Consider the following 140,510-nt stretch of genomic DNA (forward strand, 5'->3'; position numbering starts at 1 on the left):
TAAAAGATGTTGTTTCCTTCCAGTGACTCAGGAATTGATCTACAGTTTTCATCCAAAACTGTCCCCCCACACACATTATTTTTAATTCTCCCGGATGTACCTGGAAACTCTCCAGACGTTTGTGCAGAAGAACAGCCTTTGTTTTGACTTTTTAAAAGCACATAATTTATTCTAGAGATCACATTATACCCATTTTTTCAGTCTATAAACCTTTCAATAGCTTTTGACTGAAAGCTGAAATCTGAAATCTGTCTAAATTTTGCCCTGCTGAGTTGGACTCAGTGACTTATTTACTGTGTCTAGGTAGATTGTACTTTGAAATATCTAGCACTAGCTTAGATTTCATATTCTAACACTGGGTGAATGATCTAACCAAGGACGAGGCTATTAGGAAACAGGAATGAGGAGTGAGGTTACCACCTCAGTGCAGTTTTTTTTAATACAAAAATGACAGTTTTACTGAGATGTAATTCACATACTATAAAATTCACCCTTTTAAAGTGTACAATTCAGTAGTTTTTAGTGTATTCACAGAGTTATGGTGAGGCAACACACTCCAGAACTCTTGCTTGGAAAATCCCATGGGCAGAGGAGCCCGGTAAGCTGAAGTCCATGGGGTCGCACAGAGTCGGACACAACTGAAGCAACTTAGCAGCAGCAGCAGCAGTCATCACCAATATCTAATTTTAGGATGTTTTCATCATCACTGAGTTTGAAGTGTAACAAATTTGAGTCCCTTGGTAATGGCTTCTGTTTGAAAGATTTGGTGAGGGGTGGAGGAATCTCACAGACTGCAAGTTTTGGAGTACAGAGATGTCAGAGACTGCAGAGGTGAGATCAGGCTTCACTAGGAAGGTGTGGGATTAAAGAACAGTAGGATTTCATATATGGATGCAGGAGAGCATCCTTTCCAGGTATACTACATAAGCAAAGGTTTGGAGAGGGGACTGTGATGAGTGTTTTTATTAGCCAGGAAGGAGCTACCCTCCAGGCATCGAGCTCCACTTTGTAAATCTCTGTCCTCACCATGAAGACCTCTTTATGCGGGTTCAAATTTCACTCAGACTAGTGTTTCTCAGACTGTGTGTTGAAAGACAGGTTTGTTTGCTTTAAAATTTGCCAATCTGTCCTGGACACAACACACGTGTAAAATACAATAACAATGAACTGGTGAAAATATGAAACAAGTTACACAAGGCTTAAGCTTGAGGTTTGCTTGTTTATTGATTCAGTGAGTTTCTGAGAACTTCGGCACCGTTTCTGACAGCGGGCCGCACTTTGAGAGCCCTCTTCCAAAGCAGAGGCGGGCTTAGGAAGGTGCAGAGTCATCCGGTTGGCCCAGGTAACAGGGGCGGAGCGGGACTGAACCCCGGTGGCCCCGCCCGCCCGCTGGGGGGCCAAGCCCGGGCGGGGTCAGCGCAGGGTAGTCAGGGAACGCGCGGATCGGGAGCAGGGGAACCCGGAGAGCCGGAGCCGGAGGGACCGCCAAGCCCAGGAGCCAGGGAGCCGACGACCGTAAGCGCTCCGGGGCGTCGTGCGCCGTTTCCCGGGGCCCGGGCGCTCCCAGGGTGCAGGGGCGCAATGCGATCCCGAGGGCTGGGGGACGCTGGCGGCGGGCGCCGTATGGCCAGGGCTCCGGGGAGACTTCCACACAGGCCTCCGCCGCCGCCCCTGCCCCGCCGTCCGCAGCTGGGTCCCAACCGAGGCCTCGCCGCGTGCGGTCCGCAGGCGCTCGGGATTCCGGGAAGAGGCCCGCACGCACTCTGCCAAAGGACTCGGGCGGGCGGGGGAGCGCAGCGGGGCCCCCCTTGCCTGGCTCTCCCGGGGAGTACAGCTTTCAGGGGGCGTCGGGCTCATGCAGTGAAACTGCACTTTGTTCCCGGAGTCCTAAAACCGACCCCAAGTCTTTTAGCTGAGAAGTCCTCTCACCATCTCTAACCGCGGTCCCAGTTTTTCCCTCCCGCTCCCGGCTCTTCTCCCTGGAGAGAAGGCCAACCCCGCCCAGCTCAGCGCCCAGGAGAGGAAACGTGGGTCCGGGAAAGAGAGTTCACCGCGCAGTAGGAGCCCAGGGATGTGACCAGTCTAAGGGCAGAAGAGACCCGAGACTCCTGCAAGCCTCCCTCCCCGGAGGGATGCTGGGGAACTTAAGCCTCTGGCCCCTCACCTCCCCGGCCCTTCTGAAGCCTTCGGGGTGCGGGCGCGGGCTCTGACGATGTTGTGACTCTAATTTTTATTTCTTTTAAAGCCGCGCCTCCCACCCCGTTCACTCTCCTCTGCTATATAAACTTCAGGCTCCACAAAGCTGCGTGGGCCCCTGACGCGGGGAAGGGCAGACAGCCCTCTCTTAGCCCCGTCCCCGCCCCGCGGGCTCTGTACAGAGAACAGGAGTGAAAGGTGAGGGGGGGACCTCTGCATTCGGCACCTCAGCACCCGGTACATCGGATGTGAGCTGTTGCGGGAAACTGTTGAGAACTTTGGGGTTTATGCCTGTTTTAGTGACACTCTGCAGACTCCTCTGAATTCAGCATTAAAAGTTAACACTTAAAAGAAGCCGCCCCAGCCTGGAAAGTAACACTGTCTTCTGGTGTGCTGGTTGCATCCTTCTGGGAGTAGGGGCTTGAGGACCTTGTGGGGGTCTTTCACTAGCCCTAGTAGGTCTGATCTAGCAAGAAACTGTGGGCTTCCCTGGTGGATCAGGGGTAAAGAATCTCCCTGCAGTGCAGGGGACGCAGGAGATGTATGTTCAATCCGTAGGACGGGAAGATCCCCTGGAGAAGGGCATGGCAGCTCACTCCACTATTCTTGCCTGGAGAGTTCCATGATAGAGGAGCCTGGTGGGCTACAGTCCACAGGATCGCGAAGAGTCAGAAACGACTCAAGTGACTTAGCACAGCACTGAGCAGGCTCAGCAGTTTCTCTTTCCCAAATGTCCACACCTAGAAGGGCTTTGTGATGACTTCCTCATGTTTCCCGAGCAAATCCAGAGGACTGGCCATGTGTGCAGGCTCTGCCCGGGGCACGGGGGCTCAGCAGGGACCGTGTCTTCATAGAGTCTTTAGTTTTGTTGGGGGAAAGGTGGACAATACGCAAGATAAATTTGTAAAATATAAAGTATGTTAGAAAGCCATGTGTGCCAGGGAGAAAAACAAAGCCCTGAAGGGAAAAGTGGGGGGTGGGGTGGGGGAGGTGGAGTGAGGGAGTGGCAGGCTGCTCTCTGGAGTGATGGTAGACTGGGTCAAGGACTTGAAAAGACCCTATACCCGGCATGTGCCTGGCACGGGTGAACTTTATGTCTGTCTGCTGAGTGTGGGCCAAGCTGCCACCTGCGTCCTTTGGTGTGAGTGATCTACTGGATAAACTGAACTGGCCCAGCCTGAGAACAAGAGGCTCCCCCACCTCCAGTTCCAAGAAAAAGAAAGTCTTCCATGGAAAATAACTGATCAACAAGGCAGCCAGGATGAACTTCAACACCATCTGCTCCAACCCACATGCTCCCTGTGTGATCCCACCTGCCTCCCAAGCTATGCCTTAAGCACCATGGCTGGTACAGACTTACAGGAGTGGGAGGTCTGTGGGGCGTGACGTACTAGGGGCTCTTTGGGCAGAGGGACCCTTAGCGAAAGGGCATCGAATCATTGGAGGAAGTGGGATGCCTCCCCTAGCCCCCTCCTGTGGTGTCCTTGTTTGTGTCTGAGGTCTAAATCCAGCATTAGCTAGAGGTCACAGGGAGCCCCTGTGTTATCACTGCACGGTGACCCACCCATGGACATAACCCAACATGCCCAGACTTGGTCTTTGCGGCCTCGCACCTTGACTTTGTTCCCAGCATCCTATCCTGGCCCAGACATGAGAAGGGAGGGGCTGCCCAGGTTCCAGTTCTCCATCCTTGAGCTGAGATATTCAAAGATATGAAACACAAGTGGGTTTAAAAAAATAAGGCAGGGCTCAGTGTGTGCTGCTCGCTGCTGCCAAAGAAAGAGCCCAGTGCAGACCCACTTGGGCTGGAGTGGGCACAGAGCAAGCCTGTGGTGACTTGAGGGGCCTCTAGGATCCCATGCTCAAACCCCACCTCTGATCAAACCCTACATCCCGTCATGAGTGATTCATTCCTTTGAGAGGTAATACGGTGCCGTGGAAGAGAAGATCCGGCTGGTGTCTCTACTCTGCCAATCAGGTCCCCTCTGTGGACCTCATCCATGAAAAGAGGTTGGACTTTATAATCTGCAAAGCTTCTTACAGCTCTATTATGTGATGATTCTGTGCATAAGAATCCAAAGAAAAGGAAATATGTTAGTGGGGAATGGTCAGCTCTGAGGGACTGGGGTAGACCTGCAGCCTATGCCAGATCCACTCAGGGCAGTGTCAAATGGAGTGAAGGGCCAGGCCCGGGGTGTGGGCCCGGGACAAAACCCCAGGCAGAGGTTGAGGGCCAAGGGTTAAGGCAGAAGGATCACTTCCCAGCCCAGCTGGCCCTGTGGGTTACCTGTGGGCTGCCTATGGGTAGCTCTTGACCTCAGCTCTAGGAGCAGAGGATCCGGGGGCTTGTGGTCAGGTAGGGGGGTAGCAGCAGGGTGAAGGCACCCCAGAAGTTCGCCCTAGAGGGAACCGAAGCTTTGCCAGGAAGCCAGTTGCCTCCACCTCCCTCCCTGAGTGGGGAATGCTGGACGCTCCCTTGCCAAGGAGACAGCTGTGCAGTCCTGCCCTTGCACACTGTATTACTGAACAGGCAATTATACAAACCAAGTTCAAACTGAAACAGTCTCTTTTGCCATCGAGGGTATATAGCCAGCCCTCCGTAACCCTGGGTTTTGAGGCCATGGATATGGAATCTGCCAAGACAGTGGGCTGACTGTATATAAGGGACCTGAGCATCCATGGATTTTGGTATTTGGAGGTCCTGGAACCAGTCCCCCATGGATACTGAAGAAGTAACTGTTTACATTCCTGAGGGTGGTTTATCGTTTGTCACCAGAGAGCAGCTCTTTTCACTCTCTAAAGTCTAGCCGGAGAGCATACCTCCAGGCAGGCTCCAGGACCTGCAGGGGAGTCTTCCTGTCCACTGGACCCGATTGTCTGTGTCTTGGCTTTGCTGTCAGGCAGTGGACACTTGTCACAAGGACCCAGTTGAGGGCACGGTCCAGCTACTACAAAGCCACATCTGCTAGGCTCCCCATCGCCCGACTGAAAGTGATTGCATTATGGGGAAAAAAATACTCTTCTGTTTGGGGAGTTTAAGGACTTTCCGGAAGATTCCGTAGCTAACCCACAAATGGAGACCATGGGGCTTGTCCTAAGTCAGGAGCAGGCATTTTGGCTGCCTTTAACATTTGGGAAGATTCATAAACAGGCTGCATTAAAATGCAGTTTTGGCACTTACAAGCTGGGTTACTTGGACAAACTATTTAACTTGTTGAAGCTTCATTTTTAAATCTCTTTAAAACAGAAAAACAAAAACTATTAACATGCCTTACTTCTCGGGGTTATTGTAGAACATGAGATGTTGTGCTTAGAGTCTTCCTACCCCCATGGCCCGGCCTAGGGCTTCCTTGGGCTTCATCCGGGGAGGTGGTGGCAGACGTATAGCAATGTTCTGGAAGGGTTATGAGCACCCCCTTACCCCCTGTGGGCCCATCAGGCTGGCTCTAGCTGGGCTGTGGTCTGCAGTGTGAGCCGTGAGGGCAATGGGAAGCCGATCAGGAGCGAGCGGGAGGCCAGGTGACTCCGGCTCAGAGACCCCCTACTGCGCTCCTCGCTGGCTGGGCCTGCGCCTCACCCTTCCCTGAGGACCACCACCTCGGAGTGTCCACCAGCAGCTCAACCTGGGGCTTGGCTTTTCCTGCTGAATGAGTGACCTTTGCGATACTGGGTGCGGCTTTCCGGTTGTATCACTCTTGTCAGAACTGGAGAGACTTGGACCTTTTGGAAAGTAAGAGAAACACAGGTTCCAGCGCCAAACTCCATGATTAACCCCATGAGTGCCAAGGGCTCAGGGAAGTCTCTCTTACCAGCTCTTTGGGGGGAAATGGATGGCCTTTCCCGCTTTCCAGTTTTCTCCCTGTGAACCAGGCTGTCCCTGTGAGAAGGCAGGAGAGCAGCCTGGTCGCCAGCTGCGGGGAGGTGGCCCCCTGCCCTCACCCGGTTATGTGCCCCCTTCCCACAGGCAGGTCTCAGGGTCACGGTGATACTGTCAAGGTGGAACATCTTAATTTCTGAGTTGCCCGCTCGACCTTTGGTTGAACACCAGAAGTATTTTTAGCTTTTGTGTTTCTTTTTGCAACCTAGACATTTCCACAAGCAGACTGACCCCACCAAGACAGCAGCAACGCAGAATATTCCTCTAAACTCTGACCTGAGTCCTTAGGGCTGCAGTACGTGAGCACAGGGACGCCTTTCCGTGCATTTTAGATAAGAGAGCCAGCTCAGGTGACCGTGCTGTGGCCCAGCCTACAGTGCTATCCTGTTACACACTACTGAGGAAGCGCCCAGACCCAGAGCACACTGCTGAGAAAGCCACCCTGGGGATGGGAGGAGGGGAGAGAGTGTGGTGAATGGTGGGAAGGAAATTCAACAAGTGTATTATATGGCCCACACCTACTATCTCCTGAATAGAAGTCTTTCTCTCCTCAAATAGAAAATGCCACGTATTGAAATTCCAGGAAGGTAATGCTTTTTCCTCATAGGCAGTGAACTGTGTTCCACTTGAGTTTTTCCTTTGGTGATTTGGAACCAACGGACAACTTGACAGGTCTTATTTTAAATGGCAGATGTGAGATGGAAAGGGTTCAAATAAAACTCCCTGAGCGTGAGTGTGTGCACCCTGTGGGGTAGAGAGAGAGCCTGCTTCCCACTTGTGTTGTTTAACTAAAAGTATTGGCCGAAGGTTGAGTGAATGAGTTTGTGGCCACCCCCGCTCCAGGGGTATTTAAAATCTGTGGAGGTTGCCGTCCCCTCCCTGAAGTGCTCTGGGCCAGCCAGTCCACCACATGGCCCCCTTCACCGTTCCAGACTCTCCTGTCGGATGCTGAGGCCGCCCCCTACTTATCCCAGGCTGAATCCTCCTGCCAATGCAGGAGACACGGTTTCAATCTCTGGTCCAGGAATATCCCCTGGAGAACGAAATGGCAGCCCACTCTGGTACTCTTGCTGGGACAGTTCCATGGACCGAAGAGCCTGGCGGTCTACAGTCCACAAGGTTGCAAAGAGTCGGACATGACTGAGTGATTAAACAACATATCCACCCCGGAGCCCCCTGCTCTTCCCTCTCACAGAGAAACCTCCTTAACGTCCCACCTTTGTGCGGGTAGCACTTCCTCAGGGAAGGTTCCCTCAGCTTCAGCCTATGTCTGTTTCCTCCACCTTAGTGTTCCCAGGACTGAAAAACAAAAAGTGAATGCCCTTTTTTTTTTCACAGTCAAAAATTCCCTGTGTGACCACTTTACCTTTGTTCACTCAATAGGAGATGTACTTTATTCTGCCCAACTTGCACACAGGGAGACTGAGGCATGGAGGAATGAAGTCACTGGCCTGAGGTTACCTGGCCTATGGCTGGCAAGTGGTAGAGCCAGGATTCAAAGCAGGCCGTTAGTACCTGACCACCAGCCGAGCTGGCACCCTACTCCGTGATTTTCATTGGATCCGTGGTCACTAATTGTATTCTTCCCGTCTATCTATTCAGGTGTGTGTATGCATATATAGCTGGGAGCAGAGGGCGGGGTGACTCTCCAGGGCAGACAGGGATGTGTCTTCCTTCCCTCAGGACCCAGAACAGGGGCTGCCCCATCAGAAGACTGCCCCCCACACTGTTTATACTTTTTTACGTCCCTTTGTTTTTGCCTATAAACTACTTTTTCCTTTCTCCCGGATGCCGGCTCCAGGCTGCTCTTCCAGTTTTGGCTCCAGGTCTATCAGGGAGATAAACACAGTCCTCACCCTACTGCAGAGGATTCTAACCAGCCCAGCCCAGATTACCTAACCCATGGACCCCGTCCACCTGGGGCCCTGCCGGCCACTGGGCTTCAGGGAGAGCGCTGTGAGTGGAGAGTCTGGTCACGTGCTGGGCTGTGCAGAGTCGGGGAGGCACCTGCACCCAGGGCTTTCCCCCACCTACCCTGGGCCTGAGTGCTCTCTGCCACATCGGGTGTCGTGGTTGGGGAGCCCTGGGAGCCCCAGATGTGGCCATCTGTCGGCCTGCATTTGAGGAACATTCGTGGTTTGTTTGCAGGCCAGCCTGAAGTGGAGGGGAGGCTGTCTGTTTCCCCATTCTGCAAGATCTGCCTCCCCCCACAGAGGAGCAAGGCTGGGGAGGGTGGGGAGGGGCCGAGCCTGCTGAGGCACACAGACCCCCAGCCCCGCCTTTCTCTGGCCCGGAGTCTGGGGGTCCACAGCGTACCCCTCTGCCACGCCACTGTTGGCCAGTGGCTGGCTTCTCCCAGAAGGAGCGCGTGGTTCTCATGTCTGCATCCCTGTCAGGAAGATTTAGGACGACAGGGTGGAGGGAGGAATTCCCACATGGAGACCAGAGCTGGGCCTTCTCCACAGGCTCAGGGCTGTGGCCACCTTCTTGGCCTCTTCTTGTGAAGGACATTGGGGCATCTGGCCGAAGGCCAGGTACATGCTGAGCGCTGAATTGGAGTTAGCTGGTAGCTTTCTATAGTTTAGGGAGCATTTTCCAATTGCGAGGTTCTCACCACCTGCCTGGTTTGAGGAAGGAGAGTCTCCCAGTTCAGGCTGTGCCCCCCTCCACTGTGTTCGCCAGGATCCTGAGGCTGATCTTCACCCTCTAGATCTCAATCTTGATTCCAGCTTGTGCTGCATCCAGCCCGGCATTTCTCACCATGTATGCTGCATAGAAGTTAAATAAGCAGGGTGAAAACATAGCCTTGACATACTCCTTTCCCAGTTTGGAGCCAGTCCGTTGTTCCTTGTCCGGTTCTAACTGTTGCTTCTTGACCTGCATACAGGTTTCTCAGGAGGCAGATAAGGTGGTCTAGTAGTTCCATCAGAATTTTCCACAGTTTGATGTGATCCATACAGTCCAAAACTTTAGCATAGTCGATGAAGCAGAAGTAGATATTTTTCTGGAATTCTCTTGCTTTTTCCATGATCCACTGGATGTTGGCAATTTGATCTCTAGTTCCTCTGCCTTTTCTAAACCCAGCTTGTACATCTGGAAGCTCTTGGTTAATGTACAGTTGAAGCCCAAAAGTGAAAAGTCGCTCAGTCTTGTCAACTATTTTGCGACCCTGTGGACTATACAGTCCATGGGATTCTCCAGACCAGAATACTGGAATGGGTAGCCTTTCCCTTCTTCTTCTTCCCTTTTCTCTTCCCAACCCAGGGATCAAACCCTGGTCTCCTGCATTGCAGGCAGATTCTTTACCAGCTGGGCCACCAGGAAAGCCCAGTTGAAGCCTAGCTTGGAGAATTTTGAGCATGACCTTGCCAGAGTGTGAAATGAGTGCAATTGTGCAATAGTTTGAACATTCTTTGGCATTGCCCTTCTTTGGGATTGGAATGATAAGTGACCTTTTCCAGTTTTCTTTCCAGTTTTGTCCCCAAAGTAGCAGGAAGCTATCTAGGAGTTTTAATAGGGGCATGATGGGGTCAGATTTGGGTTTCCGGAAGATCGCTCTGGCCGCAGGGCACACTGGAGGAGGCAGAGCAGGGGTGAGCGGACCCAGCTGTAGTCCAGGGAGAGAGGGGCAACACCTGGGCACACGGGCGGGCTGGCGGTGGTGGAGGTGGATTTGTGGTATAATTGGGAGGTGGAGCTTCCGGAACTGGCCTATAGATTGGATGTGGATGAAATGGAGGAGGGGGGGTTTCAAGGCCATCGCCTGGGGTTTTGGCAGTTACAAGTGGGTACTTCCAGCTACAGGGAGAGGGAACCACAGAAGAAGACAAAGTTTCAGGAGACAAGTGCAACCTCAGATGCATTGGAAGAGGCTTTGAGACATTGAGGGACTGTCAAGTTGGCAGGTGGGTGCCTGAGTCTGTTGCTCAGAGCAGGTCTGGGTTAGAGATTCACGTGTGTGTCCTCTGTCCAGGGGCGGCAGTGGGACCTGCGTGCACAGAAAGGAGGGTCCCGTTTGGACAGCAGGTCTCCCACAGCCCAGGCAGATTTCTTTACCCCATTTCATATGCTTGCCAGGCCCCCAGCTCTCAGATGCCCGTGGGTTTCCAGGTTTCCAGATTCACCTTTGTCTCAAGGGCTTCTTGGCCACTGGGAAGTCACACCAGGAAGTTTGTGCAGCTCTGGTGCTGTGAGGTGTCTGACTCACTCTTGGAGCAGGATCACAGGGAAGAATCACTCTTTTGATCTTCTATACTTTAGAAAATGTATTATTATTTTATTTGGGGGCAGATAGTTCAGGCATGTGGTAAAAAAGTTTTTTCGACACACAGAAGTTTATTCAGTGAAAGTTTGTTTCCTCCTTGCCAGAGGCCACTATCACCAGGGTCTGACAATCTCCACATGACTCTGTGTGTCCTTTGGTCCACACCAATGTCACCCAGTAATCGTACACACTTTTTTGTACCCTACTTTTTTCACTTACCTATCATGGAGATCTTTTCATTTTAGCATATAGATTTATGTTCTGTATATATTCACTGTATGAATGTCACAGACTATTTCACAGTCCCGGAAGTGGAATATTTATATTGTTTCATCTTCTGCTTTAAAAAAAAAAAAAAGCTGTAGTGAATATTTTTGTACATATGGCATTTTACTTAAACGTAAATTCAGTATTTTGGAGGCAGAAATTCCTAGAACTAGAATTGCTGAGTCAAAGGTCATTTGTATCTTACATCTTAACAGGTATTACAAAATTGCTTCTCACCCAGGTTTTTATTTAAAGAAGAGTCTGCATAGTTGGAGTCAAGTGGGACAATATCCTTTTCTGTTCTCAAGAATGATGGCCCCATTCTTGACAACACCTCTTTGAGGAGCCACCTACTGTGTTGTGTCTGTCTTTTGAGAACATACCTTTCTGTGACTGGGGCAGCAGGAAAAAGTTTATTTATCATGTTCTATAGCATTGAGTTTGTATATAGCATTGAAAATTTTGAAAACTGAGCATCTGTTCTTAAGAGTATGTGCCCTGGAGGACTTGATATATTTTCTTTTCCCCCTGACTTTCTCAATCAGTTAGGATTACTTTAGGCTTTATGTAATAGAAAACTCAAAATAACAACAGCTCAAACAATATAGAAGTTTATTTTTCTGTTATACAAAGGAAGTTTGGAAGTAAGTAGTCCAGAGCTGGACTGGTGGTTCCATGGTGAATGCAGGATCCTTCCATCTTTCCCCATCATCTCTGATTTCCATCCTCAAGATCACTTCATGGTCCAAAATGGCTACCAGAGTCCAGCCATCATGTCTGAGTCCCAGGAAGCATGAAAAAGAAGGGGAAGGGCAGAATGTGCAGCTTTCCAGCTGAGTCAGAGCTCTCTACATAGTCTTCCAGACACATCCAAGACCAGTGTACCCTTGTGCAGGTTGTTCACCGGACAAGGAAACCATCCATATCATCTGCCAGGGTCCAGCCTCGGCAGGATCCAGGGGGTACCCTCAGGATGAACGGCGTCGGCGAGAGATAGAGAAGACACGTGAGACTAGCCTTGATAGGGCCAAGTCTGCGAGGGAGAGAGAGAGAGGAAGAGAGAGAGAGAGATATGACCAGACGGGGGTGCAGAGAGTCTGGCAGAGTCTGGCAATGCTTTATTTTTTACCATAGCTTTTATGCCCTAAGTTAGTACATTTCTAAGGGGAAGATAGTTTAACATTACGTCAGCTTGTCCTTCACGAAACCAGGGTGTTTTCTGCATACTTCTTTGTTTATGAGTGTCTTGTACATTATCTTCTGGCCTGGGGGCCTATTAACATCTTATGCAAGTCAGGTGAATGTAAACCTATTTTCTGTTTCTATGGTGACCTTAACTGAAAGGTAGCAGTCTCATAGGGCAACAGTACAGAGTAGAAGTATAACCTTGTTAATACAAAAATTAATCCTTCTGCAGAAGTTGTCAGTTGCGTTTATCTAAGAAGTTTACCCCACACTGACTCTGCGACTTTGGTGAGGCAGCTTCTGCCTAGCACTCCTGGCTGACAATTAACAACCATCTCATTGTTACCACACTAGGGCTAAGTTCTTATTTCTCTAGATCTTTGACTATGTTAACAATGGTTTCTATAATACAACCTTAGCACATTAAAAGCAAAAACACAGCAAGCAAAACACAGCAAGCAAATCTCAACCCAATAACCACCTATAGAACAATTTTTCTTATGTTTTCTAATAGGACTCCTTCACCCATTAAAAAGGCTCTATGTCTATTAGGGCTTTTATATAATCAGGTTCTTTATGCTATTTTATGATTAGAATATTATAAGCAATCATGCATATTAGTACCAAGTGCATAAATGCATTTGGCTAACAAACTACCAGCAAAGGAGTTTAAATTAAAACACTCCTTTCACCCTGAATAATCTCATAAAATACCACCACCTGGGAAATTTATTGATTAAAGTTTTAAATTGATTCTTATTTGGGAAGAGATCAGGGAAGGCCTTCCTGCCTGTGTCAGAGAAATTAGGGAGTAGTCCATTGAGGCAGGCATCAGAAAGACAGATATCATCTTTAAGGTGAGAGCCGGGGGGCAGCTTTTCGAAATCCCTGAAAACCTGGTCTGCCTTGCCTGCCAGGCTTTCTCCTCATGACCTTGTCATGGGTGGGATCTTGTGAGCTGGGCTTTTCGAAAACCCCTGAAAACCTGATCCTCCTTGCCCATCAGGTTTTCTCCCCTATGGCCTTTTTAGGGGTAGGGTCTCATGTGTTGGCTCCCGGCAATCATCATCATCATGGATTTGTATTTTTATTTCCAAGTGCATTCTAGCAGATGGCAGTGAGGTGTCCTGTAACAAAAGCAGTATATTAGGTTCATTTTCTGACAGTATTTTGAGGGAGGAATGGATGTCTTTTCCTAATTCACACGAAGGTTCTGTCTGGATCACAGATGGCTCTGCCTCAAACACACTTCCAGCTCTTTGTCAGCACCTAATCACCCTGTCATACCAAGAGCCAAGAAATGTAGTGTTTAGCTGGGCTTCTCTGACTAAAATAAAACTTCCAGCGCTGAGAAGGAAGAGGAAAACATAGCTGGCAGTCTGCCACAATATCTCAATCTGGGAGCATGTCTGCTGGAGCAGCCAAATCACTAAGGGCAACTGAGGTGGAATGCTGGGTTTGAGTAATCTCCTGCCTTGGCCACCTTTTTCTCACGCAACCATGAAAGACTTACCTCCCAAGTGTATTTCCTTTCCTTGATCCCCTTGGGATCTAATTCACAGAAGAGTCCTCTGAACTGCAAACACGATTTCTAAGTTAAAACTCCTGAGTCAGCTTCATCATGATGAAGTGACAATTTCTAAAAGAGATAAGATAGGGACTCCTTTCAGTTAATACAGGTAGAAATTAAATGACTGCACTCCAAAGCTTGTAATCAACTCTTACACTGAACATGGATGTAGATTATTGTGAATCTTTGCTTATATTCCATGCACTTTCTTACTTTCATGTCTTTGCACATGCTCTCTCTCTTTTTTCACTTGTGGATTTTTAAATGCCCAGTGAATTTGTTTATTTTTCCTCACTGGGTCTTAGTTGCGGCACGCAGGATTGAGTTGCAGTATGTGGGATTTAGTTCCCTGACCAGGGAATGAACCTGGGCCCCCTGCATTAGGAATGCAGAGTCTTAGTCACTGGACTACCAGGGAAGTCCTTGCACATGCTCTCTTTTCTCCCTTGATGTATCTCCATTGCACCATTATTTTCTGTCTGGTAAAGTCCTATACATTCCTAAAAACCCTATTCAATGACCCCCATACTCCATGAAACATTTATGGCAGGCTTACCACTCTTACCTTTGTACACTGCTCTTCCATCTGTGTAGATATTATTGTATCTATCATTTGAGGGATGTTATTTGCTCATTTGTTTGTCCTAGAGTATGAACTTCAGCAGGCACAAGACTGTGTCTTGTTCCTTGTGCCTGCAAAGAAGCCAGCTCATCATCACAGGCAGTGTTTGCTAAACCGCCCTTTGATCCATACTTGCTTTTCCAAGGCACCAGTCCAGCTCTCTCATTTTCTTTAAAAGAGCAAAATGACTTCTTGATACTTTATACATTCCAATTGCAAACAGAGTTTTCTTTTGAACTTTTAGCATCAATCTCATAGTGAACTGTTTGTTTTAAAACTGGTGTTTCTGCCCCAAGCATAACAGAAATACTTTGCATTCAGTGAAATTCTTAGCCTGAGTTTACTTTTAACAATGCTAAAGAGAACTACGCACCGCTTTTACTTGACCTCCTATATTTAAAATTGTCCTTTGCAAGTCAAACCCAGAAGAACAAAAGAAAAATCAAATAATAAATTGCTCTGTTTGTATCTTTTAGGGGTAAAGATCACTATATTGCGCAATTAACTGTTTCAACTTGAACTAATTCCTGATTTTTTTCCCCAAGTTTCATAAGCGCATGCTCAAAGCTTCGATACAGAATTTGGGAACTTAAGTTGCATACAATCCCGTTTCTTATCAGGGTAGTCAATTGTTTAGATTTCCCTCCAAGTTCAACATCTTAGAACTAAATGACCACCATCTTCCAGTTATTGTGTCTTTAAAAATATCTGGCTGCTTTGCAACAAAAACTCCATTTTCCTTTTGAGACCAACTAATCATTTTTTAAGGAAGGGTACTGTGACTCCAGGAAAAAAAAAAAGTTTTCATTCTGAAAGGCTCCTCACTTCCCCAATACTTTAAGCAAAGTATTTTGCCAGTATTCTGGAAAAGTGCATTACAAGCAAAACAAAACAACAACCTAATTAGATTAAATATATTTTTGGAAGCTTTGGGGTAGATGAATTAACCTCCAATTTCAGATACTAGCCTAATAAAGCGGAGACTCTCATTTCGTGTTGTATTACTTCTGAATTTTTCATAGTATTTCCTAAATATTGATGTTTATGTGGATAGACTATTTTCTACACCAGCAGGAGCTGACCACACAGATGAGATAAATATAGCTTTCCTTGGAAACAGGAAGCCTTAGTAAACAGAATTCTGCACCCTAATGTAACTTCTCAGAACAGAAAAGAATGGGGACTATCCTCCAGAGACATCTATTGCAAAACACTAGTAGCCAAGAGGTATATAACCTTGCACTTTCCTTAACCTTCAAGTTTGTCTTCGGTGAGAGGAGGCCAGTAGATGACCACGCCATGCACTCTCCTACTCCCAGTCTGCTTATGCAAGTCTTTGGCAGGGTCCTAGGCTTGTCGTCTAATAGGGGTAGGGACAGGGGTCCTCTGGGGTCTCTTGAGGCATGAAAATTCCACGTAGTGATAAAAGCACAAATTTGTGGAGTACCTGCTTTGAGCCTGTGAAGTTGACACTATCCCCATTTTACAGATGAGACCACAGATGGTGACTCAGTTGGTAAAGAATCCACCTGTAATGCAGGAGGCCACCTGCAATATGCAGGAGACCTGGGTTCGATCCCTGGATTGGGAAGATTCCTTGGAGAAGGAAATAGCAACCCCACCAGTATTCTTGCCTGGGAAATCCTTTGGACAGAGGAGCCTGGCGGGCTACAGTCCATGAGGTCGCAAGAGTTGGACACGACTTAGCAACTAAACCACCACCATCACAGATGCTCAGGCTGGTTTGGGAAGTTGGCCAAAGCCCTTCAACTGGTGAATGGCAGAGCTGGACTTTGAATTACTCGGACAAGAAAGCACGCTAGAAGATCCCTTATTGTAAACTCCCAAATGTTCCAGTTCTTAAAGGTAGTCTGAGTTGCTGTTGGAGGCAAGGGGGTTCCCGTGGAATGAAGGTTCTGCAAGAAAGCCAGGCTGGCTCCTCAAATGGGAGCACCAAAGTGGGCCACTGGACCTCCCCAAACTCGCAAGGTGTTTGCATTTTCCTTATGTTATGGTGGGACTGGGCGACACTTCGTTCCCAGGGACCCAGTGACTAGGTCTGCCCTCTAATGTCCCACCTTCTTCCAGGAATCAAGCTACCAGTGGCTGATTTCTGAGTCAGTAAGTCTTACTGAGTAAAGAAAGCTCGGGTTGGGGTGCCACAGTTGAGGGGTGGCATATAGGCTATGGGGAGGCCTCTGACTATGGCCACCCCAGACTCATTAGAGGGCATCCTGGGGGTGAGTCCTCAGTCACCCTGGATTGGGAAGATTCCCTGGAGAAGGAAACAGCAACCCTACCAGTATTCTTGCCTGGGAAATCCTTTGGACAGAGGAGCCTGGCAGGCTACAGTCCATTAGGTCGCAAGAGTTGGACATGACGGCAGGATCACCCTGCTGAACTGCATCAGTGCCGTTGCCCAAGTCTTGCTCTTCAGCCTTTCTTTTCTAGACCTGTCTATATACTGCACTCAGTGGAGAGTTTACAATATAGTGCTTGAGTCCAAAGAAAAGCACAGTGCTGAAGTCTCTTATTATAGATCAGTTTTGCTTGTTTTTGTCCTCTATACAAACAGAGTCATATGGTGAGTTCTCTTTTGTGTCTGGCATCTTTGGCCCAGTGCTGTTTGTGGGACAGATCCATGTCACTGTGTGTAATTATAGATTATTTGTTCTCCTTGTAGGGTGTTCCATTGTATCAATAGACCCTTAACTGCAGTGGGAGGACATTTGGATTATTTCCAGTTTTGGCTTCTGCAGGTCAGACCTGGATCATGTGGCTATGAACATTCTAGGTTGTGATTTTTGGTAAATACGTGAACACATGTGGACACATTTTGGTTGGATCTATACTTAGGAGTGAATTGCTGAGTCATAGAGTTGGTATCCGCCCAGTTTTAGTAGATCCTGCTAAACAGGCTTCCAGAGTGACTGTATGAGTCTCTTGTTACATGTTTTTATAGTAATTAACAATTTTTACTATTTTTTTTATATTTATTTATCTGGCTGCATCGGGTCTTAGTTGTAGCACTCAGGATCTTTTGTTGCTGTGCACCAGTTCTCTAGTTATGGGGTGTGAGCTCCAGGAACTGTGGCTTAGTTGCTCCGAGGCATGTAGGATCTTAGTTCCACAACCAAGGACTGAACCTTTGTCCCCTGCATTGCAAGATGGATTCTTAACCACTGGACCACCAGGGAAGTCCCTCCTGTTCCATTTTAATTCATCCTAGTTTCTCTCTAGGACTGTTACCTCAATTCCAATTTTGATGACACCCTCCACCTACCCTTCCACCTTAAAGGTCAATGTCTTATCTGTGTCCAGTCGTCGGACTGAGGCCCACCAGCCAGAAGTGGGCCTGAAACCCCAAACCCCCCAGCTTCAAGTGTGTGTTTGCACTGACTTGGAGGGGACAGAAGAAACAGAAGCTGGAGGCTGGGGGAAGACAGGAAAGACTCCTGCAAGGAAGGTGACTTGGACAGTATGGCAGCATTGCCCCAGCTTCTTTCCAAGCTTTCCGAGGTCCTACTGCCCCCGTAGTTGCAGACTGTAAGAAGGAGAGGTTATGGAATTTCTCCCCACCAGGAAAAGAAAGTTGGTAAAACATGAGAGTTGGGCTGCTAAGACTTTCACGGGCCTGGATGGGGGGTGGCAGGGTCCTTTGGAGCTGTCACATTTAGTTCTTCTGGTATCTTGGACTCTGTAGATATGGAGTCATGGTTCCACCCTTCCTCCATAACAGGAGGGTACTTGGATCCAGCTTTCTGCATGGGACCAGTTTACCAGTCTGTGCACAGAGAGAGGCTCTGCGATGCTCACCTGTTACCTTCAAGACGATATTTTCTCTTTGCTTCTTGATTTTGTAGAAGGATCACAGTCCCTCCTACCTTGGTCAGACCCAACTGTTTATTCAGTAACTGTTGGTGAGATTCCTGTATCTGCCAGAACTGGGCTCAGTGTTCACTGGGATACCTTGGGGAGCAAGACAGATGGCCAGCCTTCTTCGAATTTATAACCCAGTCTAGAATCCAGGGGTTCTCAGAGTGTGACCCATGGACCATAGACAGCAGCACTGCTTGGGAATTAGTTAGAAATGTAGATTCTCTGGCCCCAGAGAATCTTGATCCCTTGAATTGTTCAACAAGCTCCTCAGATGATCCAACACATAATGAAGTTGAATCACTGACCTGCAGCGTGAGTTCTCCACTCTGTTGAGGGCAATTTCTCCCCCAGGGAACACTTGGCAATATCTGGAAACATGTAATGTCATCCCACATTGGAGAGGAGGTGGTATTACTGGCTAGAGGCCAGGGATGCTGTTACATTGCACAGGCAGTGGCTCAGATGGTAAAGCGTCTGCCTGCAATGCGGGAGACTCAGGTTCGATCCCTGGGTCAGGAAGATCTCCTGGAGAAGGAAATGGCAACCCACTCCAGTACTCTTGCCTGAAAAACTCCACAGACAGAGGAGCCTGGTAGCTGACAGTTCATGGAGTCGCAAAGAGTTGGACAGGACTGAGCGACTTCACTTTCACTCTTCACTAAGAATTATCTGATCCAAAATGTCAATTGTGCCAAGGTGGAGAAACCTTGCCCTGCACCAGTTACAATAGAGGGCAGGAGTGCAGTGGTCCCTTTTCTCCTTTTTTTTTTTTTTTCCGGATGTGTTGCTCCCTGGCCACATGGCTTTGGGTGAGTATGGCCACCCCTGGACTCAGGTTTCCCAGCTATGAAGTAAAGGGGCTGAACTCAGGTTGCTGAGTTTCTCTTCAGCTCGGCTGTTCAATGGCTCCAAACTAGCGACTGGCCGGCCCAGAGAAGTTGGGCTGATGCAGCCCTTCTCTTCCCCTGGAGGTGGGGATAGGGGGTTGGAGTAGGGAGCTGTGTCACCTGCCTGGAGCCATCTCCTCCCCCAACCTAGGCTGCGACAGCCAGAGTGCAGTTGGCCTTGAATTTCCCGGTGAACAGTGCTTTTCCCCCTTGTGGGCGATGTTGGTTCAACCGGCCCAACCCCAAAGAGTCCGGTCCTGAGAGAAGAGCCATCAGCTGGCTCCACGCCATCGCCTGCTTTGTGCAAGGAACTGAGCAGGCAGAGTGGCGCCGTCTCTCCTGAGCCTCAGACTTCCACTTTCCTCATACTCTAAATAAAGCAGCAGCCCTAAGCAGGGAGGTCCGGAGGTCTGAAAGCAGCCGCGGCAATCCGAGACCCTCCACGCCCCCGGCGGTGAGCGACTGTCTAGGCTTTCACTGACTGGCCTGGGAGCGTGGGGGCGGAGTTAAGCCTAAGGATGGAGGGATTGAGCTCTGATTGGTCGGACTCAGAGGCCCCGCCTCTTCTCGGAGTTCGCGGACCAACCACCTCCTTCCTTATGGACCCGCAGCTCCAGTGCACGAGGAACGGGAAGATCTTGTTTATTATTATCTAATTGTGGGAGAAAAAATATTCTGACCTGAGAGAGGCCTCCCGTGCAGTCGTGGCTCGCCTGTGCTCTGACTGGGACCCAAAGGGCAGGTATGAAGGCTTGAGGCTGGAAACAGATGCTGAGAGGAAATAAGATGGGGTGGGTAGGTCGGGGTGACAGGAGCAACATACCCAGCGACAGACCGGGAATGAATGCTTTGACGACAGATTCTAATCCTCGAAAGTGCGATGTGATTTGGGGCAAGTCCCTAGCCTGCCCTGGTTCTTACCTTAAGTGATAAAGAAAGGTCAGTGAAATTTGGCTCCTTAGTGGGTGGATTTGCATGGGCCATGGTTTATCACATCCCTTGAAAACCCACCAGCAGACAGTCAATGCCTGTTACACTGGGCTCACCTTGAGCGCCTTGCTTCATGTGCATTTAATACCTGCTAATAAATAAAGGGTAATTGCTGCTGCTGCTGCTAAGTCGCTTCAGTCGTGTCCCACTCTGTGCGACCCCATAGACGTCAGCCCACCAGGCTCCCCCGTCCCTGGGATTCTCCAGGCAAGACCACTGGAGTGGGTTGCCATTTCCTTCTCCAGTGCGTGAAAGTGAAAAGGGTAGTTAATAGGTGGCAAATTAACACACTGCAGTAAAGCTTGCTTTGTAATCTGAGATCAATAGCACTAAAGCACCGTCCATGAACCAAGAACTAATATTCTTATTATCTTAATTAAGGTGCAAGAGAAAGGGCTTTAAACTTTCTCCTTGAATCTGTCACTTTGCCCTGGGCTGTGCCAGCATGGCCCATCATGGTGCCCCTTGTCCAGGTCCCCAGAGTTTAGATATAGTTCTTGAATATTGATCATTTCAACACTCGAGCTCATGGTTCTGTTTGTTGTCGAAGTCCAGGGGAGATAACTGTCTGCACACATATCAGATCTGCTAGGTTGGTAGCACCCAGCAATTGTTAAAAGGCGGTAGAGGGTGAAGGTGGCACCTGCAGGCCCCTAGCATGGATCTGGGTGCAGTATTTCATAACTCTGTTTCCTTGGCTGCTTCCCAAGGAGCTGCTCAGAGGATGAGAACTCAGAGTTCACATGGACAAGTGAAAGCCCTGGGATAATTCAACACAGAAAAGGGAAAGTGGGGCATTTATAACCCAGGGGAAAATGACAACCATGCTCTTGACCTCTCTGTGCTGAAGTCAGGTAAGGAGGGTGACGTGTATCATTCACTTGGGAGAGTAAAGTTAACCCCCCTTGTTCATCATGACTGCAGCTCCCTTGACAACATCCTGCAACCTCTTATTTGCATCCACTGTATATGTTGATCTCACACATACTGGCAAAGTGCCTTTCTGTGCCAGACATTATGCTGGGCACTGTGGTCAGGGCAGGGACTAGGATAGACACAGTTCTTGTCTTCCCAGCTCCGGACTCTTAGGTTGTGACCCACCCGACAGGTGAACCATGTCTGTCTCTTCCTGCTGCCAAGGGCAGCTCTGCTCTCTGCTTTCTGTCTTTTCCCACACGCTCCCCAGCACCTCACAGCCCCTGCCTTCGAATACCACAAAGACCAGCAGCTGGCTCTTCTCAAAGGGGAGGGGTTTCCCTGGCAGAGACAGAGCATCTCTTTGTGGGAAGTGGGAGAAGCCTGTGCATGTTTTCTTGACAGAGCAAACCGCAGGGCCTTGGCAAGCCCCCAGCAGTGGATCGAGGGCACACTGGGGTGGGTTTGCTAGCGGCATCCTCCCCCTGCCCCAGGTTTCCAGGGGAGAGTTGGGCTGGGCCTGGGAGGTAGTTCTGCCGAGGTCTCTGACCTGGGGATGGCGCCCATATTCATGCACATTTCTCTGACTGTGAACCTTCAGGGGAGGGGGGTTACTTCCTTGGAAGTGTGCAAAATGAATAGCTAGATAATCATGCCGAGCCATTGTCCGCCTGGTATTGGTTTGCAGGCACTAAGCTCTTCTTTCTTCCCCTTTTGCGAAAAAAGTAGGGGAGTCAGACAAATGATTAAAACATCTGAATTTGTGTGAAATGTAATAAGCAAGTCTGTAGACAGAAGGTAGATTAGTGGCTGCTTAGGGCCGGGGTGGTGTGGGGGACAAGTGCCAGTAATAGTTAAAGGGTACAGGGTTCCTTTTTGTCGTGATGAAAATGTTCTAGAATTGTGAATATGGTTGCATGTATCTGTGAATATACTGAAAACTACTAGATTACATGGTATGTGAATTAAATCTCAATAAAACTGTTGACAACCAGCTGAGATATATGGCCACATTTGGGCCACTGAACACTCCCCCCAACCTCGGATGCACTTAACCTCCCAGCTCTTCAGACCCCTGCCCCCTTGCCCTGTATGTACAGCCTGAGGAGAGGCCCCTCTCAGGGAGAGACAGCAAGGGGCAAGCGTGACTCCATCTCCTCTCCTGAGCCCAGTTGCTCAGAGACGTCCCTGTGGGGGAGGGGACGTCACAACAGTGGAGAGAAGCTTCTCAGAAGTGTCTGGAGGAAGAGACCCCTCAGAGAACCACGAGGCCTCAGACGTGCAGAGCCCACCACCCAAGGCTCTGCAGACACCAACCCAGCTTCATCTTTTCTAAATCTGATTAATGAATTCCATAGCTTGATAGGATTATGGTGATTTTTGTGGCTTTCCCTATTGTTTTCCAATTTTTCCATACTATGCTTATGTTGGGCTTCCCTGGTGGCCCACCAGTAAAGAATCCGCCTGCCAGTGCAGGAGATGTAGGTTTGATCCCTGAGTCGGAAGGTCTCCTGGAGAAGGAAAAGGCAACCCTCTCCAGTATTCTTGTCTGGAAAATCCCATGGACAGAGGGGCCTGGCGGGCTGCAGTCCATGGGGTGGCAGGAATTGGACAGGACTTACAACTAAACAACAACAAATGCTGATATTGTTTTTTTCATGTCAAAAGTACACAAAATTGAGGGTTGGGTGGGAAAGAAGTCAGGATTCTGGCATTTCCAGCCAGAGGTCAAGGGCTATCTGGTGGACTCTGTTGTTGATGGGCTGTTGCTTTTGCAGGAGTCATGTGGCTGGAAATACTCCTCGCCTCAGTGCTGGGCTTTGTCATCTACTGGTTTGTCTCCAAGGGCAAGGAGGAGGCTTTGCCCCTTGAAGATGGATGGTGGGGGCCTGGGGTGAGGCCCACAGCTGAGGAGGATAAGAGCATCCGCCCATTCAAGGTGGAAACATCAGATGAGGAGATCAACGTAAGGCACCTCTTTCCTGGTGGCTGAGCAGAGGGGAGGGCGGTGAGGGCGGGAGGCCCCATCTGGGGTTGGGCCTCAGGCTAGCCCTGGCACCAAGGAGAGTCTTCCGAACTGGTCCCTCGAGGGCTGTTTTCTGCCTGCTTTTCTCCCACTGGACTCACCTACTCTGCCCACCCATCCCTTCTGCTCCTTCCCCCTCCTCTGTCCCCACGTTCCTGGTTCTTAAGGCCCAGCAGTGCCCGCACAAGGAAAGGAATGCCAGCTGAATCCAGTTACCTGCATTAAGGGTCACAGAGAGCAGCTGTTTCTGCCTCCTCTGTGCCCCACCTGAAACCCTGGGAATGAGCTTGAAGGCAGAAGTGAGGCCCTTCTTGGAGGTTGGGTGGAGATCATGAGTGAAAACAAGCCTGTGGTGACATAAACTGCTGCAGCACAGAGAACCTGGCTCAGGGCCAGCTGTGGCCAGGCACCTGCTGTGTGTTTAGCCCCTCGTGATCACGTGCAGTGACTGCGGTCATGTAGAAACTGAAGCTTAGAGAGGCAAAGCAGCTGATGCACAAGTGACCGAGATAATAAGCTGGAGGATTTAGACTCAGATCTGTCTAATGCCAAAGCCTGGGCCCCATCCTGTGCACATGGCTGGAATCACGAGGGATCGGTGTGACCCTGGAGTGGGCTAAGTGAGGCCTGAACAGAACCGGGAGGGTGGGTGGGACCCGGGACATCCCTCCCCATTGTTTCTTTCATTCTGTGGGTATGGGAGCACCTACTGTGTGCAGACCTAGTGCCGAGTACTTGGAAGAAGAGAGAGAGCCTTCCCTCAAAGAGCTTCTCGTCCAGCAGTTGAGAAGAGGAGCAGACAGTAAAGAATCCCCCTGCAATGCAGGAGACCCGGATTTGATCCCTGGGAAGATCCCCTGGAGAAGGAAATGGCAACCCACTGCAGTATTCTTGCCTGGAGAGTTCCATGGACAGAGGAGCCTGGCGGGCTACAGTCCATCGGGTCGCAAAGAGTCGGACATGACTAAGTGACTAACACACACATACTCACATATAGTGTATCACTTAACACTGTGTATCAGAGTCTGCAAATCTATTCTGCTACCTTCTTTTTAAAATTTAATTTTTATTTTACATTGGAGTATAGTTGATTTACAATGCTGTATTAGTTTCAGATGTACAGCAAAGTGAATCAGTTATAAATATTACATATATCCATTCTTTTTCAGATTGGAACCTGCCTGCAATGTGGGAGACCTGGGTTCGATCCCTGAGATGGGAAGATCCCCTGGAGAATGGAAAGGCTACCCACTCCAGTATTCTGGCCTAGAGAATTCCATTGACTGTATAGTCCATGGGGTTGCAAAGAGTCAGACATGACTGAGCAACTTTCACTTTCCCATACAGGTTATTATAGAGTATTGAATAGAGTTCCCTGTGCTGTAGTGTACGTCCTTGTTGGTTATATATTTTATGATTAATAGTCTGCCACCTACTTTTGTACAGCTCCCATGCTAAGAATAATTTTTACACCTTTAATTGGTTGGGAAAAAAAATCAAAAGAAGAATAATACTTTGTAATATGGAAATTACCTGGCATTCAAATTTCAGTGCCCATAAGTAACATTTTATTGGAACACAGTCACTTCCATTTGTCCATGTACCATCTACGACTTTTTCCATCCTTTAAGAGCAGAGTAGGTTAGCTGCGGCTCAGAAAACCTAAGCTACTTATAATCTGGCCCTTTTGAAAAAAGCTGACCAAACGAAAACAAAACAAAAACGTTGGCCACCCCCTGCCGTCTGTGTGCTGTGTGCTTCGTCGCTGAGCTGTGTCCCACTCTTTGACCCCGGGGATGATAGCTGACCAGGCTCCTCTGTCCATGGGATTTTCCAGGCAATAATACTAGAGTGGGTTTGCTATTTCTTCCTCCAGGGGATCTTCCTAACCCAGGGATCAAACCCTCATCTCCTGCGTCTCCTGCATTGGCAGTCAGATTCTTTACCACTGAGCCACCTGGGAAGCATCCCTTGCTGTATATAAGTCTCACAAAATTAAAGACGCATTTTGTTCATATGTTTAAAAACAAAAATGAGATGTAACCTGAAGTTGAAAGTGAAAAACGTATGTTTGGGGAACAGCCACCATTGGGAAGCCAGAAGCTTTCTTCTGGGATAAACCTGACGACCCAGAGCACGAGTCTGCAGGCCAGGGGCCTCCTCACCCCGTCTGGTGAAACTTTGCTTTGCCTTTACTGTAGCAGGGGGTCTGGTGGCTGCAGGGTTTTCTCTTTCTTCTGGAAACAAACTTTCTCTTATGCTCTGCCGCACTCACCTTCTCTCCTTGGGGTCTCACATTTTGCTCCAGGACTTACATCAGAGGATCGACAGAGTCCGTTTAACTTCACCCTTGGAGGACAGTCGTTTCCACTATGGTTTCAACTCCAACTATTTGAAGAAAATCATCTCCTACTGGAGGAATGAATTTGACTGGAGGAAGCAGGTGGAGATTCTCAACAAATACCCTCACTTCAAGACTAAGATTGAAGGTATGTTTCCAAAGCACCAGCTAGAGAGGGATGTGTATGACCGAAACGACCTTCATAGACACTTAAATAAGGCTGGGACTTAAAGAAATCTGGGAGACCCAGAATTTGATTATTGGTCAATGAGATGTATTTGGAAGATATAACCCCACTCGGATGCAAAACTAATGCAAACTCCCAACAAGTCCAATGGTCTTTTGAGCTAAATGGGAAAACATAAACAAATTAAAAACCAAAGAAATGCACAATTCAGTTAAATGATGGAACAATCTTTGAGAGGATGGAGATGAGACCTCGATCTGGGCATGGCCTCAGTCAACTCAGCCCCTCCTTGAGGCTCTGGAGTCTATGATATTGTGACTGTTCAAGGGTGCTCAAGCTGTCAGTCAAGGTTCAAATAAAAACTGTCTGGTCTCTGCAGCTTTGGACCTTCTGTCCAAACAGTATCATAGGTTGTCACCCAACTTCACCTGGAAGGGAAGCTAGCTTCAGAATGTTCTTGGAAAGGTAACCTAAATTAATTTGGGATGGTAGTTTCCATAGTGGAAAAGTATTTTTTTATCTCAACACAGATTTAGACTCAGATATAGAAATGTTTAAGAAAATCAAGCTCATGCTGTTAATTTGTACAAATTTATCTATTTGTTTTTAATTATAGTAAAATATTCCCCTGGAGTGGGAAATGGCAACCCACTCTGGTATTCTTGCCTGGAAAATCCCATGGACAGACGAGCCTGGAAGGCTATTGTCCATAGGGTCACAAAGAGTCAGACTCAACTGAGCATATACACATAGTAAAATACACATAACATAAAGTTGACCATTGAAAGCATTAAGTGTACGTTGTTACCTGTAATGTCACAGTGGATTAAGTGCTTTTATATTGTTATCCAGCCAGCACCTCCGTCTATCTTCAGAACTTTTTTTATTTTGCAAAAACTGAAACTCTGTCATTCAACTCTAACTCATGTTTCTCTCCCTCTCCCTAACTTCTGGAAACTACCGTTCTGCTTTCTGTCTCTGTAAACTTAAATATGAATTCTGAATCTAAGGACCTTGTATGAGTGGAATCATATGATATTTCTCCTTTTTACTGGCTTATTGCACTTAGCACAATGTCCTCAAGGTTCATCCATGTTGTAACATGTGTCAGAATTTCCTAAGGCTGAATAATGGTACATTTTGAATAATGGCACACATTGTCATCCATCAGTGGACACTTTGGTTGCTTCTGCTTTTTAGCTATTGTGAAAAATATTGCTGTGATTATGAATGTACAAATATCTATTTATGTTCCTGTTTTCTGTTCTTTGGGTATATACCCAGAAGTGAAGTTGCTGAGTCAACTAGTAATTCTATGCTTAATTTTAGAGGGACCTATAATACTGTTTTCCATAGCAGTTGTACCATATAAGTTTATCTTTAAAAAAAAATATTCAGAGAAGTTAAATTTACCTTCCCAAGGGTGAAAAGGGTTGAAATTGCCCAGGTTCCTAATTTTCCACCCCAGGAATGCGTATAAATTGAAAATTCTAACTGCTCGCATATTGTATGTATATGTGTGTCAGTATGTCTCTTTTCCTGGCTCCCTGGCCTGAAATTCGCCCAAGAGGACCTCCCTTCTCACTCTCTCTGCTACCATCCTCCTCCCTCACGTTTAGGCCTTTTCAGGGTCCTTTCGGCTCCCGCACTGACCCCTGTGCTCCCGGCTGCTCACGGCTCAATCTGTGACCTTTCCTCGACGTTCTCTCCTCTTCCCCGCTAGTCTCCTTATTCGGCCTTCTTGTCCCCGCCAACTTCCCTGTTCTATGATGAGCTTCTGGCTCCAGGCCATGTCCTGGACATCCTGCTACAGATCAATCTTTGTTCTCAGAGAGTCTGAGACATGCAGGGGTTTGGGGGGGCTTCCCAGGTGGTACTAGTGATAAAGAATCCATCTGCCAATGCAGGAGGCATAAGAGACTCGGGTTTGATCCCTGGGTCAGGAAGATCCCCTGGAGGAGGACATGGCAACCCACTCCAGTATTCTTGCCTGGAGAATCTCATGGACAGAGAAGTCTGGCAGGCTACAGCCTATAGGGTTGCAAAAAGTCAGACACGACCAAAGTGACTTGCGTGTGCGTACGCGCGCATGCACACACACACACACACACACACACACACACACACGCGTGTGCACAGAGGACTCCAGGGAGCCCAACACCTCCCAGTGGGAGCAGGGAGTCACCTGAGTCACAGGGAAGTGGAGGTTCAGGGCTGGAACCCAGCTGTCTGGTCTCCCGGTCTGTCCCCTCCTCCTTCACCTGTGGCCACTGTTTCGGCACTGGCCCTCGGCTGTGACCAACCACTCCCCACTGCCCTCTCCCCTCACCAAGCTCGTGGCTGCCCTGAGCCCAGTTTGTCTCCTCAGTTCTGATCCAGCACCTGGGCACAGAGATCCTACAGGCACCACAGATCATCGGGCGACCAGGAGAGCATCTTCACCCCAAAGGGAAGGAGGGCCCGTAGGGCAAATTTTAACTTTTTCTTTTTTTTTAGTTTTTTAAAATTTCAGTATTTAAAATTAGAAAAGTACAGAAGGAGATACAGCTCCCTCTTGTCCCTTCCCAGGGATAGCTTCTGCTTCTGTTAAATAACGTACTTCCAGGGATTGCCTGCGTATACGCTGCTCTACAGAATGGATGTATATGTGTGTTTTTTCTAATTTTAAACTCAAATGATAGTGTGATAAAATTTGAATCAAAAATAATCTCACACCATGCTGTGTGTTCCAAAGGAGTTAACATTAACTACTAAAATCAACTTTAGGAGTAAATTTAGCAGCATAGAAGGACACCCAGGATATATTGTTAAGTGGGAAAAAAAAAATCAAGTTCCAAAATAGAATGTATGTAGGGTTCTATTTTTGTTAAAGGAAAGTTATGTTCTCTGTTTTTAAAAACGTATGAAACTGTCACAGCCAAAGAGGAGCCTGAGGAGACATGACAGTTAAGTGAAACGTGGTGTCCTGGATAGGATCCTGGAATAGAAAAAGGACACTGGGTAAAAACTAAGGAAATCTGAGTAATATTCCATTGTACGTGTGTATGTACCAGTATTATTCAGTCTTTAAAAAGGAAAGAAATCTTATAAGATGTGATGACTTGGACGAACCTCGAGGACGTTACGATAAGTGAAATAAGCCAGTCACAGAAGAGGCAAAGGTTGCAGGATTCCACTTACATGAAGTATCCAAAATTGTTGCGCTCATAGAAGCAGAGAGTAGGATGGTGGCTGCCAAGGGCTGGGAGGTGGGGAACTATAGAATCACTAATTACCGGGTGTAAAGTTTCAGTTATCCAAGACGAGTAAGTTCTAAGGATGGAGAAGGAAATGGCAACCCATGGACAGAGGAACCTGGCGGGCTACAGTCCATGGGGTCTCAAAAGAGTTGGACACAACTCAGTGACTGGAAACACACACACACACAACACACACACAAGTTCTCAGGATCCACTGAATGACCTATAAGCATCCACTGAATTGTACCTATAGATAGCAGTACTGTACACTGCACAACACACTTAAAACTCTGTGGGGAAAAAAAGGCAAAAAAAAACTTTGTGAAGACAATAGGTCTCATGTTAACTGTTCTTACCACCATAACATTTAAAAACTTAAAACTTTTTTTTTAAACTAAGGAAATCTGAATACATAAAGTATGAACTTTTAGTTATTAATGTATCAGTGCTGGTTCCTGCATTATAATAAATGTGCATCCTAACAGGAGATGTTAACAGTGGAGGATACTAAGTATGAGTATATGGAAACTTCCAGTACTAGCTCCACTATTTTTCTGCACTTCTAAAATTGTCCCCAAATTAAAAAATTATTTTAAAAAGTTGGATGGGTAATAGAATGTTCTCTTCAGATCATGAGATTACATGTGATTCCCTCCCCCCGCCCCCGCTTTTGATTTATCTTTTGTTTTCTGTTTTCTACAGAAAGCACGTATTATTTGTATAGTGAATAAACCACAGACCTTGCTGTCAATGCCAGCCCTCATGGTGGAGGTGTGACAGCCTCCCTGGCCGTGTTTGCTATGAACGCCTACTTGCTTGGGATGACAGACTGTTCTCAAAGGGACTCCGGGGGGGCCTGGAATCCATTCACCCATCCTTGGCCAGTGTGCTGTTTCAATGCCCAGCACTCTACCTTAAAAAAATTGTCTCCACTTTAAAAAATAGTTATGCATATGTCCATCATAGTAAAATTTTACAGTTCATACAACCACAAAAAAGACAATAATTTGCTTGAAATCCTATTGCTCAGAAAGGACTACTTTTTACATTTTTGTAGTTTATCCAAGTACTAACCAGGCCCGACCCTGCTTAGCTTCCGAGATCAGATGAGATTGGGCGAATTCAGGATGGTATGGCCGTAGACGTAGTTTATCTTTTCAGACTTTAAAATTTCTATACACACCATATAAATATATGCCTACGTGTAACTATTTACAGAAATTGGGTCATACAATGGATCTGGCCTCATAGTTTGCTTTTACCACTTAGCAGCATATACAGGACTGATTTCCATAGTCAGTGCACATGGACGCTGTCATTTTAGATGACTCTATTGTATTACAGTGACTCTACTGTATTTCAGTGTACTGTGTGATCATAGCTCAGTCATGTCTGGCTCTCTGCAACCCCGTGGACTGTGGCCCACAGGCTCCTCTGTCCATGGGATTTTTCCAGGCAAGAATACTGGAGTGGGGTGCCATTTTCTCCTCCAGGGGATCTTCCTGACCCATGTCTCTTGCATCTCCTGCGTTGGCAGGCAGATTCTTTACCACTGGCGTCACCTGGGAAGTCCCTTACAGTTAAACCATAATTTGTTTCATTCTCTACTGCTGGATATATATGGCTTCCCCACCCCCCACCCCCAGTTTGTAAATTATTAAACAATGAATATGTTGAGCGTTGCCATGAGCCAGGACTGGTTCTAGGCTCTGGGAATACAGCAGTTTGAGAGCAGCCTGGCCTGGCCTCAGAGAGGGCTCACGTTCTCACCTTCAGGGGCACAGCAGTCCATTGCTTGCAGGTGGCTGTGAAGGCGGCGTAAGCCCCCGGGCGGGTCTGGAGCTCAGTGTAAGCGCTCAGCTAGCGCTGCTGGTGGTGACTGTGGTCAGTACCATGGGGCACCCGGGGCGGCAGCACCATGGTCCGCTCAGATGGGTGCAAAGCCTGCCTGGCTACCCCGAGGGCTGTGACTGCAGCCTCTCCCACCACAGGGCCCTCTCCCCCAGCCCCGACTGTGTTCCGTCCCCCCAGGGCTGGACATCCACTTCATCCACGTGAAGCCCACCAACCTCCCCGCCGGCCAAACCCCAAAGCCCTTGCTGATGGTGCATGGCTGGCCTGGCTCCTTCTACGAGTTTTATAAGATCATCCCGCTCCTGACTGACCCCAAGAACCACGGCCTGAGTGATGAGCATGTTTTTGAAGTCATCTGTCCATCCATTCCTGGCTACGGCTTCTCCGAGGCATCCTCCAAGAAGGGTACGGGGCTGCTGTGGGCCGGGCACCCGCCCCGGGGTGGGGAGCCGGCCTCCTTCAGAGCCTGAGGGAGCTAGGGGGCGGGGAGGGTCTGAGACCTGAAGAAAGAGAAGCAATGGGGACGATTTGATTGTCAAAGGGCCAGCGTGTCTTCTCAGGATTTGAGGGGCGTGGTGGGCCGAGGACCGGGCAGAGTCATGACTGTCCAGAGTGGGCTCAGGGCCTGGATTCTCGTGTCCTTGGGAACTGCCCACTCGGGGCGGGTCCACGTCTGGACTCTGTTATTCTGGGCCAGCAAGGCTGACTAAGTGCTGCGCACAGTGTGGACCCACGGACCCTCAGCAGGGCTGGCCTCACTGTCTCGCGCTAGCTGCACTGCCTCTGGGCACTGGGAACCCCACCCTCGGGCCCCAGGATTCCTTCTCACCCACTCCAAGCTGGTCTCCCCTCAGCCTAGGGCGGGGCAGGGGCTGGATGAGAAATCGCAAGGATCGCTGGCAGGACCAAAGGCGTGACCTCCTGTGATTCTTCTCTCCCCTTAACCACCAGGCTTCAACTCAGTGGCCACTGCCAGGATCTTTTATAAGCTGATGCTGCGGTTGGGCTTCCAGAAATTCTATATTCAAGGCGGGGACTGGGGGGCCCTGATCTGCACCAACATGGCTCAGCTGGTGCCCAGGTGAGGGCGGCTGTCAGGCGCTGTGTGTATGTGTGCGGGTGTGTGTACACAGCCTTTGCGAGGTGAGTGTCTGCGTAGGGAGGAAGGTTGGGCATAGTGTCTGAGGCTTGGCACAGGGGCCGTGCGGGCAGGATGTTTGTGGGCCCAGGGGAGATAAGGGAGGGTCCCTATCACTCAGCTCTGCCTGGGGCAGTTCGACATGCATCCTCCCTCCCTTTGGTGTCACACACGACTAGGTGACTCTGGGGCAATTGCCCAGGCAGGGAGGGCCAGCTAGAGGAGGGGCAAGGTCAGGGAGTAGACCTTTCTGATGGACCAGGTCCTGGGAGAGAGCTGACCAGAATTTTGTAGAACCTGTATTTTCTCCCCAGCCTGCTCCTTCACCTCATGTGGTCACCCAAGGGGGCAGATGCTGATGGGGGCTGGCCCTGTGCTCCCCAGCTCTGGGGTCTCTTCCTCCTCCATCTCCCCACCCCCCCCCCGACTTCCCCACCCTTGATGGCACCCAGGCTCACCCGGCCCTTCTCTGCCCCCAGCCACATCAAGGGCCTGCACTTGAACATGGCTTTGATTTTAAGAAATTTCTACACCATGACCCTTCTTCTGGGACGGCGTTTCGGGGGGCTTTTCGGTTATACCGAGAGAGACATGGAGCTGATATACCCCTCAAAGAAGATCTTCTTCAGCTTACTGAGGGAGAGCGGCTACATGCACATCCAGAGCACCAAGCCGGACACCGTGGGTGAGTGCGCAGGCGGAAGGCACCTGGCTCAGCGGTGGGGGGTGAGGTTACATCCGGTCCATTCAGCAAGGCTCCCAGCCAGCAGGGGAAGCCTCACCTACCCTGCGAACACTGCTCATGGGGTGAAAAGCTCTTGTGAGGGACTCAGAGCTCTTTCCACCCTTATGCTGCCAGGCCATCAAATTCCTGAACAGCTCCACTGAGCAGAGTCAGTGTTCCTAGTGACTTTGACCCCTGGTCCCTCCACCCATGAATCCTACAAGGAGAAGCATAGAGATGGACAGAGGAGGGGGTAAGACAAAGCCTAGTGTTTATCAGTTCTGGGACTGTGGGAAGAGAGGGGTGCCCCAGGGCCTGGGGGAGCTCCCCGATTCAGTGAGGGAAGATAGCACGGATGGAGCTTCTGCCATCAGGGCCCTGTTAAGGGATAATATTTTTTTTAAGGCATCAATCATATAGCTATACTTTTTTGGAGGGGCATACTATGTATCTTTGTCAATAAAGTAATTTCCAAATTCTTTAAAAAAACATTTTTAAAGATAAAATCATAAAAATAAAAAATGAACACATGTCAAAATTTTATTTAACTCATTAACTAAAGCAACTAGTAAAATGTAAAATAGAACAGTTCAAAGGTATTTAAGAACACTAAAATAAATTTGCTAATAGATACAAAACTTATCAAAATCTACAGGGTAATAAGTAAATCTCCACTGGACCCAGGTTTATTGAAACATAATTGACATATTTAAGGTTTACAGCATAATGACTTGACTTACATCTGCTGTAAAATGATTGCCACAATAAGTTAACATCCAACATCTCATATAGATTAAAAAAACTTTAAAAATGTTTTAACCTTGGGAAGAGCATCTGTAGGATCTACCCTCTGGACAAAATTCACTTGCTTCCCTATGAACCAGAATCACTTGCATTGCTATTAGTTTTCAACAATTTGTAGACCTGTAAAATATCTGTAAGACAAGGGAGGAAAGGCCCCCTTACAATCATATGACATCAGAAGGGTCCACTAGAAACTCCTTGAACCCCACTCAGAGGACACCCAGGAATTGTTTTGCCCGTGGTCTTTTAGAGTTTCCATGGCAGTCCATACTCAGACACCTTGGACAGTTCACAATAATAAGAACAGTGCTTTATAGAACCAGTTTTCTCCCTCTGATTATAAAAGTAACCCATGTTCATTGTCAAAAAATGGAAAATGCAAAAAAGCACAAAACAGAAAAGACAATCGCCTATAACCTCTTGCTCCCTACCTCTCCTCTCCCAGGCCTTCAGAAGAACTGGCTGACATTGTGACTGATTAATTTTCACAAATGGAATCTGTCCATACAACCAGCATTCATTTAAGAAACAGAGCGTGACCCACCAGCCCAGAAGCCCCTTGCACCCTCTTTTGGGTACTGCCCTGCACGCCCAGGGCAGCCACCCTCCTGACCTGACAGATAGATTGCTTTTGCTGGTTTTTATACTTGATATGCATTGGAATCCTCTAATAGGTGCTCTTTTGAGTCTGGCTTCTTTAGCTGAATATTTTGCCTGTGAGATCCATCCATGCCATTTTAAAAAAGGATTTCTTTTTTAAAAAAACAATTTTATTTATTTTTGGCTGTGCTGGGTCCTCGTTGCTGTGAGGGCTTTTCTCTAGCTGCGGCAAGCGGGGGCTACTCTCTAGTTGCGGTGTGCAGGCTTGTTCCGGTGGCTTCCCTTATTACGGAGCACAGGCTCTAGGACATGCGGGCTTCGGTAGCTTTGGCTCATGGGCTCAATAGTTGCAGCTTCCAGGCTCTAGAGCACAGGCTCAGTAGTTGTGGTGCACGGCTTAGCAGCTCCTTGGCATGTGGGATCTTCCTGGACCAAGGATGGAACCTGTGTCTCCTGCATTGGCAGGCAGATTCTTCGCCATTCAGGGATGCCCCCATCCATCCCACGTTTAATACTTGCTTTATCGTTGGGCCTATGAGTGGACCAATATTTATTTATAACTGATTCCCTATTTTGGACTTTTAGGTTGTTTCTAATTTTTCACTAATCACAGAATAGAAACAAACAAAAAAAAAAACCCACTTTTTAAAAACAGCATTCATATATATTTCTCATTTGGATCCTACAAAACCTGAAGTCGTAGCCTCTTTAGTTTGAAGGAAGCTGCCCATATAGCATATGGATGTCAATGAAGTAGTGGACGAGGTGTTATCCCTTTTGGTCAGGTAAGGATTCCAAGACTCAGGGTCAAGGAAGTGAGGTGCAGGAGCACCCCAAGAGTCAGGGCAGAGCTGTGCTCCGACACGGGCTTCCTGTCCACACTGCTGTTCTGTGGGGCCAGCTCTTAAATGCCTTGGGGCCACGCCTCTTGCTGGCCAGCTCCCTGGTCCCAGGCCTGAGTCGCACCCTTGCTTCTTCCCACACCAGGCTGTGCTCTGAATGACTCTCCCGTGGGACTGGCTGCCTATATTCTAGAGAAGTTTTCTACCTGGACCAATTCGGAATTCCGAGACTTGGAGGATGGAGGCCTAGAGAGGTAAGACCCCATCCTCCCCTGCCTGCTGTCGGCTCACCTTCCTCACCCACCTCCCTCCTCGCCGTCTTCATCTCTGGTTGCTCTGAGTGCGATGGTCGGCAAGTTCCATCTGTTATCGGATGTCCTGCAGATCCTCAGCCTGTGACCGACCCAGCCCCAATTTTTGGATGAGGAAACTGAAGCCCAGAGAGGTCTAGCCACGTAGTGGAGATATAAAAAATAGTATGCAGGGCTCAAGACGTTTCCGTTTGCTGAACAGCCTCCTTCTGGGATCAAGGAGCCCAGAGGGCGGCAAGAGCCTCTTTGTCACTAAGACATGAGAGCAGCCCACAGACCCTCCCTCCTGACTCCCGGAAGAGCCTGACATCATGGCCATATGACTTCATCGTTTTTGGAAGCTGGCCCTACAGGCTGGCTACAGAAAGTGTGGGGATGCTGTCCTGTCTCCTGGAACGTTAATGTCTGCAGCCTCTACAGCGCATGATTCCCAGGTCCCTGGCCTGATCCGAGCTTCATCAAGGTTGGCCCTGACCCACCTGCTCCAGGGCCCAGCCCTTTCTTTATTCCTTCAGAGATACTCAGAGCACCAGTGTCTAATATGTGAGAAGGAGTGTATGGATCTGGCCCCGGAAGTAGGGACTTGGTCTAAGCCATGCCCAGCACCTAAACAGCACTGAGCGTGTACTAAGTGAGGTGAAGAGAGTGAAAGTCACCCAGTCATGTCCAACTCTTTGAGACTCCATGGACTGTAGCCTGCCAGGTTCCTCTGTCCATGGAATTTTCCAGGCAGGAATACTGGAGTGGGTTGCCATTTCCTTCTCCAGGGGATCTTGCCGACCCAGGGATCAAACCTGGGAATCAAGCCTGGGAATCGCAGGCAGGTTCTTTACCATTTCAGCCACCAGGTGGTAAAGGTGGGCATAGAGTAGGTGCTCCACAAATAGTTGTCTGATGAAATGAGCTCTAAAGATCCATGCAAAGGACTGTGGGGGCACAGAGAAAGGGGGATTCGCTTTGTTTAAGAGACAAGGAGAGGAAATGACGGGGAGAAGCTGTTTGATTTGGGCCTTAAAGGATGAATAGGAGCTTGCCATGGAAAGGGTGGAAGAAGGGAATATAGGCAAAGAGAAAAGCAGAAGCAGAGGGTGGCTTGATTAAAATGCATGGTGTACTTGGAAGGGGTAATTTGTCCCCAGGCTGGAGCAAATACATTGGGGCCAGACCTACAGATGGATCCTCGAAGAGCCTCTCATGGGATCTCTGTCCCCAGTCCCACGCTGGGCAGCACCCAAGGGTTCTTGGAATGCCACTAAGAGCACCTTGCCAAGGGCTCTGGCCCTGTTCCTTGCACACAAATATCTGGAACCAGGTGTGAGGCCAACCAGACGGCCCACAGGCTGCCCCCTGCAGCTTCTGCCCACCTGCATGCCTGGAGCACCAAAGCTTTGAGCAGCGGACAGATGTGATCAGATCTGTGTTCTAGAAAGATCGCTAGCTGCAGGAGGGTAGAAATGGTTGCTATGGTAGTTTTCAAGCTGTGGTTGGAGCTGCAGGGGAGGTGGAAGCACTTGGCCAACTCGCTAAAAGCCAGTTCCCAAGTGTAAGTGCTTCTTGTAACTGTTCTGCTTTCATTGGCTGGTTTTAATTTTGTTATCAAAACTGCATTTTAAAAATGTTCATTTTATCTCTATCCCTGCTCCATGCTGCTGTGGCTAGTGATCTAGGATTTCAGAGACAAGGGACTGAGGGCTAAGAGAAATATAATCCCTGAATACAAAGGTGTCTTATGAAGATGTTCTTTATCTCGGAGAAGCCTCTTTTCTTACTGTATTTTCATATTTAACATTAATACCTTCTTCTGTCCCCCTCCTATGCCCCTCAGATTCTCCTTTCTCTGCTCCTGTCTCAGGCTGCACTAGTTGGGAGCAGGGCAGAGGTGAATTGAACATTCCTTAGACTGCAGTTCTGAGGATAAAAACATGATTGACCAACTGCATCTAAATAGCTGAAGCAAACAAGTACATTTAGCCAACTGACCTTTGACCATTTTTGGCAAATTGGCTTCTGAATCAACTCAGCTCATTGCCTGGAACTGAGGAGACTTGCAGGCGGAGCAGCAAATGTTCTTTAGTCCAGGCATTGAGGATGGGGTGGATATGCAGGACCAAAGGCAGTGGGCTTGGAAGGGATGCCAAGAGGCTGAGCTGGTTTCTGTCACAGACAGGCCAAGTGGGAGATGCTGGCAGGATGCCTGGGCAGGGGTGTCCACTTGATAGCTGGGCTCACAGATACAGAGCTTTAGGTGAGGGGTCGAATTGGAGCATTTCTTTCCACTGTGTTCTCAGTGAGTTAGTAGTTGGAATCACGGGGAGGATCTCCTCAAGACAGCACAGCAGAACAGCATCTAGGGGTGCTGGGAGGAGCCTTACTGGCTCCAGAAGAGAGCGTCTGGGAGGACAGACCTAGGGAGAAGACCCTCCACACGAGGCCTGGGTGGCAAGGATAGTTCGGTGTGCAGGGTGAGGAGGCGTGGGAGAGAGAGCAGGGGAGGGAGGGAGGAGGCAGGGGCAGGGAGGGAGGGAAGGCCTGGGGACAGTGTGGGAGGTGACTGGCGTTTGGGCCTGAAGAGGCAGGTGGAGGGATTTAGGACTCGGGACAAGGGAGCAACAGCTCCCCCTGAGCCCCGAATCTGGAATCAACCAGGGAATGGCCCGGACGGCTGCTCCATGAACTTAAGACTTCCTCACAGAGGGCGGGAGGCTGTGGGTGGGCACACGGCTGTCGGGACCGCCTGAGGACGTGGCAACTGAGGTTGGCGAGCATGATTGTCAGGAGTGCTGGCGTCCCCTTGGGTCTGTGGGCTGTTGGGGGGCTCAAGGTGGCAGAGGGCCCCCAGGATGAGGGCACCGAAGGGGTGAGCGCGTGTCAGGGAAGCTAGAGGGGCTGGGGGATGGTGGGTGGTTATTCCAGGAGACAAGGACAGAGTCTGGTGAGTGGAAGCTGAGTTGGGGAGAACAGTGAGGAAATGGAGGCCCAGGAGACACGGCCCATGGGTGGCAGCTGCTGCTGTAGGCAAAGGGGGAGGCTGTGAAGGGTTCTGGGCTCCGGATGCAGGCTGAGCACCGACAGGAGAGGGTGAGGGCCCAAGGGGCGGGTGGGCTGGGAGGGTGTATTGCTCTTTCCAGAGTCCACAGGCCACGTGCTCCAACATCAGGTACCAAATGTTTATTTCCTCCCAGAGTGTGGGGTCCTGCAGTCTGGGTGGGCTTCCCAGCTCACGGTTCCCAGGCTGGAGAAGAAAAGGGGTGTCCTGTGCTGAGCATGTGGGGGAGGGTCTCTGCAGGGCCCACGGCTCCTTCCTGGGATGACACTGGTTTGGCAGGAGGCAAGCTGGGGGCTGGTGAATACAAATGCCCCAGCAGCTGCTGACCCTACCCACTTCTCCTGGTGCCAGGGTCCCAAAGGCTGCCTGGAGACCAGGTTCTGCTCAGGACCGGGCAGGGGTGGGCTGAGCAGAGGCTGCAGCACCCTCCACACAGACCACCCAGCAGTGACCAGCCAAGCCCCTGGCTCGTTGACCACACCTGCTTCCTCCCATCTGGCCTGAACCTTTGCAGGCAGGTCAGGGACAGAGCAGGCTGACACCACCCAGGATGACCGCCTGCCTTGTACATGGTCATCATGCTACATTACCTGTCGTCATGGTAACTGGTGACCCTGGGCCAGGCCTGCCTGCAGCACGGGGAGAAATAAGATCGCTGAGCAGGCAGTGAGGCCCGAGGAGGGGTGCCAGGTGGGGACAGTACCCGGCACACAGCTTGAAAGCGGCAGCTTTCAGGTGCACCCGGCACTGAGAGTGGCCTTCTGGTCTGCTTTCCCAGGAAGTTCTCCCTGGACGACCTGCTGACGGGCATCATGCTCTACTGGACAACGGGCACCATCACCTCCTCCCAGCGCTTCTACAAGGAGAACCTGGGACAGGTCAATAAGCATGAGACGTAAGTCCAGCTGGGCCTGGAGCGGGGCTTCTGGGGAGGGTACCTCCGAGACAGAGAGCAGGGGGATGGCCTACTTGGACTCAAAGGAGGACATTTGATATGGAAAAGTGCAGCCAAGCCTTGGGTGCACACCAGGGGTGTAGAATAGGGACACAATTTAAAGGTCAGGGGTGTTGGGCCTCTCTTTAGAATTAGCTCACAGAAGCTAATGAAGGGAGACAGCAGCTCCCTTTGCTGCCAGGCCTGGTCCCCAAACATCCCCAGGGGCTCCCCGAGGGCCAAGGCTAGCCTTAGGTGGCACAATGGTTCTGGAACTTCCCTGGACCCCTTTCCAGATCTCATAGGGAGACCCTCAGGCAGCAGAAAAGATAAAAGGGAGCAAACCAGGGCTGGTGCACTGGGAAGACCCAGAGGGATCGGATGGGGAGGGAGGCGGGAGGGGGGATCGGGATGGGGAACACATGTAACTCCATGGCTGATTCATGTCAGTGTATGGCAAAAACCACTACAATATTGTAAAGTAATTAGCCTCCAACTAATAAAAATAAATGAAGAAAAAAAAAAGGGAGCAAAGGTGGGAGTTGGAGGCTGTTCCCACCTCGACCACACTTTCCAGATGGGGCAGCCCTTCCAGAAAAGAGGGCCCTTCTGGGGTTGGAGCTGAGGTGGGTGCTTAAACCTAGGTCTGTCCTTTTATGGATCCGTGTGGCTGAGCGAATCGGACCCCCCCAGCCCCCTGAACCCCTGCTGTGCGGGAGTGCTGGCCCTGCCTGCCCTCAGCGAGACCTCCGTCTCTTCCAGGTTGAAGGTGTACGTGCCCACGGGCTTTGCTGCCTTCCCCTGTGAGCTGATGCACTTTCCAGAAAAGTGGGTGAAGTCCAAGTACCCGAAACTCATCTCTTATTCCTACATGCCCCGTGGGGGCCACTTTGCCGCCTTTGAGGAGCCAGAGCTGCTCGCCCAGGACATCCGCAAGTTCGTGGGGCTGCAGGAGCGGCAGTGACCCCGGCGGGGACTGGCTGTCACCTCCCCGGCAGCCCCTGCCCTAGCATGGCAGGCTCCCTCCTGACACCCGCCCTTTTACAGAGAAGCCCCTAGTCTTGCAGCCCAGCTCCCAGTAGCAGTGGGGCTGGCAGGGAGACCACCCCCCATCTCTGGTCCTCTGTGGGGAGGAATGCCCCTTTTCCCAGGAATGTGTTTGCTGCCGTCCCCTGCCTGTGCTCGGACCCCAGGCTCACCCTTCCACCCGAACTCCCCACACACTTGCTAAGCAACATGGCTTTGATAATAAATGATTTTTCTTCTAAGAGTGTTTGGGACAAGTGACATGCTGAGCCCTGATCCCACGTAGGGTGCCCCTTCCTGCCGAGCTGGCAGGCCTGCCGCCTGTGTTGGGGCAGTGTCCCGTTCCACTCTTGCTGGGAGGCTGGACTGTTGGGGGCACCAAGAGGCCACTCTGCCCATCTGGGTCCCTGCCAGGGGCAGCTCAGAGCAGAGGCAGCGAGGCCAAGTGATTACTGGGGACCCTCACTGCCTCGCTTCAGCCGACTGGAGGCAGCCTCCCAGCTCTGCCCAGATGCACCCATCATGCAGGCTTGTGCCTCTGGCGCCCCCTGGAGGCAGTCAGGAGGCGGCTTCTCCAACAAGTGACCAAAGAAGCATTGCAGCCATGGGGTCTGGTTGGGAGAAAAACGGCAAGAGGGCTGCGCTCCTCCTTCTGTGGCTATAGTTCTCTCGGCTTCAAAGAGGCCCCGAGCTCTGTTCCCTCTGGAGGGAACAGACAGATGGAATCAAGGGCTGGAGATGGAGCCCCATGCACTGGACATGAAGAGGCGGGGAAGGCTGGATCTCTGCAGCCTGGCTGAGTGGGCACTTTATTAGTGGTCCTCATTGTCCCTGCCGCTGCAGGTGACCCCGACCCAGCCACCATGTCACTGGCAACATGAAAGAAAAAAAAAAAACGACCCTGGTGGGAATGTGAAGGAACTTGCTGCAGCCTGGCGCTGGCCCACACCCCTCCTGCTTCCTGCAACTCACTCCCGGGGTGGGGGAGGGGGTGGGAAGGGCCCAGTACCCACGAGGGGAAGCTGGGATGGACCTGGACCACCATCAGGAGCCCATCTCAGGCCTGTGGCTGCTGCAGCCTCTTTGGTTATTGGTGGTATGTGTGTGGCCCGGAGAGGGGTGGGCAGTGTCTGGATGCTCAGAGGGAGAAGGTCTTCCACACGGTGCAACCCCTTCTTGCTGGATTCTGTCACCACACTGATGGGTTGGAGGGATATGGTTCCAACACACAATCCTGCTAAAAATCACTGGGGACATCATTCCAGCCACAGAGCTGGGCGCTTGTGCAGGAGAAAGGGGACTTGGAAATAAATAGAGCCTCAGGCAAGCAAGTGAGAGTCCAGGGCTGCACTTGCTCCCAAAAGAACCCCACCTGATAGTGGTCCTGCCCTCCCTGCTCAGCCAAGGGCCAAAGCCCCTTTCTGCTTTCATCTCTTTAGAGTGGCTGTGCTTAAAACAAGTGGAAAGAAGTCATGAACTTGGTTGAGCTCGAGGGTCAGCCACCTCTCCACCTGTGTCTCTTCACCTCCTGACTCCCCAGGGCCCCGAGCCTGGATCAGCCTGGCAGTTCCCCAGCCCTCAGTCCTTCTGGTAGGTGGCTGCCACACTGTCCTCCGAGCTCTGTGCCAGACACTGCCCCCCAACAGTCCTGCTGATGTTGTTGATGGTGCCGTAGGTCTGCTGCTGTGGAGACAGGGCTGTTTTCTCCGAGGACAAGCCGTTCAGAATCCGGGGCACGTAGGGCTACCAACAAATGAGGGTGTTAGTGCTTGGGAGGGCTGGGCACGAGATTCCAGACCCCATTCTCCCCCTACTGTCCCAACTCCCTCCAGCAGGAAGACACATAGAATTCTCACGAAGAACACATAAAGAAACAACATCAGCTTAGGACATGAGGACCTAAAGGACAGCAACTGGCACATTCTCCCAGCAGCCAGAGCAAATCAGAAAGCACCGCCACATAGGTCTCACAGTCCTAGAGAAGAAAGCACACCTCTTTCTCAGAGGAGACAAAACGACCTCAATTCTAGAGGAACTTTTTGGAGGAATCAGGTCTAATGACACAGGACAGGTTTAGAATGCTGTCAGTGGGATTTCTGAGTAGCTGAGCGAATCCGTGTAGGCTGTGCTTCCTCTCAATCCCAGACTCTGGCTGCCGACCCCAAACCAGGCTGGGAACGAGGGGTTTACATCCGCCACCTGCCGTGTCTGGCAGGCACACTCAGAGTGCTGCCTCTGGGCGATGAATCTTCCTGAAATCTCCGGGGCTGGTCCAAGGACAGACACTGATAAGAGTGCCTGACACGTGGAGGGAGCCGCCGGAAAGAACAGTGCTACTGACCCAGATTGGCACTGTCCTAGCCCTGTCGGTCAGTCCCAGCCCGATCCGTCAGGCCGGCGGTCACAGCTCTGGGAGCTTGGGGCTCCAATCTCCTTTCCCAAGCCCACCGTAGGAGCAGGACCCTGGAGGCCAGAAACGGGGAGAACCAGGAAGGAAAGGAGTCCTGGTATCTTTCTAACACGCTGCCCTCCTCCAAAGCAGGGGCCATGCTCACCTACTGAATTCAGAGAGTAGTGTGACACCCTCTTAATGCCTCATGAAGCAGCTCCCACAGGCAAGTGCTGGTGAAATGCTCTGATAAACCTTCATCAAACCATAGGTCCTTGCGAAACGGCTTTGGTAAAGGCCCAAACTCCCCAAGCAGTAAACATGCAGCGGAGGAAAGAGATGAGGGGTGGGAGGGCAGCTCCAGAGGGTGGGGGTGTATGTATACTCATAGCTGATGCATACTGCTGTCCAGCAGAAACTAACACAACATTGTAAAGTAATGATCCTCCAGTTGAAAAAACAGCAGCAGCAACAACAAAAACTCACCAAGCATTAAATATGCAGAGAAGGAAAGTGAGCAGGGAACTGAAACCAAGGGGGATGGGTGTGTATCATGGTAAAACTAATTATCTTCTCGGTGATGGATGTGGCTTCACACATGGGAGAGAAAACATCCGGAGGGACCAGGGATTCCTTCTCAAATGACATTAATTCAGAAACCCTCCTGCCACATGATCAGGGGACTTCTGTTTTAAGAGAGAAGATCGAAGCGTGTTTGCTGGGCCCATCTGGCTGGGCCTGTGCAGGTGCTCAGCGCTCGGGTAAGAAAGACACTTACTATGAACGGTGAAGGTACGTGGGCCCCCACCTCATTGCCTTTGTCACTCGCCGATTCTTCTGTCTGCAGATAACAGCAAAAACTTGCAATGATAAACAAACCTGATCTTTCTGAACTAACACCCTCTAAACAAACAGACTATTAACACCCAGAATAATAGTACCAGCTGGCACAAAGCTACCAGCAGCAGCCCAAGAGAGGATGGGGTGGCGGGAGGGAAGGCAGCGTAGGGAGAAGGGAAGGGGGAGGGCTGGGAAGCTACACACCATAGCCAGCTACCCACGCCTTCCCCGTGGATAAATAAAATCTGGAGAGGGCTGCTGATCTGTTGATATGGGAAGAGGTGGAGGAGGGCTGGAGGATGAACCCAACCACTTTCTGCCAGACTCTGGCGGGGCAGGGATCAGGGAGGAGCCCTTTACCTTGTAGTTGAGAGGGCTGAGGTGCTTGAAGCATCCAAAGCAGGTGTATGCCAGGCAGACCAGGATGGTGAGCAGCAGCACCAGGAAGGTGAACAGGGTGAGGGGAGCCTTCAGACCTGGGGACAAAGGGATGCCAGCCTTGATGGAGGGAGGTCATACCTGCTGCACAAACTGTTGTGTGGCTTCTCCCTCAGGCCAAAAATAAAAGAGAAGACATCATTCCTGCCCCCTTCCCACCATCTCCAGCAGCTGGGATGCTGTCTTCACCCCCAGGGGGCACACAGAATGACTCGAAGAATTGCTGCCATTACCCCGGGTCAATGTCGGACACTGGGGCACTGAGTCAATGGCATGAGGCCAGCCTCCTTGCTGGGTTGATTCCCTCCAGTCTCCAGTGCCCTGGGTAGAGTCAGGCATCTCTTCTGCATTATCCTTTTCCCCAAGAGTAGCAGTTTTCCCTCCTGCCTGCCCCTACCTCCTCCACACTGTGACGTGTGAGGACCTGGACCCATCCACACCCTAGAAGAATCACACGGGCAAACTTCCCTCTCTCCTCTAGTCCAGTCCCTTCATCTTCCCTGTAAGGCTGTCTGGGGCAATGGACCTGGCTTTCACCAGCTTACAGAGGACCTCAGGAGCTTGGAACTGGGTTGTCAGTGCTGCACCCAATCAGCCATCACCCTGGGGTACCACCTTCTGATTGGACACCAAGCTGATGCTCTTAAAGCAGTGAGAGATTTGACTGACTGGTGTTGACGTGGGGATGGGTGGCTGGGGGTGGCCTCCGGCCCTCCACCCCCGCCCTAGTTGGCAGGGCCCCTTACCCAGGCGCAGGAAGGAGAAGAAGTAAAGCCAGAAGAGGCACAGGATGGGAGCGGCCAGGGCCTGGTTCACGGCCGCGAAGTGGATCCTCTTCTCCAGCTTGGCCGGCAGGTAGGCGAAGTAGAGGTTGTGCCGGTCCACCATGTGCTTGAGCAGGATGTAGATGAGGCCTGCAGAGCCAAGGCTGTGAGCTGGATCTCGGCTGGGCCCAGGGGCCGCTCTGCCCCCTTCCTCCTGGAGGCACTTTTGGTGACGGACCTGGAGCCAAGGCTGCTGCCGGCTCCATGCATACCTGCATCTCCTGGCTCTCCCTGACCCCGCCTCTCCCCTTCTCTCCTCTCCCCTCTTCTTCCCCTTCCCTAGCCTCTTTCTGACCCCAGGGAGTAGAGGTTTCTGTGTATCCTCAAGGATCACTGCAGTTCTAGGATCATTTTGGGGAAAGGGGAGATTTTACACCCAGATGCCTGGCCTCAATTTCCTCCCACACTAAGCAATGCCCCCCACCGGGCTGAGCCCCTCCCCTTACCCCTCAATGCTCCCACTCTCCTCTCCTTTTCCCACCCAAGCCGACCCCCTGCACCGTCACTGTCAACAGATGCCCAAGGGTCTAAACCCAGGGATGGCACAGAAGGTACGCAGGTGCTGCTTTTTCTATTATGTCAGGTTCTTAAAAAAAAAAAAATTTTGTTGTTGTTGCTTTGAAAGAGTAATAATACTACTGCAGGTCTTTAAAATAGTACAAGAGATTATACAGAGAAAACGAAAACTTCCTCCTCTCCCTAAACCTCAGCCAACAGTCTCCTGGGTGTTCTGTTTCCTTCCAGAGTCTTCCATTTGTTGCCAGCTCCTGAGGGTGTATTTTATTTGCAAGGCCTTGGCCTTTTGAGTCAAGGAGACCTTGGCCTTCAAAGTCCTAAGTTCAAATCCTGCCTCCAACGCCTCACTAACAGTGTTAAATGCTTCATCTGTGGAAAGGGTGCAGAAACAAGACCTGCTTTGAAGGATTGTGAGAAAGTGAAGTGTGGTAATCCACGTGGAGGGCGACAGTGGCGGCCACAGTGACAAATACGAGGGCCTCCCCCAGCGCTGCCAGAGAACCAGCCGAGAAGGAAGCACTCAGCCAGGCCATCAGAGTGGAGGAGGACTCAGAGAGGTCTCAGTTTGGAAGGCCAGTGGCGGCAGTCCATGAGAAGTGAAATTATATTTGGTGTGGCTGTGGCTCCTTGTGGTTCTCAGGGTTACAAGAGGCCTTCTGTCTGGGGTGCTCCATGACATCCTGGTGCTGCTTGTCCTGGGGAACTCTGCGGAATCAGCCACCCGCCTACCCTGGGACCCACCCCAGGGCCGCTCACCGAATGGCACAATGAGGGGGCAGGTGATGCTGTAGGCCATGATGACGGTGAAGACGCACAGCATCCACGCATACATGGCTCCAAACTCGAACTCGAAGGCCTGGTTCTGGGAGGTGGAGATGGTGAGGAACTCAGGGGTTTGGTCCACCCCAACCCACCTCCATGCTCTCTTGGGTGGTCAGGGAGAACACACTGGGGAGGACTTTGGAAATGGGAGACTCACAGCGACCCTCACCTCTCAAGGAAGGCCCTTTCTGCCCCTCCACAAGCCTCCTCCAGCTTCACTAGGCTTACACCCAGCGCTCTCAAGGCATGATGACTCATGTTTTCATAGTGTTTTTCTTGTTTTAATCGTGTCTACCCAACAGGCCTATGAGCCTCCAAAGACAGAGGGGGTACGTCTGACTGTAGAATGATCCTCCAAGACTCTGGCATCAAACCCAAGGTCAGCTCCGCCCCTTCGAGCCGTGTGCCTCAGCCAAGCATTCGACCACCCCATGGCTCAGTCCTTGCGTCTGCAAGGTGAGCTCCAGTAGGGCCCATCTCATAGGGGCTCTGAAGATTCAGTGACAGGATGCAGGGCCTCTCCTCTCATGGTTCCCACAACAGCAAAGGAGAATAAAAGAGAACCCCACGCACCCAGTTTAGAGTCTTAAAACAAATGCCATCAGTCCCAAATGCCTTTGACTTCTGGGGTAACCTAAAAATTTATGCAAATGGAGGACTATGGGAAAGGAATGTATAGATCTTAGTTGTGTGAATGTGTGTGTGTGTGTGTGTGTGAGATCAGGCCAGTTAAAATGCAAAACTCCCCACTCTCTCCTCTGCCCGAGACAGAGTGGATGGGGGATGATGTAGCCAGGCCACCTTCACACAGGTTCCTCACACCTCCATCCCCGCAGTGGGGCCCTGGGCCGAACTAAGAGGCCCTGAGCATGGTACCCGGCACTCCGCTAGGTAAACGTGGTTGGTGGGGAGGCTCTAGAAGAAGGCAGCACCCACATCTATCCCCCATACCTGCTTCACGTTTCTGCGGTCGGCCGCGGTCTTGGCCATGACCATGCGGAAGGTGTAGAGAATGAGGCCGGGCAGCCGCAGTAGCTCCATGCCGTTGCCGATGAAGGCCGAGGCAATGACATAGTTCACAAAGAAGGCGCCCTGGTCGGGCAGGAAGACGCACCTGGGGAACCAGCGGGTGTGCGAGCTGAGCACCCAGGAAGGAAAAGGAGCCCGCAGCTGGGCAGATGAGGGACTGAGAACTGACCATGGATTTGGCCATCTGGCTATCACTGTCAACCTAGACCTGAGCTGGTTGGGTGTGAGTTTGTCTGTGGCTGCCAAGTCCTCAGTTCACCCAGTGAGAACTTAAGAAAATTCACTCTCTCCTTTCAGATAGGCATGGCCAGGCCTCCCTGTGAACACTCCCTTAGAAAAGTTTATCTTGAACCTTAGGGTCTATGTCAGGACCTACAGTGTAGTACAGGAGGGGCTGGGCTGTATCCCAGCTCTGCCTCTTAACTGCCTGGGTAGCTTTGGGCAAGTTCTTCAACACCTCTGGGCCTCAGTCTCCTCATCCGTAAAATGGAAATAGTCATCATTTCTGCCTCATAGCTTGTTGTGAAGATTCAATGAGAAACAGAATAAAGCATTTAGCAGAGCATCTTCTTAAATAACAGGAATTATTATTAAAAGGGTGTGGTATAAGCTGAAAATACTAACAAGGACACACATTTAGAAATAAGTGTAACTCCACTCTCATAGCAAAAATAACTCGGGACCAGACAGTTATTCTGGTTGCAGTGTTAATTACTATTCCCCTTTCCCTTCCCTGGCACCCCTGAGACCTAGCAGTTCCCTCTCCCCAAGCGGTTCTGTTCTCAGTAAGTACGTTTCAAAGGATGAAGGAGACTCTCACTAATTGAGTTTTAACCTAAAAGATTAACCACATTTCTGCACATGTAGCACAAAGTGGGTCAGTTCCCAGTGTGCAGCCCAGCCAGGAAGCTGGAGGGGTGATGGGGAGGCTACAAGCAAGCTGAAGCACAGACTACCCTCCCCCTCTGTCGCCTGAGCCCCAGCCCCTGAGGGACATTCACCTGGGACCTAGAGCCAGAACTCAACGTAGCCGATACTTACTCCAACCTGATAGAGGCCTCTGAGGATGTTTTATCAAAGAGCCACCGGAAGAAAAAATCCAAACTGAAAGAAAAATAAATGCTGTAAGAATTTATTTCCAATACTCCATGTGATCATACCTATATTCTTTTTTTTTTTTTTTTTTGCTTTCTGCTTTTTTTGATTGTTGTTTGTTTTGTAAAAGGCCTAATCTCAAGATCTACATTGGCTTTCTACATTGCATGCACACTGGTTACTTATTACACCATAACTTATCAGGGCCTGCTTTCACAAAAGCTTCCTTCCGCAGAATAACCAAAGCCATGATTAGACTCACTCCCTAAGTGGAAGGTCCATGATACGTTTCATTTTTTAGCTTTTTTGTTTTTAAGGCAGAAAGCCTATTTCTGGAAGTATCAGTGGGCCAGCACAACTGCATTCCAAGAGGGTGTGACAGGTTTAAATGCTGTTAAGGAATTTGCATCCACTTCCAAACCATTTGATTTGCACTTTCTGGGAGACGGCATTCTCCAGATGTGACCTTGGTCCTGAACTTAGAGCAGGAGGTGGTAATGTGTACCTGGTGAGGCCAAGGGAGGGCAGGATCAGCACCATGAAGATCAAGAATATGTAGACCTTGGTCATCATGATCCGGTTCTCTCCTGACCTGCAGGAAGTCAGACCTGAGCCCCTGCAGTCCCTCAGACGCCCCAGGTATTCCCAGGAAGGCCCCTGCTGGGTGCCCATCGTGCTGGTAGGCTGGGGGGCCAGAGACCCCCTCCCTCAGGGGTGAGTCTCGGAGAACTCACTTGGTCCAGTGAGATTCCAGCAGCGTAGAGTAGTAGACGATGGTGGGGAGCAGGGCGGAGAAGGACCACAGGAGGAGGGTTGGGAAGAACTGGCTGATGATGGGATCCTAGAAAACAGTCCATAGCAGAGAGAGCTGTGAGCCTGGGCGACCTGGGTCATGACCTGCTGGCATGGTGACTCAGTGAACTCGGGGGTTTTGGTCATACTTGTCCCCTAGAACCAATGCTGTGCCTGGTACAGGGGAGATATTCCATAACGTTGGCTGAAGAGATGATAACAGAACCTGACATTTGTACACCTCTTTTTTTTTTTTTTTTTGAATTTTGGCCATGCCACACAGCATGTGGGATCTTAGCTCCCTGACCAGGGATTGAACCCACGCCCCATAGTGAAAGCGCTAAGTCTTAACCACTGGACCTCCAGGCAAGCCCCTGTATAGCGTTTAGAGGGGCAAAAGCAACTTCACATACAACCGAACTCCACTTATCTTCCTGGCCAGATAGAGAACCTCTTCTGTTCCCTATAAAAAGCCAACAGCAGACACCAAAGGAAGATGTAGTACTGATGGCCGGGGCCCCCTCCCCAGCCTCCTGCCCACTCAGCTCCCACTGGTCCACTCATAGCTCCCCAAAACTGTGCCATGTTAGTTCCCAATCTGGTTTATGCCTGTTGTTATTGCAGTTTCATGGTTCAATTAACTTATTACCTTCTCTGACAAAATGAGCCTTGTAACAATAGATTTCTTTGAAAACTAGGTTGGACACTTTGGAAAGACTTGATAAAGGTGAATTTCTGAAAAGATGAATTTCTCCTGTTGAACTTAAGAGTAAATTAACTGAAAAAGAGCAAGGAAAATGAAATCTAGGATTCTGTACTTTGAATGACTTTCTGCAAGTATCTTTAAGTTCTTGCTTTACTGTAAGAAACCAAAACTAGAATCACAAACAATGAAATAAGGGTGTGTTTTATGTAAAATAGACAAAGGAGAATTCTAATCAGCAGATCCTTCCTCAAAAGAACAGGCCTTGACCATACACTATTGTTGTTTAGTTATTAAGCCAAGTCCAACTCTTTTGGGACCACATGGACTGTAGCCTACCAGGTTCCTCTGTCCATGGTATTTCCCAGGCAAGAATACTGGAGTGGGTTGCCATTTCCTTCTCCAGGGGATCTTCCCAACTAAGGGGTCGAACTTGCATCTCCTGCATTGGTAGGTGGATTCTTTACCACTGAGCCACCTGGGAAGCTCAACCATACATTCAGTCCGTTCAGTCGCTAAGTCATTTCCGACTCTTTGTGACCCCATGGACAGCAGCACACCATGCTTCCCTGTCCATCACCAACTCCCAGAGTTTGCTCAAACTCATATCCACAGAGTTGGTGATGCCATCCAACCATCTCATCCTCTGTCGTCCCCTTCTCCTCCTGCCTTCAATCTTTCCCAGCATCAGGGTCTTTTCTAATGAGTCAGTTCTTCGCATCAGGTGGTCAAAGTATTGGACCTTCAGCTTCAGCATCAGTCCTTCCAATGAATATTCAGGACTGATTTCCTTTAGGATTGACTGGTCTGATCTCCTTGCTGTCCAAGGAACTCTCAACAGTCTTCTCCAACACCACAGTTCAAAAAGCATCAATTCTTCAATGACATGCTGAAAATCTCAACAAAACTTATGCCTTTTTTAAATTATCTATTGAGCCATTTATCACGACAGCCCCAAGAGTATATCATGGCAGCATGTTATAGAAGAAAAACCAGACTTTAGAGGAAAAAGCAAGGCTCAGAATTCATCAGTTAGGGAATGGCAGAGTTAGGACTAGGCCCTCAGGCCCTCTGTCCACTGTGTGTTTCCCAGGGTATGATTAACCAAATGCCAAGTGGAACTGAAAAAAACAAGGCTGAGGATGATATTTCAGCAGAGCCAATTATGGGAAACCAAGTAGATGCCGTTCTAGGGAATGTTTAGTTGTTATCAATTCATGTAAGATTTTTTAAAAAATCATTCATTAGCTATCTAGAGTAAATAACTTTACAACAAGATTACCAGAAACTGAAATGTAAAACAACAACAACAACAACAACAATAATTGATTCATGATCCTGCTATCCCAGAGAGCAAAAGACTTCTCATTCTTTGCTAGCCACACCCCACAGCAGCACACTTCACTGGCCATCACTATGACCACTGCTGAGAGGCAATGTTATATCCTGCCTTTTTTTTTTTTTTTATATCCTGCTTTTATCATAAGCTCCCCATGTCTGCCACAAAGTCTATATAATTTTTTAATGAATGCTTAACGGTCTATCAGACTGAATACACCTCATTCAACCCAAATTTCCCCTATTGTTGAACGTTTAGATTGAGTCCATTAGAGTTTTATCTATGTTTTTATAGTAACACACATACACATACATATACATGCATGCACACACACACATATATACACATAACATTACTATAAACACATTGTAATAAATGCTGCCATATATGCCCAGGGCTTAAAAACACAAACATGAGTCGAGTGGTTCAGTTTGAAACTAAACTCCTGGTTTAGTTTGACCCCCACCCTGCCACCCCAGCCCTTGGCCTCATCCCTCCACCACCCACTCCCCCCTCTTATCACCAGCCCCCCAGGAGGGGCCTTGCAGAAGGGTCACTCACATTCAGGGCGTGGATGGGTTTGGTGACGTTGAACTTATCCATGGTGGACAGGATGATGGAGGGTGTGGTCAGGAAAAATAGCCCCACAAAGAGGACGAAGTTGATGCCCAGCCATTGGAACCACCAGCGGAAGCCCTGAATGGAGAGGTTCTTCCTGCAGAGAGGAGGACACGGGCCCTGGAGGCTTATCTCTCAGGCTCTGGTCACCTAAGACACCAACAGTGCACTTGGCTAAGGTGGATCAGAAGGTCAGATTCAGGCAAGGCAACCGACAAGACCAAGGGCTCCAGCTGAGGGCTCCTTCTGACCTCAGGAGCACGGGCAAGCATCCTGTGCTGACCTTCAGCTCCAAGAAGGTCAAACTTGGGGTCCCTGTGAGCTCAGGGGGGAAACAAGTTACTTGCTGCTAACATGGCTCCTCAGCTAGAGTCTGGGGCTAGAACCTACCTGAAGAGACGCCATGAGCCCCCAAGCAGACCAAACAAGGCTCCAACGTGGCATTTCTCAGACATACTAGAGACACATGACTCCCAAGGGGCCCATGAGCTGGGGTGTGAGGAGGAGGGAGGCAGGGGACAAAGGCGAAAGGCCCATCTGGAAATTCCCTGGCTTCTTGCCCCCACCAAGAGCAGAGTGATAACCAGTCCCGAGTTTAGAAAGGTCAGGAACCCAAACAGCAGAGTTGCCGGGGCTGACGCACAGCCGGCAGGGGTGAGGGCCCAAAGCTCGCCCTGGACAAGGAACTGAGGCCAGGCTGGACGGCGAGCCGAGCTGGGGCCTCTGCCGGGCCGTCCTCGCCCTGGGCATCGTGCCTCAGGCTCCCGTGGACACAGCTCAGGTCACCAGCTTGTGCCCCAGGCCAGAGGCAGCTGGCACTAAATGCACGTCTGCCCCGTCTGTTAACAGTAGCCTCGAGTCACAGGTGGCTGCTGAGTGCTGACATGCGGCTGGTCGGGACAGAGATGTGCCAGAAATGTCAAATACATGCTGGATTTCAAAGACCACAGCATATGAAAAGGAGACTGTAAAACCTTTCAATATTTAAAAATTGATTACACGTTGACATGATAACATTATATATATATATAGGGAGAATTCTTATGAGAGTTAATTTTAACATTTTTTTAGACCTGTTCTTTAATTTTATTTGGGGGGTTTTTTTGGCCACACCACATGGCTTGCAGGATCTCAGTTCCCTGACAAGTGACTAAAACCAGGCCACGGTAGCAAAAGCCTGGAATCCTAACCATTAGGCCAGCAGAGAACTCCCTAGTTTCTTTTACTTTTTATAGTGTGGCTAAAAGGAAACGTAAAATCACACACACAGCTCCTATTAAAATCCTACTGGACACCGCTGATGCCAGGGAGAAACACTGGAGTGAAGCCCTGGATGTGGCTAGGCGCCCCCATCATGCCCCCCACCCCCGGCCCAGAGGGGTGCAGGAGGGCGTGCGTCTCCCTGAGTGCTAGGTCACACCTGTGCTTCCAGGTGACTTGGGCGGCCCCACAGGACACCCCGGCCTCTTTCTCACCCCTTCCTGGCTGTGGGCTCACCAGCAGATGTCCTCGGGGTAAGCGGCGAAGGTGACGGTCCACCTGGAGATGCCGAGCTCTCTGCCGTGGGACGACGGCTGTGGCTCACCTTTGCACTGCAGGCCCTGACACTTCCAGGCGTTGAAGTCCTTCAGGATGCTGCCAGGAAATGCAGAAGTGGCCAGGGTCTAGACCCCTCAGGGAACCATGTCCATATGTGGCAAATAGAACCATGCGAAAGTGGAAGCCCTGTGGCACCAGACTTCTGCTTTATCATTCGCTTACTATAATTAACGCTATGAAAGAGACGCCATTCTCAGCACGCTGTGTGCAGAACTTTGTTCAACCCTTAGAACAAGCCTGCCAGTCAGGGGTTACCGTGACTACTTTACAGCCGAGGAAATGCAGGCGCTGAGAGGGAGGTTTGCATCCCAGCTGTCTGACCACAGCTCCTGCACTGTTCCCATCACCCCAACACAGGGGGCGCCTCCTTGCGTGCTGCCCCCCTGCTACACGCCGCCTGTTAAGCTGGGTTCTGGTTGCAACCCCCTGCCGGGGCCACGGCCTCACCCTTTCACTCCCTCACCTCCCCCCAGACCCCCTAGCAGCATTAGACTGCATTACTTACAACCCCAAGATAACCCTCCCTAGGACTCCCACCTCCACCTTCACCGCTCTTTCCCCCTTTCGTCTCCCTAAAGAACCCACCAACCCCACTACTCCCATCTCAGAACACCCTTCCCCTTCTCACTGGCCTTCCCCCTGCTCCGCCTCACTTCAGGGTTTGCAGGGCACATCCAGGGGGTTTGTTCCCAGGGTTCACGTTGCCCGAGGCAGGGAAGGCAGGGGGAGGGGCATTTGCTGGGTCATCTCCCTTCTGCGTCCCTCTCCTGCCATCATCCCCTGCTGCCCGCAGCCCAGGGTGACATGGGGATCCCAGGCATGAGAGCATTTTAGGAGCTAGAGCCTGTGCCGAGCTGAAAACACACTGCCCTGGGCCAGGCTCCTGTCCGCAGTGAGCATTCCGCCCCCAGCGGTGCATCTGTAGGGAGCTGGGAAGGACACACATGGAAGGAGAGTCTGATTCCAGAGTGGATACATAAAGGAGGTGGGGGTACACGCCTCCAGGGAAAAATGCTGGGCCACAGGGGCAAGAGGATCCCTGGGCAGCTGGTGAGAGCCGGCGGGGGGGTGAGGCTACGGCAACCAGAGAGGGGCTCGGCTGCAAACACCCGAGCCCAGCTGTCACACCAACACAGGCTGGGGTCACCAAGGGAGTGAGTGGAGTGGGTGGCTGTCCCCCCAACGCCAGCCACACCCGGAGGAGGAGATGCAGATGCCACAAACAAACCCCAGCGATGGCGGTCCAGCAGGACCATCTCAACCCGAGAGGAACAGCAAGTTGTCTGGAAGCAAAGAACACACATGCACTCACTAGGTGGCCATGGACTTCTCCTGGAAGGTGACGAAGGCCATTCCCAGGGGCTGGTCCTGGACCCTGCACTCCTCCTCTGTGATCCTCTCCATCAGCCTGTCCTTCATGCGCGTGTAGTAGGAGATGGCATCCTCCTATCAGAGGACACAACCCCTTGTGATGACGTGGCCTTCTGCGGGTGTCAGGGGGCCCAGCACCCATGCCCCTGGTGGGGTGTGGGCCCTTACCCACTCACAACCCCGCACTTCACAGCAGCAGAACTGGCCACAAGTCTTGGGGTTGATGAAGGTCTGCTGGCCTGTCTTCACCTGCAGGTTTGTGTAGTAGGTCAGGCTCTTCTCAGTCTTTTTTCTGCAGTGGGAGGGACACACGTCAGACTCGAAATCCTGTGGTGTGACGCGCAGCCTCCACACCCGTCATCACCCACTGGTCACCACCAGCTTTCTAAGCAAGAAAAGGGCAGAGCCACCCTCCTCCCATCCTCGCTCGGGGAGCCGAGGCCAGCAAGGAAGGCAGGTGGGCACCTCGGAGGGAAGGGGTCAGAAAGCTGCAGGCCAGCTCTGCCCATGCCCACCGCCCCGCCAGCCCTCCCTTACCTCTCTCTGCACAGGTGAATCAGCTTGGCCACGTTGTAGCACAACTGGACCTCCACCACTTCACACGTGGGATATGCGTCCCTGTGCCCCAGAAGCAAAAGACCATTGGGAAACAGAACCCCTGCCCCTGGTAGGGGAGACCCCGAAGACTCCGGGGTGTCAGAGCACCTACATTTTCATTTCTGCACCAGTGGAGACCTCTTTCCTCTTTGTCTTTTACCAAACAGGGAAATTTTGAAATATAATACAAAAAGGTTCTTTTTAATAGCAAGAAAGTAACTGCCTGAAACTGACAAGTTTACATCTACTTAGCTTTAAATCAGCACTTCTCCTGGAGAAAAAAATAACACTATCCATTGCCTCCTCTACCCACACAAGGGAATAAATTTGTTGTTTGCTCCAAGTCATATCTACCTTAGACCATCACTGAAATCCTATTCAGTTTGTGACCCTTTTGAAGATCACAGGTCTAATGAAAGCAAAGGACCCTTAGCCCAGTAAATGCATTCACAAATCATAGTAAAATACTGTATGTATTTTACTGTATGTTCTAACAGGTACTCTGTTAGAACATTAACTTATCTGATCCTCACCATGACCTGTGAGGTTTTGGGGCCCACTTTACAGATGAAGAAAATAAATGCCAGAGAGGTAAAATGACTTGTGATCAAGATCACACAACTAGCGCAAGTCTAAGCCAAGAAGGGAATTCAGGTGGCCCAGGTCCAGGACCCAAACCTGTATCCACCATAAGATGCTCCCTCACCATATACACATAATCATATGTATAACTCCTGGGCATTTCTGAACCATGTAAATCCCTATCTACTTCACAACAGGCGCCAGGTCCTGGGCGTGGAGCCTGGAAAAGTTTACATTTTAGTGAGAGAGAGACAGCCTGAAATCGTCACAATTTCAGGTCCCAATAGGAGGTTTGAGGAAGGAGAACAACAGTGAAAGCATCCCTGCTACAAGGCTGATTCACACATCAATCCCCACGGATTGCATCAGTGTTCACTAGAAGGGCTTCCTAAAAGAGGAGAAAGCGTGACTCAGTGTTTGTAATGGGAATGCAAGGACGTTTTTTTAATTCTCTTTTAGGTAATATATTAAATGGAGCTACTGTTTCCAAAGAGCTTCCCTGGTGGCTCAGTGGTAAAGAACCCGCCTGCTGATGCAGGACATGAGAGTCAGATCCCTGGGTTGAGAAGACCCCCTGGAGGAGGAAAGGGCAACTCACTCCAGTATTCTTGCCTGGGAATTCCCACGGACAGAGGAGCCTGGCAGGCTACAGTCCATGGGGTCACAAAGAGTCGGACATGACTGGGCACATCCACATTCACTGTTTCCAGATGTTGCCTAAAAGGACGCTTGGGGGAGCTGTTTCAAGGAATCAAGAAAAATGATTCCAGTATCCAGTGTTTACATAGAGAAAAACATTTCTAAAATGCTTTGAGTTTCTGAAAGAGAGTTTAGTCAATAAATTTTAAACATTTCATTTTACAATTCTGTTTATACTAGTAATTTGAGGCCTGGCATGCTGTGGTTCATGGGGTTACAAAGAGTCGGACGCGACTGAGTGAGTAAACTTGAACTTGAGCAATTTGTTTAGAAAGTATTCTTCATAAATAAGGCAAAGTTAAGCCATGCTGTTGCTTAGCTGCATTCGAAGAACACACAGTTGTGTTCTGTGTGACACTATGGACTGTAGCCCACCAGACTCCTCTGTCCATGGGATTCTCCAGGCAAGAATACTGGAGTAGGTTGCCATGCCCTCCTCCAGGGGATCTTCCTAACCAAGGGATCGTCCCAACCCAGGGATTATACCTGGGTCTCCTGCATTGCAGGCAGATTCTTTACCACTGAGCCACCAGGGAAGCCCAAGCTAAGCCACAGTCAACCCCTAACCCATACTACAAATTATTGACTGCTGATGAGGAAGGAACACAGACTGAAACCTCAGCTCCCTGGCTGGGGTTCCAGCCCTCCAGCCCAGGATCCTGGGAGCCTTCGGGCCTGCTCTGCCCGCACCACCCCCATTCCTGGTGTGCCATATGATGCTCTGCATTCACAGCACTGGACACACATAATTTCCTTCTCACAGGAAAGCCCTTCTCCAGCCTCCCTCTGCAGGAATCCCTGTGCAGGTGCTCAGAGGAGGCTTCTGGAAAGGAGTTTCTGGTGGGAGGGCTGTGAGTGAGCTCTGTGAGGACAGAGCTCTGGACACAGAGTGCTAACTCAGGAAACACACACGATCAGAAGAATGGACCATGAAATGCAGGTCCAGGTCCTTCCCCTCCAAGACTTCTCTCTCTCAGGTATCTCATCTTCTGCAAAGTTGACACGGAGAAGCCCAGGGTGAATCCCTTTTTTTTTGGTGGGGAGGGAGGGTTTCCTATGAATCCTTTTCTTTTCCCACTAGCTCTCAAGATGTTTCTCTGTTCCCACATGCTGGCCTGTACTCTGGCTACTGCAGTCACGTGGCTTCTGGCAGAGGACGTACCACCCCAGCTCAGGCCCTTGCAGCCCCAGCAGAGCTTGCCCACAGTAGCATCCAAGGCTCTGAGGCTGGGGTAGGGACTCCGAGGGTCTCTGTGGGTCCCCAAGCTCATCTAAGATGCCCGTCCCACCCAGAGGGTGACCCCACTCCCCTTCCCTCCCAGCGGAAATGGCTCTGTTCACCGGAAGTGGCTCTCCACCGTCTCCTTCTTGGCATCTCTGGGGAGTCCCGTGACAAACAGGGTCCTCCTCACCTGCCAGAGAAACACACCGGTGAGAAAAATCACCAGGGCAAGCCAGTCTGCAGGAGGACACCCTGTTCAATCTGTTCACCCTGTTTTCCTCCGCAAGGAAAACAATGGGGGCTCAGGGGCTTAGAGGCTCATCTTCCAAGCCTGACAGAGCCTTGAAGTCTGTTATTTACATAGCATCTTTTCTAGGCAGTCAAAAATACATTTCCAGGGGATTCCCTGGCGGTACAGAGGTTAGGGCTCTGTGTTTCCACTGCAGGGGCATGAGTTCAATCCCTGGTTGAGGAACTAAGATCCCGCATGTCACACAGTGGCACAACCAAGAAAAAATGCATTTCCAAAGCAATTTCTATGAGTCTCCTTTGCAGGACAAGAGACTGAGAAAGAACCCTGAGAGGAGAGGTGACTCAATAGAGGTCACACAGCAGATCAGAGTAAGAAAGAGCCAACTCATTGGAAAAGACCCTGATGCTTCGAAAGATTGAGGGTAGAAGAAGGGGGCCAACAGAGGATGAGATGGTTGGATGGCAACATCAACTCAGTGGACATGAGTTTGAACAAACTCCAGGAGATGGTGAAGGACAAGGAAGCCTGGTATGCTGTAGTCTGCAGTTCATGGGGTCACAAAGGGTCAGACATGACTGAGTGACTCAATAACAACAGACACTTCCCCTACCCCCATCAAGTTGTGGGCTACAAAGACAGAAGGAGCTGCTCTCAATTCAAACTTCTTGAAAGTAACTTAGAATCAGTAACTGCAAGCCCAAAGCCCACAAATCTAAAGGCTAGTTGGCAAAATGGTAGGTAATAGCCAAATCCTAAAACAATCTATCCAAAAAAAAAAATTCTAAATGCCAAAATTTTGAGCACACACATGCAAGCCGGAGGCCCCCTTGCACTCACTGCCATTGTGGGGCTGGGGAATAAGCGTTGCGCCACTCCTCTCTGGCTCCCACCCCAGACCCTCCCCAGCACATGCCCAGACCACCCCCTGCTCACCAGGCTCTCCTCCTTGTACTTGATGGACTGGGTGTGGTGTCTCATGAAGACCACGGTGAGGATGAGGTAAAGGATAGCAAAGACGGTGTGCAGCCAAAGGAGGTTGTCGCTGTGGGGAGAGGGGAATACCATATGCCATCAAGGCTGGGCCCCCAGGCAGGGGCTGGGCTTGGTTAACTTCACGGCCCTGAGCTGAAGGCCAAAGGCTTCATCAAAACAGATTCCTCCGACGGAGGTGGCATGGCCAGTGCCCCTTTATAGAGGGCACTGTGCTGGTAAATGAACCCCAGCCCCATGTGACACCCTGGGTCTCCTAAGACCCACTGCAAAACAACAGCAGCCTGGGGTGTGTCCATGCCCATAGCCCAGTGAGGTGCTAGCGGCAGAGGAGCTTTGGGACACCAACCCTCTCGCTCTGACCTCTCTGGCCACCCTCTCCTCAGTCTCACCCATCAGCACCCCCATGTCCACCCGGCCCCCCTGGACTCACTCAGTCTCCAGGTTTGCAATTGTTGTCCTCCCAAAGCTGTAAGGGTCTTTGACTGCAGAGAAGCACAGATACTCAGGGTCACACTAGAGACGTGCAGGGGGTAGGGGGAGGCAACCTTGGTTTGTGGAGCTCTGAGAAGGGGAAGGATAAGACATCCAGACCAGTCCAAGGATGGTGACGCTTGTCCAGTCTTCAGACCTACACCACCCAAGGCCTTTGCTTTACTCCAAGATGCTCCTGACAACTTCTTCTCAAGCTACCTGAAGTCAAAATTTGACTTCATCTTGCTTTGAGATCCTTGTGGCATCCCTTTGGAAATCTAGAAACATCCTAAGCTGTTCCCAAAACCAAAGCTGGGAATCACGGGGTATAAGAAGTGGGTTCATGGGACTTCCCTGGTGGTTCAGGGGTTAGGAATCCACCTTCGAATGCATGGGGTGTGGATTTGATCCCTTGTCGGGGAGTTATTAATAAGATCCCACATGCCTCACAACCAAAAAAAAAAAAAAAGAAACATAAAACAGAAGAAATACTATAAACAAATTCAATACAGATTTTTTAAAAAATGGTCCACATCAAAAACCCTTAAAAAAAAAAAGAAATGGATTCATGATGGTGTTTTGGATGCTGGATTCCTGCGGGTGATTGGAAATAGAATTCCACGCTCTGATTTTCACTCTGAGCATCACAGCCATCTTCCAGATCGACTAACTGTGGCCACCTGATTTGGGTGGTGGCAGGAAGCTATAAAAGACACTCTGAAAGCTCCGATCTTACAAATCTTGAGGTCTTCCTCCTACTTAGCTATTAGAGTCCCCAACTCTTGGCCCAGGTTTGGTATGGATTCTCCACCAGACCTTTAATCAAATGGGCCAGCTCAGAAAGTCACCCTGAGGCCTTCTCACATCTGAGTTCAGCAGGAATCCCGGAGCTCTGACCTAGCACCATGAGGCCCTTTCCCCAGGGCTGATGCTCTGCCTGGGGCCCAATGCAGGCAAGAAGAGGAGTCCTTACCCAGCAAGTCCCCTGAGAGGTTGACAGGCAGGATGATGCACAGTGACAAGCAGCTGACCACCACCAGCAGGAAGATGATGTGTCTCTGGAAGGACAGGTAGTGGGAGGCGTCCTCCCCACACCACTCCAGGATCTGGTCATCGCTGGCCAAGACACACACAGAATCTGAATGAGTAGTGGTACCGGGCCAGGCCCTTGGGGCCTCTCGCGGATTATCTCATTGAATCCTCATGACCGTCCAGGAGGTAGGTCCCAATTTGACCCCCATATTACATGTGAGGAAACAGGAACAGAAAAATCACATTAACTTCTATAATCTGGGACTTCCCTGGGGGTACAGTGGCTAAGACTCCAAACTCCTGATGCAGGGGGCCCAGGTTTGATCCCTGGTCAGGGAACTAGATGCCACAGCTAAGGCCCAACACAGTCAAATAAATAATAAATAAACATTTAAAAAAATAAACCTTTTACAGTCACCCAGCCTGTAATAGCAGAGCTATGACGTGAACTCCAGAGCCTGCCTCTCAGCCTCCACCCCGTTCTCCTGGATGAAAGAACCTGCCACCACTCCACCTACTGTCTCTGGAAACATCTGTGCCTACATTTGTATGGGAGTGAGGTGTGTAAGTACAGTTATCCCTCAGTCCTTTCCTGCATCCATGAATAAGCAGAGCCACTGATAACAGGGCTGCTGGGAACCTTCTGGGCAAAGCTGTCTGTGTCAGGCTCACCGCCCCCACCCTTTCTCCTGTCTCCTTCAGACAAACTGGGAAAGAGAGGTGAGGCCACTGCTTTAAACACTGCAAGACGCTGTCCACCTGACCAGTCCTGCCTCCTCCTCGTGTCCCTGCTGTGGCCCCAGAGGTTGAGGGGGGTGGTGGGGATGGCAACCTGCTCCACCCCTTCCCACCCTCAGTGCTGTATCTGGAGGCTCTGGGTCACCTGGGAACTCAGAAAATTAAAATTCTGGTTTCTCACAGCCAGACTTTCCTGCTACAGAGGAAGAAGGCATGAGGGCTATTTCATGAAGGTATCCTGAGGGTCTTGGTCTCAGAAGGCCAGGAAAGCACTGCACTGGGAAGAAGGAACTCAAGGAGCGACTACCCTGGGGGTCCAGAGGTTAAGAATCTTCCCTCCGATGCAAGTGCGACCCCTGGTAGGGGAACTAAGATCCCACAGGCTGTGGAACAACTAAGCTACAACTAGAGAAGCCTGCACACTGAAACAAGAGAAGCCTGGGCACCACCACGAAGACCCAGTGCAGCCAAAAGAAAAGAAACAGCTCAGTAAGAAGGGCTACAGCAAATTGCCAACATCCGCTGGATCACAGAAAAGGAGTTCCAGAAAAACATCCACTTCTGCTTTATTGACTACACCAAAGCCTTTGACTGTGTGGATCACAACAAACTGTGGAAAATTCTTCAAGAGCTGGGAATACCAGAGCACCTGACCTGCTTCCTGAGAAATCTGTATGCAGGTCAAGAAGCAACAGTAAGAACTGAACATGGAACAACGGATTGGTTCCAAATTGGGAAAGGAGTGCGTCAAGGCTGTATATTGTCACCCTGCTTATTTAACTTATAGGCAAAGTATACCATGCGAGATGCCAGGCTGGATAAAGCACAAGCTGGAATCAAGATTGCTGGGAGAAATATCAATAACCTCAGATATGTAGATGACACCACCCTTATGCAGAAAGTGAAGAGGAACTAAAGAGCCTCTTGATGAAAGTGAAAGAGGAGAGTGAAAAAGCTGGCTTAAAACGAAGATCATGGCATCTGGTCCCAACACTTCATAGCAAACAGATGGGGAAACAATGGAAACAGTGACAGACTTTATTTTCTTGGGCTACAAAATCACTGCAGATGGTGACTGCAGCCATGAAATTAAAAGATGCTTACTCCTTGGAAGAAAAGCTATGAATAACCTAGACGGCATATTAAAAAGCACAGACATTACTTTGATGACAAAGGTCTAGTCAAAGCTGTGGCTTTTCCAGTAGTCATGCATGGATGTGAGAGTTGGACCATAAAGAAAACTGAGTGCCAAAGAATTGTTGTTTTGGAACTGTGGTGTTGGAGAAGACTCTTGACAGTCCCTTGGACTGCAAGGAGATCAAACCAGTCAATTTTAAAGGAAATCAGTCCTGAATATTCATTGGAAGGACTGATGCTAAAACTGAAGCTCCAATAATTTGACCACCTGATTCAAAGAACTGACTCATTAGAAAAGACCCTCAAGGGTGAAACAGATCACTAGCCCAGGTTGGATTCATGAGACAAGTGCTCAGGGCTGGTGCACTGGGAAGACCCAGAGGGATGGGATGGAGAGGGAGGCAGGAGGGGGGATCAGGATGGGGAACACATGTAAATCCATGGCTGATTCATGTCAATGTATGGCAAAAACCACTACAATATTGTAAAGTAATTAGCCTCCAATTAATAAAAATAAATGGAAAAAAGAAAAGACCCTGATGCTGGGAAAGACTGAAGGCAGGAGGAGAAGGGGACATTAGAGTACAAGATGGCTGTATGGCATCATCAACTCGATGGACATGAATTTGAGCAAGCTCTGGGAGATGGTGATGGACAGGGAGGCCTGACATGCTACAGTCCATGGGATTGCAAAGAGTCAGACACAACTGAGCAACTGACCTGAACAGCATAAAAAGGCAGGTCTGAAAGGTGTGGTGAATGGTGTGGTGAGTGGGCTCTGCAGCCACAGACAGACCACAGTAAAATCCAGCTACGCCGCCTCCAGAGAGGGTCACAGGATCCACAGGAGGCTGGGACCTAAAGCAGAGAGGCTGCTAGCTGCTGGCTAACTGGCCACTCAGCAGGCACACAAGGGGCATTGAGGATCCAGGCGTTATGCCTGCCTGGCATTGGGTGGGGATGCTTGCTAAGATCCCTCCTTTTTTCTGCCTAGCTGGAGGAAAAATATTGCAACTGATTACACTGTGTTCACTTCTAAATAAACTACCAAAATGCATATACTTTGCCATAATATGTGCCTACTCAACAAATACTTTGGCCACCTGATTGGAAGTGCCAACTCATTGGAAAAGACCTGATGCTGGGAAAGACTGAAGGCAGGAGGAGAAGGGCGTGACAGAGGACAAGATGGTTGGATGGTATCATTGACTCAATGGACATGAGTTTGAGCAACCTCCAAGAGATAATAAAGGACAGGGAAGCCTGGTGTGCTGCAGTCCATGGGGTTACAAAAAGTCAGACATGACTGAGCAACTGAACAACAATTCAACAAATACTGGTGGAAATGATTAAAACTAATAAATAAGCAATTTTCATCAATCATTTTTTTTCTTGAGATGCACCTCTGATTTCCCTGTCTTGTTGGGGAAAGGCAATTTGGAAGGAAACTGAAAGGCCTCTTTAAACATCAGTTGTAATGTTTGGGCATGAGCAGCTGTTAAAATTTAATTGCAGCCTTTAAAAAAAGTCAAAGGGTAGTCCTTTCTGACACAGGAAGAAAAGAGAAAAAAGCAGTGGGAGTTGAAAGAGAAAAATATGTCTGATATAGCATTAAAAGAGCCGACTTATTGAAGAAGACCCTGATGCTGGGGAAAATTGAAAGCAAAAGGAGAAGGCAGGGATAGAGGACGAGATGGTTAGATAGCATAACTGACTCAATGGACACAAATTAGAGCAAACTCCAGGAGATGGTGGAGGACAGAGGAGCCTGGTGTGCTGGAGTCCACGGGGTCAGAGTCAGACACAACTTAGCAAGTGAACAACAAATAGCATTAATATGGCAAAGCAGAATACACAGTTGTATAAGTTACTGCCCCACTCAGAGAGGCGAGGTCTACGCTGGAAGGGGACGTGGAAAGATGGAAACCGTAGGTGTGGACTACAGGGCTAACTGTAAGCAGTATTTTCTAGTCACCAAGAAGATAATGAGTCAAAATTTCTGTTCTGCTCCACCCGATCCAGGCAGAGAGTTGGGGCCACAGTCCAGGGTAGGGATCGCCTGAGCCCCAACCAGCAGTGATATGGAGAGTGGAAGAGCAGAAGAAAACGCACCAGAGGTAGGTACCTTTCAGAGGTAGGGCTAGGGGGTGACTTAAATTTCTTCTCACTGATTCTGTCTGTAACAGACTTACTACACAAAGTGTGACAACTTCCAATGCAAAGAGGAAACACTGACATGATTTCATAATGGGCAGGGATGGGAGAGGCAAGCAAATCCACCCTTCCTGACCTCAGTCCTCTCCTCCCCACTAGAAACCTTTCCTCCTGCTTCCTCTGGCTTCAGAACAGACTTCCCTGCTTTATTCTGCACAGACTCCTGCCAGTTCCCCTGGGAACAACCCTCACCAACCTTGGCTCTTTATAACATGGTCTCACACATATGGATGCCCCTGAATTAGTCAGAGCAGCTGTTGTGCTCACTCTTTTTTTTTTTGTGGGGGCAGAGAGAGTACAAATGCTTTATGTTGTGTTTCTCAGCCTGCTTTTATAGTTGAGAAAACTGTAGGCCAGAGAGCAGGATTTACCCAATGTCCTGGAACTACCACATTTCATCAGCTCTAAGATAACCTTTTCATATTTCAACATCTCTGAAATGAGGTGGGATCATAGCTGATCACAGCATAATAGAAAGCATTTTCTCATTCTCAGGGCTGTGTAAAATAGTGTGCATCTTACAACACTGATCTCTCAGATGGGATAGAACACACCACAGGCAGCAGAGCCGAACCTTGTATCATGACTCTGCCAATCACATGCTAGGTGACTAACTGGCCCCCACGCACCTCTTTCTCTCCAAAGGGCCCAAGTTTTGAAAAACAGCAAACCTTTAATCAAATGAGCTGAATATATTAAACAATCATTATTTCTCCGTTGTTCACAATTCAAACACATATGACGCTGCCTAGAAGAGCTTCCATGCAAATATTTCAGTGATAAATAGTAAGCAGACAGAATTACTGCCTAAAGCAAAAAATTAGTTTTCATTAGCTTGCATAGAGGCTGCCTGGGCCACTTTAATTCTCTGCCCCCACATACTGTTTTGGGCCTGAAAAGTATCTAAGAGACTCTAGCTCAGGATCAGCACCTTGGCTCTCTCCTCCTGATTAGCCAAACACTCAAACAAACCCACCCAAACAAGACATCCCCAGCCACCCACGCTGTACTCACTGCAGGCGGAAGATTGCAGTCAGCCAGGGGCAACATCCCTGGGAATGGAGAACAGGGGTTAGCTTCCAATAATCTCTGTTTTTTGGAGGCAGATATAATCATCAGCTTTGACACTAAACAACCATCTAACCTCCTGTTTTATATAAAAACAAACAACAAACTGCTTCTGTCCCCAGTTCAGCAAGTAACACCCTTGTCCAAATACAACAGAGTCTGCGTGCTCCCAGCCCTTCGTAACATGCATCCTGGGCCTGAAAATCTTGGGAAAACCTCTCAAGTTTTGACAGTTTGTGGAATTATGCAGGCTCCTGGGTCAAATGGTGAAAAGCAAATCGAGAGCTGATGAAAGTTCAGCGCCACTCTGGAGAAGTTGATAAGGGCTTCTGTTCATTTCAAAGTGACTGAATGAGATGCAAGGCAAAGCCAAGGAAACAAGCCTGCTTAACTGGACGGTTCCCTGGAGGGGGGTTTAGAGAGGGACAGGGTGTCATGGGTTTTATTGTCCAACACATCTCTTAAACTTAGCCTGCCTTAAAGTTGGATTGTCACCCAGCTGGGAAAGACAAATATTTGCTCGTCATTCATTCGACATTACTTAGGACCTACTGGGTGTCAGGAGATGGGGAACAGAGCTGAATAAGACTTGGTTCCTTCCTGCAGCTGACTCATAAACCAGCAGGCAAGTTAATAATTAACTGTCACACAAAGTCATAAATATGATAACACAGACAAGTGCTATAGCCTTGTGCCTGAGAATCAGTCAAGTCTCCCGATCCTGGGTCACTCAGCCGCCATCTGTGCCTTAGTAATCCTCAAGTTCAGGTGCCTTTGTCAAAGCAGAGAAGCACTGTCACCAGCATTTGCCACTCAAGGTCAAGGGTGCGAAGTTAGCAGCTCATCAGGAGTACAACTGCCTTCTCACTGCCAGTTCAGTCCTGCCCACCCATGCAAAGCCCTGCCTCCCAGCCACAACCACACCTGCCCCTTAAACACCAACCAGCTCGCTTTCAAAGTCCTGCTGCCCTGAAGAGGAAGACGACAGTCTCCGGAATCTGGACTCACTAGAAACACAAAAGGGAAAAATGACAGATCATTATTTTAAAAAGTTTAAAAACTTGTGTCTAGTATCTTGCTCCCTCTTGGAGCTCAGAACCAAAGTTACTAGCCTTCATAAAAATATAGGCAAAGACACTGACCACTCCAAGGGATCGTGAGACATGAAACTCTGCTGTGTGCGATGAATAACAGGGGCCCAGAGTGTCAATGGACCATCCTGTGTTTCGCACCCTTGAACCTCAGCCCCATGACTGATATATGGAAAGTGACTTCAAAGCATTGCCTGTTTACAATATATGTCCCAATATAGCAAGTAAAATTTGGAATAAATACTGTCTTATCAAATCTAAGACAGCTCTGGTTGTAAATGGCACAATTATTTTTTGAATGCCTAAGAAGGAAAGGATGCTGTCAGTTAAATTATGACCACCATTGATAATAGGTTGCACCTAATTTCATAGATGAGAAAATGTCCAAAACACATATTTTGGACTTGACAAACTGGGGCATTTTACACCGGGCATATGGCCATTTAATTTGGGAATATCCTTTCTTCTGAGTAACCCATAAAAACTTCCCATGCACTGAGGATTTGAGGTGTTTGCAACATGCTAAGTTTTGTTTCTCTCTGTTTTCCTGCTCCTGGCTTCACTATCCCACTTCTAATAGCACAAGGCCTGGTGAAACTCAACTGTCAAAGCCTTTCCAGAGAATTGCTTTGTATGACCTTCCCAGTAACCCTCCAGGCAAGAAAGGGCCAGAGGAAACAATCCAATGAGCTCAAGTTCAGGGTCCCGACCAAGATGACACAGCCATGGAAGTGGGGGTGTCTCCTGATTTCCAGGTGCTCTATTCTGCTGCAGCACTCAGCAGTACTGATGGCTCAGGTGGTAAAGAATCTGCCTGCAATGCAGGAGATCCAGGTTTGATCCCTGGGTCGGGAAGATCCCCTGGAGAAGGGAATGGCAACCCACCCCAGTATTCTTACCTGGAGAATCCCATGGACAGAGAAGCCCGGTGGGCTATATAGTCCACGGGATTGCAAAGAGTTGGAGACAACTGAGCAAGTAAGCACACACACGCATGCAGGCACTCAGTCCTCCTGAGGGTGAATGTGCCAAAAATGTACCAGGTGTTTCAAAAGTTCCCCTAAATGGTCCAAGGTTCACATACAGCTGAAGCAAGAGGCCCCACAGCCTAACCCTCGGGCTTCTGCAAAACTAGAGTGAAGACTGTGGGGAAAGAAGATGCATCGATAGACAACCCCCATCGACCCTCCTGCACAGACCACATTTCAACAGAGGAGCCGGCTGTGGAGCAAGAGTGGGGGCCTGCCTGGGGAACCCCTGGGGAGGCTGAGGGCAGGGAGCCGGGGCCTGTCCTTGTTTCCCCACTCACTTCCTATTTCGGCATCTGACACAAAATCCTGGGGTGAGGGGGAGCAGCTGGAGCTGGAAATTCCAGTTGTGCAGACCTAGAACTCTTTCTCCCCCTTCAGGTGACATGCACAGAGAGCCAGCAGAGCCCAGGGTAGAGGTGTAAGGACCTGAGTCGTGGCCAAGGCAGTCTGTGCTCTGACACAGGCCCTCTGAAGCAGGCGGATTCTGGCCACGGGCAGACCCTGCCCCGGGGCTGGGAGCAGTTCACCTGCAGCCCTGCTGGCCTTCCCAACCCACCTCTCCTCGTCCCCAGCCCCGAACTAACCAATCTCAAAGAAGATGCACTTGGAAATGTTCAAGGCAAGGAAGAAAGCAGGCATCCTTCTTTGATGATGAAAGCCTTAAGTATCTGAAGCAACTAGATTCCTTCCGTAGTCTGATGCAGAAGGTTCATGGCCATGGCCAGCCCCAAGCCCCAAGGGAGAGCTGGGAGTGCAGGCCTTGGTTTTCTCACCACCACAAAGGAGGTACCGAGGCTAACCTCACGGCTCTGTGGTAAAGAGCAGAGACAACAGTTTCTGGTGCAGGCCTGGCAGACATACTAATGAGCACAGTCTAACACTGGCGACCAAGTGGGCTACACGTGGTGGGCTTCACAGGCCTTCCCGGCCTCTCGCGCTTTCTCTCCCCATCCCCTCACCTACACACACACACACGAAATAATGAGTCTTTTTACCTGTTTCCTTCTGACACCAAGGCAATGCGGCCATAATCCCAGAATTTTCTTCTTATGATGGTAAATACTGCTATTAAAAACTAAAAGTAGAAAAGAAACCAAGTAAAATCTGATCGGATGGCTTTTAGTTAGAAGAGACAGCTGTCTTCGGGGCATAGGCCACCCGCCTAGACTCAGGAGGGCAAGAGGACCAGAGAGGGCACTGAACTGCCCGAGGCTACACAGCTCAAGAGCTCAACATTGCGTTCACCCCCTTCACCAGCTCCCATCCCTGTCAATGCGGACACGGAGCTTGCCCTGGCGGCCTCCCAGTCAAGCTCCCAGGGCCGATCCTTTGCTCTCAAGGCAGCCCAGGCAGCCACAACCTTCCTCAGCCCTGGTCTGCCTGCAGGGACCCCTGAGCAGGAAGGCCCTCACAGCATCCCTGGGGACTAGCTCCCGCCTCCATATCAGGTTGCATCTTTAATCACAGAACTACGATAGCAGAGCACCCCACCCACAGACTGAGCTAGAAGTAGTCAGATCTTTACTTTGAGTTTGGTTCTCCAGGAGGCAAGCCCTGGAGATGCCTGGTACAGAGCATGTGGGGGAAATGCCCACCAAAGGCCTAGTGCTGGCTGGCTTGGCTTCCACAAGCCGGGGCCATCTGCAGCCCTGCATGCCCAATGGCAACGGAAGGGGTTGGACTCAAGTCTAACCCCATTTACACTCTAAAACCCCATGGATTCTAGACTCTCTCCTCCCCTCCTTTGTAGGTCCTCTGCCCTACTCCTGCCTCTCTCCCCACCCTGGACAGGCTCCCTCTCTTCAAAATCCAGGGAGGCAGAAAGACACATTTTAATCAGCATATCCCTGAGTGCCCTGGTCAGGGACTGCAGTTTTTAAATGTGGGCTTTGGACCCCAGAGTGGCTAAGTTCCAGCAGAATTTTCTCAAGGTGAAGGTGGAAGTTGGTGACATAGTTTCAAGGGCAGGTGAGTCTCTTCATCAGAAAAATACGAAAGCTACTCAATGAGCGCCAGCCCTCTGCCCTGGCTGCTGCCTTAGCTCAAGGGCTGTGGATGTTTCCCATGCCTTGATGTCTTTCAGGCTCCTCTGACTCCAATCCCCAAATCTTCCTGCAATAAAAATCTACCACAACAGCACACTCCACCAGAGAGTGACTCTCTTCTCATCAAACCCTGTTCAAGACAGACCCACCCAGCCTGTGTCTCCTGACTTCTCTCCCTGGCCCAGACTCTCCCCTCCCTGAAGACGCTGGATAACAGCTCCAGCACTACCCTCCTCCATTAACCTCACCAACCCTGAAATCCATCACCACACTCCCGCCTACACCCCCACTCCCCAGCCCAACCAAGCCTGGTAGAGAGGACTGCTCTCAACCTATCAATGGGTTTTGGCTCCAAGAGGTAGGTTACTTGACACTCAAAGAGCCCTTTATGGTAAAAGAAACCTGAGTAGCACACAGGTTTCCATATCTGCCAATAGAGGTTCAACAACGTATCAAAACTCTAAGGTAACAATTTAGACCTTAATTCTAGGGAGGAAAATGGAAACAGAAGTGAAAACTCCCTTCCTCTCTTCCTATGAACATTTTTCCTGCAAATAAACTTGGGTTGCATAGCCACCTCCTTTAGGGCATGGGGCCCTCAAGTGACTTAGCATGCACCTTAGGCTACCCTAACTCCCCTCTCCCAGGTTCCCACCAAAGCCTAGCCTCTGGTCCACTCCCTCCACCCCTTCTTACCCCAGTTACCCAGATAGTCTCCACTACATGTGAAGAGAAGGTGACAAGAGGGACCAACCATCCCATGGACACTTTTGAAAAGAAGGTGCCCTAACACCCCAGTAAATCACACCTAGCAAGTTTGAGCCAGTCTAGGGGGGAAGATGGCATATTTCAAATTGGGTGATGGTGGGGGGGGTCTTTGGAAACAAGGAGGTCTGAATTAACAAAAGTCCACTGTGAGGAGCACTGCTAATATGGTGTACTCTTCTCCCAGTTCTCACCTTTTCTCCACGTCTGATCCTCTAAAGGCCCAGGGATCCCGGTGGGGAAAAGGGGTGGCATCTATAAATTGGGAATTGCAGCTGCTCTAATTCTCATCCACATTCTCCAGTCACATCGCTCATCCCAGCAGACTGACCCTTCCTAAGGGCCTTAGACACATGATGGGCTGACAACTTGGTAACAATGGTAATAAACAAAAGAGTAGTAATGTACATTCCTTACATGCTTTGCCTTATTTAACCTTCTCCAAGAATCTCCAAGATAAGAATTATTACCTCCCTTTCACAGAGCAAAAACCTGAGGCCCCAATAAGCTATGTAATATGCCCAAGGTTACAGAGCCAGGAAGCATCAGAACTGGGACTTAAACCCAGGGAAGTCTGGCTCCTCACCTGAGTTTCCCAGAAAGCCCTGTGGCGGGGGAGGGGGGTGGTGTTAAACAAATAACTGACGTGATCCCCGGGGGTCTCACCAGGAAGCAGCTGACGTCTATGAACAGGACAGTGGGGATGCCCCCGAAGGTGACGCCCTGGAGCACGGTGCTGTTTTTGGCTGAGTTGTAGCAGTAGGAATCATTGGGCTGGTCCCCGATGCCCAGCCGCTCGTGGGAGGCCACTGCTCTGTACTGCCACAGCTCCAGGAGAGGGGAGTTGGTCATCATGCTGGTCCTCCCTGGAGAAGGAGACCCGACAGAGGATCAGGGCACCAACTCCCCCGGGGTTTCTGCAGCCAGCGCTGGCAGAGCCAAGGGCGGGTGTCTCCACCAGGGGCTGCTGGCGCACGGGGATCTGGGAGAGGCGGATACCGGCCCTGAGTGCCCGGCAGAGTCTACAGAGAATAGCTCCATTGTGCATGCAGCCCAAGGGTCAGATGGACGGGGCGGATGGCTCATCCAGGACACAGCTGGCTGCCTCCCCAAGGGCGGGGATGAACAGGAGGAAAGGGAAGGACAGGAGTCTGCCTAAGGGGTGCCAAGTTCCTCCAGCCTCAGGGATGACTGTCAGGAAGCTATTCCTGCGGGGTGGGGGGTGGGGGTGTCCCTGGGAGGCCTGGAGTGCAAGCAGGGGACAGGATGGGGCAGAGGAATCAACAGAGGAGGAAGAGTGTCCAAATGCAACAACTGCTGATCATCTGAGCCATGGACAAGAGCTCATGAGATGTCAGGCTGGGACCTCAGAGATATGCCCACTCCTTACACTTGGAAACTGAGGCTCAGGGCCTTAAGAGTTCCATTAAGATTAAAGAGCTGGTCAGGGCAGAATCGAGTCTCAGACCCAGCCTCCTGGGTCTCAGATGCCAGTTCCCTTTCTGCTATGCCACATTCCCTCTGCAGCTGACTACCCACACCTGTTTGGTGAGAGATTAAAAAGCAGAGAAGGAGACTTCCCTGGTGGCCCAGTACATATGAATCCACCTTACAATGCAGGGGATGTAAGCTCCATCCCTGGGCAAGAAACTAAGATCCCATATGCCCTGGAGCACCTAAACCCCTGAGCCACACCCAGAGAATCCGTGTATGTGACGAAGATCCCACATGATGCAACTAAGACCCAATGCAGCCAAATACATATTTTTTAAAAAGAGAGAAAGATTAAAAAAAAAAAAAAAAAAAAGCCAGGGAAGAGCAGCAGAGAGGAGGAGACAGAGAAGGCAAAGGGGGAGGAGGTAGACTACGGGCGGAGGACAGGGCCCCAAGCCTCCTCAGGGACCCCTGAGTCACCCACTGTGCATCACTGGAGCGCTCCCCAGGCTCTGCCCTCTCTCTTACACTCCTGGCCTTTCTGGAAGGTCCAGCATTTCCAAAGCAAATATTGCTCCAGGCTGGTTGTTGACCTTTCCTTTCAGAGACGTCTGGTAACCGCAGGTGAAACTAATGGAAATCTCCAAACTCCTAAGGCCCCAGCATTAGTGCCCAGGTTCTGGCCTGCCTTCACACTGTGTGCAGCTGAAGAACCTGGAAAAATGCCCAGCATCCCTTCCTCTCAAGGTCCCATCTTCTTAAATCTAGTTAGGCCAGATTCTCAGGGGACCTCGGCTAAGTCTGATCTTCCTACCTGTTAGAGGGGCAAAAATCTGGGAGAGAAGAAACGGTATAGAGAACAGACAGATATTTGGACTATGCAGTAATACAGTCTGGGTGTGTGCTGGGGAGCCAGTGATTTCCAATTCTGGCCGCTGGGACGGCTCTTTTGGGACAATCTCACGCACACATGGCAGGAAGTACAGGAGGGGTGGGGGAGGCAGTAGGTCCGGGGGGGGGGGCATGGGAGGACTCCCCAAGAGGCCAAGTCATTCTGTCATCCCTATTAGAGATCTGGTAGTGGCTGGAGGGTGTGATGGCAGAGTCATGGAGTTTCTGGCCCTGCGCAGAGTCACAAAAGCTGCCTCTGGCAAACAGATGGTCTTAGTTTCCCTCCTTTAAACTCAGTGGCACCGCCCCAATGCAACACCCAGTCTGAGGCTGGCTGGCAAAGGCCTGCCCCTCCTTCCTGTCCCCACACTTACCAGATGCTGGGGAAGGAAGTGTGGATGTGTCCCCTGGAGAGGGCCTCAGTTGGCACTGGCAAAGGCAGCGATGGCCCTGTCCACCTCCCAAGCTGCCTCGGGTCCGCTGCTCATTTCCTGCTGGGCTTTTCTGATGGGGGTCATGGGGCACCAACCTTTGAAGACTTCCCTGAAGGAACACAGGAGACAACCAGAGTCACGTGGGAGCTGTCCTTTTCCCAGGCCGGGGGTTCTGGCGTGAAACCCTTCAGCACACGATCCCTGCACTCACGCTTGCCCGGTGTCTTGGAACTCAAACGCTCGTCCAGAGCCTCTGGTTCTTCCCAACGGGGTCCCTCCTGTCCTGGCTCTCTTTCCAGGCACCTAGTGCTATGAAGGGGCCACCCTCCTCTGTGCGCCCTGTTCCTCTCCTCTCTCCTCCCCAGCATCACCTAAAGCTCCAGTCTCTCCCCTCTTATCCTCAAGGCCCTGGTGAGCCCAGGGCAGTGGGACTCCCCCCACAGAAGCACTGGCAGCTGTAGGCTCTGGGAAAACAGAGTCCAGGACCTCACACAGGTCCCAAGGGTAGCTGGGAAGGCTTCTCCAGGTCCCCCAAAGACTAGAATCAGGAAGAAAAGAAAAAAAAAACAACAGAACTAACAAGGAAGACCTGAACAGTGAAGTGGGGGGGAAAAAATCCCCATAAAATGGTCACAGAGCACTGTCAAGAGCGAGGGGTGCTGCTGCAGTGGTGGGGAGGGGGGTGTGGGCCTCACCAATTCCGCTTTGTGTGGAGCTTTGAGAGAGCAGAGGCCTAATGGGAGGCAGGGACCTAGGCTCCTCCCCATCTTTCCCGCCCCAGTCATGCCTCTAAGTCAAACAGGCTCCCCTGGGTGGTTTAACAAGGTTTGATAAGAAGGATTCGGTGAGGTCAGCCAGCCAGCCTGGGATGAGATCTCAGGACTCTTCAGAGGTGGCCTGTCCCATCTGTGCCCTCCAGGTGCGGGCATGGCTTCGGGGGCCCGCAGTGTCTCTCAGACCTTTCTGCGTAGTTGAGGTCTGTCTCCGCCTGTGACAAGTCTGCAAGACTGCGGAACCATCACAGTCCCTCCAGGGCCAGCCACCTGCATCCTCCCCAACGGGCGTGCAGAGAGGGCAGCTGGAAACATATGGACCACAGGGCAGCCCCCACCCCCGCCCCCAGGCTCAGGAGGAGCAGGAGGGGGAGAGAAGGAGACTCAGACGGTGGCGACTCGGAGAGAGCTGGCTCAGTGGCTGAAAGACTGATGGCGATGGGCAGGGGCCAAACCAGCAATTAGGCCCTGTGGCCACGGGTGCCCGGCCTGGTCATGTTCAGTCACCCCATATTTGTCAGACACACATTGTGAATGCCGGGTCTTATCCATCCCTTCTCTAGGGAGCTCTGTGCTCATCATCTCATTCAGGAAAGCCAAGATATACTGCTGAGGCCCTGGGGTCAGGTGAGCAGCAGGTGACTCAGGACCCAACTCAAAGTTCAACCCACATACACCCCAGAGACTGGTTGTGGCCAGGGGATGGAGGGCTCAATGCAATGGCCATTCCCCAAACTGCCAAAGAAGTCAGACACCCATGCTAACTAACCCCCTGCCCACTCAAGCTGGCAGCGGCTGGCCCCTGCAGCACACCAGAAGATCTCTGTGCCTCCCTGCCACAAACAGGGGCAGAATGTGTGAGCATCATCAGCTCTTGCAAATTCAGGGTATTTTTATCATCACCAAATCTTCAGACTTTGTTACTACAATGGCAGGACGACAAACAGTTCCAGGCCCTCTGCTGTAAGAGAAGACTCTGATGTTCCAGCTGGCAGGTTGCAAACTTCTCCTTAAAGCCCCACCAAACAGGGTCCAGGACCCTGGACAACCATTCACCTCCACAGACACCAGCAGGGGAACACTAGGGAAGTGGCACAGAAGCCCACTGCAGTGGAGGCAGGGCACCCAGCAGTCCCCTGAGCAGGCTCTGGAGTGAGCCTCCCAGCACCACGTGGCTTCACCACTCTGTGCCTTGGCTTCATTCTCTGTAAAATGGAGACAATGATGTTCTTCCTGCAGGGTGAGTGGGAGGCAATGCCCATAAAGCATTGAGCCCTCATGGGCACTCCAAATCTGCTTTTAACTCACCTCTCCAGACAATGGGAAACATGATAGCAAAACCCCATCTGACATTTTTCCTGTTAGAGCACAATTAACACCCAAGGGAGAGCTTTGCCCATAAACTAAACAAACAAGAGGTGAAGTGAAGTGAAAGTTGCTCAGTCGAGTCTGACTCTTTGTGACCCCATGGGCTATATAGCCTGCCAAGCTCCTCTGTCCATAGGAGTCTCCAGGCCAGAATACTGGAGTGGGTAGCCATTCCCTTCTCCAGGGGATCTTCCCAACCCAGGGATGGAACCCAGGTCTCCCACACTGCAGGTGGATTCTTTACCATCTGAGCTACTAGGGAAGCCCAGACAAGAGGTGTGTGAAGGCAGAAAGAAGCCTCTCCTTCTGTACACTCCACCTCAAGACAGCAGCAGACTCAGGACTCTCTGACAGGCGTCAGAGGAAGGAAGTAGAAAGACAAGCGTGGAGGAGGAGAGGGGGAATACGGGTTGTTTCTCCAATAAGAGATGACCTGAAGTCTTTCCTCATCCCCAACAACAGTCCACAACTCTGCTTGAGCCAGGGCCCAAGAAGGTCCTCAGGATGTCCCCACCCACAGCCCCTTTGTACACACTAGGCCTGGACTGGTGAGCACAATCCACTGGCTTAACCCCAAACCTTCCACACTCCAGGGGCTGGATACAGCCACACAACTTCAGCACAGAAGGAAGCAAAGGGGGAAGGGGTGTCATTCTGCATACCCCTGTGGTCTCCTGTTTTTCAGAAAGAACACCGACTGAGCTGAAAGAGGCCACCCCAGAGGCTCAGGTAGCCAGGCTTATCAGGTACTGGAACCTCTACGTTTTTGGTTTCTTAGCAGAGCTCTCCTCTTCCCCCTATCCTCCAAAACCCCTAGCTTCCCTCCTCAGGACTCCACAGAGGGTGGTTTCTACCTTCCCTGCGGCAGGGGACTCAGGGGACCCAGACCGGCCTCGCATATCTCGCTTAGAGAAGAAAGCGCCCCCGGGCTGAGATCCCAGGGCTAGGCTGGGAGGTCGATTCCAGCAGACCAATCTCCAGAGAGGGTGGGAAGAGAAAGGGATCAGCCATAAAAGCGAAAAGTTGGAGCCTTGGATTGGGAAGTAGCGTAAAGCCACCAGGCGCGGCGCTGGAAGAGGGTTGCGAGGTCTGAGCGCCCGGGGACAGACCCTGTCCTTCCAGCCACTCGGTCACCCCTGCTGCGGAGGCGGGGGGGCCGCACCCCGGAACCAGACGCTAGACGTGGCACCCTGGCGTAGACCCCGGGTCCTGCCCGTCTCGGGAAGGAAGAAGGCGACATTCCCCGCCCCCCACGCCCCTTCCCCTTTACCTGCGGCGGCGGCGCAGCGACCCGGGCAGACCAGAAGTTGTGTGGCTCCACCTGGTCGGGCGGGGCTGCGTCCTGACCACTTAAAAGTTACAAAGTGAAACTCCCGCTCTCCTGCACATGCGCAGAGCCGCGTCCTCGGCTTGCCCAATTTGCAGCTACGCCCGAGTGGGCGTCAGCTCAGCCGCCGCCTCCCGCCCCCGACGCCGTGCACCCCTCGGCGATCCTCAGTCAAGGCGCGGCCGCGGGGCCCCCGCTCAGAGCGCGCAGCTCCTCCCTGCCGTCTGCAGGCCCCGGCCCGGCCGGCTCGCGTCCTGGGACCGAGGAGAGTGCCGCCAGGGCTGATTCCTCTCCCCGGCCCCTCGGCGCGTCCCCCTTCCCCCGACAGACACCTTGGGGAGCCCCGGGTCTAGTACAGGGTGGTCGCATCCGTGGGAGGCGGGGGCAGCGCATCGGCGCATCGGCGAAAGTTCTTGATTTTTCTGTAGTGCACTGAATTTCCTAGACCAGCTCTTAGGCCCGCCTGTATCGGGGCGGGGTAGGGGGGGATAGGGAAATCGGGTGGGCTCAGCCCGCACCTCGGCTCCACGTGGTCCGTCGACACCTGGTTCCCAGTGCGGGAGACTAAGGCTCCGCTATCGCTCTGAATAGCCTGACAGTGAAAGCCCTGGGGCCGGGGGGCCGCAGGGTTCCTACATTTGGCCCCAAATAGAAGTCGCAGTGTTTTCGGTGTTTTGGTGCCCTGGAGCCAAAGCCGGAACTGGCAATACCGGGCCGCAAGGGTCACCGATCTAGCCCAGCTCGCTGAGCTCTGGGTCCCAGGGAGTTCCCTATGAGCAGCAGCCCCCGCAGCTGGACTGTAAGCTCCCCGAGGCGCCGGGGTGTGCTCTGCGCAACACAAAGGTCGACGTGCAATGAGGACGTCGCCCCCAATGAAACCGAAGAGCACAGCCCGCCGGCTGCAGCAAACTGCCCTCCTCCGCAGGCCTCCGTTTCCGCGGGGGGTTGGACCAAATCTTTCTCTCAGGTCCCTTCCAGCACTAAAAATCTGTGAATCCTGAACTGCTCCGCAGTCTGTACATGCACAGCTTTGCAGGGCCCTGACCTCTCTTCCATTTCTGGGCTTTCATCTTTTGCTGTCATGGTAAATGTATTCACCTTACCTCCCTCCCTAGCCAGCCTGGGGATCTCTGGCGCGAGCCGGGCGGGGGTGTCTCCAGCTTTTCTAGCAGTGCTTTTCTGACCCATTTGCTGGCTTCCTCCTTCTCCCCAGCCCCCAGTCACTAGTTATTTCCAGAGTTTGCCCTTGACCTCTGCGCTCAGCGCAGCCCTTGTCCTACCCCCGCAAGCCCTGGCCATCTCTCCTCCTGCAGTTCCCTCCAGAGGCCAAGGAACCCACAAGTGACCTCCAGCAGGTGCCTGCGTGCGGCCACTGGGCTTCCCCAGGCGCCTCAGACGACTCTGTCCACTCTCTTCCCCCCATATCCTCCACCTTCTGTCCTTATTCTTCCCCTGCCTCAATGAATGGAGCCACCCCTGGTCTGGGCTGTACACAGGTTCTAACTTGTGCAAGGAAGTACAAGGTTCTAACCCCGGTGATTACATTGGTGGAAACTGATGAAAGGAAAAGTTAGGATCCTTGATTTCAGAGAGGGAAGGGATTTCTAAATTGACTTTCAGTAGGTTGTTTCAAAATCAAGAGAAGGTTAGACAGATCAGCATGTGAGGTAAGATAACCATAGCCCCTCTATGTGTCAGGCAGCATGTGGAGTGCTTGTAAAAATACTATTTCCTTAAATTTCCAGTAGAAGTACAGAGAAGTCAAGGATTGTTCCTATCTGATAGAGAATAAAATGGAAATTTAGAGGATGTAGAATTTACAGTTAATCTGAGCTGTAAAGATAAGCAAGGAATCCAAGACAACCATGCACCGGGCCTGAACCCTATATCAAACTCAGTTTAAAGCCAGTGTAATCTTGGCATTCTAAAATCTTACATTAGCATTTTATAATTTGCTCCCTTTATCTGCCCTCAAATCTAAAGGAGTGATTCACATTCTTATAGATGATGATTTTGATCACAGATTTTAAAAGTTTTGTATCAATTAGAATTGAAATAAAGCCCCACTCCCTGTGCCCAGAAAAGTAAAAATATCAACAGCAATGACAAAAAGTGTTCTGCCTCAATCTTAAGAAGACAGGCACATTAGAATCAATGCATTCCAATCCTAGCATCCTGTATCACTTAACTGAGACCTTGAACAAGTCTTTTAAAGTCTTTTCCTTCATTTTCTAATCTGGTTGACCTAATTCCTATAGAACTTTCTGTTCTCTCACAATTTGCAGGGTTCTGGGAAAAAACAGAATAAAATGTATTTTGTTTGTTTCTTGCAGAATGCGCTTATTATTTGAGTTAGGAATGCACAGCCTCTACTTAAGCCCAGAGCAGCAACTGTATCTTCCAGCCATACCACGGAGCTCAGCCCAGGTCCAATAAGAGGACAAGGAAACAATGGCAAATTGGGGTTTCTCTTCTTGGGTTGCAAAATCTACACAGGTAAGTGCTTAGGATACAGTGCAGTGAAAAATGTTGAAGAGAGAAGACTGGGCAGGGGCTCCCCGTGTCCAGGGAGTCTTGTTCCTGAGAAACAAAAATCAGAAGGCAGAACTCAGTATGAAGCGCTGGTCAGAACTCAGCATGAAGCGCAGAGCATGTGCCATCATCAGTTCAGTCGTCTCCATCTCTTCTGGTGCCCGGAACACTTTCAACACACACATAAGCCAAGTCCTCGATGACTACACCCCACACCTATGGCTCCAACTTCCTTGGCACAAGCACCCCGTCCCAGGCACAGCTGCACGTCTGCACCCTCATGTTGGGCAGGCTGACCACCTGGGGCTGGAGTCGGCCTCCCTCCTGGATGCTGACAATCATGGGCAGCGAGGTCGTCTCCGAGGCGACGCACTGTCGAGGCCCCAGAAACGGCCACTTGAAGATCAGGGACTCTGGGGGCTGCTGGCAGGTGCCAACACACTCATAGGTCAGGAAGCCTGGGGGCTCCAGGACCCAGTTCTCAGCCCACTTCATCCCCTGCAGGTCAATGTACATCTCCTGGCGGCAGCAGTGGGCACCCTCTGTCACTGGTGCCTTAGGATCACAGTTTCCCTGAGCTCTGCGGGGGGGCAAAGAGAGGCAGAGTCAGAGGTCAGCTGGGAGGGCAGGGGTCATGGGGCCCAGGGTGGGACCTAGTGGGACACCTGAAAAGATTTATGATCCATCTCTCATTATGTTCAAAATGTTGTATATTTGTGATAAGGATAGATAACTAGAAATAACCCCCCAAATGATCATTAGAGCTGACATTACTCCCAAGAGTGGAAGGAGATATTTTATATATTCATTCATTCCCACAGCACCCTGTAAAATTGCCCATTTCAAAACAGGTTCACCTGCAGTGACCCACAACACCTACCCGTAGTCCCTGAGGTCCAGGGTCTGCAGCTCCAGCTGGGGCTCCCCCTGCCGGCCGCCCGACGGCCCCTGCGGGGCGAAGCGGACCAGCCTATGGGCGCTGGAGGCCAGCGGGCCCAGGTGCTCCCGCTGCACCGACACCTGCAGGAGCAGCGGGGGCCGGGGGTTGCGCAGCTGCTGCCAGAAGTTCACCGCCTCGGTCACGTCCAGGGCCTTCCAGCCGCTCTCGTGGATGGACACCAGCCTGCGACACCGCACGGAGGGAGACACAGGCCCGCGCTCAGGGGTGGGGACTGGGACTGCCCGGGGTGGCCCCGGGGGCCACCTCTCCCTCCCGCTCCCGGGTGTCCCCGCCGGGACCGAGCCGCCCCTCCTCCCGCCCTGGGCCCAGCCCCTCTTCCCTCCCCCGAGCCCCACGCCGCCGCAGCCGCGACCTCCGCACCTGGAGTCGATGAGGGCAGTGCGGTTGGAGCCGTCGTCGCGGACGTGCAGCCACTGGACGGTGACCCGGGCGCGGTCGCTGCGCGGGAAGAGGCGCTCGTGTCTGCGGAGCGCGGCCCTGGGGACCGGCTCCTGGAAGAGGCGCAGCACGGCCTGCACCAGCTCGCTGTGGGGCGGCAGCCGCTGCTCCATGTCGAACACCAGCAAATGCGAGGACGCTTCGGACGCCAGGAACCTGCCGACCACCTCTGGGGACAGGAGCGGGGTCAGCGGGGCCCCTCGGGGCACCAGGCGAGCTCTGAGGGTGCAGGGCTCAGGGTAAAGCTAACAGGGTTTCCCCAGGAATCCCCAGGGAGAGTTTGGGGGCTGGGAAAGTGAAGGGCCAGGCCAGAAACAGAGCACCTCCACTCCTAGAAAAACTGTTAGGGTCAAGCAGGCTCTCCAAAACCATCATCTGGGGTTGGGGCTTGTTTACTAGTGGTGACCCCCCTCATCTGGGAGGGGCAGCTTGGGATACTGAGCAAGGGCTGGGGCTCTGAGTGAAGACTGCAGACCTGCAGGCTTCTTTAGGCAAAGGGACAGGAGAGGGGATGGAGGATGGGAGGCAGAGGACCAGTCAGTGAAAATCTATGGTCACCAGTTGAAACCAACTTTTCCTAAGAGGCAGAGAAAGAGGTCTGAATTTACTTTCATTTCCCTGCCTGGTGAGGGGATTCTTGTCCGGTGAAAATGAGGAAGACGAACAGGGGCAATTTTTGTGGAATTACTGAGCCCTGAGGGAAATGGTGAGGTCAGGCACAACACCCTCTTCAGAGGCCCCAGCAATCAGTCCCCAGCACCTGAGGCCCCAGGTTGGCAGCGCGATCACCTGATCAGCCAGTCCCATGGCCACCAGCAGTCACCCCTGCTGAGGTGTCCAGCACCGGCCTCCTCATCTCCCCAGGCACCCGGCCTGGTCTATCTGTGGGTGTCGAAGAGGTGAGCCCCAGCCCTGGGGAGGTGAGAGGCTGCCGTAGGACTCAGACCTGGTACCTTCCATCTCATAGAATACCCACAACTCTGGGAAGTAGTCAAAGCTAATTTAATCTCATTTCAAGAAACACAAATAGGCTCGAGCTGTTGCGTAACTTGTCCGAAAACAAATACTAGAGCTGATAACTGTACGCAGAGGTCCTTTCTCTCTAAGGCAACGCTCTGCGGAGGCCAGCCTCTTTGTTCCCCAGCACAAAGGCACCTTGACATCTGTCTTCTTTAGTCTCTCTTCTTTCCTCTTTGCTTCCTTGCCCCATAATTCCCTGTTCTTGCCTTGCGTTTGGCAGCCGGTCCAGCCCGGCCCAGCTCCTCATGGCCCTGAGAGGCGGGGTCCTCAGTGCAGACAGAGACCAGGGGCCCAGGCCCGCCATCCTCACAGGCCATGGTCCCCCCTCACCGCCCCGTGGACCCTGCACCCCAAACAGCCCCCCAACCCCCCCAACCCCCACCACCATGAGGACCAGGCTGCAGCGGCAGGAGGGCGGGCCTCACCTCGGAAGTTCTGGCTGAACCTCTTCCCCCGGGAGCGCGCCCCGTGGCCGCGCTGCAGCAGGGCCACGTACTGGGCCCTCACGTGGGCCGGGATGACCAGCCCCTCCACGGCGGCCTTGTCCACGATGGGAACCTCGCTGAGGTGCAACTGCTGCAGCAGGCTGTCCAGGATCTGCTCCTCCGTCAGGGCCGCCCCGGGGCCGGCCAGGGGCAGCGCCCAGAGGGCCCAGCAGAGCCACAGGGGCCGCATGGCACTGCTCGGGAGGAGGAGGGGCAGAGTGGATGTGTCCCCAGAGGAGGCTCCAGGAGGGTCCCAGCAGCGGGGTGTGCTGAGAGCCAGGCTGGGCCAGCTTTATAGCAGCCCTGGGCTGGGCCAGGGTGGTGGGAGGGGGGAGAGGCCTAGAGGAAGGGAGGTCACACCCCTCAGACCTCCTGGGAGCTCAGCATCCAGACAGGTCCCTGAGCCTGAGGAGGGGGCTGTCTAGACTATGGTATTATTGTGGTCATGTGCCTCTACCTTGGCCAGGGTTGCCGGACCAGTTAAATTAAAAAGCTTGTTCCCTGAAGAAGAGTCAAGGATCTCTATCTGCTCACTTCCCTGTCCTTCAGTCACAGAGCAAACTCCGGTCCCTGGTGTGGATTTAGAGTCCTGATTCTTGCAACAGCTACTGTGTGTGCACACCCGACACCAGGGCTCTCTGGCTAAGGACGGATTCTGCCTACAAAGGTGAGCATCTGAGCCTGGGGCTCAAAGGACTCCTGGGGCTGCTGAGCTCCTGGGATGTCCACAGTTGGAAAACTCAATGTTTTTCCCAGTGCTTGGTGGGGAAGGTGCGACCTTCCTAGACAAGGGAGCCTGGGGTAGTTTAGTACGAATGGGATTTTGCCCAATAAGGAACCTCATCCTCTCCTTCTCCCTGGCTGTTCACGGATGCAGAGATTGGAGTTGATAAAAGCATCCAGCCCGTTCCCTCCACCAAGTTTTGAGCTAAGAAAACCAAGGCTCAGAGAGGCAACAATACCCCTGACTCACAACAGTTAATGGTGGATGCCTGCATGAAGTCAAGTCTGATTTCTAACCCACAGCTCTTTCCACAACCTCCAACTGTTTCCAGCCAGAGTCCTTGGTCAATCCCCTGAGGCAGCCAAGTGGACTCAACCCAGGTGACCGGAAGCTCGGTGTGGGTAGGGGGCATGTCCTTCAATTTCCTGAGCTTCACCAAGTGAATGTGGATTTGCATGGTAGAGGAGTTTTAGTGGGGAAGTAAAACAATTGGGCAATCAGCCAGGGGTAGGGCTGCCAGATAAAATACAGAACACTTTTTGGGACATACTTTAGCACATCATTTGTTGTTTATCTGAAATTCAAATTTCACCTTTCACCAGGAGTCCTATATTTTTAATTGCTAAATCTGGCAACCCTAGCCAGAGGCCAAAGAGAAAAAGCCAGTGTGGATTGGGAGACTTCTGACAATGGGCTAATTAGCTGTCAGGCGGGGCGGGCAGCCCCCACCCTTTGTCATGCAGAAGAAGGAGCCAGGCTTTCCCCACTTCCACCCTCACCTGTGTCTGGCCCAACACCCTGCCAGGTCAGATTGGCTGGAGATGCTTTAGTGGCCCCTGAGCTAGATCTTCTGTCTGGAGGGAGGAAAGGGGTCAAGAAAATAGAGGGTTTGGATTTTCCTGGTGGCTCAGACAGTGGTAAAGAATCTGCCTGCAATGGAGGAGACCCAGGTCCGATCCCTGGGTCAGGAAGGGTCAGGAAGATTTCCCTGGAGAAGGGCATACTCCAGTATTCTTGCATGGAGAATTCCATGCACAGGGGAACCTGATGGGCTACAGTCCATGGAGTTGCAAGAGTTGGTTACAACTGAGCAACTAACACTTTTACTTTCACCCCATGAAGGGCCAATTTGGACCTTGCCCAGAGCTAAGGGTAGCACGGAGGGCAATGGGCCGGCTGTCTTGAGGTGTGGGCCACAGACCTGGCCCCAGAGAGTCCTGGAAAGATGGGTGACAGGGACTGAGGCAGGAGGGCAGGTAAGGAGCAGGGCCAGGTGCCCTCGACCACCCTTGTATCTCTTAAAGGCTGGTTTTGATCCCAGCCAGAGTCCAGACTGCCAGCTGAAGCCTGTGAGAAAATGTGAGGTCAGAGGTCATCCTGCAGACTCTGTGGATGGGAACAAACTGGACCAGAGCCTAGGCTTGGAACCAAAGGGAGCTGCAAGGTCGGTGAAGACTGGAGTCCGACAGTGGGTTCACTTCTGGATTAGAGCCCAGCATCTGAGTGGGAAGGGACTCCTATCCCCTTCCTGATAGGGAGGCACTGCTGTGGTGCTCCAGAAACATCCCAAGCCCCAGCCCCAGGTGCCCTGGGCTGTCCCAATCCTGCACCCATCGGCCTACCAACCCAAGACCTGGGGGCCCATGTGGCTCCTTGGGGGTCTCCAAACACACCCCTGGGTGGGCAATGGGCCCTCCTTGTCCTCCAAAGCAACTTGGCCTTGGTGTCAGCTGGTCCAGCCCTTCCCAGGGGTTCCCTGGGCTAAGGAGGGGTGGGGACAGGGAAGGACTAAGGACCCAGGTTTCAGTTCATCCACGCCTTCCAGCTGAGGGTGGGTCCTGGGTTCAGTCCTTGCTGTGCCTCTCATCAACTGTGTGGCCTTAGATGGGTTTTCTACCCACTTCAATATAAGTCTCGCTTTACAACATGGGGATAATGTACTTTTCTTAGTCCTGCTGCACCACATGGCTTGTGGGATCTTATTTCCCTGACCAGGGATTGAGCCCAGGCCCTCGGCAGTGAAAGTGCCAAGTCCTAACTACTGGACCTCCAGGGAATTCCCAATATTGAAATATGCTTTTCTTTTTTTTTTTTAATTTTTTGACCAAAAACTTGTCAGTATTAATGGAGAGGTCATCAGAGTGCCTTGCACAGCACTCCCCTACACACACACACACACACACACACACACACACACACAAAATAGATGCTCAATAAATGGTAAGGATCTTTCAACTGATACTAACTTATGATGTTAAACCTTTTAAAAATTTAAGTTAACAATATTTCTGCATTATTATATAGTTAATACACATAGTACAAAAGTCAAAAGATCAAAGGTGTTTGTGAAAAATGTCAGCCTCTGTGACTGCTGCTCCCACTTCACCTCCCCAGAGACAGTCTGCTCACCAAGAAACTCAGATATTTCCCCCACCACATGAATCTTACTAATCTATCATTGTGACCCATATCCCCTTTTCAAATTAAAATTTTATTATTAGAATTCTTATAATTAAATAGAATTCCATAATTGAAAATAATAATTTTTAATTATTTGTTTTTTGGCTGTGCTGGGTCTTCATTGCTGCACACGGGCTTCCTCCAGTTGCGGTGAGTTGGGGACTGCTCTCCAGTCGCAGCACGCAGGCATATTATTGTGGTGGCTTCTCTTGTTGTGGACCACGGGCTCCAGGTGAGTGGGCTTCAGTAGTTGCAATGTGTGGGCTCAGTAGCTGTGCTGCACAGGCTTTGTCGATCCATGGCATGTGGCATCCTCCCGGACCAGGGATCAAACCCGTGTCCCCTGCATTGGTCGGCAGATTCTTAACCACCAGACCACCAGGGAAGCCCTCTATTTTGCAAGTGAAGTGAAAGTCGCTCAGTTGTATTCAACTCTTTGCGGACTCCTTGGACTATGCAGTCCATGGAATTCTCTAGGCCAGAATACTGGAGTGGGTAGGCTTTCCCTTCTCCAGGGGATCTTCCCAACCCAGGGATGGAACCCAGGTCTCCCACATTGCAGGTGGATTCTTTACCGGCTGAGCCACAAGGGAAGCCTGTTTTTTAAAGGGTACAGTAAAAAGTCTCTTCTATTCCTGGCACACACCACTGCGCCCATCATCTCCCTATCCACGGCCCCCCCCCCCCCCGACCCCACCCAGAGGCACCAGTGTTGTTAGTTCAATTCAAAGGGGCTTACTGTTCTCACACACTTGCCTCTGTGAAATTGGAATGCATCTCAATCCCTGTCAGCCAGGGGCGGTTGGAACACTTTTGTGAGACTACCTTCTGAGGAAGGTTGTCTCAGGCTGCTGCTATGGCTGCTATAACAAAATGTTGTGTGGGGGGAGGGGAGGGGAGGCCTTAAATCGGCAGAAATTTGTTTCTTCACAGTCTGGAGGCTGGAAGTCCAAGATCAAGGTGCCAGCAAATTTGGTTTCTTCCGAGGCCTCGCTCCTTGGCTTGCAGACGGCAGCCTCCTCGGTGTGTCCTCACATGGTCTTCCCTCTGTGCCCATACATCCCCGGTGTCTCTCCGTGTGTACAAATTTCCTCTCCTTAGAAGGACACCAAAAAAAAAAATAAAGGACACCAGTCAGACTGAGTCAGAGCCCACCCTAGGGGCCTCATTAAGTGCAATCATCCCTTTAAAAGGGTGGGTTCAGTGACAGCTTTGACAGTCTCTCTATGTTTGTTCCATGCACGCATTGCTTTTTGTTTGGTTTGGTTTGGCTTTTTTTTTTTTTTTTTTTTTGGCCATACTGCATGACCTATGGAATGTCCCTGACCAGAGATCAGAGATGGAACATGTGCCTGCTGCAGTGGAAGCATGGAGTTTTAGCCACTGGCCCAAAAGGAAGTCTGAGTGTATTGTTTTGTATAAAGTAAACATTCTCCTCTCTCCTTTACCCATCTTTAAAAAATTTATATACATGAGTTATTGTTTTTCTTTATAAAAAGTATTTCGCTGCACTGGGTCTTAGTTGCTGCACTCAGAATTTTTTAGTTGCAGTGTCTTAGCCACTAGACTACCAGGGAGGTCTCTATTCATGAGTTATTGAAGGTCAACTTTAGGAAACAAAATTTTCACTGAGACCATGACCAAATTTGAGGAGGAACTAATACAGCCTGTGATGAATCCAATAACCGTTGGGATGATGAGTCTTCTATTCTTTGGAGCCGAGAGAGAATTGCTGCACAGGTAGGAAGGACAACTGTCTCCTGTTCAGGAGAGATACAGTCGTGTTCTTGTGGTCAGGCCGTTCCGATGTGTAGAAGGGAAGACACAGAAGCTGAGTTATAAGTAGTGGACCGTGTGAATCATCGATTTATCACCTCAGCGCTGGGTGCATCCTTCAATAGATGCTGTGTGATGAACAAAGGAATTTCGGTAAGAAGTTCTTTGAGGACTTCCCTGGTGGTCCAGTGGTTAAGATTCCACCCTTCTGATGCAGGTGGTGCAGATTTGATCTCTGGTCAGGGAACCGAGATCCCACATGCCATTTGGAGCAGCCAAAATAAAAAAAGAAGTTCCTTGAGAGGGAGGGTGATATTAAGCTTACCTGAGAGAGGGCACTGAGCTGGGGAGAGGGGTCTATCCTTCAGGAAGAAGAGGCTTTCCTGCAGTTTCTGGTGCAGGCCAAGGTCAGTGGTGTGGGAGTCCACCCTGGGAGAACTCTTTCCCAGCCACAGGCCCAGAACAAAGTCTGTCTGTAGCCTCATAGCTTTGGCCTGGCAACCGCCTTTCCACAGCCCTTTCATCAGAAGCCAGCCATGGAGGCCTGGAGGAAGGGTGTCCAGGCTCGGGACCTGGGCCTTCACTGAGTGCAGTGCTGTACCCTGACCCACAGGGTGGTGGGTGGACGCTCGCTCCAGCCGGGAGGCTTTCTGGGAGGGGGCTGGCCGTGGGGGAAGGGGTGTATTCAGAGGGAAGGGAGAGCAGCATGGGCTGACTGGACACCAGTGGCAGGAAGAAGGGAGACTTCCCAGCCCACAGAGCCTCATTTGGCCCTTCTGTCTCCTGGATGAGAGCTTTACTTAGCTTGCTGACAGGAAGAGGAAGTGGGGCCAGGTGGGGGGGTTATCAGACCACCTATGTTCCCATATTCAAAGCCCATGAGAGTCCCAGGGAGGCTACAATCCCCGAGCCATCCCACCAGCACTCTGCCCTCCGAGCTCCAGATGTTGCAGGAAAGGGGACCACTTCCAGGGCCTGAAAGTGGGTTCTTATCTAACACTCAGAAAGGAATTGTCCGAGGAGCCACACGTGCTGACAGAGCAACAGACTTTATTGGGAAGGGGCACCCGGGTGGAGAGCAGTTAGGGCAAGGGAACCCAGGAGAGCTGCTCTGCCGCGCCGTTCAGTCTCAGGTTCTGTGGCAATGGGATTAGTTTCCGGGTTGTCTTTGGCCAATCGTTCTGACTCAAGAGTCCTGCCTGGCGGCCCACGCGTTGCTCAGCCAAGATGGACGACAGCGAGAGGATTCTGGGAGGCAGTCAGACGGATGGTGTCTCCTTTTGACCTTTCCCAGACTCTTCTGGTTGGTGGCGGCGTGTCAGTTCTGTGTTCCTCACTGGGACCTCCTGTGGTAAAATAACTCACGCGGATGGTTACCATGGTCCCTGGCCAGGGTGGGCGGTTTCCATCAGTGTGCCTCCCCTAACACAGGAGCGCTGTCTCCTGCCCGAGTGAGTGCGCCCGCCCCAGGCTCCTCCACCTCCTGTGCTGCCAAGCCTGTGGGTCTCTGGCAGAGATGTGGCCCCCACGGGCTCCCCCAGGCCCTGGGTTGGGGTCTCCCGGGGTATAGGGAGCTGCCAGAGCCATTGAGGTTCTTGCCGTGAGCTGAGACCACCAGCATCCTAGTGTCCCTTCTCTATGCCATCTGAGAGGGCAAGGGGATCTACACCAGACTGAGTGAGTGGGGCTCAGAGGAGACGCGGTTGCACGGTGAGCCGCCCACCCATTTTGCAGGGCCGGGTCGTGGCTGGGGCAGGCTGGGCAGCTGGGGGGGACGGGGTGGCTGTGCCGCAGAAAGCTGTCCAGGCCCAGATCAAAGCGACAGCATCTCCTTCACTGCCTACTGCTGCTCCCACTGCAGGGAGCAGTCCTGCCCTTTCCCTCCAACATTAAAGATGTACCCAGGAGTTCATCTTTTCCTTCCTTTGTCGTGGGCCTTACTGGGGGAGCTCTAACTTTGTCCAGAACAAGAGTGCAGAAGACCTGGGAGGCGCTGGAATCGGTTATGTGTGCAGAACAGTCGTGTTTACACAGAGAAGCCTCTAGACAGAGATCCAAACAGGCTTGGTTTTGTTTGGTTCTGTGTATTTGTTTGTTTTTTCCTTCTTAATGGCTTAAGGCTCCATCTGTCAATGAACATTTTTTGTTGGAGAAAACACCTGGAGAGTACATGGTGAGGGCAACTTCCCCCCATCCCCGTCTGTGGTCATTCACACCACACAGTAGGCAGGCTTTGTCCGGGGGACAAAAGTGAGTTTGCTGATGGTGAGCTATCGCCTGTCTTTCTCCATCAATAGCAGCAGACTCCCCTCTAACTCCTCCTCACCTTGCACCCCTGCCCAGCAGTGGAGTCCAAACATCCCTCTCCATTATAAAGGCAAGACTTTCCTGGGGACTTACCTGCTGGTGCGGTAGTAAGACTCCAACGCAGGGGGTGTGGGTTTGATCCCTGGTCTCGGAACTAAGATCCCACATGTCATGTGGTATGGCCAAAAGGAAAAGAAAAATTAAGAGAAAAAAAAAAAAAAAAGCCAAGAGTTTCCTGGCTTCTGAAAAGCACAGTTGTGATTGTAACACAAGTTATTTTCTTCCTTACCCTCTTCCTTTCTTTGTTTTTCTTTCTTTTTTTCCCCTGAAAGAGTTGTTATCAGTATTAGTCTCTTATTTGCAACCCCCAACCCAAATACAAAATGTTCAGAAAGAAAAACACCCACATAAACTAGTCTCTATCCTCAAATCTTGCCCTGAAGAAGGAACTTCTAGAAGCGGTTTGTCTCCATACGTTCCTCTTCCTGCCTCCCTCTCCTCTATTAATTAAGAAATGTTTGCCTGGAGAAGGAAATGGCAACACACTCCAGTATTCTTGCCTGGAAAAGTCCATGGACAGAGGAGTCTAGCAGGCTGCAGTCCATGGGGTTACATGACTGAGCATGCGTGCATGAGGGTGGAGGGAGATGGGTTGGTAGCAATAAACTGATAGAACTGAAAAAAAAAAAATGTTTACTGATGACTCTGCCCCTTTTCTGTATCCTGGAGACAGCTAAGGACCCAAAGGGACAGTTGATTCAAGAGGAAGCTTGAGTTCAGTGCCAGAAAGGTGGGGGGTGGGGGGTAGCCCAAGGGTTCCCTAAATGCTGTGTTTTGGGTGGCTCCACAGCCTTGCCCCACCAGGCCTGGGATCTCCCTTTCCTTCATTCCCCTCCCATTTCTCCCTCACACCCCTTCACAGCCTGGGAGGAAGACATTGTTGACACTGAACACCAGAGGCTCAGAGCAGTTAAGACCCTGGTCAAAGTCATAGATTGCTAATAAGAGCACTGGGGGAAGCCAGTCCTGGCCAGTGTGACCTTGGACAAGTTCATCACCTTGCCTGCACCTTGGTTTCCTTATCTGTGAGATAGGAACACTAATAATAGGCATTGCGAAAGCTCATAATGAGAGTTCAGTGAAGTATGGCTCAGCGTAAACAGTTAAGACCAGCTATTATTATCTGGTTACAGAGGTGTCCTTCCTGGCTCTCCTTGCAGAAGTCGAGCCTCTCTCTGCCTCACCCAGCTGACCACAGACAGCTGTCAGAGGGGGGCGCAGTGATTCTCCTGAGGTCTCACAACCAGGGAGTGGGTTCAGAGAGCACTGAAGCCAGGACCCACCCTCAGCTGGAAGGGGTCGATGAAACTGAACGTGGGTCTTTACCCCCCACCCCCTCAACCCCTGCTTCAGGGAGCCTCAGAAAAGGGCCAGCCATGTGATGCCAAGGCCAAGCTGTTCTGGAAGACAGGGAGTGCCCACTGGCTAACATTTTCCACTAACACCTTTGTATCTTTTAACTTTTGTACTGTGTGTATTAACAATAAAATAATGCAGAAACATTGATAGCTTAAAATTTTAAAAAGTTAAACATTGTAAGTTAGTATCAGTTGAAAGACCCCTACAATTTACTGAGCACCTATTGTGTGTTTGTGTGTGTGTGTGTGTGTGTGTGTGTATGTGTAGGGGAAGCTGCTGTGCAAGGCACTCTGATGACCTCTCCTTTAATACTGATAAGCTTTTTGTCAAAAAAAAAAAAAAAAAAAAAGAGCATATTTCAGTATTGGGATTCCCCGGAGGTCCAGTAGTTAGGACTTGGCACTTTCACTGCCGAGTGCCTGGGCTCAATCCCTGGTCAGGGAACTAAGATCCCACAAGCTGTGCGGTGCAGCAGGACTAAGAAAAGTACATTATCCCCATGTTGTAAAGCGAGACTTATATTGAAGTGGGTAGAAAACCCATCTAAGGACACACAGTTGATGAGTGGCACAGCAAGGACTGAACCCAGGACCCACCCTCAGCTGGAAGGCGTGGATGAACTGAAACCTGGGTCCTTGGTCCTTAGTCCTTCCCTGTCCCCACCCCTCCTTAGCCCAGGGAACCCCTGGGAAGTGCTGGCCCAGCTGACACCAAGGCCAAGTTGCTTTGGAGGACAAAGAGGGCCCATTGCCCACCCAGGGGTGTGTTTGGAGACCCCCAAGGAGCTCCATGGGCCTCAGGTCTGGGATCAGTAGGCTGATGGGTCCAAGATTGGAGCAGTCAGCGCACCTGGGCCTAGGGATGTTTCTGGGTCACACAGAGTGTGTCTGCCCCAGGCTGGGAACCCCTCCTGGAGCCCCCAGATGCTGGGCTCTAATCTAGGAGGGAACCCACTCCTGGGCTCCAGTCTTCACTGAGCTAAGTCCTCTTTGGTTCTGAGTTCAGGTCCAGCTCAGTCCCATTGACCAAGCCCCTGGGATGACCTCTGACCCTCATGTCTTCTTACTAGGCCTCAGCTAGCAGCTTGGATTCTGGTTGGAGGTCAGATCCTGGCCTCTAGGGACAGGAGGGTGATCATGGCTCCCACCACCCATCTCCCCTACGGTGTCCTCAACCTCAGGCCCACAGCCAGGCCCTCTGTCAGGGGTGCTGAGTGTTACCCCATCCTCACCTCTCGCTCTCACTTCCTGTCCTCCAGGACAGCAGATCTGACTTTACTACCTTTTATTTAAAAAAAAAAAAAAAAGATTGTTTTGGTGTGGACCATTTTTAAACTCTTTATCGGATTTGTTAAAATACTGCTTCCATTTTATGTTTTGATTTTTTGGCCATGAGGCGTGCCGGGTTGTAGCTTCTTGACCAGGGATCAAAAGAAACGCCCCCCCCAGCCCCGCCCCCTCATTGGAACGGGGAGTCTTAACCACTGGACCACCAGGGAAGTCCCCTCTGGGCCTTTCAGGACAAATCCAATCGCAGAAGGCCAGACTCTTCCCAGATCCTCAGCCGGAAGCCAGGCTCCTTCCTCTGCATGACAAAGATTACCCCCTGAGGGCTAACAGCCCATTGTAAGAAGCCTCCCAATCCACAATGGCTTTCTTCTGGCTGATTGCCCAATTATTTTATTTCCCCAGCAAAACTCTTGAACCCGTGTGGAATCCACATTCAGGAAAGGGGCCTGTGTTTGCAGAGGGATAACAGGTCTGGGGGATTTGCCCAGCGTCTGCCCCTGTTGCCAGGCCCACACTCAATCAGTCCCCTCTGTTAATGGTGTCTCATCATCTCTCTGACCCCATGCCAGAAGGGCCCTGGGGGCTGACCTGCTGCTGCAAACAACCTGAGGTCATGGAAGGAACCTGCTGCTCTTTTCCTCGTTAAGTGATGTGGTCCAACTTCCTGGCTTCCCTGGCCATCCAATCCCTGATGGCTCTGGGCTCACACTTCTAGCCTGACCGCTTTACTGAGTGCCAGAACCATATACCCAGCTACCCTTCCACCCCTACCTGTCCCATCTAAGTAAATGAATGGCTCCATCCTACACCCAGCTGGACCTCCAGACCTAGGGGTCATTCTTTTTTTTTCAACAAATGACTTTTACTTTATTTACTTTAAAAAATATATTTATTTTTTACTGCACAAGGCCTTTGTTGGTGCTCAGGGGCTTTCTCCAGTTGTGGCGAGCAGGGGCTACTCTCTATTGTGTGCAGTCTTCTTGCTGCAGTGACTTCTCTTGCTGAGGCCCGCAGGTTCTAGGCATGCCGGCTTCAGGAGTTTCGGCTCGGGGGCTCTAGAGGGCTGGCCCACAGGCCTAGTTGCTCAGCGGCATGTGGGATCTTCCTGTACCAGGACTTGAATCCACATCCCCTGCATTGGCAGGCAGATTCTTAGCCACTGGACCACTGGGGAAGCCCCTAAGGGTCATGCTTGACTCCTATCCCACATCCTTCGGAGTCAGTTCCCAGGAAGCCCCATTGGTTTCACCTGCAAAGTAAATCCTGCTGTGACCTTCCATCACTTACCTGGGCAACTGCCACCGCCCTGTCTCTGCTCCTGTTCCCCACCCCCAAAATCAGTAGTCATCCTAGGCAAAGTGTAATCGCATGAACTCTATCCACTAAAACCCTACATGTGTGTGTGCTCAGTTGCTTCAAGCATGTCCAACTCTTTGGGACCCTATGGACTGTAGCCCATCAGGCTCCTCTGTCCATAGGATACAAAAATTACCTATTTTATTTTATTTTTTGTTGTGCTGCATGGCTTACTGGATCTTAGTTCCCCAACCAGGGATCGAACCCATGCCCCATGCTTTGGAAGCCCAGAGTGCTAGCCACCGGACGGCCAGGGTATTTCCAAAACCCTCCAAAAATTAACTCAAAATGGGTCAGAGGCCAAAAAATAAAACCTCAAACTATAAAACTCCTGGAAGATAGCATAAAAGAAAATCTAGATGAATTTGGATTCGACAGTGATGTTTTGGACACAACACCAAAGGGAAGATCCATAAAAAAAAAGAATCTATCAGTTGGACTTCATTAAAATTGAAATCTTTGGCTCTACAAAAGATCTTGTCAAGAGAACATCACCATAAGCCACACAGTTTGGGTGAAAACAAGTGCAAAAGAAACATCTAATAAAAGACTGTTATTCAAACTATACAAAGACCCCTTGAAACTCTATAATAAGAAAATGAACAACAACAAAAAAAGAAAATGAACAACTTAAATTTAAAAATACTCTAATGATCCAGACACCTCACCAAAGAAGATAAACAGATGGCAAATAAGTATGTGAGAAGGTGCTCAGCATAATTTGTCATCAGAGAAATGCAAATTAAATAAAAATGAAATACCACTACTCAGCTATTAGAAGGGCTAAGATCTTGAACACCAAATACTAGGGAACATGTGGAGCAACAGGAATTCTTCATTGTTGGTGGGAATGCAAAATGGTGCAGAAACTTTGGAAAATACTTTGGCAGTTTCTTTCAATAATAAACATACTTGTGCCATATGATCCAGCATTTGTGCTCCTTGGTATTTACCCAGAGAAGGTGAAAACTTGTGTCCACACAAAAGCTTGCATGTGGATGTCACAGCAGCTTTATTTATAATTGCCAAAACTTGGAAGCAACCAAGATGCCTATCAATAGGTAAATGAATAAAATATGGTGCCTCCAGACAATGCAATATTATTCAGCACTCAAAAGAAATGAGCTAAAAAAAAAAATGAAATGAGCTATCAAGTCATGAAAAGACACGAAGGAAACCTGAATGCATATTACCAAGTGAAAAAAGCCACTCTGAAAAAGCTACATGCTATATGATTCTACTATATGGGATTCTTGGAAAGACAAAGCTATGGGGATAATATAAAGATCAGAGGTTGCCAGGGGTTGGTGGGGGCATGAATGGGACAGCACAGAGGATTTACAGGGCAGTGAAACTGCTTGGTATGATACTGTAATGTCAGATACGTGTCATTCCACATTTGTCTAAACCCATTGAATATAGACCAACAGCAAACCCTAATGTGAACTATAGACTTTAGGTGATTATAATATATAAGTGTAGGTTCATCAGTGTAACAAATATACCCCTCTGGTGTGGGATGTTGATTAAAAGGGAGGCTGCGCATGTAGGGTTCAGGGAGGTATAAGGGAATTCTATGTTTTCCACTCAATTTTAGCTCTGAACCTAATACTAAAGTCTATTTCAAAAAACAAACAAGCAAACACGCTTAGAATAAAATTAAAATTTCTTGCCATGTCATTAAAGCCTATGCTGACTGGTGCCAGCTTCACTTTCCCACCTCAGGTCCCACCACTGATCAGGTGCTCCCTAAGATCCAGCCACATGGGGCCATCTTACTGTCCCCAAACATGCCATGCTGGGTTCCACCTCAGGACCTTTGCACTAGCTGTTCCTTCTGCTTGCAAGGCCCTTCATGCAGACCTCTGCAGGGTTAGCCATCATTCAGGACTTAGATCAAATGGCACCTCCTCGGAAGGCCCCTCTCCTGGATATTCATCAATATCTGTTCAACCCTCCCTGTCTCTTCCAGTCACTCTCTTATCGCCCTGGCTTATTTCTTTCATGGCACTTAGTACTATCCTCAGTTATTTTCTTCATCCATTTGCTTAACTCTTTATGGACTGTTTCCGAGTTAGAATGTAGATTCCAGGAACTCAGTGACTTTGTCTACCATTTACTGCTGCGTGCCTGTTCTGAGAACAACGTCCAACCCTCCTGCTGGGTGCTCCAATACTTATTGGATGAATGAGTTAATTTTAAAAAAATAGGAGTTTTAGGGACTTCTCTGGCGGTCCAGTGGTTAAGACTCTGTGCTTCTTAGCTTAGGGGGCACAGATTTGATCCCTGGTTAGGGAACTAAGAGCCCACATGCCACTCCATGAATTCAAAAAAACATTGGGGGGTTTAGCCATGCAAGTTTCTCTGGATCTCAATTTCTTTGTAAAATGAGGGAGATAAACCAGAATTTTCTTCTGGCTCCAAAACACCAGAAGAGAAAACAAGGGTGGATTGGACTTCTCCCTGGACAAATGGCTACCAGTGTAAAATGCTGCCAGACTCCTGCCAATGCTGGTCTCCCTAGGACCAGGAAGGGCTGACCATTTCCCAGCTGTGGGCCTCTGCCCAGAGGCCCTCTGAGCGCCAGGCCCATGCCCACGGGCAGGACTGTTCCTCGAGCAGGAAGCCCAGGTGCTGACGGGGAAGTTTTCACACCTGTCCACGCGCAGCTCTAGCAAGGAACAGGGTGCTGGTTCCACACAGCAGACCCAGCTGGCTCTATGCTGCAGGGCTGACCCAGCCCTTGCAGGATGTGTCTGGTGAGGAGGTGGACATGACTGTATCCTTGAGAAAATAAGCTCTTAATCTAAGTGTTGGTCTCCCTGGGCCAGAAGGACTCTGGCCACCCCGAACCTCCCTGCCCCTCCCCAAGGCATCTCCTGACAGGCAGGTACCCTGTGCCTCTTGTGGGGGCCTCGCTTGGTGAGGGAGACAGCATCAGGGGCTTGGCTTCCCTCAGTCCCAGGGCAGCAGGTCCTACTGAAACCAGCAGGTGCTACAGTCTGGGAGCGCCCAGGGCCCAAGATGGTGGTGGGCTGGGGACAGGACCTGGTGTGCAGCGCAGCCCAGGGACATCCCGGGGGCAGGAACCTGGAGACCTGGCTTTGACCCAACCATGTCACCAGCTCATAAGGAAAGCGCCTCTGCACTCTGGGCCTGAGGGACAGATCTGCTGGAATTTCGAAGCCAAGCATCTGTCTGTCGGGCTTCCCCGGTGGTTCAGTGGTAAAGAATCCGCCTGCTCTGAGGACAGACTTGGGGGCAGGTGGATTCTTCATTATGAGTTGGTGACAGAGTTGGGTCAAAGCCAGGTCTCCACACAACTGGGGAAGGAGAGTTAAGACGAATTCAGAGAGTAGCAATGAAACATATACACTGCGTGCTAAGTCGTTTCAGTCATGTCTGACTCTTTGCGACCCTATGGACTGTAGCCCACCAGAATCCTCATGGGATTCTCCAGGCAAGAATACTGGAGTGGGTTGTCGTATCCTTCTCCAGGGGATCTTTCCAACCCAGGGATCGAACTCATGTCTCTGGCATCTCCTGATTGGCAGGCGAGTTTTTTTTTTTTTTTTTAACTACTAACATCACTTGGGAAGCCCAACATATATATTCAGTTCAGTTCAGTTCAGTCACTCAGTCATGTCCAGCTCTTTGCAACCCCATGGACTGCAGCACGCCAGGCCTCCCTGTCCATCACCAATTCCGAGTTTACTCAGACTCATGTCCATTGAGTCGGCGATGCCATCCAACCATCTCATCCTCTGTCATCCCCTTCTCCTCTTGCCTTCAATCTTTCCCAGCATCAGGGTCTTTTCAAATAAGTCAGCTCTTTGCATCAGGTGGCCAAAGTATTGGAGTTTCAGCTTCAACATCAGTCCTTCCAATGAACATTCAAGACTGATCTTCTTTAGGATGGACTGGTTGGATCTCCTTGCAGTCGAAGGGACTGTCAAGAGTCTTCTCCAACACCACAGTTCAAAAGCATCAATTCTTCTGTGCTCAGCTTTCTTTATGGTCCAACTCTCACATCCATAAATGACTACTGGAAAAACCATGTACATTACCATCTGTAAGATAGATAGCCAGTGGGAATTTGCTGGATGACTCAGAGAGCTCGAGTCAGTGCTCCGTGAGAACCTAGACGGGTGGGATGGGGGTGTGTGTGTGTGTGTGTGTGTGTGTGTGTGTGTTAGTTGGTCAGTGGTGTCTGACCCTTGGGGACCCCGTGAACTGTAGCCTGCCAGGCTCCTCTGTTCATAGGACTTACCTGGCAGGAATACTGGAGTGGGTTGCCATTTTCTTCTCAGGGGATCTTCCCAGCCCAGGGATCAAATCTGTGTCTCTTGCAAGTCTGCATTGCAGGTGGATTCTTCACCATCTGAGCCACCAGGGAGGGGACATATGTATATTTATGGCTGATTCATGTTGTTGTATGACAGAAACCAATACAATATTGTAAAGCAATTATCCTCCAATTAAAAATAAATAAAATTTTAAAAGAAAATAGCTGTAACTTACAGTGTTAACAGGTTAATTACATGATTTACAGGTTAATAAAGAAGCTATTCATTGATCCAAAAAAAAAAAAGAATCCGTCTGCTAATGCAGACAACAAGGGTTCGATCCCTGCTCCAGGAAGGTCCCACATGCTGCAGAGCAACTAAGCTCGGGTGCCACCGCTGCTGAGCCTACATTCTAGAGCCCCAGAGCCACAACTACCGACGCCTGAGTGCCCTACAGCCTGTACTGCAAGAGGAGCTGCTGCAGTGAGAACGCTGGGCACCGCAGCTGGGGAGGAGCCCCACTCCCCACAACTAGAGAAAACCCTGCAAGGCAATGAAGACCTAGCACAACCAGAACTAAAGAAAGAAAGAAAATAAAAGAAAGTTTGTTTAAAAAATAAGTATCTGTTTCCAACTTTTAAAGCAAGAAACCTGCAGTGGGCACAGGGAGAGGAGGACAGTCAAGCTCCAATGGGGAGATCTGAGACGAGGGTCCCTCCCCCGCTGCGGCAAGGCCTCATCCTTCTGCACTGCCCAGGACCCAGTGGCACAGACCACACGGTGGGGGTGGGGGCTCCATTCACTGAGGCAGGGGAGGAATAAGATCACGCAGGTGGGGAATGTAGGGGAGGAGAGTGGACTGAGTCCATTTGAGACGTCAGGGGGAAGCCCAGCGGCCACAACCAGTCACCTGCTGGAGGTCAGGAGTGGGTTCCTTGGCCATAGGCAGGAACAGCAGGAGAGGAAAGTGGCCAGGTGCTTGCATGGAAGGATAAGGGCTGTGCTGAACACAGGGGCCAAGGGCAAACTCTGAGAAATAACTAGTGGCTGAGGGTGTGGGAGAAGGAGGAAGCCAGCAAACGGGTCGGAAAAGCACTGGCAGAGAAGCAGGAGACACACCCACCGCCCCCCCCGCCCCCCCCCCAACTCCAGAGAGCCACAGGCTTGTGGAGAGGGAGATAAGGAGAAGACTTTAGTGTTTTGCTCAGTCATTCAGTTGCATCGGACTCTGCGACCCCGTGGACTACAACTTGCCAGGCTCCTCTGTCCATGGGATTTCCCAGGCAAGAATGCTGGAGGGACAATAAAAGATGAAAGCCCAGAAATGGAGGAGAGGTCAGAGCCCTGCAAAGCTGTGCATGTACAGCGTGAAGGGCCATTCAGGCTTTATAGATTTGTAGTGCTGGAAGGGACCTGAGAGGAAGCTTTGGTCCATCCCCTCACTTCATGGGCTTCCCGGGTGACGCTAATGGTAAAGAACCTGCCTGCCGATGCAGGAAACATAAGAGACACAGGTTCGATCCCTGGGTCAGGAAGATCCCCTGGAGGAGGCCATGGCAACCCACTCCAGTATTCTTGCCCAGAGAATCCCATGGACAGAGGAAACTGACTGGCTAGAGTCCACAGAGTTCAACATGACTGAAGCTACTTAGCATGCACGCACGCACCTCACTTCACAGATGGGGAAGCCAGGGCCTGAGGAGGTGGGTGTCCCCAGCCTGGTCACAGGATACCTGCTATCCCCAAGCTCCAGGCCTCAGGGAGCCCCTCCCTCACCCCATGTTCCATGCAGTGGGCCCCAAAGGCTTTCCTTCAGGAGAACAAAAATCAAATTAAAAAGGACACTATGTCTGGCTCAGCCTGGGAGGCTCTGAGGCCTCGGCTCTGTAATTAAAAATGAAATAACATGTGATGCAAGGCGGGAGCTGGTCCCCAGGGCTGCCATAGGACCAGCCTCTCATTTCTCACATGGAGCTTTGACTCCACCCAGGGCCTCCCGAAGGATGGAGGCTGTGCAGGTGGTTGGAGGCTCACCTCAAATCAAGGTGCCAGGTGGGAGCACTCCCAGTGCCTGTGTGTGGGTCAACGTTGACAAAGGTTGGCCCCAGGGGCTGGGTTTTGTGGCTTGAACTCAAACCAAGGGAGCCTGCAGGGGGGGGTGGACTCAGCACAGGCCTGTGCTGTGTGATCTTGGGCAGCCCAGGACCCTCTCTGGACAATGAGTGATTAGACCTGCATAATCTTCACATCCCTCCAGAGACTGCTTCTCAACCACGGCTGTCTCCTTCAGATCAGAATCATCCCAGATGTGCCTCTGTTTTATTTCTACTCCATTGTACTATTTTCCCTAAGAAGATCCTGAGACGTGTTAGTTCAGTGTCAGCAGCAGTCGAGTAAAACAGGGGCACTATTGGGGTGTGCCTGTGTGTGTGTGTGTGTGCATGGGCATGCAATCCCCTTCCTGACCACAGCCTGACCAAGGGCAGGCCTCAGACTCTGTAATTTTACTACCGCCATAGAGCAGCTCATGGTGGTTCCAGGAAAACATGTGTTCTTTTTTTGTGTGTGTTTTAGTGGGAAAACTGGTTGCTCCTGCCAGGTGCCCCTGAATTCCCCCAAAATGTGTTCAATAAGAGGACCAGGGTCCCTCAGGCTCCACATGGGAGCAATTAGAGGTAGATTCTGGACATGGACAGGATGGGGAAAGAAAAGAAACCAAACTGGCCCCTTTGGAAATGGCTCACACGCCATCTCTGGGTTGGGCTGGTGTTCTAGGTCCAGTGGTCAGTGGCTCAGTGGCTCAGTGATGCTCAGACCACCTTTGCCCCAGGCTTGGGCTGGGCTTGAGGAGGACTATGCGCTGATGGAGGTGGACATACCTGGCCAGAGCCTGCTTCCCTGTGGCCTGGCTCTGCAGCTGTCATGCCACCAGGGGAGTGGTCAGTGCAGCAGGCACCCCTTCCCACAGCTCTGGGGAGTGACCTTCACCCCCTCTCATGAAGACACCAAAAACACCACAGCCCTTGCTGATGATGACTGGAAGTGCCTCCTTGACTGCGTTGACCTTTGTCTGAAGCAGGTCTGACTGATGCTTTAGCAGCTGGAGGTGGCTGCTCCAGTCACTTTCTCCTCCTCTTGAGCACTCTACCATTTCCCAAAGTTTTGCATTCAGGAACATAGCGCCCGTCACCCTGGTCCCCTCTCCCTGGATTATGTGGAGCCTCCATCATTTGCCAGCCTCAAGGCTTCTGCTTAATCCTTGCCCTGTGAGCTGCCACTGCACTGCCAGACCATCCTCTCCCATCTCCCAGGCTCTCTCTGGTCCTTCTTTCCTCCATGACCCCCACACTCTGCCTGTGATGGGCTGAATTGTGCCCCCAAATCCCCACGCTGGAGCCCTCCCTCCCAGTGCCTCAGAATGTGACTGTGTTTGGAGACAGGTCCTTTGAGCAGGGAATTACGCTGAAATGAGGCCAGGAGCATGGCCCCAATCCAACCTGATGGATGTCCTTATAAGAAGGGAAAATATAAAAAAATATAAAAAAAAAATAAAAAAAAAAGAAGGGAAAATATTGGGTTGACCAAAAAGTTCCTTTGGTTTTAAAGTAAAAATAAGACACATTTTTCACCAAGAACTTTATTGAACAAGTATGCACCATTATGTTCCACCTACCTTCTGCCATTTTTCAGGCAACTTCATAATTCCATCTTCTTAAGACATTTTATCTTTCTGAGCAAACAGTTGTTCCAAGTGCCTTTTAAAGTATTCCAGGGAATTGAAATTTTTTTCTATTAAGAGAATTTTGTAAAGACCAAAATAAATGGAAATCTGAAGGTGCAGTATATGGTGAGTATGGCAGATGAATCAGAACTTTCCAGGTAAGCTGTAACAGGTTTTGCCTGGTCATCAAAGAACGTGAGGTCTTGTGTTATCCTGACGGGAGAGCATGCTTTTTCTGTTGACTAATTCCGCACACTTTCTGTTGAGGGCTGCTTTCAGTTGGCCTAATTGGGATCAGTATTTGTTGGAAGTAATCATTTGGTTTTCTAGAAAGAGATCATAATAGAGGGCTCCCTTTGCAATCCCACCATATACACAACATCATCTTCTCTGGATGAAGACTGGCCTTTGGTATGGTTGGTGGTGATTCATTTTGCTTGCCCCATGATCTCTTACATTCCACATTGTTATACAGTATCCACTTTTTCATCACCCATCACAATTTGTTTTAAAAATGGAATATTTTCACTACATTTAAGTAGAGATTCACACACAGAAATACGGTCAAGAAGGTTTTTTTGCTTATATGGAACCCAGACATTAAAGTGATTAACATAACCAAGCTGGTGCAACTGATTTTCAATGCTCGATTTGGATATTCTGAGTACATAAGCTATCTCCTGCATCATATAAATTGTTGTTCTCAATGTCTCAATTGCATCGCTATCCACTTTAACTGGTCTACCAGTGGCACATCCTCCAGCAAGAAATCTCTAGTATGAAATGTCACAAACCCCTTTTGACATGTTCAATGAGTCACAGGACCTTCTCCATACGCTGCACAAATCTTTTTTTGCATTTCAGTTGCATTTTTACCTTTCATGAAATAATAAAGCATAATATGCTGAAAATGTTGCTTTTTTTCTTCCATCTTCAATATTAAAATGGCTACACAAAAATGCACCAATTTTTTTAATGCATGCTGGTAGGACAGCTGTCACAATACAATGTTACAAAATTGTTTCAAATTAATTTAAAGACAACCAAATGCTACTAGGGGCTTCCCAGGTGACGCTAGTGGTAAAGAACCCGCTTACCAATAGTTTGCCAATAGACATAAGAGACGCAGGTTCGATCCCTGGGTCAGGAAGATCGCCCTGGAGAAGGGCATGGCAACCCACCCAGTGTTCTTGCCTGGAGAATCCCATGGACAGAGGAGCCTGGTGGGCTACAGTCCATGTGGTCGCAAAGAGTTGGACATGACTGAAGTGACTTAGCACGCACACAAGCGCTATTACAGCTATCTTACAAGAAAAGGATGAACAAACATTTTAGCCAACCCCATAGGACACAGATGCAGAGAAGACCCTGTGAGGACACAGCAAGAAGGCAAGTGTCTACATGCCTAGGATGAAACAGACCTTGCTGACACCTCAATCTGGAGCTTCCAGCCTCCAAAATTATGAGACAATAAACACCTGTTGCCTAAGCCATCCAGTCTGCGGTGGTTAGTTAGAGTGGCCCTAGCAAGCTAATATTTTGCTTTTCCCACACAGATGCCCTCAAAGCTCCAATTCTGTTTAGCTCTAATGTATGGCGCTGGGTTGCAAATCCACATCTGGTTCTAGAAGCTTCTTCTGAGGTTGCTCTTCAGAGGTCTCCACCTCACCCTTGCCTCACCCCAAGTGGAACTCCTGACAGCAGAGAGGGGCCTCTATAGAAGCCCCAGGGCAAATGGGTGAGCCTCGATTTCCTCCTTGTAAAAGTGGGGATCAGAATGCCCACTCAACAGAGGTGCATGCAACAATCTGGGAAGAATTGTGTAAAGGCCTAGCCCTGGGTTTGACCCTTACTTGGGCTCAACGAATGGCAGCTGTCATTTTTATTATTTCTCTTAAACTTGACCCAGTTTTTCCCAGGAGCCACCAAGCCAGGAGTCTTGGAGGGGCCGCCACACCTGCTCCCGCCACCTGCCTCCCCCACTCCTGGCGCTGACCTGTGTTTGCTTCATTAGCTCAACAATCCTTATCCAGCACCTACTAACAACAGCCATTATGTTCTGCTCATTGAACACATGGCCTGGAGGAAGCCTGTGGGCAGGAAGGAGCTTCAGCTTATCTCACCTTCATTAAACAAATTGATTTTTAAACAATCAGCTACTGGAGAAGGGGGTTTGTTGGTGGAAGTGAGGGAGGGATCCTTAAGCTGGTGGATCACCCTCTTTCCCCCAGATAGCCGCAAGACTCAAGTCACAGCTCCCCAAGACTTACAGAATTTCCTTTTTTTTTTAGCAAAAATAGACCCGATCCCTTCCTGCTTAAAATCTCCCCCGACTGCTCCTGCTTTCAGTGGGCCCGTGTCTACACAGTGCATTGCATAGACAGTCTTCCCACCTATCATCCAGTCCTGCACCCTTCACACTTGCCAAGTGAGAGTCACCGGGCCTCTGTCCACCTCCAGACCTGGACACAGGCAGTGCTTGTCACCCTGGTGTCACTCCTTAGTCCACCTTTGCTCTTAGCCACCTCTTTCTTTCTGGAGAACTCCTGTTATCCTTTAAGAACCATCGCCAACATCCCTTCCTTCATCAGATTTCCAAACACCTCTCTGCTCCCAAGGTGCTTCATTGCCCCCATTAGAGCATTTATCACCTTGTAATCTGGAGTTTGCAGTGATTTCTTTGTGTCTATTTCCCTACTAGATCAGGAACCCCATCAGGGGAGGAAGAGACCAGGTCTGATAACATTTGCTGCTCCAGGGCTGGGTACACAGTGGTGTCCCTGATGAGCAGACTGAATAAGTGAATGATAGAATAAAAGCAGGCAGTTCAGACTAAGCCAGGTGCCTCTTATGCCTCCTCCCACTGACTCCTCACACAGCTGAGGAAGCACAAGCTAACAGGAGAGCCAGCCACCCTCTCTGCCCTGAGTGGCTTGGGATACTGACACCAAACCTCAGAGAGTTCCCCTACCTGGACAATTTGCGTTTTCTGTGTCCATAATAAGCTCTAAATGAACATGCGTTGACTGGTCATCACACAGGTATTCTTCTCTGGTCTTCATCTTTTTTCTGGTCTATCTCCATGGATACCTGGGAATGTTGGCTGTGACCACAATCAGCTCAATTCAACAACTGTTTCTCGAGTCCTGGGCAGTGGCTCCCACACTGCTGAGGCTTGGCATCGCTGATTCTGAGGTTTTAAGTTGGGGATGAGGATCTGCCACATTTACAGAAGTGGGAAAGACAGGGAGAAGCCATTTCCAGTGGCGGAGATGGGGTGAGCACAAACAGTGAGGGGCATATGGCTAAGGATAGGTCTGGGGCCCTGATTTTAGAGAGTCAAGGGTAATAAGATTGGAAACGGAAATGCTAGTTTCCTCTACATTTCCCTTAGTTAAAAAAAAGGCAGGTGACAGGCTGGTTTGAGAACCAGGTCTGGAGCCAATGGTGCCTGGGGAAAGGGGCCATGTGCACACCTGGGCCTGAGCTCCACCAGGCCCTGGCTCTGGATCTGTCCTGCTTAATTTCCCTGAGTTTCAGATTCCTGCGCGATTGTAGTAAAAATAACAGCAACCTCCAGTCATTAGTGCTCACCTCCTGCCAGACGCCAAGCCCAGCCCTTTATCTCATCTAATCCTCATCTCAACCCTCCAAGGTGGGGACTGTTATCATCCTTATGCAGCAGATAGGAGCCTGGAAGGTAAGTAACTTGCCCAAGGCCATAGGACCACTGAGAAATCTGACTCTCAAAGCCACTTTTTTCTCCTCAGTTTTGTTGAGATATAATTGACATAGAGCACTGTGTAAATTTAAGATGAACAATATAATGATTTGACTTACATACAATCATGAAATGGGCTTCCAAGGTGGCACAGTGGTAAAGAATCCACCTGCCAATGCAGGAGATGCAAGAAATGCTGGTTCAATCCCTGGGCCAAGAAGATCCCCTGAAGTAGGAAACAGCAACCTGCTCCAGTATTATCGCCTGAAAAAATTCCATGGACAGAGGAGCCTGGCAGTCTACAGCCCATGGGGTCCCAAAGAGTTGGACATGACTGAGCACAGCACACATTATGAAATAGGCTTAGTGAACATCCATCATCTCATAAGATGTTAAAGAAATAGGGAAACATTTTTTTCCTTGTGATGATAACTCTTAGGACTCTCTTAACTTTCATTTATAATGGTACAACTGTGTTAATTACCTTCATCATGTTGTACACTACCTCCCCTGTTGTTCAGTCGATAAGTCATTTCCGACTGTTTGTTACCCCATGAACTGCAGCATGCTAGGCTTCCCTGTTCTTCACCATCTCGCAAAATTTGCTCAAACACATGTCCATTGAGTCAATGCTGCTACCCAACCATCTCACCCTCTGTCATCTCCTTCTTCTCTTGCCTTCAATTTTCTCCAGCATTATGCTATTTTCCAATGGGTTGGCTTTTTATGTCAGGCGACCAAGTACTTATTTATTCAAGGCTTCTTCTTGAGCAAGACTGGTGTGTATGGTGTGTATTGACTGAGATGACCTCTGAGAAGTCTGCATCCTGGGGCCCTTGAGAAAGTGCCTGGGACGCCCAGGGGAGGAATCCAGGTATGGGCATCCAGGTTTCTCGCTCTTCCCACCAGGGAAGATGATGCTGAGGGGAAGAGGGCTAAGGCTGCCCAGCAGAAGATGCAAGTGTTTCCCTCTGTACCAATACTAAGCTGCACTGTTACGTGAATACATGAAGTCAGGTACTACAGCCAGCACGCATCGCACCGAGCTGAATCCGTGCCTCTGGCCGGTTTTTCCCCAGGGCACAGGCGCTCCAGCTTTTATGGCAGGAATCACACAGCCTGGGTGCTCAGCGGCTGGCACCTAGCACCCTCTAGTGGCGCTGGGAAGCCTTTCCTCGGCAGCTGAGTGGTCAGGTCGGGTCTGGGCAGCCAGGACAAGCTTCCTCCTGGGCCTACCTTGTAAAGGGTATCTTTAGGAGCCACCTACTTACTGTCGCTGAGAACCCGTCTGTGAAATGAGTGGGGGAAAACTGGAAAGAGGACTTGGAATCCAATAGCTGCAATTCTGGCCTCGGCTCCCCCCTTTGCCTCAGCTCTTCCTGTTTGAGATGGGGGTGCCCATACCCTCCCCACCTGCCTCCCAAGATCCTGTGGGAATCCTATTGGATCTGATGGGTGACAGCACCTTGCCAGCTTAATAGCACCACTAATAAGCCAAGTAGTGTGTTCATAAGAGAAGTACTAATAGAGTTGGGTCCGGGATGCTAAGGACCAGTGAAGGGCTGGGAGCACAGGAAGGAGATGGAGCAGAAGAGCCTGGGGGACGGGAGGAACCTGCACAGAGGAGGTGGTATGAACAGGGGCGGGGGGTTCATGGGGACAGGCCCACGTCTGTTGGGCAAGGGGAGCCTTCTGGTGGAGAGGTGGGCAATGGGTTTGGAAAAGGAAACCATAAATAACTAATTTCTCCTTTCTTTTCTCTTAATTCAAAATGATAGATTAGTTTCCATACTAAAATGAAAAATTAAAATGTTTACTTCTCTGAGTGGGTCTCCCAATGGCTTGGTACCCTCAAAACAAGATCCCCATCCCCAGTGAAGGCTGTAATGAGGCCAGTCCTGACCCCCCTGTGTTCTGGGTTCGCTTCCCAGGCACCTGCCAGGGACCCCTCCACTTTATCCCCTGCCTGCATCCCTATCCAGCCTAGTTTTCTGGTCATTCCTTGTGTTCCGGTAGGAACACCCCTCATTTATGTCAGTCAGTGAGGGCAGCTGTGCCTGGCTAAGGCAGAACAATTCAGTGTTTCAGAAAAAGCATCTTGGTTTCTAGCATCCAGACTTTTCCCTTCATTGACTTTGTTCCTACCAGCTCTAAACCTCAGTGTTCCCATAAGTAAGATGGGGAAATAGTAACTACCTCATAATTATTCATTTAAAGATTAAATGAGATCACATGTATTGCACATATAATCGAGGGCCTGGCACTTAGGAAGAAAATATATGTTAGTTTATTAAGGAAGTTTCTGTTTTAGGTTATAAATAAAATGCTGCTTGACAAGAAATGTTGGCCAGGCTTCCCTTCTCAGGGAAGGGGAAACCTTCCCTTGTGGGGTTGCAGAAAGGGGCGTGGTGAGGGGGAGAGGAGGAAGTTGGGGGCGAGAGGTGGGGGGCGGGACACAGACCTCCGTGTCAGGGCAATGCTGTCATCTGCCGAGGTGCCACCAGACTGCTCTGTGACTCAGGCTTCACTGAGGCTTTACCCGAAGCAGAGACCACCCTGGGAGAAGCGCAGACAATTAGTGTTATTTTTCCATTTTAATGGAATAATGATCAATTGAAATCGAAGCAGATGAATGACTTGCATGAGGTCATCTGGCCAGTGATGATTAGAACGCAGACCTTTGATTCAGGGTGACCAGTAACTGAGAGGTGCAGAGTTTTCTCAGCATCTCCGGGTCACCACTACCAACGTATCTTGATTGACAGGAAAAGTCTCTGATGTCTAATCAAAAATATTGCTGCTGCAGCCCACCGAGTGCATTTCTGGTTTTATTTTCAAGGAAGAGAGAGCATTTCTCCATGTAGAAAGTATGTTAGTTGCTCAGTCGTGTCTGACTCTTTGTGACCCCGTGGACTGTAGCCTGCCAGGCTCCTCTGTCCATGGAGTTCTCCAGCAAGAATACTGAAGCGGGTTGCCATTCCCTTCTCCAGGGAACCTTCCTGACCCAGGGATCAAACCAACGTCACTTGCGTCTCCTGTATTGCAGGAGGACTCTCTACCGTCTAAGCCACCAGGGAAGTCCTATTGAAAACTGTTAGCAAATTGATTTCTATTCCTGTCCCTTTTTACTTAAACATTCCCAAGGACTGACCTTACTTAAAAGACTCCAAAGCTGTATGAGATGGCTGATACCTTTGAGGCGTCCTCGTGCTGAAAAAGCTCTCAGGTAGCCCTGGGGGAGGGACAGGGTGCAGTAACTGAGGTGCCCTCAAGACAGACTGGCAAGGATAGAAATTCACTGGGTCCCTCACATCCCAGCCAATCAAGCACAAGCAGAGCATCTCACACGTGCTCAGTAAACACTCACTGATTGAATAAGAGCAAGTGGTAACCCAACAAACAGTGGATTACCAGGTCCAAAGACAGGCTGGGAGCTGCACGGGGCTTTCACCTCAGTAAAGCAGATGCCTCGGGAGGCACAGCAAGAAATAGCCCAAACTGACATTTTAAAAAATATATATATTTTACTGAAGTATAGTTGACTTACAGTGTTTCAGATGCACAGCAAGGTGATGCAGTTATACACATACATGTATATTATTTAAAAAATTATTTTCCATTGTAAGTTATTACAAGATATTGACTATAGTTCCCTGTACTCTACAGCCAAAACTGACACTGAAGCAAGATAGATGTCGTTCATTCATTCATGACTGCAGGCATTCATTCAGCTGCGTTTACTGAGTGTCAAGCACTAGGACCAGGAGGGATGTTCTATAACCCAGCCCACCCCCAACTGCTGGAAGCACCCAAACTGGTGGGGGAACCAGACAGGAAAACAGATGATCATCATACGACAGACGTGGTGTCATTAGAGAGGAGTCAGAGTTTTCATAGGAGCCCAGAGCCAGGCTCCAGCCCATCCTGGGGGCTTGTGACCCAGAAGGTGGCGAGGTGGAGGACAGAGACTGATGCCCAGAAGACCATCTGTCTACCTTTGCCAAGGAGGACATGATCATGCCCAGAGTGTTTCTGGATGCAGTTCAAGACCAGAGTGGGGCACTTAGGTAGTGCCAGCCCTGACTGACCACCTCGGGGAGATGTGTCATGCTAGAGCACTGCACAGCCAGAGCAACCTGGCAGCCCCTGAAGGTTTGCAGGATGTATTTGGTGACTAGGTGACACCTTCATATGATTCCTAAATCAGTACAGTACGAAAAGGATTATAATGAGATAGCTTACTCCCACCCCTGCCCCCATCTGCCTTCTTCCCTCTGTCCCCCCAGTTCCCCTCTTCTTGGTGTCTTGTGTAGCCTTTGAGAGTTTCCTCACCCAATTTTGTATCCCCACTTTCACTTTTAAAACTTACTTATCTATTTGGCTGCACAAGTCTTAGTTGCAGCATGCAGACTCTTAGTTATGGCACATGGGATCTGGTTCCCTGACCAGGGATCGAACCCAGCCCCCTGCCTGGGAGCTCAGAGGCTTAGCCACTGGACCACCAGCAAAGTTCCCTCCCCATCTCTTACATAAGGTAGCACACCATCCACTCTGGGTTGGACCTTGAAAAGAGGTGCATTTTATTTTCAGAACACTCCTGATCTCACATTGACACGATATCCATTCTGCCTATGTTCTGGTTTATTGGTGAAAGAAAGCACAAGTCAAGGCTTTAAGAACTTAGATACACACGAGGGCCTGTCTACACCATGGGAATGCTGAGGGAAGAGGCCCAGTCAGGCTCTCCTGTGGCCTCCCCAGAGAGTTGCTTAGTAACTTATGGTCATATGGGGACAAGGATGAAGGAGAGTATGTTTGTGTCCCACAAATGGCCTGCCGGTGGGGATTGGTGAAAACATTTTTAAGTCTTTCAACCATGGAGATTCTGCCTGCTTTATCATAAACAACAATCTAAAGCAAAATAAATAAAGAAATCAAGCAAGAAAGTAACCTCAATCCCACTTCCTCAAAGTAACTATTGCTAACATCTGGGCCAGAGGTTCATGCCCCCATTTCACAGGAGAGCGAAACTGAGGCAATAGATGCGGGAGTGCTTGGGGGTTGGTGTCCTGAGAGAAGCCAGTTATGAAATGGGGGTTGCACCTGCTCTAGGCCCGGCTGCTCCCAGAGTTTAGTTGGGGGAACAGGGAGAGGTCAGTGCAGGCAGAGGGTTGGTTGGCTCCTTCCTCACTCTACCTGTCTCCATGCTGCCTTTTCCTCTGCCTTCTCGTGTTTTCCACTTCCCTCTGTGTTCACCTCTGTCCTTGGTCTTGTGCAATTCAGAACAAGAACTGAGTCTCACTGACTAGGGCACACGCCGGCCTCACAGGGCACTCGGCACAGAGGGCGTTCAGCACGCTTCTTGAAAGGCTGCCCTGACCTCCAATGCCAGCTCTTACTCCTAAAGGCTTGCAGGGGGCATTTGGGTGTTCTCCTGGTGGCTCAGGCCACATGCTTCAGACCTTCCGGACAGAGTATCCACTGGGAGCTGCCGGCCCCTGGCTCTGCCTGCCTGCGTCTGCCACCCCTGGCTGGTCAGCCCTGTAAGAAGGCGGGCAGCTGAGGGGGCAGGCCTGAGGCCTTGTGGAAAGGTGACCAGAACAGTTTTTCTTGAGAGGCCCTCTTTAATCATGCCCTGGAGGACTGGGGCTGCAACCATCTTGGGTGAAACCTAGTCCTGACCGTACATACCTGGTCAAAGCTCAGAAGCAAAGGGCAGGGAGGTCCTGAGCAGGTGAGGACTCACCTGAGCCAGGTGGACTCATACCAAGGCATGACTGAGGCCTGGCAGCTAGGAGGTCCTCAGTAAATGTATGTTGGTGGGTTTAGGCCTGGGAAGGGGGTGAAGGAGATGAGGGGACAGCATCCTATCACCTTAGACAGCTTGTCAGCAGGCTGAGTGCAGAAAGGACAGAATTTGGTATCAGACATGGATTTGAGTCCTGGTACCTCAGATATGCAGATGACACCACCCTTATGGCAGAAAGTGAAGAGGAACTAAAAAGCCTCTTGATGAAAGTGAAAGAGAAGAGTGAAAAGGTTGGCTTAAAGCTTAACATTCAGAAAACTAAGATCATGGCATCTGGTCCCATCACCTCATGGGAAATAGATGGGGAGACAGTGGAAACAGTGTCAGACTTTATTTTTGGGGGCTCCAAAATCACTGCAGATGCTGACTGCAGCCATGAAATTAAAAGACGCTTACTCCTCGGAAGGAAAATTACGACCAACCTAGATAGCATATTAAAAAGCAGAGACATTACTTTGCCAACAAAGGTCTGCCTGGTCAAGGCTATGGTTTTTCCAGTGGTCATGTATGGATGTGAGAGTTGGACTGTGAAGAAAGCTGAGCGCCGAAGAATTGATGCTTTTGAACTGTGGTGTTGGAAAAGACTCTTGAGAGTCCCTTGGACTGCAAGGAGATCCAACCAGTCCATCCTAAAGATCAGTCCTGGGTATTCATTGGAAGGACTGATGCTGAAGCTGAAACTCCAGTACTTTGGCCACCTCATGCAAAGGCTGACTCGTTGGAAAAGACCCTGATGCTGGGAGGGATTGGGGGCAGGAGGAGAAGGGGACGACAGAGGATGAGATGGCTGGATGGCATCACCGACTCAATGGGCATGAGTTTGAGTAAACTCCGGGAGTTGGTGATGGACAGGGAGGCCTGGCGTGCTGTGACTCATGGGGTTGCAGAGTCGGACACGACTGAGAGACTGAACTACTTCCTAGCTACTTAAACTAGGGCAACGTATTTCCTTTTTTTAAAGCTTTATGAAGTATAACTTACATACCATAAAATTCATCACTTTAAGTGTACAATTTGACAATGTACAGGTTAGTGCAACAATCGCCATAATCTGATTTTACGTGCATTCTTAGTGGTTCAGTTGTGTCTGACCCTTTGCGATCCCATGGACTATAGCCTTCCAGACGCCTCTGTCCATGGGATTTACCAGGCAAGAACACTGGAGTGGGTTGCCATGCTCTCCTCCAGGGATCTTTCTCACCCAGGGATCGAACCTGTGTATCCTGCATTGGCAGGTGGATTCTTTACCCCTGAGCCACCTGAGAAGGCCTGTAGCATGTGTATTTCCCATTTATTATTGAATAATATCCATTGTGTGTATTACACATTTTATCCTTTCATCAGTTTTTCAACATTTGGGTTATTTTCGATTCTTGGCTATTTTGAGTAATGCTGCCATAATATCCACGTGCAAGTTTTTGTCTTGGATACATGTTCTTTTCTCAGATTGGTACCTACAAGTGGAACTGCCTGGCTACTCTATGCTTAACTTTTTGAGGAACTACCAAACTGTCTTCCAAAGTTGCTGCACCACTTTACATCCCTACCAGAGATACTAAGAGTTCTAACTTCTCCATATCCTTGACAACATTTGTCATCATCCTTTTTAGTGAAGCACAACACTAGTGGGTGTGAAGTACTATCTCACTGGGCTTTGATTGAAAATGGCAACCCATTCCAGTTTGCTTGTCTGGACCAGTTTGCTTGCTCAACTCTGTGACCCCACGGACTATAGCCCGCCATACTCTTCTGTCTATAGAATGGTGTGTTATAGTCTGTGGGGTCAGAGTTGAGCATGACTGAGCAATTAACGCTTGACTTTCGTAACTAATGGTGTTGAGCATCTCTTCATGAACTTATTTGGCATCTGTAAATCTCCTTTGGTGAAATATCTATTAACATCTTTAGGGGCCACTTATTTAACATCTTATTCTTAGGACGAGCTCCACCAGCACCAGGGTCCACATGTTCTAGATGTTTCTACTGAGCCATTCCACACGGTCTCATTTCATCATTACATACTCACCAGAACCTTTTGATGAAGGATGACCTCTATTTACAGGGATGAACTCCTGTGGTCAGAGACACTCAGCAACTTCTCCATGGTCACCTAGTTAAAACTGGTGGAAATTAAGGTGTGAACTCAGAGCTGCTGCTGCAGCCAAAGCCACAAGCAGGAGCTGCTGGGGAAGAGCACCAGGCACACAGCCTGCACGGGGAAACCACAGGACTGACCAGCAACCCAACTGGGGGAAGTTGCTGATCCCCTCTAGGCCTCAGTATCTTCTGTAAAGTGAGGAAAAGAATAGTTCCTCCCTCGGAGAGCACTTGTCTGAGTCTGATGCAGTGCTTGGCCCACTGCAAGGCAGGCAGCTTCCTCCATCTAGGTTGCTGCCCGCTCCCCGACCCCACAAATGGAAATGAGCATTGGCCCACCTGACCCTAGGGGCTGGGCTGGAGCAGAGTGTCATTACAGCTGTCAGGGCCTGGCCCCTATTTCTTCTCATCCCTACTTCAGTGCCCTCCTGCTGAAGCCAGGAACACCTGGCAAGGGCCTCGAGTTCTCTAAGATGATGATTTGAGGTTAAGCATAAGAAAAGCAAGGTAATAAAAAATAAAACTTTATTAAAGCAGCCAAACTTAGCAACATTGAATAACACATTTTCAATGGTACACCAATGAAGCAAGAGTTAAATATAACACAGTCTAATAAAATATATAACACAGTCTAAGATGTGCATTTCTGATTGTGATAATTCTAAGCCACTAACTTCTTTTCCCCAATTTGAAAAGTCCTTGTCATGTTTCATACACCTTGACTCAGCAACAAACTGACCCTGCTGTGGGCTCCAGTGGGAGGACCCCAGTTGAAGAGGTCACCCACTGAGGGTCTCCAGGCCTGCCTATGGAGCTGGGGCTCTGAATGGAGTCCCAGCCTCCCTCTCCTCCAACTGTGTGAGGTCTGCATCTGGTTTCCAGTGTCAGCCACCCCTTCAGAGCATCTTCTAACACGAGACAGGAGGGGAAACCAGTGCTGCTGGGTCCAACAGATGGAAGGTGGTTTTATCATGAGGACCTGAAGCTGATTGAGCCTCTGTCAGCTCGCCCTGCACGGCCCCCGCAGCCAAGGGCTCTGAACACAGGGGAGGGCAGATCCAGGCTGCCTTAGTCCTTCTTGCCTCCTGGGACTGGGTTTCTCGTGAGGAGCTTCCCTGAGCTGGTTGGGGTCAGTGTGGTCACTGTAGGGGATTCCAGCTTCACTCTGTCCAGGAGGGTCTTCTTGAGGGCAGCTGGGGAGATCTTCTCTTGGTCAGCCATGGACTGCAGCTCTCTGCAGGCAAAGTCCCAAGAGGTTGAAGGAGGAGCAGGAGCTAGAGCTAGATACACAAGATCTCCCCATCCACTTAACCCCAACCCTTGCTGACTTGATACCACCCGAACTTAGAACCCCAAACCAAACACTCCCCTAAGCTTCTCAGAAGTGCTATTTAACTAAGTACGGCTTACTACACAGATGCAGAGCTTCAAGTGGTATCTATGATCAGCCAGGGGGAGAGAGAGTGGGGGAAAAAAAAAATCACAGAATTGGGGGTCAAAGACTTGAAGTCTAATCCTACCTCCATCACTTACTATCTGTTTGATTTTGGGAAAGCTGTTATCTGTAAACCTCAACTTTTTCATCTGGAAATCAAAGCTAACCCCAGTTATCAGAACTGTGTAAGAATTACATGAAGTAAGGCCTGCAAACCCTTAGGCTAACAGAGTCTAATAAGTGGGTTATTAACACAGCACAGACTCCAGCAGTGCTAATGGGACACAGAAGGCAGATTCTGTAAGACACTGACAGCTGTAAGCTTACATTCTGTAAGACAGAGACTGGCTCCAAGCGGAGGGCCTGGGCAGAAAAGGAGAGAGACCCACCGTGTTCGGATACAGGAGGCCTCAACCGCGTTGATGAGCAGGGAGCGGAAGCCCCCGCTCTCTAGGAAGTGCAGGGCGTGGATGGTGGCCCCCCCAGGGGAGCACACATTGTCCTTGAGCTGGCCTGGATGCTGTTCTGAGTCCAGCAGCATCTTGGCAGCTCCCTAGGGCAGGAAGGGCCATCAGAGGAGAAAACTGCTGGTGCCCCTTGTGATAAGCTTCTCCACACCCACTCCTCCCCAATCCCTATTCCAACTTCCCCACCAAGCCCTGTCCTGGCTCAGAGAGCCCTAAGAATCCCATCCCATCCCCACACCAGGGTCCAGAACACGCAGGGAGACGATACTAACCAGCAAGGCCTGGGCCCCCAATCGGACGGCCAGGCGCCGCGGCAGGCCCATCTTCACCCCACCGTCAGCCAACGCGTCTAGGGCCATGAACGCCTGTGAAGACAATCACTGAGCCCCGGGGCTGCAGGCACTCAGGGGCACGCGCAAAGGTCTTTTCCTAATGACTAGCTCCAAGGGTCAACCTCCTCCACCAGACAGCCTCAACCAAGAGGTGGGCAACACCCCCAGCCCAGGCTTGCCCGCCACTTCATCGTGCACCCCAGGGTCCCCAGAGGGCCTCACATAGGCAGGCCCACTGCCGCTGAGCCCTGTGACGGCGTCAATCAGGTCCTCCTCCACCTCTGTGCAGAAGCCCACGCTGCTCATGAGCTGCTCCAGGAGCTGCCCGTCCTCCACCAGGGCGTGGGTGCCCGTGGCGTACACTGTCGCGCCCTCCCGCACCACCACAGGCGTGTTGGTCATGCAGCGGATCACTTTGGGGGCCGGCTGGAACGCCATCAGTTTCTGGGGTGAAGGCAGAGGGCCGAGTGAACTGCCAATCCCACCAGCACCCACCCTCGCCTCCCATCACACAGGGGCACCGGGGCCGAGTTGGACACCTTTTCCACAGAGCTGATGGTGACGCCAGCCGCACAGGACACCACGATGTGCCTGGCCTGGACGTCGGCCCCGATCTCGTCCAGGATGAAGGGGATGATGTGTGGCTTCACGGCCAGGAACAGGACGTCACTGTGCCTGACCGTCTCCTTGTTGCTCCGGGTCAGGTTCACACCCATCTTCTGCAGGAGGAGACCACCAGGCTTACAGTGTGTGGCAGCCTCATGAGCCACGGACCTCTCAAGGAGCAGCTGAACCCCTCCAAGCTCACATGGCCAAGTGCAGCCTGGAATTCCCTGCCCTGTTCCCCTCAGAGTTTGCCCCTACCCCCATTGCCTCGACGTTTTCCAGTGTTGCTACTGGGCAAATGAGTGCTGGACATGGACAAGCTTCCTCATGGCAAACAGGAAATCGCTGTCTCCCATCCCCACCAGTTCTCAGGCACCCAAGGCACCCCTCTGCCAGGTAAGACGTCTCCATGGCTGAAAAGCGGCACAGGTAAGGTGAAAAGTGAAAGTGCCCAATGGTCAGAAGCAGGGCTCTATCCCAACCCTGGACACATGTTCATCAAGGTGCCTGGTCTCTGTGCGGTCCAGGGGTGTAACGGAGGACACCCCTCTAAGACTTCACACTAAGAAACAAGGCCCTCCACTGATGGCAACACCTACCATCCCAGGCCCAGACACTGCCTGTTACCTGCCGCCTGCCTCATAAGCCATCCTCTCCCACACTGCTCAGGTTTTGGGTGAAGACTTGGGATATTCTTTGTTTAGAAAGAGGAACAACTAACTTGCCAGGTTCTTTCCCAACATGCTCATTTACACCTCAGAATAGCTCAGCAAAGTGACTACTGTGGGCTTCATTTTATAAATGCGGAAACTGAGGCTCAGAGCAGCTAAGTACCTTAACTGCTTAAGCTAAGTACCTCAGCTAAGTACCTTAACTGAGCTAGTGGATGAAGCAAAGTGACTATTTTATTGGGTACCTACTATGTGCTACGTGCTTTTCACACATCAAAACCTCAACTAACTTTCTAATCACCCCAGTGTCTGGATTGGAACCCAAGTCGGTCTGCCTGGCTGCTCGCACCACCCTGAGCTGCCCCAGGAAAGATGGAGGATAGTGATGCTTCTGGTGGTGAGGTCAACGCCGGCCACGGAACAGCACAGGGGTTCAGCTCATCAGGCCACCCTTCTCCTGGGTCTCCGTCGCCTTCCCTACACCCTCATGCCCCACCTACCCTGAGAGCAGACACCGTTGGCAGGTCCATTTCCGGGGAGCTGGCTATTATTTTGTGAGCCGACAGGATGCCTATAGAAGACAGGGCTTTTCAACTGGGGATCATGGCCCACCCGGTTCCCATGTTTTCCTTGGGAGAGGAGAGTCAAAACCCACGCCACTCCGACTGTTGTGGAGACGGTCGCTGGTGCCCCCCTGCTCCTTAATCCCTTATTAGGGATTTGGAAATCCTTAATTCCCTAGCAGACGCAAGTTCCCCTTTCTTCATTCCCTCACGTTCGTGCGGCGGGGGGCGGTCACAAGCTAAGCTGGGGACCTTCCGCGCACCCGCCTTCCGCCCTCAGGCGCTTACCTGCGGCCGTGAAGCCCCGCGCCAAGGCGCAAGCCAGCTGGCCGGCGCCGATGAAACCCACGCTCATGGTTATCCGGGTTTCGCGTCTGCCCGGTCGCCGCAGGAGTCCGCTCGGGGCAGCCCTGAGAGAAACGTGGAGAACCGAGAGCGTAGTCTGCCCGGCGACGAGGAGCCAGATCCGGGGAAACGCTCGCAGCTTCCGGCCTCGATGCCACAACCCCGCCTCTTTCACGCTCACCCACCACCAAACGGCCCCGCCCTGCCAGAGGGACCAATCCGCGGCCGGGACGGGGCCGTGTGCCCGTCTTCTGACACGGGATTGGTGGGCGGAAGCTCCCTCCCCAGCGCGCGAAGCCCGGATCTCCGCGTCCGGGACGCCCCCCCCCCCCCCCCCCCCGGGTATCCCCGGAGCCCCGCCCCCACCTGCGGGCGGAGGTTGCCGCTGGCACTAGCGCGCGGCGCTAGGTTGAGGCCGGCGGCGAGGTCTGGCTCACGTTATTTGTGGCGCTGCCGTCAGCCGCCTCTCGAAAGCTAGAGAAACTTTCCAGGTTGCTGATTTGAGGGGGCGAATGTGACGCTCCTGGTGAGGTTTTAGACTGGAGGGTGGAGGCCCGTGGGCTCCAGGTTCCTCCGTGCGCCCGGGGATTATCTAGGTTGGAGCTGGGCGTTCCCTCGTTAACGCCCGCACCCTCTGAGCGCGCGGGGAGGCAGTGGGGAAGCCCCGGTTATTTACTTGAACTTACATAGTCAGTGGAAACAGTGTCAGACTTTATTTTGGGGGGCTCCAAAATCACTGCAGATGCTGACTGCAGCCTTGAAATGAAAAGACGCTTACTCCTTGGAAGGAAAGTTATGACTAACCTAGATAGCATATTAAAAAGCAGAGACATTACTTTGCCAACTAAGGTCCATCTGTTCAAGGCTATGGTTTTTCCATTGGTCTTGTATGGATGTTAGAGTTGGACTGTGAGGAAAGCTGAGCGCCAAACAACTGATGCTTTTGAACTGTGGTGTTGGAGAAGACTCTTGAGAGTCCCTTGGACTGCAAGGAGATCCAACCAGTCCATCCTAAAGGAAATCAGTCCTGGGTGTTCATTGGAAGGACTGATGCTGAAGCTGAAACTCCAGTACTTTGGCCACCTCATGTGAAGAGTTGACTCATTGGAAAAGACCCTGATGCTGGGAGGGATTGGGGGCAGGAGGAGAAGAGGACAACAGAGGATGAGATGGCTGGATGGCATCACCGGCTCGATGGGCATGGGTTTGGGTAAACTGCAGGAGTTTGATGATGGACAGGGAGGCCTGGCGTGCTGCGATTCATGGGGTCGCAAAGAGTCGGACACGACTGAGAGAGATTGAACTGAACTGAACTGAACATAGTTCACGCGATTGGTCTTTTTTAACTGGAATTGCAAACAGAACCAGTTCCTCTGTTTAGGAAATGATGGGCTCCTTATGACCAGACTAAGGTGTCCCCTGACCATGCTACTTGGTTTCAAAAGTTTCAGAAATGTGATGTTTACTTTTTCATCACTAGTAAATTTAAGAGAATTGATGCTTTTGAACTGTGATGTTGGAGAAGACACCTGAGAGTCCCTTTGGACTGCAAGGAGATCCAACCAGTCCATCCTAAACAAAATCAGTCCTGAATGTTCATTGGAAGGACTGATGCTGAAGCTGAAACTCTAATACTTTGGCCACCTGATGCGAAGAACTGCCTCACTGGTAACTTTCTCTGATTAGCAAGTAATACATGCATATTGAGAAAATTTTGGAAAATACAAAAAAAAAAAGTAAGAAGTCAAAATCACCCACAGTCATACTTCCTAAGGACCAGTTCTTGCAGGCATTTTTGGTATATCTCCTTACACATTATTTTCTGTGCATACAGACCTTTTCCATCATTGGAAATAAATGATACATATATGGTTTTGAAATTTCTATGCTAGATATACAATAAATATTTTCCAAAGTTACTGGAAAGTTATTTAAAAACAACATTTTGGTGACTACCTAGCAATCCATTATACAGATGGTCAGTCACTCAGATTTTCTTTTCTTATGATGACTTTGCTGACTAAAGATCCGTTTTGTTTGTGCAGTGGCCCCTGCTGTGACTCTCATGACCATTATGTCTGATGCCTGTGAATTTCCTTTGGAGGCGAGTGTTTATAAGAACAAGTAACAAGTGAAAGTCACTCAGTTGTGTCCAACTCTTTGTGACTCCATGGACCATATACTCCAGGGAATTCTCCAGGCCAGAATACTGGAGTGGGTAGCTGTTCCCTTCTTCAGGGGATCTTCCTAATTCAGGGATTGAACCCAGGTCTCCCACATTGCGGACAGATTCTTTTACCAACTGAGCCACCAGAGAAGCCCTGGTCACAAGTGTTGAATAGATGGGATGGGATGGGACAGAACAGGACAGGACCTCGTCACCACCCAGCCGCTTAGGACACACCCTCAGGAAAGATCACAGGCTGGTGCTTCTATTCAACCACAAACATACACTCTCCTAGTCTGGCACCTGTCTTCTTGGGTACCTACTCTATTCCTTTACTCCATCTGAAGGGACAGAGAAGCCCAGAAAGAAAGCAGGGAGTTCACTAAGATTCCAGGACCCCCCACCTCACTTCTCTCCTCTGATCCTCTCATCCACCAGTCAGATGGGTTCAGATGTTCCTGCCCTTCCTCCCTTCTCACCCCCCACAGTCCTGCCCCCCGTCCCCTCTAGCTGTCCCAACAAAGCGGACTGTGCTTCATTTTTCAGTCTCAAGGCCTTCCTGGTCTGTCTCTGGATAGTAGGATCATCTGTCCTAATGTTAGGGGAAGCACACTGATTGAAACCGCCCACCGTGGCCAGGCACCATAGTAACCATCTGCATGAGTTGTTTTACGGCAGGAGGTCCTGGTAAGGAACACAAAACTAATAAGCCACCACCGACCAGAAGAGTTTGGGAAAGGTCAAAAGGAGACACCACATGTCTGACCACCTCCCAGAATCCTTCTTTCTGGCATCTATCTTGGCTGAACAAGATGTGCACCACCAGGAAGGACTCTGATCAGAATGATTGACTAAAGACAACCCAGAAACTAATCCCATCACTGTAAAACCCCTAGACTGTGAGCCACATGGCAGAGCTGTTCTCCTGGGTTCCCTTACCCTCCTGCTCTCCACCCAGGTGCGCTTTCCCAATAAAACTTCTTGTTTTGTCAGCACATGCGTCTCCTTGAACAATTCATTTCCAAGTGTTAGACAAGAGCCCAGTTTCGCGCCCTGGAAGGGGTCCCCCTTCTTGCAACAAATGGTGACTCTGGCAGGACTCTTCTTCTCTGCGACTGGTATCCTGACCACTCGGGGTACTCAGGGGCCAGCTTGCCTGCCAATGGACCAGACCCAGTGGCCACAACTGGGACTCTTTTGTCCCTGGTCTCCTCCTCATGTAGACAGCTGGCCAGAGTGCCCCGACCGGGTAAGGAACAAGAGACTTTATTGACCTCTCTCCCCTGCCCTCTTTTTCCTCTCCTTAACCCTTCCTATCCTTCCCTTTTTTTCTAATCCCCCGGTCCTGGTCACAGGAATCTGGCTGAAGGGCCTCAGCCTGAGCTGAGGATTGGAGGCTGATCACCTCTTCTTGGCAGAGAACTCAAATTCTGGTTCTGTTCTGGTCTGATTTCTGGTAGGGCTGAGTTACAGACCTCCCTTCTCTGGAGGCCCAGGATAAAGTTCCATAACACCTGGGTATCTTCAGGTGGCAGGAAACATCTGTAAGGCCACCCCTTTTGCCACCCCCCCACCTCCTCCCCCTTCTTCTTTCAACTTGGCTTCCTTTCCTCCCTTTGAAATGTTTGAAGACCTGAGATATTTTCCATTAATCTATTAGTACTTGGATCTAAAGTTCTGTGTCTTTATAGAACGTTTTCTGAGAGACTGTATTCTTGTATTTAAGAGGGTGTCTGATGAGGACTGCCAGGTCTATATGTGTGTTTTAACTCTGTGTTCTGTGTTGTGATTTTTGATGGCCATTTTGCTTTGTCTGGCCACCATTTGGTTTAGACCTGCCGCCATTTTGTTAGAACTCAAAAGCCCTGTGCCTTTTGACAGGGCTCTGGTTCTGTCCTCAGAAACACTTAGAAACACTAGACCATCTCTAACCCCTGAGACTGAGGGAAAATGGGGGAAAGGCTTTAAAAGTTTTATTTATTCCAACTGCTTTTTATAAACTAGTAAATTTTATATTGTAATATCTAATTCATGACTAAGCTTAAAAAATGAAGCTAGATCTTGCGTTGTGGCTGTTTAAATATGTCTTGGTATGTCTTTGTCTCTGGCTAATATTTTTGAGGTTAATTTGTAAATGAGCTCTATTTAAATGGTTTAAAGAAAAGTAAGTGCTTACAAATCAAATAATTCTAAATTAAACAATAAATTCCAGGTTCATGTGAACTGGGAAATATTTAGTATTAAATACCTGATATTAATGTTTATGTGTTGACCTATCTAATGTAAACATGTCTTAGAGTAATTAACATTAAGTAGAATATTCTCATTGTACCTAGGTTTAATATAAGTTAAATATTATCATATCCGTTGCAAGTTTGTCAACAAGGAAATTACCTCGAGTGAAGAAACTTCTCAAAAAATGTGTAAATGAGATATGAACTTTGGGATAAACTCTATTAAGAATAATTATTCTTTAGAAATATCTGTCTAAAACAGTCTCTCCAAATGGGCATAACTTGAATTTCTAAGGGTTGTCCTAAACAAAGTGTTGGAAGTCTGTTGAATAGTTAGGTCATTTTCAAATAAAATAAGATTTTGAAACATTTACTACTAAAGACTAATTTCCTTTTACAGAGAAACAAAGAGGTTTGGGACTATAAATGAATTATGTTTGGTGCCATCCTAAAATGTTCTAAGAAAGTAAGGATTTTAAAAATTATCACTGATATTTATGCTCACCAATCTATAAAATGCTAATATAAAATTAGTTCTTGGTTGCTAAAGGAAAGTAGGAAGTGTGTTTTCAGTTTTAAAAAAAAGTATGAAAAAATACTAAAAAGAGTTATGCATGATCAGGATTTTCTAGAATTGGATTACAATTAATTAGATAAATGGATTTTGTTAGAAATGACACAGCCATAAGAAAACTGGTTAGAGCCAACTAGGTCCAAGATGGCAGAACTGACTTTCACTAGACCTTGAGCCTTGGTACTTACGCCCATTGTGAGGTATCAACAAGCTAAATGATACACCCATCAACATTAACTAAATCTGACCAAATGTTCTAAGCCCTTTTAATTGATTTTTTCGATAAAACTTCCTAAATCGAATTCTTTTGAAGTTCTTTTGACCTCTAGCTAACTCTGGGTGCTTCAGAGGGCTCCTGAAACATCCCAAAGATAGATATTAAACTGTGTTTATTTGGTTGGTTAAATTACATGAAAAAGATTATCAAATGAGTAACAAATCTGCTCATGTTATAATGTATGGTAAAATTACTAATACAGATATCCTAGAAATTATATGGAGTTCTTAACATTCTGATATGTCCTGTTATTGTAATGGAAAACCTGATGATGTCACAAAAGTTAACAAATAACTGAATGAACCAGCGAATATGTTTATAACTTTTGTGGTTTCTATCTGAAAAATTACAGGTTTGAATCTTGTGTTTTTCAGGAGTAGGGAAAACTGCGGGGAGCGGCCTGAACCAAAAGGCTGGCTCTGGGAGCTGCCTTGATCCTCAAGGGTCTGTTCACGGACATAGCTCTCTGTCCCGCCGCCCCTCTCTGGAATTTATTATCTAAGTTAATCTTAAAGAACATTTGTAAGCCTTGAATGCACACATGACGTAGATGGATAAGCCTTTCACGACCACCCTTAAGATAAACGGGATGCCTTTGGTGTTATCAGAGAGTTCTGGTGATTGTTATCTCAAAGTGATGTTTATGGAAAAATATTTTCTCTTCTTAAGATTCTCTTCTTGGTTTAGTGTAAATGTAACCCTGAGAAATAAAGAATTATCGCTGACTGCAGCGATCCTCTTGACCCCATCTGTTCTGTGTCTTTATTTCTTAGCCTAAAGGAACGCGTCGTGTTGCTCGCTGAAATCTTCCGTATGGTCTGGCAAGTGGCGCCCAATATGGGGCTCGACAAAAGTTTCTTGCGGCCGCTGTCCGTTGAAACTATTAAGGTAAGTAAGAGTGTATATACTTGTATATTGAGGGGCAGGAAGGAATATTGTCGAGAGTATAAACCATGGGACAAGATCATAGCTGTCAGTTGTTTGTGCATATGTTACTGATAATGTTGAAGGATCGGGGAATACAAGTTACTAAATCAAAATTGCAGACTTTTCTCAGTTTTGTTGAGGAAGTATGTCCCTGGTTTCTGGAGGAAGGGACTATGAGTTTAGAGATATGGAAAAAGATAGGGAAACAGATTCAAACATTTTATACTCTCCATGGACCTAATAAGGTTCCTGTGGAAACATTTTCATTATGGTCTTTAATAAGAGACTGCCTTGATTTTGAACATGAGGAAGGGAGTAAATTAAAACACATGCTCCCACCCGAAGATCCAATTTATGCTACTCCCAAAGTTCATGCTACTCCTGAAGGGAAAGGATCCACAAACTTTGAATTAGAATCTGCCAAACCTTTGAAGGAAAATGAGGGAATGTTGACTCCAAAGGATGAGGAAAGTTTAGAGAAACAGGCAGCTGTTTACCATAAGGAAGATCATAGGGAATTACTTGTAACTGACGATTCAAATGTGCAGGCAGCAGCTGCCCCCTCCGACAAAGAGTCTGGAGGCACTCATGCAGCAATTATTAGTAACAATAAAGGAAGAAATAAAAAGGGAAGGTAGGGATGAAGGTGCTGGTGCAATCCCTGCTGCGCCTCCTGCTTATGCACCCTCAATTATTGCTGGATTAGATCCTCCGCCTATTTCCAAACCTGAAAAATCATTAGCTATAGCTCATGAATCACACAGTTTGTCCCCCTTGCAAAAAGCTATGCAACAGGCCCAAAGAGCTGGAGAAACTGTTCAGGGATTCTCCGCTGCTTTCCCGGTATTCGAGCATGAAAATCAACGGTATTATGGAGCTTTACCTTTCAAACAACTAAAAGAATTAAAAATTGCCTGTGCACAATACGGCCCCATGGCTCCCTTCACCCAGGCTATGATAGAGAATTTAAGAGGCCAAAATCTGCCACCTAGTGATTGGAAACAAATAGCGAGAGCTTACTTAACAGGAGGGGACTATTTATTGTGGAGATCAGAATTCATGGAACAATGTGGCCTTATAGCTGAATTAAACCAGCGACAAGGGATTAATACTACATATGAGATGTTGATAGGGGAAGGAGCTTATCAGGCTACGAATACTCAATTAAATTATTTGCCTGGAGCATATGCTCAAATTTCTAATGCTGCTCGGCAGGCTTGGAAAAAGCTCCCTTGTTCTAGTAATAAGACTGAGGATCTTTCAAAAATTCGTCAGGGGCCTGATGAACCATATCAAGATTTTGTGGCTCGTCTTCTTGAAGCAGTAGGTAAGATTATGGCTGAGCAGGCTGGAATGGTGCTTACTAAACAATTAGCCTATGAAAATGCAAATTCTGCCTGTCAGGCTGCGCTTAGACCGTACAGAAAAAAGGGGGGCCTATCAGACTACATTCGTATATGTGCTGATATTGGACCTTCCTATATGCAGGATATTACCCTGGCTGCAGCTTTACAAGGTAAAAGTATAAAAGAAGTATTATATCAACAGCAAATGAAAAATAAATGAGGATTACCTAGTAGAGGAAATGCTGGCTGTTTTGTTTGTGGCCAACCCGGACATCGTGCCACCTTTTGCCCCCAACGAGCCAATTCGGGGAATATTAAAACTCCTAATTTATACCCTAGATGCAAAAAAGGAAGACATTGGGCAAAAGATTGTAAATCAAAAATTGATGTCCAGGGCAACCCACTTGCCTCGCAGTCGGGAAACTGGGTGAGGGGCCAGCCCCTGGCCCCGAAACAATGTTATGGGGCAATCCAGGGAAATCAGATGGTAGAAGACGAGTCACAGACTTGTTCAAGCCACCTCAGGGAGCGCAGGCTTGGACCTCTGTTCCTCCTCCTACACAGTATTGACTCCCGAAATGGGAATGCAAGCTCTGCCCACTGGGGTATACGGCCCTTTGCCTGATGGAACCGTGGGCCTTTTGCTCGGACGTAGTAGCTCTACCATAAAAGGACTGCTCATAGCTCCTGGAGTAATTGATGCTGACTATACAGGAGAAATCAAAATTATGGCCCATTCTCTGCAATGCATTACCACCATAGCTAGTGGGCAGCGTATAGCTCAATTGATATTCGTCCCTGCGGTGCAGACAGGAAAAGCATTGGCTTCCAGGAGAGGGGAAAATGCCTTCGGATCCTCTGACGCCTACTGGGTCCAGGCAATAACTAATAATCGTCCTGAGTTAACGTTAAGAATAAATGGAAAGTTGTTTACAGGCATTTTGGACACAGGAGCTGATGTTTCTGTTATTGCTGAGAGACACTGGCCCCGAGAATGGCCTAAACGGATAGCTATATCAACATTGCAAGGAATTGGTCAAATTAGTAACCCTGAACAAAGTACAGAGCTGTTACATTGAACTGACCATGAGGGTCATGAAGGGGACATTAGACCTTATATCCTCCCAAACCTCCCTGTAAATTTGTGGGGACGAGACGTTATGACTCATATGGGAGTATACCTGTACAGCCCCAGTGAACAGGTTAGCAATCAACTCTTGGATCAGGGACTTCTTCCTACTTCTGGGCTTGGGAAATATAACCAGGGAAACGTTACACCCATCCAGCCTAGGAGATTGCCTGATAAAAGTGGACTTGGGTATTTTTAGAAGGGACCTCTGATCCTCCTGTAATTCACGCAGATCCTATTACTTGGAAGTCTGAGGAGCCTGTGTGGGTTGATCAGTGGCCCCTTCCCAAAGAGAAAATTGACGCTGCCCAACAACTGGTGCAGGAGCAGTTAGAATAGGGACATATTGAACAGTCTAATTCACCTTGGAATTCGCCCATTTTTGTTATTAAGAAAAAATCTGGGAAATGGAGGCTTTTGCAGGATCTGCGAAAGGTTAATGAAACTATGGAAGTCATGGGAACTTTACAACCAGGATTGCCTTCTCCCACGGCTATTCCTAGGAACGCCCACATAATAATCTTAGATTTAAAGGATTGCTTCTATACTATTCCCCTAGCACCTCAAGATTGCCCTCGGTTTGCTTCTAGTGTTCCTTCTGTTAATTTTTCCCAACCAATGCGTAGGTATCATTGGAAGGTTTTGCCACAGGGTATGGCTAATAGCCCGACCTTGTGCCAGAAATTTGTTGCAGTAGCATTGCAGGAAACTCGGGCAAAATACTCCGATGCTTATATTCTGCATTGCATGGATGATATACTGCTGGCACATTTTGATGAAGAACATCTGTTAGCAGCTTATGCCTTCATGGAACCAACTTTGAAGGCTGCAGGGCTTATAATAGCCAAAGAAAAGGTGCAAACCTTTCCTCCTTATTCCTATCTTGGCTTTCGTTTAGAAAGGGAGACATTTGGAGTTCAGCCCATTGCTTTGCGAAGGGATAATCTGAAAACACTTAATGATTTCCAAAAGTTGCTTGGGGACATTAATTGGATTAGGTCCTATTTACATCTTGCTACATACGAATTGAAGCCTCTCTTTGATATCTTAAAGGGAGATAATAATCCTACCTCCCCACGCAACCTTACAGAAGCTGAAGAGCGAGCTCTTCAGAAAGTGGAAACTGCCTTATCACAGCAGCATTCCAGTTACTGTGATTATGAAAGGCTTTGGGGACTTTATATCCTTGCCTCAGAACATTCACCTACCGGTGTCCTGTTTCAAGATAACCCTCTAAGGTGGATTTACCTACCAGTTTCTCCCCTACGGGTGTTAAGTCCTTATCATATTCTTATAGCCAAAGTAATAGCAAAAGGTAGACAGGAATCTGTGACTTATTTGGGAAGAGATCCCCACTTTATTTGTATTCCTTTTTCAACTGAAGAGCAACTATGGCTCTCTCAATTTTCTGATGATTGGGCAATTACGCTTGCACAGTATGCAGGGGAGATTAAACAACATTATCCTGCTAATAAATTGCTACAATTTGCACAGCTGCATCAGTTTATTTTTCCAAAAGTCGTGCAGCAATGCCCTTTGGAAAAGGGGACAACTGTCTTTACTGATGGATCTTCCAATGGCATGGCCAGTTTGGTGATTGAAAATGAATCTTATTATTGTCAAACCTCATATTCATCAGCTCAAGAAGTAGAGCTTTTTGCAGTACTCCAAACTCTGCAACGTGTTCCTCAAAGTTTTAATTTATACTCTGACAGTCATTATGTTGTCAGAGCTCTCTCAGTCATTGAAACAGTACCCCTCATTGGAGCTGCAAAGTCCTCTATTCAGACCTTGTTTTTGAAAATTCAGAATCTCATTTGAGCCCGAACTCATCCTTGCTTTTTTGGGCACATACGCGCTCACACTGCCCTTCCTGGGCCTTTAACGGCCGGGAATGCTCTGGCAGATGAAGCCACCCGTATGGTATGTTATTCTTCCTTAACCCCTATCTCTGCGGCACAGCCCTCTCATACAATACACCATCAGAATAGCAATTCTTTACGGTTACAATTTGGAATTTCTCGGGAAGCCGCTCGTCAAATTGTAAAAGCTTGTTCTACTTGTCCACAATTTTTTGTGCTCCCAATATATGGGGTCAACCCTCAAGGCTTGCTCCCTAATGATCTATGGCAAATGGATGTTACTCACATCCCTGATTTTGGTAAATTAAAATATGTGCACGTCACTGTTGATACCTTTTCTGGTTTCCTCATGGCCACACTTCAACCTGGAGAGGCTAGTAAGCATTGTATGCAGCATTGCTTACGGAGTTTTTCTGCTATGGGCCTACCTAAATGCATCAAAACAGACAATGGCCCTGGATATACTGGTCGCAATTTTCAAGCCTTTTGTGCCCAATTACGAATTGTGCATAAGACTAGTATTCCATATAATCCACAGGGTCAAGGAATTGTTGAGCGGGCACATCAAACCCTTCAGCATCAATTGAAAAAATTAAAAAGGGGGAGTTTGTATGCTATTACGCCTAACAATCTTCTTAGTCATGCTTTGTTTGTTTTGAATTTTTAAAGCCTTGACCGAGATGGCAAATCAGCAGCTCAACGTTTTTGGCACTATGATAATAAAAAGGCTCGGCCATTGGTCAGGTGGAAGGACCCGCTGGAAGGCAGATGGCATGGGCCGGATCCAGTTCTAATATGGGGGAGAGGTCATGTTTGTGTTCCCACAGAATGCCGAAGCGCCGTGCTGGCTCCCGGAAAGGTTGGTACGCACGGCGGAGGCGATCGCTGGTGGAACAAATGAGACGACTTAGATCCAGGAGACAGCCCCGCTACCAACAGCCCAGCAGATACAGGCGCTGTTACAAATGGCGTGTGAGAATTCTCCGAATCTTCCCAGCTTCGCCTACTAAAATATTGATTTCTCTATTACTTCTTTTAAACCAGATAAGTTCCATGAATGTTGATGTCTTTTGGGCATATGTTCCTGATCCTCCACTATTACAACCAGTTGGGTGGGAAATGAGTTTTGTTCCCGTGTATTGCAAATGATACAATCTTATTAGGAGGCTTCTCTGATAAGCACATCTCTCCTCAAAGTGCTAGTATTTCTTATACTGGATCCTCTTCACAATTACCAATGTGTTTTTTCCGAAATCATAATGTTTCAGGATGTCTTACTGTTACAGATGCAGGATACTTTGCTTATGATGATGACCATGGCCGTAGTTGGATAGTGGATATTCCTAGCATTATGAAATCCACAGGATATGCACGACAAGTCAATGGAACTGGACCTAAAGACATTCCATTTTGTGGCCTGGGGGTAAAAGGACGATATATAGCTGTGCCATGGAAACTTTGTAGAGATGAGACTGCTACTGTATGTTCTATTACTAATGACACACATTCCCTTTGGGATTGGTCGCCAGACTCTAACAGGAACCCCGGAAAGGAAGGCAGCAGACAACTTGCAGCCAGAATTTGGAATCTTGGCGGTACCATGGTGTACCAGACCGAGATATGGAAGCTGTTGGCCGCTTTCGGAACAGATGGGTCCCTTTTGCAGACTGGAGGGAAGACCAAAGGAGTACGATCCTGGAGAGTGCATTGGTGGAATGAGACTTGGAGATATCCTCGGGCCTGTGTACCCTATCCCTTTATGATCCTTGTTGGCTCTGTGACTCTTTCTAAAAATGCTAGTCTATATCATGTTCATTGTTTTAATTGTACCCTGACTAATTTTATAAGAGGTATGAAAAATAATTTTGGGGCTCTGATAGTCAAACAACCGCCCTTCGTCATGATGCCTGTGAACCTCACTGAACCTTGGTGTGAGGAGTCAGGGCTTGAGCTGTGGAATAAGATGCATACAGCCCTTGCTAGGCCACGAAGGGGGATAGGATTAATAATTCTAGGAATAGCAATGCTTGTAACTTTAATTGCTTCTGCTGTTACTGCTTCTGTATCTTTAGCTCAATCTGTGCATACTGCTAGCATTGTAGACGACTTAGCAAAAAATACTTCTAAAGCTTTAGGAATTCAGGAAGATATAGATAGAAAACTAGAAGATAGGTTAAATGCCCTCTATGATACCGTGAGATTTTTGGGAGAAGAAATACAAGGCTTGAAATTGAGGGCTAAAATTAGATGTCATGCTAACTATCGTTGGATTTGTGTTACGCCAAAAGTTTATAATAATACTGAGACCCCTTGGAATAAGATAAAATTACATTTAAATGGTATTTGGTATAATGAAAACATTTCCTTAGATCTAATACAACTTCATCAGGAAATTCTTGATATAGAAAATGCTCCTCGGGCTAGTATGGATTTGGCAAAAAATGCTGAAGAGTTTGTTAACAGTTTGTTTTCCAATTTTCCCTCTGTAACTACAGTTTGGCACCTTTTTTCGGGGGTCGTGGCTGTGCTCCTAGTGTTTGCGCTTTTGGTGTGCATTATACCTTGTATTATAAAGAAATTCATTACTGAGTTGTGGGACATCAAGGCTGCCCTACACAATAATTATCTGCGCCATAAAAATCAGGCATGTCATTTTATTAAATAAAAGAGGGGGAGCTGCGGGGAGCGGCCTGAACCAAAAAGCTGGCTCTGGGAGCTGCCTTGATCCTCAAGGGTCTGTTCACGGACATAGCTCTCTGTCCCGCCACCCCTCTCTGGAATTTATTATCTAAATTAATCTTAAAGAACATTTGTAAGCCTTGAATGCACACATGACACAGATGGATAAGCCTTTCACGACCACCCTTAAGATAAACCGGATGCCTTTGGTGTTATCAGAGAGTTCTGGTGATTGTTATCTCAAAGTGATGTTTATGGAAAAATATTTTCTCTTCTTAAGATTCTCTTCTTGGTTTAGTATAAATGTAACCCTGAGAAATAAAGAATTATCGCTGACTGCAGCGATCCTCTCGACCCCATCTGTTCTGTGTCTTTATTTCTTAGCCTAAAGGAACGCGTCGTGTTGCTCGCTGAAATCTTTCGGCTGGCCCGGCAGAAAACCTTCCTCTCAAACTAATTATGACAATAATTTGGTAAAATTATACATTATAAACAAAACAATTATGTTTTCTATCTGACTCCTCCAAAGATTTGAAACTCCTAGGTTTCCAGTAAATGTATCAAATGAGATAGGAAGGTTATCTCACTAACAGGTACAAAAATCTCAAGGAATTTTTGAGACTTTAAAAAGGGAAGAATTCACCTACATTTGTTAGGCAAAATCTGTGATAAGCCTTTGGTTTGAGTTTCCCAGCTCTGTTTTAGTTTAAAAGTTCAGTCAGAGACTCTATAAATGTTTCAGCAAAATTAAAAGTCTATGATCAATTATGGTTATATAAATCATCAGACCAGACTTAGTGAGAACAGACCTAATTTGCAAACAAGCTAGCCTTAATTTGGTTATATCTGATAAAAATGAGGGTAATTTTAGGGAGAAAAAGATGTTTCAATAAATGTTAAATCCCAGTTTGTTAATGGAGGTCTGCATGTAGTAAGACTCATTTCTTGGATAGGTCTTTGCTGTTATGTGATATTAACGTAAAATTTAATTGAATTCTTAAAGAACACCCTAAGTTTGTTTCTGAAGCTTATCTCATTAATCTATCTTTGGATGAAGATCAGATGCCTCACGACCTGCAACCAGGACTGGAAAAAGACATAATTTAAAGGACTGTCTCCAACCTGGATGGAAGGATTTTTTTTATCAGGTACTCTTAACTAGCTCATGCACAATGAAACTGAAGGGAAATTAACTCTTAGATTTATTCCTACTTCCAAAGGCCCCTGCACTGGATTGGTCTATAGAGAAGATAGCTGACCTGATCTCACCTTAAAATGATGCTCAAACAGAGGAGAAACTACAGTACACCAGGATGAGAAGACGACGACATTAGAGGTAGGCAGCTTGCCCAAGATGCTGGACCTGATTCATATGATCATTTATAATGTTTTTTTTTTACTTCTTAGACCTTTGCATATAAATCAAATGCTTTTCTATCATAGACCTGATCCTATGCTAGTTTTAGAAATCAATCCAATTGTTGGGTTTGTGGCCAATTACCTGTGTCTAGTTCTGGGTTACCTTAGTAAATTTCTCTACTACAAGACTCTAACCGGTTGGCCCTGAGAAAATTTACTTAAAAAAAAAATTATAGTCATATTCAGGTCACTGTGACATTACTAGATGGGATCCCCTCACCGGGCCAATTAATAATGCCTGCTCTGACTCTGACCATAAATTTGAGCTTTCTTCTATTACTCAAGCTCAATCAGAGCAACAAGCAAAGTTTCCGCAAAGGAGGAAAAAATTTTCCACAATTATAGGATGGATTTATATAGATAGCACCAGTCTATGGTAATTTAGGTTTAAAGTCTCCTCTGTGTTGGAAACAATTAAATCATACTAAGGATAATCAGTCTAGTAACACTAGAAAACTGGGCTATGTGCCTTATAGACGGTTCCAATATAATTTGCCTGGAAGATAAAGATTCGTACAGAGTAGACTAAGTCAGATGACCTGAGATATACTGGGCTACAACTAATGGAAGCTCTTAACTGAAGTCTTACTTGTGACTTTACTAATACTGCTGGCTATGTTATTTGTATTTCACCTGTTTTACAAAATTGCTGTTTCTTACACTGCCAAATGTGTGACTGAGGTCTCTGACAGAATAATATATAGTTCTATATGAGATTGATGATGGTAACAGTGTAACTCTAGATATGGGAAGAAGCAACCAGAGGGAATATTTTCCTGGACCAAGAGGCTAGTAAGACAGGTGGTCCAGAGAATTTTGGATACTGTTTTATGGCCTAGTCCAGTAACAGCACATTGAGTGGCCTATCAACAAAATCTTTGCCAAACCTGAGAATGGACATTCTCAGCACCATGGGATAAAATGGTCATGAAATGCCCCCCCTCAAAATCATGGTCAAGTTTACGAGTAAAAAGGGGCCCTGCCAACTGAAAACTGACACTTGCCATCTCCGTCTACAAAGATTAAATCATGGCCACTGCAACTGCTGAGTTTCAATGCCCCTGAAAGGAGTTAGGGGTGAAAATCAGGAATGAGGCACTCTGGGAAAAACTGGCAGAACAGGCCTTCAGATAGTTAGATCTTTTCAGGAGAAGATTTTATGAGTTCCAATTCTTGCATCTTCTCATACCTAGAGAAACACTGACGTCATTAATGGTGGCATCTGCTTTGGCTATTAAGGAAATTTTTACAATTAAAAGTGAAAATAGAGTAGCTATGGTTCAGACATCCTGGGAAATAACCAGGTGTTATTACACTAAAAATAACCAGGTGAAATTACACTATGGGTGTAATTTCAGATCGGACATTGTATTGCTAAACACTTGAGTTTTCTGAGTTGTGTCAGGCTTAGATGCCACCATTCTCAAAATAATGTCTGCTGGAAGCTAGTAACTACAACCTTACTTTTTATAAAACTAGGCAACTGGCTACAAGTCTCCAGTACAAGGCCAGGTCCAGGCTGGGTTTCAGGCCTATTCTTCTTAAAACAAATGAGATTTATTTTGTCTATTAACATTCCAGTTATCCCTCCTCCAGCTACTTCTAATTGGGACTGTTACAACAAAATGGCAGACCAAGGGAATTGAGATTTTAATCATACAAGGCTCAGATCTAGGACTTGGCACTCAGGAATACTTCCAATTAAGTGTCTATTCTCTAAGCTGAGGCAGTCCTATGCCCCATTTTGACAGGAAGTTATCACAGTCATAGTTGCCCAGTTCCCTAAATTAAAACTGAGCAGGACTCTGTGGGGCTCTGGAGTACAGATGTGTTCTGTGTTCTCCATTTCTTGTCTGTAGAATATAGGCTTCATTCAGCCTCCTTGACCTTCCCTGAGTTCCAAAGGGTGGATTCAAACAATTGCTATCAGGAAAGGGAGATGATACAGAAACAGAGGAGAAACAATCAAATGGTGATACAGCCTTGAGACAGGGTCCTGGTTCCTACTCAAAGAAATATGCATAACAATGTCTTTGAATTCTACAGAACTGGAGCCCCCACCCAGGTGGGGAATAGTAACTTCAGACTAAACACAAGATTCCTGGAGCACAGTTCTGTTGCTTCACCACCAACCAATCAAAAAAAACCAAAAAACAAAAAAAAAGTCACAAACCCTGTAGCCCTCACCCCAAACGTTGACTCCTGTTTCTGGGAACCAGTGATGACCATCCTGTTAGGTCTCCTGTTTGGCCCCTGTCTATTTCATCTCTATGAGGAGCTAACAGTTTCAAACTAAAGTGCTGTTACTACAAGGGTGAATGCTGGTTTCAGTCAAGGCAAAAAAAATACCTTGACTTAAATCAGGTAGACAGAGACTTCTGCTCTGCTAGGTAGGCCTACGCCCATGCACAGAAGGAAGAAGTTACAGAAGAAAGAGACTTTCACCCCAATTCCCAAGAAGTATCTTGAGTATGAAGTCTCTCAGGGGGGAGTTGTTAGGGGAAGCACGCTGATTGAAACTCCCACCCTGGCCAGACACCTAGTAACCATTTGCATGAATTGTTTTACGACAGGAGGTCCTGGCGAGGAACAGGGAACTAACATACCACCACCACCATGAAGAGTTCAGGAAAGGTCAAAAGGAGACACCACCTGTCCGACCATCTCCCAGAATCCTTCTCTCTGGCATCCATCTTGGCTGAGCAAGGTGGGCACCACCAGGAAGGACTCTGAGTCAGAATGATTGGCTAAAGATAAAGAAACTAATCCCATCACCATAAAACCCAGACTGAGCGACATAGCAGAGCTGTTCTTCTGGGTTCCCTCACCCTCCTGCTCTCCACCGGGGTACCCTTTCCCAATAAAATCTCTTGCTTTGTCAGCATATGTGTCTCCTCAGACAATTCATTTCCAAGTGTTAGACAAGACCCCGGTTTCAGGCTCTGGAAAGGGTCCCCCTTCCTGCAACACTAAGAATGGAGATGATCCAGAGAATGAATCCTTGAATTGCTCCCAGCAAGTCAAATGGCAGGTACTCTTAATCCTTAATCCTCCCTGATTTAGGAACTTCCAGGGAGGCACCTTTTGCATACATTTTTGCTTCTTTTTATACCAATAATCCATGGTTATTGTAGAAAAATTAGAAATTAGATTAAATGGAAAAGTGAATCCCTTTAATCCCATCACCTAAGGAGAACCAGTGTGGGTCTTTTGAAATGTGACTCTACACCTTTTCCCCCCTTTGCATTAAGGCACATCTTAACCTTAATTTTTAAAACAGGTATGAACTCATGCTGTTTGTAAACAGGTCAGGTTGTGTATGAACAGGAGATGCAAAAACCAAAATTCTGTTTTAGGATTGTGGGATTATGTGTGGTTTTCAATCCATTCAAAATTATCTTTTAATGTTGTTACTTCATCTTTTCAGTGGGAAAAAAGTTGTAATTACAGGTCACTTCTAATGGGATTTGGCTTAATGTCTGTATTAGTTTTTTTATTGCTGCCATAACAATTTATCACAAATTTAGTGGCCTAAACCAAAACAAATTTGTTATCTCACATCCTGTGGGTCAGAGATCTGAGTGGACCAAGCTGGTTGCTCCAGGTCCCACAGGCCAAGTCAAGATGTCAACTGATCTGGGTTCCTATCTGGAGGCTCTCGGGGGAGAATCTGCATTGAGTCTCGTTCAGGTTGTTGGAAGAATTTGGTTCCATGTAGCTGTAGGACTAAGGTCCCTTTTCCTTGCTGACTGTCATCTGGGAGTCATTTTCACCTTCTAAAAGTTACTTGCACTCCCTGGCTCATGGTCCATTTCATCTTCAAACCCACACTGGAAGATCGAGTCCTTCTGAAGCTTTGAATCTCTTTACCTTCCTTCCTGCCTCCAGCTGGAGAGTTCTCTACTTTCATGTGATTAGATGGGGTATACCTGAATAATCCAAGATAATCTCCCTATTTTAAGATCTGTAGCCTTAATTACATTTGCCATGTCCCTGTGCCATGTAATAGGACATAGTCACAGGTTCTAAGGATTGGGAGGCATGGACACATTTGGAGAGAATATTCTGTCTGCCACACTGTCTCCCTGTGCTGATGAGCACATCCTAACATGTTGATATGGAACCAATCTCCTCGATTATATTTAGCTCATGTGGGATGATGTGAGCAGGCCCATTCTTGCCTCTGATTGCATGTGACTGTCTGAGAGTCCACAGTCCTTTTAGAGTCGCAGATACATCACTGAGTAGCTGGGAGAATTCTTTGGATGGTTTTGATATGCTTCTTGTAGAGACAGTGACTGTATGACCTGGCGCTCACAACAGGCCAAGTGGCAGTTCTTCATTTTGTTGTCTTACAAAGGTAATATAGCCATTTACAAGTCAGAGACAAATCTTCTCTCCCTACCTCCAACAATAAGCTTGCCACGTCCTCAAATCACGGCTGTTTTTTCCCTCTGCTTTTCAGTTTCTATTAATTAGCTTTGTATATCAACATAGAAAAGCCATGAACTTCAGTAAGTCAGGCATAAGGAAACCCCACTGAATAGAAAAGGTAAATGTAGTAGAATTGCCAGATGTGACATGTTAACTGATCCCTGTGTCACCAGCAGAGCATGCTTACTGGGGCATGTTGAATCTCTACTCCATAGATTTGAATTGCCTCAGCCTTGATTTCTTCATCCAAAAAATGGGAATAATAATACCTACCTCAAGAAATAGTTGCAAGAATTAAGTGACATAAAGTATAGGATGTTGCCTAGCATGGCTGCAGGTTCAGAGTGAACACTCAGTAAACGTTCACTTGCCTGCCCTGTCCCCAGAACCACTATGCAAATGTTAAAGTGCTTTTTAAGGAGGTGGCCTGTGTGAGTGATTGTTTACAATACTGTTTTTGGAATAAGAGTTGGAGGACATAAATATTACAGGATGAAAGCAGAATCTAAACTGTTATTCCAGTTTTCCATATCACCTAGGATTTGGGGGTCCTTGGTCACCCGCTTTCTTCAGATCATTATGTTGCTCTCATTCCCCATTATTGCTCCCTCTCTCTTATGTAAAGAACACTAGAAAATAAATACAGGGACTTCCCTGGTGGTCCAGTAGTTAAGAAGCTGCCATTCAATGCAGGGGATGCAGGTTTGATCCCTGGTTGGGGAACTAAGATACCATATGCCTTGGGTCAACAAGGCCCTTGCCTGGCAACTACTGAGCTGTGCGCTCTGGAGCCCATGTGCCACAATGAAAGATCCTGCATGCTGCAACTAAGACCTGACGCAGCCAAATAAATAAAAATTTTTTTAAAGAAATTAAAATACACAGACACAAAGTGAAACATCACTTCTAGTTTATTTCAGCAGATTATCTACATGCAGTTGTTTTCTTTTTGCTAAGTTTTAGAAAACAATGTAAATACATGTGAGTTCTGGTGATAAGCTCTCTACAACAGTGGAGGAAATAACCTAAATATTTTAGCACAGGCAATGCTCCATCTCCAGAGGAGCAGAGGAGTAGATGAGGGTAGGGTTGTCTGAGCCCCAGGGCAATGAAGTCCTAGAGCCGAATCCCAAATCCTCCTTTTTAAAAGGAAATGGTGGCCCAAAGTTCACAGTTTATGGCCCTATTAGATCCAGAAATCAGGTGTCTAATTCCGTGTCCACTGCCCCTAGGCTAAAGCCCTTCATCCTCCGTTCTAGCACTTTCTCAGGGGATTGGGGACCCAAGTATATTTATGAAAGTCCAGAATAGGTCAACATTTTGGTGAATAGGGATTCTTTTTAGATTTTCTCCCTGCCTAGGGGAAACAGAGGGATTTTTTTATTTGTTTTGTTTTGTTTTAATTCATCATGTGATAGAGTAAGTCAGTTGATTTTCCCAGTTCTCATTATAGGGTGTGTTGTCCCATACTCAGTTGAGAATTCGCTAGAGAACAGAAACTTGGAGCTGACAGTCTGTTCATGCTCAGCTATATCCTTTAACAAGTTGGCTGAAATTTCCTGCTACAGCTCTGCCATCCGGGTTGCATTACTTACTCATGTAAGTGCTCAGGGCTGGTGATGCACAGGAGGGCGAGAAACAGAAGAACACACAAGAAAGTTACAAGAGGTGCACTCAGCTGAGGCAGACCTAACTTGCTAAGTAGAAAATTAAGACCTATGTTAAGACCTGCTTTGTGCACATGCCTAGTCAGAGGCCTTCATGCTACACTCCACACCTATGGCTCCAGCTTCCTTGGCACAAGTGCCCCATCTGAAGCACAGCTGCATGTCTGCACCCTCATGTTGGGCAGGCTGACCATCTGGGGCTGGAGTCGGCCTCCCTCCTGGATGCTGACAATCACGGGCAGTGAGGTCGTCTCCGAGGCGACGCACTGTCGAGGCCCCAGAAACGGCCACTTGAAGTTCAGGGACTCTGGGGGCTGCTGGCAGGTGCCCACACACTCATAGGCCAGGAAGCCTGGGGGCTCCAGGACCCAGTTCTCAGCCCACTTCATCCCCTGCAGGTCAATGTACATCTCCTGGCGGCAGCAGCGGGCACCCTTGGTCACTGGTGCCTTAGGATCACAGCTTCCCTGAGCTCTGCGGGGGGCAAAGAGAGGCAGAGTCAGAGGTCAGCTGGGAGGGCAGGGGTCAGGGGGCCTGGGGCAGGGCTTAGTGGGGCATCTGGAGGGAGAATTATGATCCATCTCTCGCTACAAAAGAATTGGAGGACTTCCCTGGTGGTTCAGTGGTTAAGAATCCCCCTGCCAATGCAGGGGACATGGGTTTGATCCCTGGTCTGGGAAGATATCACATGCCTGGGAGCAGCTAAACCCATGTGCCACAACTACAGAATGCTGTGTGCCTAGAGCCTATGCTCTGTAATGAGAGAAGCCACCACAACAAGAAGCCCGCACACTACAACGAGAGAGTAGCCACCACTCACTTCAACTAGAGAAAGCCCACACAGCAACGAAGACCCAGCGCAGACACAAATTAATTAAATTTTAAAAACAATATTTGTGATAAGTGGTGAATGAATAAACATATCTGAAGTCATAAATCAGTTACTGTTTTTTAATGGTCTCCTATTATGTCAGACACCAAACTAGGTACTTTCAGCATCATCCCTATTACACCTGAGGACACAAAGACCAAAGATGTTAACTGACACTCCAGAGGTTCTGCAGCCAGTAGAAAGCAGAGTTAAATGAACCTAGACTGTGTGATTGCAAAGGTCAGTTATTAACCAGTCTACTGTCCAGCACCGTCCACTCCAAAGCCTCATCTACTCCAAATAGCTAATTTGTCCCATGAGGAAAGAGTTAGGAAAGCCAGAGGAAAGCTGTTCAACCTCATGCTGTGCTTAGTCACTCAGTCGTGTCTGACTCTTTGCGACTCCACAGACTGTAGCCTGCCAGGCTCCTCTGTCCATGGGGATTCTCCAGGCAAGAATACTAGAGTGGGTTGCCATGCCCTCCTCCAGAGGATTCTCCCAACCCAGGGATCGAACCCAGGTCTCCTGCATTGCAGGCAGATTCTTTACCGTCTGAGCCAGCAGGGAAGCCCTTAGCAACCACTAATGGTGTTTTCAAAGAAATAATCTTTCAAAGAATTAATCAGAGAAAAGGGCAGACCGAAAATAGATGGTTACAATAACATATGTATCAATGACAACATAAAACCCATTGAAAATATCTGAAGATATTTTCAACAAAATGTTTAAATAATGAAAGTGTCTGTCATTAGAAACTTTAGCATAGGATGAGGAATCAGTTGCGCCCTGGGGCTGTCTGCCTGTGCTCCCCAGCTGGCCCCGCCCACCGAGGGGCCTGGACCACCCAGTCTACCGGCAGCTTGCCGCCGGGCCTACCCGTAATCCCTGAGGTCCAGGGTGTGCAGCTCCAGCTGGGGCTCCCCCTGCCGGCCGCCCGACGGCCCCTGCGGGGCGAAGCGGACCAGCCTGTGGGCGCTGGAGGCCAGCGGGCCCAGGTGCTCCCGCTGCACCGACACCTGCAGGAGCAGCGGGGGCCGGGGGCTGCGCAGCTGCTGCCAGAAGTTCACCGCCTCGGTCACGTCCAGGGCCTTCCAGCCGCTCTCGTGGATGGACACCAGCCTGCGACACCGCACGGAGGGAGACACAGGCCCGCGCTCAGGGGTGGGGACTGGGACTGCCACCTCCCCCTCCCGCTCCCGGGTGTCCCCGCCGGGACCGAGCCGCCCCTCCTCCCGCCCTGGGCCCAGCCCCTCTTCCCTCCCCCGAGCCCCACGCCGCCGCCGCCGCTACCTCCGCACCTGGAGTCGATGAGGGCGGAGCGGTTGGAGCCGTCGTCGCGGACGTGCAGCCACTGGACGGTGACCCGGGCGCGGTCGCTGCGCGGGAAGAGGCGCTCGTGTCTGCGGAGCGCGGCCCTGGGGACCGGCTCCTGGAAGAGGCGCAGCACGGCCTGCACCAGCTCGCTGTGGGGCGGCAGCCGCTGCTCCATGTCGAACACCAGCAAATGCGAGGACGCTTCGGACGCCAGGAACCTGCCGACCACCTCTGGGGACAGGAGCGGGGTCAGCGGGGCCCCTCGGGCACCAGGCGAGCTCTGAGGGTGAGGGGCCACTGAGGTGGTGGCCAGGCTGGGAGAGACCAGCCCCTGTTCTGTCCCCCTGGGCCAAGCCCAGTTACCTGAAAATCCATCATGTTTTTAACAACCTGGGCCCAGCGGGAAGGCTGGCGGGGCTGACCCGGCTGCCTCAGCTGAGATGCTGAACACCAGACTCCTCCCCTGGGGACACCTGGCCTTGGGTGTAGTCCTGGGCACTGAAGAAGTGAGTCCGGGCCCAGGGAG

At 49.5% G+C, this 140,510-nt stretch overlaps 5 protein-coding genes and 1 non-coding gene across 9 annotated transcripts in view; 1 reads left to right on the forward strand and 5 right to left on the reverse strand.

Annotated features, from left to right (window-relative positions):
* Positions 1–1,358: 1,358 nt before the first annotated feature.
* Positions 1,359–39,966, forward strand: EPHX1 (epoxide hydrolase 1). 2 transcript variants are annotated; one of them, XM_065935548.1, is made up of 9 exons: positions 1,359–1,515; positions 22,431–22,618; positions 24,987–25,167; positions 30,477–30,704; positions 31,251–31,380; positions 31,917–32,122; positions 34,553–34,661; positions 38,543–38,659; positions 39,461–39,966. In XM_065935548.1, exons 2-9 carry the CDS (start codon positions 22,436–22,438, stop codon positions 39,660–39,662), a joined length of 1,356 nt encoding a protein of 451 aa, XP_065791620.1. In that variant the 5' UTR covers positions 1,359–1,515; positions 22,431–22,435; the 3' UTR covers positions 39,663–39,966. The 2 variants fall into 2 exon arrangements, with proteins under 2 accessions (XP_065791620.1, XP_065791621.1); XM_065935549.1 differs by lacking the exon at positions 1,359–1,515 and adding an exon at positions 19,358–19,489.
* On the reverse strand, positions 13,705–13,777 carry TRNAR-CCU (transfer RNA arginine (anticodon CCU)). Its single transcript has one exon. It is a non-coding gene; the product is annotated as a tRNA-Arg (tRNA).
* Positions 39,967–40,506: 540 nt separating the features above from the next.
* Positions 40,507–76,343, reverse strand: TMEM63A (transmembrane protein 63A). Its single transcript, XM_065935547.1, has 24 exons — positions 76,208–76,343; positions 72,737–72,905; positions 70,704–70,903; positions 68,223–68,302; positions 66,049–66,112; positions 65,052–65,089; positions 59,890–60,032; positions 58,876–58,927; positions 58,386–58,494; positions 57,319–57,389; positions 54,637–54,717; positions 54,268–54,391; positions 54,041–54,174; positions 52,627–52,764; positions 51,073–51,226; positions 48,412–48,518; positions 48,183–48,269; positions 47,624–47,686; positions 46,505–46,667; positions 45,488–45,593; positions 44,138–44,305; positions 43,314–43,429; positions 42,892–42,954; positions 40,507–41,467 (listed from the first exon to the last, which is right to left on the reverse strand). The coding sequence occupies exons 3-24, from the start codon at positions 70,890–70,892 to the stop codon at positions 41,303–41,305; spliced, it is 2,415 nt and encodes an 804-aa protein (XP_065791619.1). The 5' UTR covers positions 70,893–70,903; positions 72,737–72,905; positions 76,208–76,343; the 3' UTR covers positions 40,507–41,302.
* Positions 76,344–79,012: 2,669 nt separating this feature from the next.
* Positions 79,013–81,890, reverse strand: LOC136169076 (left-right determination factor 2-like). 2 transcript variants are annotated; one of them, XM_065936837.1, is made up of 5 exons: positions 81,641–81,890; positions 80,334–80,364; positions 80,118–80,234; positions 79,677–79,919; positions 79,013–79,376 (listed from the first exon to the last, which is right to left on the reverse strand). In XM_065936837.1, the coding sequence occupies exons 1-5, from the start codon at positions 81,888–81,890 to the stop codon at positions 79,013–79,015; spliced, it is 1,005 nt and encodes a 334-aa protein (XP_065792909.1). The 2 variants fall into 2 exon arrangements, with proteins under 2 accessions (XP_065792909.1, XP_065792908.1); XM_065936836.1 differs by having other exon boundaries at positions 80,118–80,364.
* Positions 81,891–113,173: 31,283 nt separating this feature from the next.
* Positions 113,174–117,236, reverse strand: PYCR2 (pyrroline-5-carboxylate reductase 2). The gene is made up of 7 exons (XM_065936748.1): positions 117,028–117,236; positions 116,677–116,747; positions 115,439–115,618; positions 115,122–115,343; positions 114,840–114,932; positions 114,490–114,653; positions 113,174–113,899 (listed from the first exon to the last, which is right to left on the reverse strand). The coding sequence occupies exons 1-7, from the start codon at positions 117,092–117,094 to the stop codon at positions 113,734–113,736; spliced, it is 963 nt and encodes a 320-aa protein (XP_065792820.1). The 5' UTR covers positions 117,095–117,236; the 3' UTR covers positions 113,174–113,733.
* A 20,673-nt stretch (positions 117,237–137,909) lies between these two features.
* Positions 137,910–140,510, reverse strand: part of LOC136169099 (left-right determination factor 2-like) — a 3,418-nt gene continuing 817 nt past the window's right edge. Inside the window, exons 2-5 of one of the 2 annotated variants that reach the window (XM_065936871.1) lie at positions 140,185–140,215; positions 139,969–140,085; positions 139,547–139,789; positions 137,910–138,273 (exon numbers count right to left, since the gene is read on the reverse strand). In XM_065936871.1, coding sequence (XP_065792943.1) covers positions 137,910–138,273; positions 139,547–139,789; positions 139,969–140,085; positions 140,185–140,215 — 755 coding nt within the window. Of the gene's footprint in view, positions 138,274–139,546; positions 139,790–139,968; positions 140,216–140,510 lie in introns of both variants that reach the window. The other variant, XM_065936870.1, reaches the window with a different exon arrangement.

This window comes from Muntiacus reevesi, chromosome 5 (genome assembly GCF_963930625.1).
Source record: "Muntiacus reevesi chromosome 5, mMunRee1.1, whole genome shotgun sequence".
Lineage (NCBI taxonomy): Eukaryota > Metazoa > Chordata > Mammalia > Artiodactyla > Cervidae > Muntiacus > Muntiacus reevesi.

Excerpts from the sequence above, each read along its gene's own strand:
- EPHX1 (XM_065935548.1), top strand. The coding sequence starts at position 22,436 with ATGTGGCTGGAAATACTCCTCGCCTCAGTGCTGGGCTTTGTCATCTAC. Across the intron at positions 22,619-24,986 it reads CATCAGATGAGGAGATCAAC|GACTTACATCAGAGGATCGA; the intron begins GTAAGGCACCTC and ends ATTTTGCTCCAG. Across the intron at positions 31,381-31,916 it reads ATGGCTCAGCTGGTGCCCAG|CCACATCAAGGGCCTGCACT; the intron begins GTGAGGGCGGCT and ends CTCTGCCCCCAG.
- TMEM63A (XM_065935547.1), bottom strand. The coding sequence starts at position 70,892 with ATGATGACCAACTCCCCTCTCCTGGAGCTGTGGCAGTACAGAGCAGTG. Across the intron at positions 54,175-54,267 it reads AAGTGCGGGGTTGTGAGTGG|GAGGATGCCATCTCCTACTA; the intron begins GTAAGGGCCCAC and ends GTCCTCTGATAG. Across the intron at positions 47,687-48,182 it reads CCCTCCCTTGGCCTCACCAG|TTTGGATTTTTTCTTCCGGT; the intron begins GTACACATTACC and ends TTTTTCTTTCAG.
- LOC136169076 (XM_065936836.1), bottom strand. The coding sequence starts at position 81,890 with ATGCGGCCCCTGTGGCTCTGCTGGGCCCTCTGGGCGCTGCCCCTGGCC. Across the intron at positions 79,920-80,117 it reads ACTGCCCTCATCGACTCCAG|GCTGGTGTCCATCCACGAGA; the intron begins GTGCGGAGGTCG and ends GCGGTGTCGCAG. Across the intron at positions 79,377-79,676 it reads CTGGACCTCAGGGACTACGG|AGCTCAGGGAAACTGTGATC; the intron begins GTAGGTGTTGTG and ends GCCCCCCCGCAG.
- PYCR2 (XM_065936748.1), bottom strand. The coding sequence starts at position 117,094 with ATGAGCGTGGGTTTCATCGGCGCCGGCCAGCTGGCTTGCGCCTTGGCG. Across the intron at positions 115,619-116,676 it reads CAACGGTGTCTGCTCTCAGG|AAGATGGGTGTGAACCTGAC; the intron begins GTAGGTGGGGCA and ends CTCCTCCTGCAG. Across the intron at positions 113,900-114,489 it reads GCCTCCTGTATCCGAACACG|AGAGCTGCAGTCCATGGCTG; the intron begins GTGGGTCTCTCT and ends CTTTGCCTGCAG.